A 144,179-nucleotide genomic window follows, 5' to 3' on the forward strand; every position below is an offset into this window, starting at 1 on the left:
CTTTATGACCGTAAGAAATATACCTTTTACTATAGAATAAAATATGTAACGCCTTGAAAAAGACACCAAAAAAGTGTCGAAACGTTGGGAATACACCAGATCTTCGTCTTGTAAATTTTCCTAGAAGACTACCGTTGCTTAAAATCACTATAATTACAATTTTTACACAATTTAATCATCTTCAAAGTAGTTTTGATGTGTCGACATCCGTTGGAATCAATAAAATTGAAACTCGTGCTCATCAGGTGCAATACTACTCAACCACCTGAACGATGAAACAGTTTTCGTACACATCATTTAAGCATAGTCCAAATACTACACGAGCGTGGGACTCGCGCGTATAACTGTTGCCTCTTGTGGCCATCATCACCTTTCCGATCCCGCCGTCGCCGCCGCCTCCGCACAGTGGGACGGCTTTAAAAATAGGCGGACATCAGCTTTTGCGGCGAAACTATTAAGTTTTCCGCATTAGTGTCTTCGCAAAAGTTTCTTGGTTTTTAATGTATTTTTTTTGTTAGATAAAAAAAATTACATTAAGGGAGTGGGTCAATATATAGAGAAATTAACTTTTTTATTTTAGGTCCAAAATAAACAGTCTCTAAGGAAAAGTGGTAGAGAACGTTTTTTAAAGAGTATTTGGTGAAAGAAGAAAGTTTCTGTCCCTTAAGGGAAAAAAGATATTGAGCTGCACAATAACAAACCCCCTTAATATCAGTTTCCCTAATTTTACTTGCTTATTTTCATTTTTACGTAGTTTTGATGTTCAGTAAAGTTTAAGATATAGTAAAAATACATCTTTTTGCTGAAGAGAGCGAAGCTCTAATCTTATGGGATTTTGAGCTGTTACAGTTTTCATATAATTTTATAGTCAATTTTAAGGTGATTTATTTCAAAAAGGCGCAAGTATGCGCAGCCAACCTCAACGACTTTAAGTGTTGTGATGTAGTGCCTTTCATTTCATGTATATGTCACGGTGGAACACGGTGGAACATTTGAGCAAACTGCGACTAAAATATCACGTTTTACGCCTGGAAAATTACATAAAATAACATAACAGACCAATACAAATGGTATAAACCCGTTTAAAATAAAAATAAATTTATTAATATATGATTTAAAAGTTCAATGATGCTATATTTCTAAATAACAGTTCATTTCTTCATCGTTAGCTTCGGAGAGTCTGGTTCACGCAATAACTTCAGTGCTGCTTCACTAAATGGCATTTTCTTCCGTTTTGTGTTCTTACCCACTGTTGAAATTATCGGATCAAATGACAGCATTGAGCGGTTAAATATATCTTGATTTGTAGATACTCTGTGAACATAAGCGAATGCAATTAGGAACAAAATTCAACATATATGATGACTAATATGCACCTTGAAAATTTTGAAACAGCAAACGGGAAGCGGTACTCTTGACTCTTCCGAAGCTAACGATGAAGAAATGAACAGTTATTTAGAAATATAGCATCATTGAACTTTTAAATCATATATTAATAAATTTATTTTTATTTTAAACGGATTTATACCATTTGTATTGGTCTGTTATGTTATTTTATGTAATTTTTCAGGCGTAAAACGTGATATTTTAGTCGCAGTTTGCTCAAATGTTCCACCGTGTTCCACCGTGACATATACATGAAATGAAAGGCACTACATTACAACACTTGAAGTCGCTAAGGTTGGCTGCGCATACTTGCGCCTTTTTGAAATAAATCACCTTAAAATTGACTATAAAATTATATGAAAACTGTAACAGCTCAAAATCCCATAAGGTTAGAGCTTCGCTCTCTTCAGCAAAAAGATGTATTTTTACTATATCTTAAACTTTACTGAACATCAAAACTACGTAAAAATGAAAATAAGCAAGTAAAATTAGGAAAACTGATATTAAGGGGGTTTGTTATTGTTCAGCTCAATATCTTTTTTCCCTTAAGGGATAGAAACTTTCTCTCTTCATCAAATACTCTTTGAAAAACGTCCTCTACCACTTTTCCTTAGAGACTGTTTATTTTGGACCTAAAATAAAAAAGTTAATTTCTGTATATATTGACCCACCCCCTTAACGTAATTTTTTTTATCTAACAAAAAAAAATACATTAAAAACCAAGAAACTTTTGCGAAGACACTAATGCGGAAAACTTAATAGTTTTGCCGCAAAAGCTGATGTCCGCCTATTTTTAAAGCCGTCCCACTGTGCTCCGCTGCGAAATCAGAGTTCATCTGGATCTGGCAACATGTTTCCTCAATTTAGATTCCACTTTTCCACCGCTTGTTTGTGTAGGTACTACGCGAAACTAGTTCGTAGAGACCATCGGGTTAAATATTTACACTCCACTAACAGCTCTTTCTCTACCAGACCAGCCAGCGAGTCCTTGCGTCCTACAACTTTCAGGTCATCATTATTTACCATGGTGTTGAGTTTTACCATTTGCCAATGTCGATGGTGGCGAATAATTAACGATGCCGCTCGCTTGTGCGGCGCCTGCCGAACGATGCGGAAAGCGATGAAAGTGCGGATCGATTCCGCGCGATAACGTCCGGTTGGTCGGTTTGAAGAGGCTTTGGTAATTCGACTTGCCAGTTGAATTAACCACCACCGGGCAGTACTAGTATTTGATGCAGAGCTTCGTAACCACTTGCAAGGGTGAGTTTATTTTCAACCTCTTTCGGTTGAAACATATAATTTATTAAACTAAAATGAATTTTCTTCCTCTTTTGAGTAAATTTTTATCGCCGTTTCTTTCGGGTTGATTTCAAATGGATGTCACGAGCACCTTACAAGATGTTTTCCTGTGCGCCACTGCACATAAGACTCAGGAGTAAACATTAGAAAGTAAAGCAACCAATACGGAGCAAGCCACCATCCACCGCACTCGACAAGCACGCTCAGTCAGCCAGTCCGACTAAACACACAAAGCGATGGCACTTCCTTCCGGATGTTCACGTACAAGAAGTCGTTGCCGTGCCGTCTTCGCTTCCGCCCACCGGAAGTTTGGCGCAAGTGTTTAATTACTTTCCGCAGTCTGAGGCGAAGATTTCGCCATCGAGCCCTTCTTCCGTTCCATCCAATCGCTTCGGCACCGGCACCGACAGCAATGACGATTGCAAAAAGTAATTTAAGCGTATGCAGCACTTTTAATTGCTTCTTTTGTGGGTGGCTCATTTGCACTATTAGCAAAGCGTAATGGCGTGTGGACAAATGGTTTTTGCAGTGGAAAGTTTCCACTCTCAACAAAAGCTCGTGAAGCAATGTTTTTTGCCGTCTGGAAGATCTGTAAGATTTCAGCCCTTACAGCATATTGATGCGCTATGTTTCTAGTCCTGTGGCTGCACGTGATCCTAGTATTTGCGGCTTGTTTCGTCGCTCCAACCCACGCGCCACACTTTCCTGTCGAAGATCTACCGAGCTCGTTTGTGGTTGAAAACTTTTAAGAATGCCTTCGCCCATTCCACCTTCCGGATTCCGTTTCTATACGAAACCATCAACATCGCTGGAGCAGCAGAAGCAGCAACAGCTACAACTACTGTTTTCTCTAATACTTAGATCGTGCACAACTAACAGCCGATATACGAAACGTGTGATGAAGTTGTTTCCTGCCGCAGCTTTGCTCGTCCTTCCCGGCGTCACCACCGCCGGTTGGGTTCCTCTAAAGTTTGAACTTTTTGTCCACAGTGGCAAACGCTCTGGAGAATGCCTCTGTAGTCACTACAAACCCGCTGCATACGAGTGAATATTGTTTACTGCAGTGGGACCAACCGCACGAATGAAAGTTTTCCCGGCTTTTCCGTGGGTCAGTAAACCAATCCAATCGCTTTCTGATACCACGAATGGAAACGAGAAAAAAAATCTCATTTTGTCAGCATCTGTTTCGATTCTCGGACATCACACACTCGGCAGCCCACTGTTTACCAGCAAGTGTCGAGTACACCGGAAGCACAAGTAAACACGACCAACTTTCTCCTAAACTTTGCAGATGTGGCCAGCAACGAAAGTGACACCCCCGCCATCCGGGCATTCGTTCCGCAGCTGGTCTGTATCTTGTATGTAGTGAACCTCGGCTCGGGTAGACACTAGCTAAATAAAATAAGGAAAACTTTCTCACCCGCACAAGGAACTTACTTCTCCGGGTCGGACAGTGCCGGTTAGTTCTACTGGTTGGCTTGGCTGCCGGTAGTGTAATTGGACGCTCGATTCCCCCTAACCGGTCGGTCTCGAATTCGAACAACCATGTTCATGTACGACTTCCCTCCAGTACTGCCGCGGTAGTTAGTGTGCAGTACTCCTTTTTCACCACTATAGTATTTATTCATTCATGTTGTACAAATGATTTAAGTGCAATTTAATTATTTATTTGTATTTTTCAGCCGGCGTTTGTTACCGTTATCTGTAGGGCACAGGACACCCGGGAAACCGGGACACGATCAACATTTGTGGGTGCGTGAGAAAATAGTTCATACAGAAAACGACAATCGTGGCAGCAACCAGCAGCACTGTTTATCATTTGGGATACGTCAGTTGAATAATGACCCGGCATACGACGGAGAAGGAGGCAGAAATTCTTTGTTCTCCCCCCGGAAGAAAACAAATTGAATTAAGTTTTCTTCCCGGGGTGCAGCAACAGCAGCAGCCTGCATGTCCTTTTGTGTGGTGAAAGTGGGAAATGGCTGAACGAGCAGCCGAGTCTGGTGTGTAGCCTGTCCAACCAACGGTCGGCAGGAGTGACTTACGGCGGTGCAGACAAGCATTATCTCAGCGTCGCTTCGTTTCGTTTTGTTCTAACTAATGTTTTCCGCCGCTCGCCCACCTGCTCGGCCATGCGAAAGTAACGCTCTCGGGTCTACCTGATGGTGGTGCTCCGAGCGCAATCCATCCGTGCGGTGGTGCACCTGTGGCGAAATTTATTTAACCCAGTTTGCAGCTCGAATCGGCTTAACGAAAAAATCCATTTTCCTGACCACTTTCAGGAGACATAATTGATGGCGCTTAATGGTTTCATCTATTTTTTACATGGTATGCATTTAATAAATCAGCGGTTGAAATATGTTATGTCATTGAAAATTAGCCTTTTGCGGTAGTTGCACGGTGCCGCCACGAAGGCGGTACGCGCCGGCCGCATGGCACAGGTTACGTAATAATCACAGAAATGTTTTCGCTTCAATTCATTCTCCATTATGAGGGTATTAATCAATCAGCTCTTTCCGCAATGGACATATATCAATTGGATGCTATCCATACATCATCGATAGTGGGAGGTTAGCTGTAATTAAAGGTTGAAAACGTCGCATTTTTTTCTATTTTCATATCGTTTGTTTGGTAATTGTTGACCGGATAAGGGTAAACAGACATTTTCTGTTTATTTTAGCTCATAATACTATTTTCAAAATAACACAGCGTGATACTTTATCCCCAGGTTTATCATTTCATTTCAAGCAGCAATGACCGTATCAAAATCTGAATTTCAGTCTAGATTTTAAAAAAAATGAAAAATTGCACTTTTACAGTGTGACACATATATATTCGCACAAAAATCATTTTTTGTTTACAGCGGCACATGCAATTAATACAATCAAACTAAGACCATGTGTGTGTGGCATCATGACTTAAGTCTTATTTGGCGTAGTTTCATTTTCGTATTGTGTCTTGTTCGGTGTGCACGTACCATAGTATGAGTTATACGGTCGTTGATAATAAATAAATTGTTGAACGGTGCTATATGTGACACTATTTTTCGTGCCCTCAAACATCACGACATAAAGATTTGTCGAGACGGGATCTGTTGTAAATCGTAAAAAAAGCAACGGAAGCAGCAAAACAAAAACGGCAGGAAAGATGCAAACTGCTCCTCCGTCGGCACGGTGTTTCAGAAGTGATCTATTCTAATGAGAAGTTGTTTGTTCTCCAAACACCGCATCATGCTCAAAATGATCGGTTGTGGTCGATTTCGATCATGGACGTTCCAAAGCACAAACGGAATGTACCACGATGCCAAAATTCATCAACGATCACGATATGGGGAGGTATTTCAAAGAAAGGGAAACTTCCTTTCTATTATTTATTGACAAGGGTGTGAAAGTTAATGCAAGATACTATCTGGAAATGGTCTTGGAACAACATTTTATACCTTACGTTCGGGGAATGAATGGTGAAGAAGATTACGGCTTTCTTGTGAAATCTTGTGAAGACGTGCTGCAAAGCCAACTGTAGGTTACATATAAATTTGCGAAGAGTTACATTTAAACTATAAATTCTGCATATAAAGTTTTAGAAATAGGTCATACACTCTTAGTAGTATTTGCATGAGTTTAATTTACGTTAAAGACGTAATAATTAATTATTAATGCTTGGAAAATTAACTGCTATGACATTATAGTAGATGCAATTGAGGGTAATACCCAGCCAGCACCAACTCGTGTATCAAAGTACAAAAGTTATAGTAAATATCTCTTAATAAACTCGAAATCCTAACTAAAGCTTAATAAAGTGCGCCCAAGTTGATTTTCTGTCGTATATAATGACAGTAACTGACACACATATGATATTCAGCACAGAATCGTATAGCAGCACGGAGCGAGTCGGGCTTAATCGGATAATCGGTATATAATTACTTAAAACGCGTAAAGCTAAAACGCGTATATTTATTCCTCATCACGTATATCGCCTCCAAAATAGTACGAATATGCCAGTTTTGCCGCATCAAATACGATTTATTAGCATGTATATATGCACGTAATGTTGATTTTTAACTTTTTCTATACATATACTGTTCAGTGGAGTTCACTGACTTTTTTATGTCGAGGGTATTTAGAATTTAGATAATTGTTGGGTTCACCAACTCCGATTGAGCAACACGTTTTTCTGTGTGTGAGCTTTTAGCTGCAACCAAACCTTTATTTTACAATAATGAATTATAATTTTTAGATCTACAACTTACAAATTTGCTATTCTGTCTCTAGAAGTGGAGTTGCTTGAATCGTAATATCCACTGCTATTATCCGTACTATATTTAACTTGAGTAACAATCATTAGCACTAAGCATTATTTAGGTTTTATCAATTTGTACTCACACTAGGTTTTAATTTAGATTTAGCATATGCACGGTATAACTAGGTTTAATGAGCAACATAATATAGGTTTAATGTAAATATCGAATGGAAAATCACTGTTAATCAGTATAAATTTTTAGAAGAGAATCTGTAGATTTCAACTCGTGGCTTTTCTGTGCATCTACGATTTATCTCTCGCATACTAACCGATCGTGGCGTTATCTTTCGGCCTCGTTATCACTTTTGACATCTGCACTGCCGTCTGTAACGTTACTACGATCAGGGATCCCGTCGTTACATACCCCCACCCGTAAACCTTAGTGAGTGTCCGAAACCTGTGAAGCACCGAATCCTGGTTTACCATTCGTCTCGACGTCCAGTACAGCCAATTTCACGGCTGGTCTATGCAGAATCCCCGATGAAGTCCACACTAACGCCTGCCGCACTCTGCCGTCTCATCCGGGTATTATACGTTCGATTCTTCCACGTAGCCACTGGTTCCTCGCCTTTCCGTCAACCACCAACACTAAGTCGTCAACCTCAAAGTCCTTTACGTCCTTGAACTACTTGCTTCTCCGTGTGATCACAGGAAGGTACTCTTTAAGCCACCTGCGCCAGAATTCATCAGTAATATACCTTGCCTATTTCCAACTACTACGGAGCGTTAAGTGAATGTTCATCTGTTCAGTGGATATAAATTTTTCTCCAGAAGAATTACCTAGCATGGGATGGGATGGGATGGGCGTTAACGCCTCTCGATCGGCAGACTTCGACGGAATAAATGTAAGAGGTCTGGAGTTGATCAAGACCTCGGCTTCCAAAAGAATGGTCTACAGGGTTTCGTCGTCAGGTTTGCGCGGACCATTTAGGGCTGCTCCAACCGCTACTTTCACCGATCGGACTAGTCGCTCCCACGCACCTCCCATGTGCGGGACTGATAGGGGGATGAATTTCCATGCCGTTTGCGAGGTCGTGAACTTACCGGACAGAGCTTTGTTTCTTGCCTCTCTTCGTGCCTTAAGCACATTGCTAGTACCTTGGAAACATGTGGCGTTGTCTGTCCAGAATTCTCTCGATAGACCTCTGCGTGCCACGAAACGTTGCACAGCCATAATGCTAGAATCCGTGCTTAATGAATGCACCACCTCTAGGTGCACTGCGCTAATCGTGAGGCAGGTGGACATATGCTGCCACGCGATGCATTTTAGTCCAGCGATTGAACCTTTAGAATACCATATTCGGCGCTAAATGTACTATAGAGTAATACAGAGCAGCGTGATGGCACGCCAGTAACCGCATTCAGTTAGGTCTCCTTTCTTAGGGACTATGACCAATATGCCCTGCATCCAGTCCACCGGAAAAGTTGCGGTTTCCCATATATTGCTGAAAACCTGATGCATCATCTGGGCTGACAAAGATGGGTCAGCTTTGAGCATTTCGGCTGAAATACAGTCTATCCCTGGCGCTCTATTGGACTTTATACTTTTGATGGCTGCTACAATTTCATCCAGCGATGGCGCCTCCGAGTTGACGCGTATAATTCGACAATCATTTATTAAATGATTCTAGATTTGGTAATCGACCCCTAACTCGAGGTTTAGAGTAAATTGAAAACAAAATTTGATATCTTGATGTAACGGATTTTGAATACTCAATGTGATTTCATTTTGGTCGACTTAGCGGTTAAAATATCATAATTGGATGCAAAAATTCTACGCCGTAAAATTAAATTGAATATTATTTTTGCTCTCAAAAATATCAAACGGAATACTAATCTTGCTGTTACACAATATTAATAGGAAAGCAGAATTAGTTGTCATTCTATTATCATATCATCATCATTTTGCTATCATCATATAACTTGAACCAACCATCTTACTGGAATTTTTTTTTGTGGAAATAGATTAATTTAAATATTGAAGGTTTATTTACATCATAAATAAAATCTGTCACCACATTTTTTTTCAATAAAAATGAAAACAAAATGATAGCTAAGTCTGATACATCATAAGTGTCATTTTGATTTGGTAACAAAACATGTTTTCTAGTTGATATCAACAGCAGAATATGTAATAATATTGATTTACTTTTGTTGTCAATCCTTGCTTGGGAAGGTCATTATAACACCGGAAATCTGTGTTTTTTTAGATGGATATTATCATAGAGCCTTCCCTTAGCCTTAGCCTCCCAGTTGGCTTAGAGGCATGACGCTGGCCTAATAAACCAGTCGTCGTATGTTCGAATCTCGACTGGAATAGGCTGTTAGAGTCAATTGTCCTGCACTCTAACAGCTTGCTGCGAAGTCTGTCGTACACCGACAACGGAATGTAGCACCTAGGATTATCATCATAGACCTTTTTTTCATCACTGCGACCAGTATCGTTGATCTATTGTGATATCGCACGAGTGTTCACTGTAAACACGCACTGCATTTATTTTTGCTATAATCGCTATTGACTGAGCGATATACTTATTAAATTTTATGTGTGCTTGTGTGTGGGTTTACCCTTCCTTCGAAGCTTGTTCTACTTTACCCACTTAATCACCAGCTGCCCCCGGCAAGGATTCATTGCGCTCCTCTGACCAGTACACTTGAGCTATAAGAGTGACTTTTGCACTGTCAAGAGATTTCATACAGAAACAGATAGGACAGAAACAGAATAACGATATAGGATGATGGACAAGCTGTGAATCCACCAACTTTTGACGAGGTTTAAAAAGTAGCGAGAGAGCTGAAAACGGCAAAGCAGCTGGAAAGGACGGCATCCCCGCCGAACTTTTGAAAGTCGGATGCGAACGGCTTTATTGATTGCACAATCAATCATCAGGTTATACTAAAAGTACGGACTGAGGAAGAATTACCTAGGGACTGGTTGGAAGGTCTCATATCCCCTATTTACACAAAGGGCCATCGACTCGAATACAGCAATTATCGAGGCATTACTCTCCTCAATTCTGCATACAAAATTCTCTCCCGCATCCTGTTTCTCAGACTAATGCCGTTGCAGGAAACCTTTGTTGGCGAATACCAGAACGGTTTTCGAGAGAAATGTTCACCTTGCGACTGATCCTCGATAAATTCCGGGAATTCAACTTGCAGACTCACCATTTGTTTATAGACTTCAAGGCGGCATACGATTCAATTAAACGAAATGAGCTGTGGCAGATTATGCTTGAACATGGTTTTCCAACAAAACTGATTAGGCTGATACGTGCTACCCTTGATGGTTCAAAATCAAGCGTCAGGATAGCGGGTAAAACATTGGACTCGTTTGTGACATTAGATGGTTTGAAGCAAGGTGACGGGCTATTGAATTTGCTGTTCAACATTGCATTGGAAGGTGCTATTCGAAGAGCAGGCGTGCAGAGAAGCGGTACCATCATCACGAAATCACATAGGCTCCTAGGGTTCGCGAACGATATCGATATCATCGGTGTTAACCGTAGAGCTGTGCAAGAAGCGTACACGCATCTTAAGGAGGAACCTGCGAGGATGGGGCTTATCATAAATTCTACCAAAAAAAGTACATGGTGGCTGGTAGAGAGCGTGGTAGCTCTTCGAGTGTTGGAACTGCGGTGGTGATAGATGGAGATATCTTAGAAGTGGTCGCTGAATTTGTTTATCTTGGTACGTTAGCGACATATGAAAACTATGTGAGCCGTGAAGTAAAAAGGCGGATAGCGGCTGCCAACAGGGCCTTCTACGGATTAAGTAGCCAGCTGAGGTCCCGTAGCCTACAACTCCGTACAAAACTCGCGCTCTATAAAACTCTAATTCTCCCGGTGGTACTCTACGGCCACAAAGCGTAAACGTTGAAACAGAGTGACCGACGAGCTCTACGTTTTCGAGCATAAGATCCTGCGATTAATTTTTGACGGCATATTAGACGAAGGAGTGTGACGCAGGCGCATGAATCATGAAATTCGAGGCAGACTCCGTAGCCGTTGGATAAGCACTGTTCACGAGGATGCTAGAACAGCGGGTGTTAAGGGCGACTGGAGAGCGTCAGCCCAAGACCGAATATTGTGGATACGTCTCCTGAATTCGGCATGGATTCGATAAACGGATTGTCGCCGAAAAAGTAAAATAAGTAAGTAAGATAGAACTCAATATGAAGAAAGGGTAATGAGGAGCCTGAAAATAAACCCATGCTAACATCACTTGACATCGAATGGCTTGATTATACTAACAAGGAAACATCACTATCGGACACAGGTTTAGAGCTTGACCATATACACCAGCGGGTTCCCAAATGAGGGTTCGCCAAAAATTTAGTTCACTGCCGAATAGTATAGGGAATTTCGCCAGGGCAGGGGGATCGTGAACCAAAAAAGGTTGGGAACCACTGAATTGCACCTGTCGTTCCAGAACTTCACTGCACTGCTCGTATAGGTTTAGCTTATGGAACTATTTTGAGAAAACTTAACTTGTAATTTGTATGTGAATGTGACTTAATGGAGGCGCATGGTACATTGTGAATGTCCTGCACACTTGAGTAACAGAATAAAAAGAAAATGATATTGTTTGAAAAAGTATGATTTTATCATGCATCAATTATGCATTAATGCATTGTATGCATTAATTGCGGTACAAGTTTCGTTTGCGACACAGGATGGAATTTTCTCTCTATTTAACTAAATACGATCTTACATCGTTTTATCTGTGGTACTGTACATTGGTTAAAAAGTTGTTATTTAAATGATCTAGCCAAACATCACCAAACTATGCATCCACATATGATGCAACGAAAGTATTACATTCGTTTTTGAAAAAACTTGCGCTTATTTTACTATTTGATTTATTTACTAAACTGTTTGCTTACCACATTTAAGTTTTGGACGAATATTAGATTAAAAATTTTCGATAAATGCTTATTCAATCTTCCCCGTTAGCTCCCTTCCATCAAATTGGTTATTCTATTGGCGCATTTAGCAACGGCAAGTGTAAGCATCAATAACGTGCTGAGCTAACTTCAAAAGTTTTCGTTCCTACACCGCTCTGAAATGTCTCTGCTGGATTTATTAGCTTACGAGAGATTTGGCTCCGCATGTCTGCAATCGATATCACATTATTTTCCCATTATACGATACAAAGCGGTAGAAAAGGTAAATTTTCCCCTGCATTTCATATCACGGTTGCAACTAATCAAACTTGTTCTAATTTTCCGTTTCCGTGTTTGTCGTACCCCTTATGCCTTCCCTCACGCACGAGAGCAGGGATTTGGATATAGGGGAAATGTGTATAACGTGCCCCCCCTGGCCAATGTGCCCCCCCTTCGTTTTTCGCTAAACAAGCGAAATCAAAATGCAAAACCACCCAGAAACCATAGTATTTGATGGAACTAGCCTACTATGCAAGTATGACAGTTGTCACATGCTGTAAAAACAAAACAAAAATAAATTTGTTTTTGAGCAGCTTCCGATGTAACTTTTGGCGTCATTTCCATAAGCTATTTTCTTGTCAAAATCTGTAAATAACCAGTTGTTGCGATTCGATTGCGTAAAGTGAACTTCAAAAAGACATCCCAGCCAAAAATAACGGTATGAAACGCTTGATTTGCTTTAGCATTTAATATTTTTTCAAATAAGTAAAAGCAGGCCAAAATGCCCCACTTGCGGTGGTGCAATTTGCCCCCCTTGCAAATGTGGCTATAAACATAGGTAAACAGATCTAAGTTGAAGCCAAGTGCCATTATTTAATTCAATTAGTATTGTAGAGCAACCGTGGTGGGAATAATTTGTTACCAACGTCCAAATTCTAGGTAATTCAACTACCCGGTACAAAACGCCACAGCTGCAGTATAATGTGCCCCATGCAGAAAAGAAAAAGTGCACCAGAAGGCCGAAACTAGGTTTATTTTACATAAAATAACGATATTTTGCAAAACAAAGGAAATAGTTTTACTTTCTACAAAATAGAGTTGGTCTGTCACTGGTAGAAATACTCAAATTACCGTATTGGGCATATTATACCGCAGGTGGGGCATTTTACCCCGCGCAGACGAGAAACACAACATCTAGGTGCTTTTATTAAATAATTCCTAGCATGTTTATTCCACAATACTAAATGAAATAAACAATTGCAATTGGTTGTCAGCTTAAACACCAACATATACACGTAGTTGTAACGTTAATTTGGGGAAGTATAACGGAGATATAACCATTTATTCTTAGGGGGGGCACATTATACACATTTCCCCTATCGCTGCAATATCCTATTTATATGCGTCCGAGCACAGTCTCGCAAACGGATCTACGAGCACGGCTCGTTTTGAAACTGCACAATCAGTCAGCATTGCAATTACACAGGTTTGCTCATTTCCGCCCAGATGATATAACAACCGCTGGGAAGAGTAAGGACAGCTTGATGGCTCAATATGTGACTGTTTGGCGAACGTTCAGTGTGAGTTGTCTACTTCGACGAAACTCAATTCAATAAATATTCACTTCATATTTCATATGAGTATCATGAATAATAATTATTTCGTCGCATCGATTGGTTCGTCTGGATTAGAGTGTTCCAACAATTTTAAACAAACTTCCGGAACCGCACGAAACGAAGAACGCCTGTATGCTGCGGCATAACGAGCAGCAATAGCCTGTCTATTCAGGCTCGTTCAGGCAATGCAATGGGTTGCCTCAGAGCTTGCACACCTCGCTTGAATACATCGGCGCCGAGGCGTAATACAAGCAACAGATCCGCGTTAAAAGTTGCATGCAAAGCTGTGAATGAGTTTTCAACACAACCATCGCACCGGTGCAGGAAAGATGAGCTAGAATTTTCTCAGATGCTGCCGCTGCTGCTGTTGCGCTTGCAGTAGAGTAGAAACAGCAATAGAGAAGGCAGCCATCCGTTTCATTAAATTATGCAAATGTGTCGCATTAATTTTGCCTCGTCTTCAAACTAATTTGTGGCAGGCAGAGAGTCTCCTGCTGCCGATCTGCGGCAGGATTACTGTTTGGATGCATTTTCAGCGCAGTGTACCCGCTGTGCGCAAATCTACAAGGCCATAAATATGAAATGCATGTTTTTCTAATGAACTGTTAATAATTGATCGAATGGTAGTGAGTTTGAGTGAGTGAGTGAGCGAACGAGGCAGTTAGTCAGTCGGCCTCCCAGTCGGGCGGTTTTTGCTGCGACTGAACTGAAGTCTTTGTTCGTGTTTTATTCATGTCAGTAGATTAATTAGCATCTGCTGCACGTGAACGGGTGGTACACCAACCAGCGGGATGGTCTTCAACAATGTGGGTCGGTGAACGCTGGCCAATTTTGGCGAAAGTGTGAAACGGCTAAATATAAATCAGTTGACTTTTAAGTAGCGCTGTGGTTAGCAAGGATTTAAAAACAGTTTAGCGAAGAATTTCCGTTTTCAAATTTTGGTAAAAAGAAATTATTATTAAGAATTATTTTATATTATTTCGTCTGATATTATTTTGAATGGTTAGACAACGCGTACCATCAGTGCCATGCATAGCTGTAGGAATAAAATAGACCCCGCAGTGGTCCTCAGCCTCTTAACCAGCAACTCCTACCTCCTCGCGGTACCAGCTGGAATACAAGTAATCTTAGCAGAGATCGAGTAACCAACCCCGGTGGAAACTGTGGTCGTATACCGACAGGAAAGGATAGATCAAGCTTACGCTGATACAAATGCAAAGCTCGGACGCGAAGAGCTCTTTCGCCCCGTTACTGATAGAGAAATCCTACCACAAACAACAATGACCTGAGGCTAATCAACTTCGCTGCAGCCACAGGATCGACTATCTGTAGTACCCATTTTGCACGATGGAACATTCGGAAGCACACCTGAAATCACCCCGATGGAGAGGCCGGCTGTAATATCGACTACGTTCTGGTTGTTGGCCGGCATTTTTCTGATATTGCAGACGTGCGGCTCTTTCGGGGACAAAACGTCGACTCGAACCACTATATCGCGCCCAACCACCCCACTGTCACAAATGTCATTCCCATACATTTTTCGTGTAGCCAACATCTCATCTAGCCCATAACAAACTTTGCCTCGAACCAAATGTATTTGTGAGTAGCCCGCTCTAACTTCAGCCTCGGATGAATGTGTATTGGTATGCGCTCGAACAAAGTTACTTTTTTACTTTTTACCTTTGTTATACTATAACAAAGGTTTAGGAATTGGTCGAAAAACACGAAATTGATCCGAGGCCCGGAGGGCCGAGCCACATATACCAATCGACAGGGTTCGACGAACTGAGCAATGTCTGTGTGTGTGTGTGTGTATGTGTGTATGTATGTGCGGAGCGCAACTTTTCTATCGCCTGTTTCTCGGAGATGGCTGAACCGATTTGTTCGCTATTACTTTTGTTTGAAAGGTATTATTGCCTAATATATCACTATTGAATTGTTTCGAGGTCCGACATTTCGTTTAAAAGTTATAAGTAAAAAAGTAAAAATTACGTGACACGATTTTCTCCGGACCCAAATGACCGATTTCAACGATCTTGGTATCGAATGAAAGCTCTTGTTAACACTAAATTTTTCGGATAAATTTTATTGAAAACAAACAATCAGTTTAAAAGTTATGCTTAAAAAACCTGTTTTGACAAGGTAATAATTATCGCCTGTTTCTTAGAAATGACTAAACCGATTTAGACGCTATTAGTCTCATTTGACAGCTAACATAACCTAATAGATCACTATTGATTTGTTTTTTGATTGGACGTTTAATTTGAAAGTTATGATCAATTGAATACAACACATTAAAATTTACAATAATTTATAATGATTTTATCTAAGATGATTTATCTAGTTTGAATTATATTGGCATCAAATTAGAGATTTTAATGCTACAAATATATCTGCAAAATTTCAGAAGAATCGGTTTTGCCGATCAAAAGATATTAACCCTCCAACACTCGCGCCGACTTTTGTAATACGGTTACTCGTGCGCACAATGGTCCAAAGCCAAAAAGACATGCGCATTAGAATTTTGACTGGGAAAACTTGGTTTTAGGTTTCTGGAACCTTCGGAAGAATTTCTTGAAATTGAAAGTTCTATCGTCTGGTGCAATTTAAATTTTGATTAATCCCCCTATAAGTGAAATAAAAAAATTATTTTTCTTCAGTTTCAATATAACACATTGATGTGTTCTGCAAAGTTTTAGAACATATTATTACAAGAAATTTTGTTGAATACAGTAACCTTCTATCTATTAAGCGAAGAGAGAAAAATCTTATTCATTGTATATGAATTTGTAAGATCAGTTTTTTCTATTTTAGCTCTTTTTGTAATTGTTGCATTCCTTTTTCATGTATTACAAAATTGTATAAATAGTAAAAATACACAACTTTGATGAATATGGTATACCTCTATGTTTGTTTGTTTAGGTACTGTAGAACTTTGATTAAAAAAAAGCCTTAATTTTGACCCCGAATGACTCGACTACCAACAGATACATTTTAAACATTTTATATTTGCTAATTATGTTGCTGCACACAGACACCATTTTTACATATGAAGAAACGAGAGAAACTTCCAGGGCCAATCGCGGTACAACTCACATGCTGATTGCTTCGTTTCTGTGATGTCAGTTTATGCTGATCTATTTGCCCAACAATTTAAAGTATTAATGCATTGAATAATTATGACATTTTGCTCATAACAAGGTAATTGAAGAACATACGTTAGTTAAGCAGAGATTTGTAACTTTATAACAATATGGCATTCAAAAACCTACACGTGTTGTACAAAATGCAACAGCGTGAGTAATCGAAGGTTAATAGAAATTCATGAAATTTATTCAAGAAAACTTTATTGATGTCAATCAAAAATAATGGCGTTACAGAAATTTATGCGTAGTTCAAAAACCTATGAACTAGACTTTTACTACGCAATGTATATGTTAAAGAATAATATTTCCTCTTATAACTTGCTTTTACTTGCACTTACTCAAATTAGAAACAACCAGCTTACCCTTACTCAGTAATTTCATGAAAAAAGGATCTATCAAAATTTATAGGTGCTGCTATTTTGTTCAAATTTTGTAAACTTATTAAATTTCCAAAAATTTAATGAAAACCAACGCACCACGCAACGTTAACCAATAGATGAATTATGTTTCGAAGACGTGTCGATTTCTATCTCAAATAGCAAGTAAGACCGTATAACAAAGGTTCCTTTCACCACTAGGTGGATTAAATCGGGTTTTTTCTTTTTGTGTCGGACGAGTAGGAAGCGTAAAAAGATGTTAGCCGCATCTTTACCCTTCAGTTTCATACGCCTGCGCCCAACGTACTCAAATCGAAATCAACGAGAAAGATACGACTGAACATTCGACGGTTATTATTGGAAGGAGTTGCTGCCGAGTACTCTTGGAAAGCGAATGAGCCGATCGGTGAAGTTGAGAGGAACGTGTACGAGTAAAGAATCTGACTAAAGAAAAGACACTGGAGCTCAGTCACTCGCGGCCTCCTGTCATCATTAAACCTGATTTGCTCAACGATGATTGTTGCGCGTGACTGTTCAAAGTTGCTAGGAAAAGTTCGAACAGCTCCAGTGTCATTTCTTTAGTCAGATTCTTTACAAATGGCCGTGTAGATCCTGGCATGGTTGTGGGATCAATTAATGCCGACAGAAGCACCATACTCTTTTGCATTCCACCCCTTCTTCTGATCGAATAAACGTATCATCTAGCCATGTAACCTCTGGAGATTTACAGTGGTCACTTTTCGGTATACTCCCTGTTATTTTATATGGCAACAATACCTCTGAAATAATTTACGCCTTTATTGACGAGGGGTCATCCTATACTCTCTTGGATGAATCTATTGCAAGACGGCTTGGTGCTAATGGGAAATCGGAACCGCTAACACTGAAGTGGACTGCAAATGTAACACGGGTCGAGCCAAAGTCACAACGTATGCAAATCGACATTTCTAGTAAAAGCAATAATTCACGATACACTCTTTTCAACGCTAGGACAGTTAGTCGTCTGGTTCTGTCGACTCAAAGCTTAAAGTATCACGATCTAGCGAATCGTTTTCCTCGTCTGCTCGGCCTCTCACTCGACGACTAAAAAGCCATGGGTTTATACCGTCTTTAGATATTACCCTTCTTTATCGACAGACTTCGCAGCCGGCTGTTAGAGTACAGGAAAATTACGGGGCCAGTGCAACGATCATATTGACTCTAGCTAGCAAGCACCGCCTAGCCGAAATTCGAACATACGACGACTAGCTTGTTAGACCAGCATCGTACCTTGAAGCTAACTGGGCTATGATACTATGATAACTATGATACGATTGAACCCAAATTACTTATCGGTCTGGACAACTTGAGATTGTGTGTTCCCCTAAAATTACGCGAAGGAGGACAAACACATCCGGTTGCTGCAAAATGTCGCCTGGGATGGAGCGTTTATGGATATGTTCCAAACAAATCATCCCAATCAGCGCTTCTTGGGTTTCACATGGGAACGGTTTCCGATTGGGATCACGAACTAAACGAGCAGCTTCGTGATTATTTCACCCTCGAAGATGCAGGAGTTACTGATTCGTGTCAGATCCTGGAGTCAACCGACGAGCAACGTGCCATACAACTGCTGCAAGACACAACTCGGCGCACGCCTACCGGACCGAACTACGAAACAGACCTGCTATGGAACACAGCTACCCAATGGCCGTCCAACGTTTGGAGGCATTGGAACGTCGACTTCAACGAGAGCCGGACCTTCTAGAACGTGTGCGTGAACTAATCGTGGACTACGAAAAGAAAGGATACGCCCACCAAGCGAGTTTGACCGAATTGACCTCTGTTGAACCCAGTCGCATGTGGTATCTTCCTCTAGGTGCTATAACAAATCCCAGGAAGCCTGACAAAGTTCGTCTGATCTGGGACGCAGCAGCAAAAATAGTCGAAGTTTCCTTCAACTCTCGGCTTTTAAAGGGGCCCGATCTATTGACCCCTCTTCCGATGGTATTATGCCAGTTTCGCCAGCACCCAATTGCGGTGACGGGTGACATCATGGAAATGTTCCATCAACTTAAAATACGCTTCCCGGATTGCCAGTCGCAGCGCTTCGTATTTCGACATCGCACTACAGATCTTCGTCAGATCTATTTAATGGACGTCGCCACTTTCGGGTCATCCTGTTCCCAAGCACCAGCGCAATATGTGAAAAACATTAACGCAGATGAGTTCGCCAGCGATTATTAACGAGCCGCAGCAGCGATAAAAAACAAACACTACGTGTTTGATTATTTGGACAGCTTTGAGACTGTCGAAGAGGCTATTGCAGTAATTAACGAGGTCAGGCTGGTGCACTCCAAAGGAGGCTTCACTCTCCGGCGCTTCATGTCTAACAAATCGGACGTTTTGCAAGGAATAGGCGAGGTGGCTCAGGAAAATGCAAAAAACTTGCACCTTGAGCGGGACGGCAAGCCCGAGTCAGTATTGGGGATGAGGTGGATTCCCAAAGAAGATGTATTCATCTATTCTCTTAGCACACGAGATGATCTTCAATATATTTTGGATCGCGACCATATTCCTACCAAACGCGAAGTACCCAGCTAGCATTTTCATATGTTTCATTCGTTGACTCAAGCGAAAGCGCATACGCTTGTGCGGTATACTTCCGTTTGGAATCCGAGTGTGGTGCAGAGGTGGCGCTTGTAGCAGCTAAAACCAAGGTAGCGCCGCTCGAGACACTATCAATACCTCGACTCGAGCTCAGAGCAGCGGTCCTGGGCGTCCGCCCAATTGAAACTATTCAGAAACATCACACCTTTACATTCAGTCAACGCTACTGCTGGAGCGACGCGAGTGCGGTACTCGCATGGATTCGCTCTACTGACCATCGGGGCTACCATAAGTACATCGCAGTTCGAGTTGGGGAGATCCTATCATCGACACACCAATCGGAGTGGCGGTGGGTACCAAGTAAGCAGAATGTTGCCGATCTAGCCACCAAGTGGAATAAATTACCACATGTGATAGCAGAAAATCCCTGGTTCCGAGGATCAGCATTCCTATACGAACCTGAAGAGCGGTGGCCTAAGCAGCGAATAGTTGTTCCGACTGAGGAAGAACTCCGTCCTACCCTATAAGGTAATATTTAACCGGATCCACGAGAAGATCGATGGTACTCTCCGGCGGCAGCAAGCTGGAGTCCGTATCACAACACTTCGCCTTATATTGGAGCAAATCAACGAACTCTAGGACTCTCTTCTGCTGGCGTTCGTTGACTTCGAAAAGGCGTTCGACCGACTCAACCACGAAAACATCTTAGGCGTAGAGGAGTTCCAGATAAGCTAGTCCATCTCATCGAGGCTCAGTACGAGGCGTTCTCGTGCAAGGTTTTGCACGACGGCGTCTTGTCCGACCCCATAAGGGTTACTGCTGGCGTGAGACAGAGCTGAATTTTATCACCAGTTCTGTTTCTCATCGTTATGGATTGAGTTATTAGTTGGAGTAATTGACAGTAGACCAAATCGAGGACTGCTTTGGAATCCTCTAACGATGGAGCAGCTAAATGACCTCGACCTAGCCGACGACATTGTCTTGCTCGCACAACGCCGAAACGACATGCAGAGCAAGTTAGATGACCTCTCCGAGAGCTCCCAAGCAGCAGGTCTCACAGTCAATGTAGCGAAAACTAAGTCTATGATAGTGAACACTGACAATTCCCCCAACTTCACAGTAGCGGGACAACAAGTTGAGCAGGTAGCCGCCTTTCAATATCTTGGTAGCCAAACAACGCCCGATAGTGGTACCAAGACTGATATAGCCATACGAACTAGGAAGGCCAGGGGTGCCTTTACAGGTCTGCGAAACATTTGGCGCTCAAACCAGCTCACTCTACGTACGAAAACCCGAATCTTTAATTCAAACGTTAAATCCGTACTGCTGTATGCCCGCGAAACGTGGTGCGTCTCAGCGGAGACAACTCAAAATCTGCATGTATTCATTAACCGGTACCTGCGATATATCATTCGTGCCTGGTGGCCTGATAATTGGATATCCAATGAGGAACTTCATTGTCGGTGTCATCAACGGCCGACCACAGAAATTCGTGAATGTAGGTGGAAGTGGATCGGACACATCTTGAGGAAAGGAGCAAGCGAGGTCTGCAGAGAAGCACTCGACTGGAATCCACAAGGATAGTGTAGAAGAGGCAGACCCAGAGGCTCATGGCGACGCAGCTTAACCAATGACATCCGGGCTGTAAACGAGAACTTGTCCTGGCGATAGGTAAAAGCCATGGAGGGTAACCGTCAGCAGTGGAGATCTCTGATTTCATCCCTTTGTTCTGGTGGACCGGCGGACATGGACACAAAAGTAAGTAAGTAAGATGTTTTTGGAGCCAGGATTTTTTTCTATGGTGAATTATGATCCCTCCTCCCTTTAAGAGGAGGTGCTCCGATACTAATGAAATACAACTTTTTTTATATCTCGAGAACTAATCAAGTGAAAGGAATCAAATTGCGCGAGTGTTACAGGCGACCCGCCGTCGGAAGGCCACCGCGAGAGGGGGGGGGGGGGGTCAGCCCCCCGTAGAAATCACTACTGTCTAAGTTTATTTGTTTCCCAAGGTCTACTAACCTCTATTACTTTCTATGAGTTGGGTCCGAACGAGCGATAGCGAGTAAGGAGAGGATCATGCCTGCGAAATGGTACATTCCAGAAAAAGGTTCTACGTGAAATGGTACATTCCTCGTAAGGTTTTTCGCGAAATACTATTCGGCGAAATGTTATACAATTACGGCGAATATTGCTATTCGCTTTATGTTATCTGGCTAAGCAATGATGGAGTTGTTTTCTACTTTACTGTGAGGCAAAATTGCAAATTTGCATATTAAACTACCCATTCTTTCATAGTTACGTAACTGCCAAAATTAATTATCAGAGGTTAAACTCGTCAGAAACTTGCAAAACTCGGGATTGTGACAAAGGTCATCCAAGATTCACAATTTATGTACAACACAGGTTAATTTGAGCCAATACGAAGTTTGTCCGGTCAGCTAGTAAAAAAGACCTCACTCCGTCCGTCTAGCCTCCCTACCGTCCCCTTGAAAAGTAAAAAATGAATGTCGACTCATTTCGCCTTAATTCGCCCTGTTCTGTCCGGGGTTCATTCATCCGTGTCCTGGCGGGTAAATTTGCGAGATCATGCTCGCAGGGGACGAGGGTCGCTTCACACATGATTCAAAAGATGCAGTTTTAGGGAGCACTCAGCATATTTCTAGAGTTTTTAAAAGTATTTAAAAGTTTTATGAAAGTTATGTTTTATGTATATTATGTTCAGTTTTTTTCATACAGCAAAATGAAACGGCTCTTCTTATACTTCATTTGATTCATAATCAACTGAAGTTTAAACTAAAACTCTAACATTAGCTTTCGTAAATGTATTATTAAACTTGTACAAAACCATCAGAGTGCAAAGTTTCAACTGTTCGGCATATTGCATTGGTATACCGGTTCCACCGACAGATAACGACAATGAACGTGTACCGGTGGGTAACGATTCGATCTACAGGCGCCCATATACTATCTCGAAATGAATCACTAGAATCTGCTGCAACAGATGGAACAGTACCGGCTGCCAGACGGCAAAGAAATCGACCCAAATTTGTCACCGGTCTGGGAAAGAACTCCCGTACGTACGTACGTCCATAACGCACAGTGAAGGTGGCCGTCTTTTGGAAGTCAAGTGGCACACCAGCTGTGAACCATCTCCCAGGCAACAAAGAAGATTTTTCATTCGTCCACCCGTCCACAAAATTCCTCCTCGAGCTCCGTACGGTGACATTATTCAGTTCATAACGGCTCGAGATGGTACCAAATTGTGTTTAGGTTAAATGTTAGCCCGGTTCAAGTTTTGGGGCTCAAGCTGCGAGTTCGGTTGATAGGTCTGGATTAAAAGAAGAATTGAAACTGAGCGTTAATTTACTTATCTAATCATTTGGCAATGGACGAAATTAGCACATCCTTACCGAGGGGGTGAACCAGCGTACAGCTTTTTCGTGATAATTTACGTAGAGACGGTTGGCACAATGTCGGTACGATTCATTAACAGATTCCGTGAAAAATGGCATCCCGTTAGTTTTGAAGCCGTGTCTCCCATCGATGTTTGATACGTAAGAAAACAGAAATTCTTGCTGATTTATTACAGAAGTATGAACATTGCCTGCCGCCGCAGTGTGGCACGCAAAATAACGATAATTTTCACATATTTATACTCGAATAATTTATATTCGTTCCAGTTAATGAAAAATGTAGCACACGTTCTCGTGAGTACATTATCCTACATCAACATCCACATAAGTATTATGTTCCACTTTTTTTCGCCCTATCTCTCCTTTGTTTACGTACCCGCATCGCAGCGGCACAGAATTATTCCAGTGCGTACTAATAAATTGATTATTTCAATATTTACCAACGTGATCTGCACGGATAATGTGAACAAAACGGTTCGGTCGGAAGCCGCGTCTCTCGGTTGTACCGTGTCGTCGTCTGCTGCTGGTACGCGCATTCCTGTAGGGATCAGTAACACCAGCCAGCCGGCTCGCAAACGCAAATAAAGTGAAAGGGAAAACAAGCAGCGGACGATAAAGTCTACTTCAGGATTTGCGTGTGGGAGGCAGTAAGGAGGGGTGCCATGTGGGACGGCCAGGTGCTAAAAAGAGGCATCAAATCTCCACCGAAGTGTGGAAAATTTGCTCGCGCGTAAAGCCGACGACGCACGGCTGAATGAATAATTCAGCCAGCAAAGCCGCCAGCCATAAGTATACAGCTCGACTCCGTGTGAATTTTCCGCAAGACGAGAACGTGCGACGGTAGTTTTTCCTCTTGATTTATGCAACGAGCTTGGTTTAATTTGCATCGTTAAAGTACCGCTGTATAACATTTACTGCGATAATAATCGATAATCTTAGCAGAAACATTGTTGAAAGCCTCGCGCAGTTCTTCGAATACTTGACATGGAAAGCAATTGAAGCATTTTCTGAGATTCTGCACAACGCATCCATACAATGTTTCAACTGAAGCGCTGGAGCAAATATGAAAGAAAAAATCCACTCACTAACTTAAGTGCGCCACGTCAAATAACTCGTCTTCATTAGAAAAGGTCGCGAACACGAACCCTCTTCTACATCAACGCATTAACACTGTCTCTACTGCCGTCTTCGCCGCCGGTCGTTGCGAACTGCACCAGCAGGAAGTTACAGTTTATCGCCAGAAGCTCATTATCGCAACACTTGTCAACAACGAAAGCAGACGAGCGTGCATAAAAGTTACAGCCAACCAAGTCCGGCTGAAGATGTTCCACCTCCTATACAAACCACCAGAAGGATTAATTTTCCGCAGCAGGTGTTATAGAAAGCCCGACCGACGCCGCGAAGCAGACACTCCCTGCTGAGCTGATTCTTTGCGGTGCGGTCTATAGACAAGATTTTTTCTTCCTTTTATCGAAACTCAGCCCCCATCTCCTGCTCGAGCTTGGGCTCAAGTGCCAAACGGATAACAACCGACAAAAGGTTACCTGTGTGTAATGTTTTCCACTCTAGCAACCTCCAAGAAAGCTCGCGCCCGAGCTCGAGAACGAAAGAACGAAACGCAGCAGCTGCGGCGAGATTGGAGATAATTGTTAGCAAAACAAGTGCAATTTATTATTTTTATGAACTGCTTTTTGCCACTTCTGGTCGCGAAGTTTCGTGGGTAGTGATTATAGGATATTGTGAGACCGTTTGAGCGTCTTATCTGTGTCGTTTCTTCCCGCGGCTGTCAAGCATGAGATGGAAACAAACCAATTTAAACTCAACACTTAAGCGCAAAAAAATAATTAATGATTTCCACAATAGCTGCCGGCTTATCGAAATAATCGGATTTTAAAAAGCACTGCTAACTTTTGCCACACTCTAATCCGACTTGTTTCTCGAACTCATTACTTAACTTCAGACATTCCACAACTCGGCCAAACTAAGCAGCACGAACTAATTTTAGGACTTTTTTTTCCTCTCCCTCAGATGCAAAGCCATTAAATGAGACTCTTTTTGGTCTATTCGGTTTTGCGGGATAACCACTTAAACTAGTTTTGTGAAATTTCCCACCAGGGCACGGCTAGCTACTGGCTCTCAATTCCGGTTTACGGCAGAAAGTTTGAAAACAACCGCCCATTCATTGTACGCCAGAGAATGTTGCTAGCCTGCGATTCACCAATCGGGCGTAATTTCTCGGACTACCGACGACCGAGAATAGATTACCGCACAGTCTCAATTTCGGCACATCTATTTGCGATGGATATTAACTTTAAATTGATTTATTATGCAAATTCATTTCCCAACCACGGCATCCGGTCCTTTTGGCGTCGGCGTCCGAAAAACCAACCGCCAGCGTCAACCGACCAGCTGCGTTCCGACCGACTCAATCCGAAGCCTCCTCGGTGCGGTCGGCCGGTCGGCGGTGGCGTGTGGATGGGAGGGTCACAGAATGGTGCTAAAGTTGGCACGCCCGCTCGTTAGAGCTCACGTTGGACACGCTCGGACACTGGTTCTAGAAGGGAAAAGTTTGTTTTTTATTATCTCCGACACGGGGGCCTCTCCGTAGAAGAAAAATTGAGTGACAGGATGGAATTAATTAATGTGGATTATGTAGTGTTTAAAGCGGCCACAAGCTAGATGATGCGGCGCGACGCAGCAGTAGCAGCAGCAGGCCAGGGAGGGACCAGGGCCGGGAAATTCCCGGCACGTCACAGAGCTGAAACTCTTAAGTGTAAGGGTGTAATTTGATGGTGTAATTATTCGTAGTGGCTAACCATAATTGCGTCCAGCAGTGATTTGATTCAATTTGGTATGGATGAGGCGAGCTGAATACGTTTTTACCGTTACGGATTTTCGATTATTTGCTGCTTGATGCTTTTTTTTTAGATTTTAGTGAAGAATATCATCAAAATATAAAAGTGCACTGTGACTAACTCCAACAATAAAAGATCAAAATAAGTTAGCTATATATGGAAAAAATTACTTGTAAAAACAGTAAAATTTATGATTGAAATCAATTTTTAAGGCCAATAGAGCAACATACGATATTTACACCTTCTATAAAGTTACGTATTTTGATAGTATCAAAAAGTTTGTAGAACATGTCAAAATTATTAGATGAGGTTTTGTGTACAAAAAGTTTAATAAACTGATTTTAGGGGGGTCACGACAGAAAGTCAATTATATCTTGCAAACCATATGAAGCAGATACTTAGTATCTCAGGCAAAGTTTAATGAAATTCAAAGTTCTACAACTTTCCCGAACACATGAACATGCTATTTAGTTCCTATAAAAAGTTAAAAAGATTGTTTCATTTAGTATGACAATCTACCTAAACCTTCCTAGTAGCCACATATTACGAACAATCAAGGAAATACGACTTGGAACATTCGGTATGGACAAAGATGATGAACTGAAATGAATGATTCGGTCATGTGTGTTTCGGCCATTTGTGATTTAGCCATCCGCTTTTTGGTCATCTATGATTCCATTAGATCTACTATGCCATTTGTTATTTCGCCCAATTGAATTTCGGTCATATGGAAGACGCAAACCCAACCGGTATTATGAGCTATCGTGGAACAAGAGTAGCCACTGGAACGATTCAGACGGTTTCCATGAATGACAATGTTTTTTGGATTTACCTCTCCGCTTTCCACCCAAGCACTTCGGAAGACGACGATAGAGCTCTCTCTGGTGCGTGAATGCTTAGAACTGAGCGCTGATGCGAATCCGAGGATTGTGAAGCTCGCTCTAAAGGGAAAAGATCCATCATCACTATGTTTCGTGTCGTTTAAAATTGGAGTTGCTTCGGAATTTAAAGATATTGCACTTTCAAGCGACACCTGGCCGAAAACGTATACTTTCGGGAATTCGAGGACTACCGTGCAAAAAACGTGGTGCATATTATCGGGATAAATGTGAGCGCAAACACAGCAAACCGGGCCACAACATAACCCCTCCAAGACGCACCTTCCTCGACCAGGACAGCACAGTTAATGCAACTACTACGTTATCCACCGTACTCCAGCCGAATCATCGCTTTTTGAATCTAGAAACCCTGAAACCCCCCATCACAGTCACGCAGGTGCAGCTAGCGATCACCAGTCGTCCCGGCCCTATGTGTGGGAGTAGTGAAAGGGTTCTCCAAGCCGCCTCGAATGGCAAGTAGGGTAAGGTGGTGCAGAATGCACCGCTTAAGCAAAACATCATTTTGCAGAACAACGGCGTGTTTGTTCCACGTTTTTCAACTTCTAGAAGACTTTGGGATCTTTTTTACACTTACTCCTGGTGAAATTTCCTTACAAAAACCAGTATTTTATGTTATTTTTGACGATTTTTGGCAAGAGTCAAAATCATTATGTGAGGCAGAACGCCAAAGCCCGTGGACAAAACGCACCCAGTTTGCCCAGCTAGGCGTTAAACGCAACCAAAAAATTTACCATTTAATCACGTGTAGTGATCGACATCGGACCGGGTAAAGTCCGGAAAGTCCGGTCCGATGTCTGGTCCGAAGTCCGATCGGAACGAAATTTTAGAGTCCGATTTTTTATCGGACCGGAACCGGAACGAATCGCTCCGGAACCGGACCGGACCGGGTATTCCGTTGAAAGTCCGGTGAACTTTTGACAGTAAAACCGACCGCAGTGGAAACTGTCGCACTGTCGAACCAGGGAAATGCGTGTTCATAAGAATCTCCAAGGTTTCCCTAGAAGTAACAGTGAGACTGCCATCTTTTTTTTTACAATTACCCTAGGCCATTATTATGGTCTTTGGCTAACGCTTTTTTGAGTCGCGCCGCCACAAGCAGAGTCTGGATGCTTTCGCAAAACTTGACTCTGGACTTTCTTTTGGCTTTGCGAAGCCCTGCGTTGTATTTGGTGAGAGATACCCTGTAAGCCTCCCAATTAGACGTGATCTTAGCCTTGTTGAATAAACGCCTAGCCTCCCCAAGAAGGTTGCTGAGCGATTCATTCCACCAGGGCACATCGCGGTATACTATTTGCGTGATTAACGGACAGTTGGCAGTATAAGCATCAATAATCCTACTTTGTAGGTCATTGGCTGCAGCGTCCAGCTCAGCTGGTGTGCGTATATTAATATGACAGGAATTCCGAGAGTTTCCCAGATGTTCTCTGAATGAACTCCAGTTGGTTTTCTTCGGATTTCCGTATTGTTCTCTCCTGACAGAGTTTGATATTGAATCAAAAACGATATGCCTAAGGTCTGATAAACTTGGTTCGTCAGAGACATGCCAGTTTTTGACCTTCTCAGCTATGGAAGTGCTGCACAGAATGAGGTCTAGGATCTCATCTCTGATAGCATAACCAAAAGTTTCGAAAATTTTACTTTGAAGAAAGTTTCAGCATGGCTTAAGTGTTCGAAGTTTGAATCAGAACGGTACCTAGTTAGCAGCTAGGTTTTACTTTGCTTTACTTTACTTCGGTGACAATCCGTTTATCGAATCCATGCCGAATTCAGGAGCCGTCTCCACATTTCTCGGTCTTGCTCTGCCTCTCTTCAGTCGCCCCTAACACCCGCTGCTCTAGCATCCTCGTCAACGGCGCTCATCCAACGGGTACGGGGTCTGCCTCGAAATCGTCGGCCTCTTTCGGGTTCTCTGCTAAATATTGTTTTCGCTGGTCTCTCATCCGGCATTCTTGCTACGAGGCCCACCCATTGTAGCCTGCAGTGTTTCAATCGCTTCACAATATCCGCATCTTTGTATACTTGGTATATTTCATGATTCATGCGTTTGTGCAACACTTCCTCGTCTAATATGCCACCAAGAATTGATCGCGGGATCTTACGCACAAAAACGCCAAGAGCTCGTCGATCGCTCTCTTTAAAGGTCCACGATTCGTGGCCGTACAGAGAATCTGGAGAATTTACGTCTTATAAAGCGCTAGTTTTGTACGGAGTTGTAGGCTACTGGACCTCAACTGGCTATGTAATCCGTAGAAGACCCTGTTGGTAGCCGCTATCCGCCTTTTTACTTCACGGCTCAATCGGCTCGTTGTCACATGTCACTAACGTACCAAAGTAAACAAATTCGTCGACCACTTCAAGAGTATCTCCAGCTATCACCACCGCAGTTCCTACACCCGAAGGACTACCACGTTCTCTACCAGCCACCATATGCTTTGTTTGGGTGGAATTTATGATAAACCCTATCCTCGCAACTTCTTCCTTAAGATGCGTGTACGTTACTTCCACAGCACTACGGTTAACACCGTCATACGTAAAGATGACTAAGACTTGCTTTATACGGTTAAAACTAATTTCTTTTAACTTCCGCAGTATTGAGGAATGGCAATAATTTCGCTAGCAATAATCCACTTTCTGCTTAAGGCTTCCAAACAAGTCCAGCCAATCGATTTATTTTTGAAAAATTAGCAAATATCTGTGAAAACTTGAAACCGAACGCTTCACAGCATCGGCTCGTACCTTTCAATGCCTCAAAATTTAATTTCAAAGAATTCATTTTAAAACTTATGTAATTATGGCACTTAATCTTCTCGGTAATGCCATAGGTAACCGATTTTCACGCTTATGGTCCAATTTGAAACATAACTACAATAGTTTCAACGGATTTTTCAAAATTATCGTGTAGGTTTGGGCGGAAGAGCATCAGATTTTCAAGAAATTTTGCTAACGAGCGTAGATAATGTACTTTTTAATAAAATCAATATATTTCCAGAGAAGTCCACTATAAATTTTCCGAGCGAATTTTTTCGAACATCGCTTAGGCCATTGCAAATTATTTTTAAAGTTTTTGTCCCCACGCCCTTCAAAATTGGCTTTAAATATTAGGTGGCAAAAAAAAATTGTTGAACTTGAGTAAATTTTTTTTGTATAAAATCTATTATTTGTGGGTTTTACAGCCTTAAGAAATCAAAAAAAGAGTTTACGGAGTGTTGACGCTTCTAGCACGACACAAAAGTGGAAGTACAAATAATGTAATTTCCGAAAATCGACAAAAAAAAATCTTTTGATTTTCAATCTATATTGGAAGGTCTTTGCATGGAAAATAATAACGTATTGGGGAGAGTAGTCAACAGTGAGACAACAGGAACAGTGAGTCAACGGGGATAGCTACGTTATAACATTCAAGATCCATGATATTTTCATGCATAGTCAAGTTTGAGAAAAATTTATTAATTTTTTAACATATTTTTCAACAAAAATTAGTTTCCCTATTATCTCAACGGCGTTGATCGGTTAGGGAAAATACAACGTAAATTCATTCGGTTCGCCCTCCATCCCAGCCCAGCCTGCCTTGGAACAAGGTCCGCTCCAGCTACCAAGATACGAAGCGCGCCTGATGCTAATTGGACTGGACACCCTAGCAACCAGGAGAAATCTGTGGCGAGCAATCCTTGTAACTGATCTCCTAATGGCCAGGGGCGATTGTCCATGGGTTCTAAACCATATCAGTCTACGGGCTCAACCACGACCTCTTCATAGCAGAATGTGCAGAATTATGCAGCAAACGGCTACAACGAGTTTTCAGCCAAGTGTCAGCTGGATTCGACTTTTACCTAAACCGTAGGGCTGTTCGTAGAAACTTTTTAAATATTTTACGTACTAGTTAGACCAAATTATCATTAGAACAACTATATGTCTGTTGGTATAAACAATAAATGTAAATGTCAGTCGTAATTCGGCCATTTATGTTTCAGTCGTTCGTTGGTATTCCGATTCACCCTAAATGCAATCCTTTTTCAAACTAAGTTGATTGGACTTTTTTGCAAACTAACGGCAGATTGTCTATTTTCCATTATGCCTATCATACATTATTGCTTCCGCGCATTATACATATCGTCCATTATACCTGTCATCTATTATGCCAATCGTCTACTATGTCTATCATCCATTATACCTGTCGTTCATTATGTCTAATGTATTTATGCCTACCGTGCACTATACCTAACGTCCGTATGCCTAATGGAGTACTCTCGGCAGCAAAGACCATCTCCTTGTCGAAGTCCCTTGCGAGATTCGAATGGGTTCGATAATCCAGCAGAGGATCCCGTTGGTCGTAGCCATGATAATTCTAGCAAGCTTACCCAGAAAGCCGTTTTTGTTTAGGAATTTCCATAGCTCTTGTCGGTTAACACTATCATATGCGGCTTTGTAATACCTCACGACAAAATCGTCCTCTTCGGTTAAATATTCGGCACCATCCGCAAGCTGTCGAGCACTACGTGCCCCCGTTGAATGAGGTTTTACTCGGAGGCTCCCCTCCGAGGTGCTTGGAGCTAAGAGCTTGGAAAAAATATCTATGGGTCATTCCACGTCAAGTGACCGAGAAAAAGTACAAACTTGTAATTGACCTCTTCGGATTTTTACCAAATTCGGCCAGATTGTTCATTTTGTGCCAAAAAACAAAAATTCCAAGTATGGTGCCGATTGGACATCCCCTCGATTTATGGGAGGCCCCACTTTTATAAGAAAAAGCCTCATTTTCGTCAAATCTGCTTATTTTCTTTGCCTTATATCTCCGAAAGCAATCGGTTTAGAAAGAAACTCTTTTCTACATTTTCAAAGAAAATTATCTGAGGAATCCGAAAAAGATATTAGTTTTTAACGGGAGTGTTGCCAAGTATTTTTATTTTCGATTTTAAAACTAAATTTGCATTTTTCTCCCAATGAGTACAATTTGATCTCAAAAATTCGAACACCACCGTATTCCTCAGAATTTTTTACATAAGAATCACTCATAACCACGAGGTGTTCTTTGCCGATCTCGAGATCTAGCGTTTTGAAATCAACAATTCCCAATTTCTCATGTAAAATCATAAACAAAATAAAATTTCCTAGCAATAAGCTCGGAGACTTGACGTAGAATGACTCCTATGCATTGCCACGAGAGAAAATTTAGCTAAGTTTTGACGGATACGAAATGAGTTCACTACGATGCTGAGGAGGAAAAAACGCTAGAAGGAGAACGAAATCGTGCAGATCTAGGACAATTATGTATAGGGACGAGAAGGGAAAGCTGATCTCAAACAAGCGAGAGGTGGTCAACAGCAGTTCTTCGATGAGCATCTCACCCAAGTAACAATCTAATAGCTAATTGGTCTTATTCATTTCTTATAGTAGTTTTATCAGAGCATTTCAAAGTCTGTTAGGTTTTATAATGTTTCTCCTCAAGTGAATTTTATCTTATTTGACTAACATTTCTGAAGTATGACTGAAGTAGACTTGAAGAATCACCCATAAAACTAAATTTTCAATGAGTGTAATTCACTTTATAAGGAGTTTTAAAGGATACTTCATTTTTGCTTAAAAACGACGCTCCTTAAAGCTTAACAATAGTTTTGACAAAAACTTATGACATTCTTCTGCAAGATTCGTTTATCTTAACAATACTGCCATAAAACTCTCTTAAAATCGTATATTCTTGAAAGAGAAATTATACTCTTGAATAAGAACATTCTAACGTAAACAACTAATCTGTCAAAATGGGCGTCTGAACATGGAGAAAATTGAAAAATACCGATCTTTTAAACGAAAATTAAGTGAAAATCTGTGTAATATTTTGAAAACTCTTTCATACGAACAATCAGCGAAGTCACAAAACAATAAAGATCTCAGGACTAACTGAACTGGGGAAGGACAGTGCCGGTAATGATGCATTTCCCAGAGGCGGTGCGGGTTTCCTCTAGAGCTTTTCGTATGTTTTAAACTAAATATAGAGTTCATAAGTCAGATGTCTTTGTATGGAAAAGGTTTGAAGGCACTGAAGCAGTTGAAGCATAATTTTTAAAAACAGTTGTACCAATACCAATTGTAAATTAAACGCTTGGAACTGTCGTGCAGTCCAAACAGCACAAACAACACGTTACGTCGATACTTCGTTGATGTTTTCTTTGTTTCTACTAGTATGGTTATCTTGCAAAAACTTGGTGCGCTCAAGTAATTCAAATAATTCTTATTCAAGCGCAACTTGTCTTCTTCAAGAATACAATAAGTATTGATGAACCTATCGCGCTCTTGGAAGAATTTTCTTTGTCTTGTGCGAGAAATGTTAGTCTAATAAGCGCTTTCGGGTTGATTTGGATAAAACCGTTGGAAAAATGGCGAACACGGCTATTTTGATTACTTTTGAAATTGTAGTCAATTACATATGGGCGCTTATAAATATGGTATTATGCAATACCATGAGTGATCTTATCTTTTTAAATAAATGTTTAGACATATAAAAGCCTTTTTGTCACAATTAGTTAAAAATTTGGTAGCTATGAACTTCTTCATGAAATCATTAATTTTTTTATTAATTTAATTTTTAATTAATCTAGCAAAAATAAATGGCGCGTTAAAATTTTCTAACTTTCATGTCACAAAACATCGACAAACCGAGCGTGGCATGTAAAATCTCATGTATGAGCAACAAAGCAGCTGCTTTTATCACCATTTTTTATCACCATTTTTATTTTCAACTTTCATTTATACCCATTTCGAAATAGCAATATCTGTGAATGCTTATAGCTTATAGCTCTTGGTCAATTTAAAACATTTTAGGCTGTGAAAAGTGTATGATGTCTTGCAAGTGTTCTTTGAAGAGACAACCATAAAATCATCAACACTCGTGGCGGTTTTCTTTTTGTTTCAAGCGACTCTTGGAAGTCATTATAAACAGATATCGATAAGAATTACAAGTTTTAAAAGGATCTTTGGAAATTTTCTTGAGAACCTTCTTTAGCGTGGGCCTCCCTCGCCTTATAAGGGTTTTATGGCTGTTTTATCGCAGTTTTTTAGAATTTGACAAGTTTTGAGATCGGTTTTAAGCAGCAAATGCTGGAAACCTCTTCAAGTGCACCTTAAAATTGAAATTGTTACTTGGGCAATGACTACATAATAGAAGATCTCGAAGAGATTCGATAAGATCTCGAACAGCTGAAGATTATTAGAGCTTGTCCATTGACTAAAAGGATGATCAGCCCCATTGCTTTAATTGCCGCGGCATTACGCTGATCAACGCCGCCTTCAATGTGCTCTACCAGATCGTGTTACGTTGCTTATTCTCATTAGTAAGAGATTTCGTGGGGCAGGTGGGCTCTATCAGGGCCGTGATACTAAGGATCGCACTCCGACAAATCCTCCAGAAACGTCGAGAGTACAACGTGCCCACGCTTCATATATTCGTGGATTTCAGAGCAGCGTATGATATAGTCGAACGCGAACAGCTATTGGAGTTAATATACGAGAACGGTTTTCCAGACACCCTACTTTACCTCTACAAGAGCTTCGATCAAGGAGCATACGCCGCCGCACAGAGCTGGTCCCAGTCCCAGTCCCAGTCCCAGTACTTTTCAATAGAAATATGAAAGTAGCTACTCAATGGTGTTTGTGTTCAATGGTCTTTGATTCCGTTTTATAAACCTTTTTCAAGAAAATTCTAATCAATATAGATTCTCTGCAAGCATAAAAGTATAATACGTTTTTTTAGTATAATTTGTTGTTCGAAAATCATGAGCATTCTAAGCAAAGTGCTTTGGCAACCAAACATCATGGGATTATTATGATTATCAGAAAAAAGAATAATTCAAAACAAAACAAGCACGGCCTTTGAAGTATGCATGAAATCTCTACGAGTCTTACTTTCAAATGTTTTTACCAGCAAAAACAAGATGTAGAGAACTGATGATTTTTGTTTCGTCAAGCTCATCCTGTTGCATAATTTTTTTTGCTGCTCTGATGCCATCCAACTGCTACTTGCATCCGCCCGTCTTTCAGGGCTTTCCTGCCTCCGCTTTTCCTTTATCTTTTCATAGAAGCTGCTCGCTTTGTCTTTCGACAGAGCGGTCCCGAGATCCCTTCGGCGTCGTCACCTTTGCTTTTACCAGCATTAGTTTCTCTCTTCCAGCGTTTTCGGCACTTTCGGAGCTTTTGTTCTCAGTCCTTCACTGCCAGTTTGCTGGCGCTGGTGTCGCCAGGTCCAATCCATTAAGTCATATCATTTTCATAATGTTGCATATGTCATTTGGAAACGGTATTTGAAGTATCTAGCTCCGGAGGGATTAGACATGCAAAATTTTGTTCTTGAAGCCCACTGCCAGTGCACTTATTCTGAAAACATGATTTTAACAGATTATCGCTGCTTTAAGCTGATATATAATTGAAGTGAATGAACTTCTTTCTCAATTGCCAATTTCACCTCTATGAAACAAATGGCGAATAGCGAAGTCTGAAGGAAAACAGTGGGGAGGTAAACATTCTTCAAGGAGCGAAATTTGTATGCAGCTCAGCAAGGCCAAACTTAATGTTACTGCTCATGCTGAAAATGGTTTTTGAATTTCGATTATCGTATTTGTATTGATTGCATTTCGTGGCAAGCTTATGGTGTGAATTATAATAATGGTTCTACTGGCTGGCAACGCCATGGATTGCGATTGGTGACACATCACGGCGCAAACTGTTTGTATGTTTGCGCTGTTTGTTTATGGTTGCGATTTTCACTGCTCGACTGCATCTGAGTGGGATGGGAAAACTAAAAACTACACGTCTTAGGACATGAACCATACATTGATTGAATGTCAATCGACAAGCTCCAGAATTGATTGCTTACGCTTCATTAACTTCTGTAACGAAAGGGACCTGAAATTTGAAGCTCTTTAATTGGAGAGCAATGTTCTTAAATTTTCAACATAGTGTACTCCATTAAACCACTCTTGTCAATTCGGTTCATGAAACTTCTACAGAGAACGAACTTAATCCATTCATTCGCAATCTACATTTCCATCAATTGCTCGAAAGAATCGTATCCATCTTTGGGAATTTTCGCACCGCAGAAGAACCCATCAGTGTTACAATACCAAAGTGGTAGACAACTGTCGACCGTTCGTTCATCTTTCGTTGCCACCTCCAGTGCTAGTCACATCCCGTAAAGTCGTTTGTCGTCAATCGTAGTTTAGGATGGGGAAGAAACTTGCAATGCACTTATCCCGAATTCAGCCACGGAACGAACGGATACGTGAGTTTAAAATACTCAAGCAGTAGAAAATCCCATCGCACCATTCGCTGGTGCTGGCGCTGTCGCTGGCTGCTGTCCTGAAAGTGAAGTTACAAATAAATGAGGACAAATAAAATTCTTTTATAAACTAGTCACATTCTTGTCCGTTTGCCTCGGTGCCACCACGCATCGCATCGTTTCGGCACCCGGGAAGATGAGATCAAGCTGCAAAACCGGCGAACAATCGGCCAAGATGGAACAAACTGTAGAAATCTGGACAAACCCATCAATTCTGGTTCCTCAAGCTCCTTTTTGCCAGCCGTTCGGTCTTCAACGGCAGGATGTCGGCTGATGCCGCAGCAGACATTCCGGTGAGAGCGAACGAGCATGTACGTGTATGGGATAGGAACCATATATAACAAAGTTTATTTCCACTTTACAGCACAAGCACTCACACTCGCACTTGCTGGTGTCCGCATCCGATCCGGGTTGCGATTCTCGGTACGGATGTGTCGATCTTTGCGGCGGGATTCGCTTTAAGTTTGCTGAATTAGTTTTCTCTACAGGTATGCTTCCACGACCTGACTTAGTCACGAGAAGAATGACTAAACAAACGGAGACAGCGCAAACGAGAATGCTTTCGCACCTTTCAGTTAATTTCGAAAACTATTGTAGATGTATAGAAAGCGTTCGTCCAGAAGAATCACATTTTACCGAAGCTTATCTAAAACAAGAAAACGGAAAATTACGGTCAGATGGATAGTTTTCCGCTCGAAACGTGCCGGAATTGCCTGGGATCCTAGCAGTCCATAGTATGGTGCACGCATTAGTCCGATGCGATAACCGTGAGAAATTGATACCTTCAATGTGGTGCCGAGATTTTCGACCCGGATCAAATAACGGCGTCGAGAGGGAGTCGGTCTTTGTTCGGTCCGTTACCGCTACACTGCGTGACATCGTTAGCCGAATGGAAAAGGGCAGAATTCTATTAGTTTCCGTGCTACACTGCTCACGCTGCGTATAATGGAGCTCGTGGTGGGTTACATTTTCCGAAGGGAATGGACAGAAACAAATGGCCCCCGCTTTTGGTTGGAAATGATGATGTTTGTTCTCGATACCTAATGATGGTTGCTTTCAGCAGAATCAATTTGGTTCGCAAAGTTTTCACATTAAAGCTTGAGACTTTTAAAGTAAGAAAGAATTTCAAACATTATTTAATGGATTTTATGCACTGCATTATACCTAATCCATGGCGCAGTTTAGTGCTAACGAGCGCATTTCTAGAAGGAGTTCTTTGACATTTCTTATAATATATTATTAACGCTTATAAATTAGCAGTTTTGGCCAGAACTGGCTTATATGAGAGATAAGAATGATGCTTGACATCTAAATTATTTACATAAAAACGAAAATATTCCATAAAAAAACCATAAAATATTCCATAAAAAACTGTTTATGCACAACATAGTTTAATAAAGCCACTATTGAATTGGAAAATAATATTACTAATAAAAGAATAAAAGGTAATAAAAGAAATTTTATGTAAACATTTAGTGGACGGTAACGCTCACAAAACGAGAAAATCACAATAAAGTGAGAGGATATTAGACTATTTAAAAACCTTCGTATAAGGAAAGGAAGATTCAGGAAGATAGTGCCTTGCATTACTTTACTTTAGTGGTGACGGTCCGTTATCGATCCTGAGGTCCTAGACTGCCGTTTTCAAATCCTCTCGTACACCAGCTGAACGCGCGTCGTCCTCGACAGCGCACATTCATTTGATCCGGGGACTGCCCCGATGTCTACGATCTCTTTCCGGTTCTCTGCTGAAAGTAGTTTTGACGACTCTTTCGTCGGACATTCTGGTCACGTGCCCAGCCCACTGCCCACCGTAGCCTGCCAAATTGTACTACCTTGACTACATCAGCATATTTATTTGCGCTTCACTCCATCTTCCATGTTGCCACCAAATATTGATTCGCTCAAAACCCCTAAGCACTCGTCGATCAGCTTCCTTTAGCGTCCATGATTCATGTCCATAAAGGGCCACTGGGAAGATTAGTGATCTGTAGAGCGCTTGTTTTGAGTGAATTTTCAAACTACGGGACTTTAGCTGGCTACATAGTCCGCAGAAACCCCGATTTGCTCGAGCGTACCGAGGTATATGAATTCCTCAATTATTGCATATTGTACCCCATCCAGCTAACACCATTTGGACTCCCACGTTCTCTGTCAGCAACCATGTACCTACCTCGTTTTGGCGGTGTTAATGGTAAATCTCAGTCTCGCTGCTTGTTCAAAAATCCTGAAGGCCTCTTCCACTGCTATATGGTTAATTCCGCTGATATCGACGGCATCTGCAAAATCAAGAAGCATATGAGATGAGATGAAACACGTGCCTTTCCACGTTTCCTCTTCGTATTTCACCTTACAAGGTAGTGTTGAATAGCTGGTTAGCGAGTGCATCCCTTTGCTGTCCATTTAATATAACGGAAGTGTCTGAGGCATTGTACGACTTAGCTTAACCAGTCTCGTTGGAAACCATATTCTAGCGTTACATGCTACAGTCCATTTTGTTTGACTGAATCGTACGCCGCCTTAAAATCCACAAAGAAATGAGAGAGCACCTTATAGGCACAATTGAGCAATGTAATGCCTCGATAGATTTTACTTTTTTAAAAAATAGGGCAAATGAGACCATCCGACCAGTCGTTATCCTTCCTCCGCATTTATTCTCAATCCCAGATCCTGACAATGAACCGGTGGATTGCTTCGTACAGCCACTCGTTTTCCGCATTTCTTTCAGAAGCTCTGCCGGGATAGCATTCTTTCCAGCAGCCTTACCATTTTTCAATTCACTGATTGCCGTCTTAACCTCCTTTTGTGTTGGTTGCTCCACAGCTTGACCATCGTCTCACAATTCTTATCCTGTTCCTGATGATCTTCGTGTTTACCTCTGCATACAACGACATTTGGAAGTACTTATTCTACTTGACTGCTACCGTCGTTCGCTCAGTAAACAGGTTGCACATCACAGGCATACCTTTATCTGGGGAACAGGTGCTAAAGTTCGCACCTCGTAGTTTCCCAAGTATCAATTTGGGTTTTATTACACACTTATGATGGCATTTAAGACTAAAATTGGTCTTCAAAACCATCATAAAAGTACAATAAAACCCACATTGTTGCTTGGGTTAGCTGCTCCAGTGTGTATACCTGTAACTTCCGGTTTCATATTTTATATAAAATTAGCTCTGCCAATTTAACATGCTTGTTTCAATCTGCTCATAATTCCCAATCCAAATTTTCTAATTCCATTTCTGAGCAAGCTGTCGACTCTTTGATTGAAAGCGCTCCAAACCTTCGGGTGGTGCGGTCACTCAAACGGAAAAACTTGTTCGGTCATATCTGAAACAACCTGAGTAAGCTGTCTACTGAGTGGGTGATATCCCTCCAAGTCTCTCGCTTTGCGAGGGGCGGACGGTAGAATTCTGAATTGAGAGATTGGCCATGTGAACTTGTCATCATTAAACCAGTGACACACGCTTCACGTAATTAGTGAGTGTCGTTGGATTAACGATGCAAGTTTTTGAGTGACATGGCCAGTCTCTCAATTCAGAACTCTAGCGGATGGGTCACTCACTCGGGAAAGCTAAACAGCTAGTTAAACAGCATAGCTAAACAGGTTTGAGCCAACTGTTAACGAGGTGACCGATTTCCCTCTAAGTCTGTCGCATAGCGACTGGGACGGACGGGTCGCTCACGGCGGAAAGCTTTCGCAATTATCTGTCAGAGAAACGGTGATGCGATCGACTGGGTGAGTTGTATCCCTCTACGTCTGGCGTCTCTCGTCTGGGACGGAAGGGTAACTCTCTCGGGAAGGCCTTTTCTAATACAACCAGAAGATTTCTCTGCAAGTGAGATAACCCTCCACTTCCCCTAGACGGAGGGGTCCCCCCTACAGGTTTGCTCACAGATACCATGAGAAATACAACCAAGGTATTCAAAGCCAGTATTATACCGTAAATAATGGTTGCCAGGACAAAAGATTGTTAACCTTCCGTTACTCGCGCTGTTGTATTTTGTATAACACTTGTAGATTTTTGGATGCCATTTTGTTTTAAAGTCACAGATCGATGTCAAACCAAAATGTATTCTTCAATGAACTTATTATGAACAAAATGACATAAATATTCAATACATTTATGCTTAAAACTGTTCAGCAAAATAAATGAGCATAAACCAAATCGCAGAAACGATGCAAGCGGCGTGTGAGGAGTACCACAAATTGGGTCTACTGGAATTTTCCCTTATTTCTTCATAAGGGAAAATGATTTCTGTATGCAGCAAAGTTATTCAACAGTTGATCATCCCGCAGGTGTGCAAAAGTTCACAATTTCATGACTTCACGGCGCTAGTGTATGGGCTAGTATTCTGAATGTGTTCTGTCTACGGTATCTGCTTATTTGCGAAAAGAATGTCAGAAAATGTTTTAGTGAACCAAAAATGCTAGGCCGGTGAACGGAAGTTTCAAATTTTCACACTATGTGTCATTACTGTGCAAAAAACTTTCTAAACATCCTGCCCAAATGAATCAAAACACCACATCAGCCCTACTTTCTAATCACATCTACCCTACTTTCTGCCAACAGCAGAAATGATATCATACTTTATGAGATGAAATGTTTTTTGTGAAAAACATTTAAGAAAACATGATAACTACTAGAAAAAAAATCAATAGAATGCTACATTATTTAGGAACGATAAAAGAATCTTTCCGAATGCAACAACTTATATATAGCCGCAACTGTAAGATGTATAATTTACAGCTTATTTAAGCGCCGCCTGGTGACAAACTTATAAAATTCTATCCCCCAAACGAAAGGTCTTGACCTACTGATTAACTTTGCTGAAGACAGTAACTTTCTATATAACCAGGATTCCTAGATATTTCGAGATAAAGAGTGTTGTACAAAATACAAGGCGCGAGCATCCGTGTTATAAAAGTTGACGCGAGTAACGGAAGGTTAAAAATTGAAAACCTTTAAAAGATTAAATTTTTAACTGACCGAAATTACAAAAGGGCTCAGGCTCGATAAGCATCAGATCATTAGATGTTTGAAAAACTAAACGAAAGCAGTGCGCGAGTATCGTTTTCTGTGTTACTAATTTAAAAAATATTTTTTATTGTCGGTGAGATAAAAGGAAGGTAATTAAAAGAACAAAACTAGTGCTAAGCTTTAAAATAACAGAAAGAGCCAAAAGCGAGCAATTTACATACACGTAACAAATAAACAGACGTGGATAAAAAGATTACAAAAATAATAGTGCTGTTATACAAAAAAGAAAAAGGTAAAAATAGTTATAAGCAAATATTAAAATGGGTGAAAGTAGACTAAGGCTGGTGTGTGAAAAAGGCTAATATCTCTCGAATAGGTCCTCGAGGGATCTTTTATTTTTGGACTATTCCACAGGCGCAGAAAATCAGCGCGAACTGCTGTACCCAGCTGGGCCCGACATCGTCGAAACAAATAAATGAAGCTGACTTGCTCTTCCCTTCGCTTCATACATGAACCGACTTGTTTCATTTGTTAAACAGATCGTTTCAAGCAAGCTTCAGTTGAAGTTAGTGGCTGTTTCAATTGACACCGACTAAAGGTCAGGCACGATTTGTCGATGTTGCCTAGGTTAATTATAATATGCGTTGCATTGTAGGAATTGCTACTCAAATTCAATTAATTTGCATTCAAAGTTGCTGACCTTCTGCTTTATATTTAATAGAAAAGTACAAATGAAAAGTTAAAACTGATAGTAATGATGAAGGGAAACCCGTTTCACTGACGCTGACTTAAGCCAGTGTGATAGCGAAGCAGTGCTGTTTCAGTTGAAACCGAAGCTACATTGCTTCATTATTGAGTGACAATATGCAATTGAAGGTGACGTTGCCGGGCCCTGGTACCCAGTTAGCCTGCGTGCCCGTCAACATTCGACGCAGTGCAAGAATCAGTATTCTTTGTTATCGGTTCGATTAGTAGGGACAGAGATCATTGCCATTCGGCTTCCGTGGCTGATCGTACCTGCCGCAAAAGCCCCGCTGCGGCTACGCCTTGCGGGAAGAGAAAAAAAACCCGTACCATGCAGCTATCGTATTGGTTGAAATGGTGGTCGTCATCGTCGAGACAAGATAAGTGTAAAACCAGCCTTAGATAAGTGATCTAGATTTAAGCTTTAATATTTTTGGGAGAGGGTTAATAAACCTGAAAGTTGTGTACACAATCTAGAGTTTTACCAACAGCGTCATAGTCCTAAAGTTCTATCTCCACCTTGCTTCTAAATTCCGTTGGCGAACTCGAAAGGAGTTTAAGTTCAGGTCGTTTATTTTTCCCCTGAGTGTGACCCGAATATAAACTCGAACATTTTGTTTTTGGCAGCATTATTGCTTGTTGATATTATCCTAATTAGTGGTTCGTTTCCAGCGGTTTCTGTTTGCGACGGAAACACTTATAGAATTGAGGAATAGCCGTTTTATCCGTTTTAGCACCATTACCCTTCCCTTCCCGCTGAGCAGTTTGGTGGGTTAAATACCCAAGTAATAATGTTAGTTTTATTTCATCCGTATCATAGTTCTCATGACCAATTTTGGTAATGAAAGCCATTATAAAAGTGTAATAAAATTCAAATTGTTGCTTGTGTATGAAGCATTTTCAGGTATAACCATCAATCGTCTTCGTTTGACCTAGATCTTCGAGGAGGCGCTAGGTTGGGGCTTGAGAGGATCAGAGCTATATTTGACGCTCCTTCCAGGTGATTCTCTCCACTTGATACCCAGTATCTTACTAAACCTAATATTTCTGGGGATATAAGAAAAGAAAATATGAGTGTTTAATAAAACCGGATTTTTTCTTTAAAAATAGAGGTGCTCCCACATCCAACCGGAACTGAATTCTGAATTTTAATTTTTTGACCAAACACGGAAAATCTGGCAAAATTCGGCTCAAATCCGCGAAGGATGATTACATTACACAGGTTTCGGACTTTCGGAATGTGGTCATTCCAGTACATCCTAGAAGCTGTTAGTTAAACGGAAAAGAAATCCTGGTCCTGACCAGTCCTGAGTTGTGGCTACAACAAAATAAATGGGGGCCTTGATCGTTAGTTTCAAGTCAAGCATGACTCTCAAGTCATTGACAGTTGTTTCGCGTTTTAGGTGCGTCTCACGAATGGTGTAATCATGCAAATACAGGGGAACTTCGATATAACGTACATTTTGATTTTCAAGTTGTACGTTATATCGAATTGTACGTTAAATCGAAGCATACAAAAAGAATTCAAAAATATAGCATTTATTACTTTATTTTGTTACTGTCTAACTACATTTAATAAATAATGATTATATAATCCAACTAGAAGGGTGTAGCTACCTCTTTCATGATTTTTCCTGTACACAGTCCTGTATACTAACTCTTTTCAAAGAAATCATTATATTTCGCAAACGGCAAGAGACAGATAGTTACTTTATTCAGAAAAGTTGTTAATTTTGGTGCGTTCTACAACTTCTCTGATGAAAAAAAGAATTTTTGACGCATTTGAAAAAACAAAAGTTTGTATCACCCTAATAGGTAGATTCACGGTCACACTAAGAGTGTAATACGATGCGCTATATTTTAATAATAAACTTCTCTAAACACATTATCCTTGAAAAATTACGCATTTCTTACGTAATAGCCAATGATCGCGTTTTTGCAACTCAGCACCACTGTGCTGTGAAATACCCTAATTGGAACTCAGGAACATTTACCGAGGCACTAGATGGCCATTATGAATCTGTGAGATTGACAGGGTATTTAAATTATTGCGAATGAAACTTTAAATACAGTTTCTGAAGAAATTTGCAACACTTAAAAAAATGTACGTTATATCGAGGTAAATTGTACGTTATATCGAGTGACGTTGTATCGAGGGTACGTAATGACGAGGGTACGTTATATCAAAGTTTGCCTGTACATGTTACGTTTTGCGACCCAAGGATATGACCGAGCACATTTAGCGAAAGCTTGTTAATTCGGTTCTAATCGCCAAAGAGTTTTTTAAATCCTGTTGTATAAGGTGGGCGTCATCGGGGATTTTTACTGTATACCTAGTACATTTTCAAGTTGATAGCATCTGATCGTCTCAAACGTTTGAAGATCATGTTAACGTAATTCATGTACAGCAGAAATAGTAACGGTCCCAAACGACTGCATTGGGGATCGCTGAGGGTAACTGCGAAGGGCGACGAAGTGTATTCACGGATTTTGACAGACACAGTTTTGCCAGTGAGGTAGGAGCAAAGCCAGGTTAGCAGATTGTCATGAATGTATGGTATTTAAAAATGGATATCTCGTATTTTATACAGTCGAAAGCTGCAGAAAGGTCGGTTGATATGGTGTCTATTTGATAACCTTCTAGGATCGCACGGAGAAGAACGACGTAAAAGTGGTTAAATTGGTTGTCGTCGAGTGCGAGATACAGTGTGAGCAATCTTGGATTAAAGATCAAAGATATAGTTACTGAAAATCTTAACTAAAGGCAATGCAAGAGTATTTAGACTACGTTTCAGGACTATGGAAAAAAGCCATCTAGGTCACATCTAGTTGAAAATTTCAAATATTTCCCAGTAGAAAGCAGCACTTCGCTAGTACCATTGAATAGGAAACTAGATTCAGCTATGTAAGGAACGTTCTGCTAAAAAACAGAAAGTTTGCTTGCGTTGGGAATTCTTATTATATGGTCAATACAATTCGTTTACGAGAAATTGTTTGCCAAAAAAGTCCAGAATACAAGTTATCTCTGTACACGGGACAGAACACCATACTAAATAATAAGTACCCGTTGTTGTTTAATTCCTGTAGTCTATTTTTACGTCCCACTTAATGATTCCTATCCAGCCGGTGAGACCACCGTCAACTGGTGGTTCAATTCAAAATGTAGCTATAATTAGAGTGTCGATATTCGTTCTAACACCGTTCCATTACCGATACGGGACGTCACACTCAACTCACACTCCCGAAGTGTCAAAAGGCAAAGAATGTACAGTTCCATCATCCTTTCGATATCCGCCTGGATTTCATTTCACGCCAGACCAGATGTGTCAGTCCTGTTTCCAGAGTCATTTGGATTTTCTGTTATGTGTGTGCATTTCTTTTTTTTTTTTGTTTGCTCTATCAAAACCGTTGACGTTGCTTTACAGAGGCTAATAGATGTTGTTGAAGTGCACACTGTGAACTATACAAATATACGTGTGCATTTATCCTGACAAACATGAAGACGCGTACGAATGGATGATGCGGATGTGCTGCGGTACCAGAATTCGCTTGATTTCACATACATAGCTTTTCATACCCGTCCCCGTCCCCCGTCATCCAGTGCAGTGGCTGGTTCTAAAGTAGAGGGGTAGTAGAGTGTATAGTGTCTGGCTCGCTGGCACGTTAAGTTGGCTGAGCTGGAAAATCTGGACGGAAAAGACTTTCGACGTTTGACATGAACGGTGATGATTTCTCTGGTTACGTATTTTCTGTACTTCCGAGGTTGATGCAGTGAAACCGGAAGTTAAATGGATGAAGCGATTTTTTTTGGCGAATGTGACGCTACGATGTACCTATACCAGTTTTGTTTTCCAAGTTATAGTTAATGGTGGTACCTGGTTGTCCAACAGTTGATTCCAATTTCGAATAACAAGTTGAATCAAATTAACTGCAGCTTGAGAACGTTTGAATTACAGCTTTGTTTCATCGAATGATCGAATGATTCTATCAATTCAGGCGGATAAGTTGCACTACATTGCATCTATAACAGTAGCACAATCTTTTACAATTGATTTCTGCAATTTGTTTGACTTTCTCGCGAGTTGAAAAGTGGTTCCCACTTGCTTTTTGGTAAATTGTGCGAATTTAATGGGATGTATCTATTGTCAACCTTGTTTACGATGTACTGCTTCACGTACAAATTTACTCAGCAACAATCCGCCCAGCAATCGCTTCCCACGTTGTTATGGGAAACCTTTTCCTTCCAGTCTATTGAATCTCATCCGCTTGAATTGTTAGAAAAAATATTGTTATATATAGGTACACACTTAATAATGCCCCCACTTTGCAGCCGCCAACCGCCGCCTGGTGGCTGTGGCAGCTTGCTCGCACAACAAGGCCTTTCTTCGCTATAAATCCTGCCAATCGCGCTAATGGCGTCGGCGATGCGGTGGCGTGAAGACGCACGATGGTATCGCAAATTTCCTCATTTACATCCGCCAACTCGGCAGCCGTCACATCACATCGCAAACACCGACTGACTGGCTGACTGACTGACACTGAGACGAAAAGTTTTCCGCAAAATGATGGAAATTGTCGCTGGCAGTGACGGTTGCCATAGGATTTAATTTTGCGTGACGAACCTGCCGTTCAACGTCATCTTCGCCGTCACTTGCAAGCTGGAAAAGTTTCCGGAAGCGGTTTTCTCGCTGATTTAAATTGAGACAAATGATATGAGAATACTTCACGGAAAGATGATGCGTGATGCGCAAGCTGGAATATAAACTGCAACAGTTTGGTGTATTTAATTATTGATTTTGTGCTTAAAATTTAGTTTTTATTCGTTTTTCGGAGTGTCTCAGAGCAAAGGCGGTAAATTATGCTGCAAGAGGAAAAAAAAACACGTGCCGAAGACTGTTTCCGCTTTCACATTCGGTTCATTCCTCAAGCCATCAATCATTCGATGTGGCTTGTGCCCATACGCATTTTCATAATCGAGTGCGGCAGTGAAAATTTGATTCCAGCCAAAATCGGAGCAGTAAAAAGCGGTCGGTTAAAGAAATATCGGTTCTCGCGAAGGGCTAGGCGGAAGAAGAATGAGAATTTCATAAACAAGCTGTAAATCCTGCCGCCATTTATGGCAACGACAAGGCTCATTCTTCGCTGAGCGATTGTTCGCCAAGCTGCGAAGCTGGAAGCTTTTCCCCACGTGGCGGCAGCTGTTGGCGATGCGGTGCGTGTGGTGTGTGGTCGGAAGCAGTACGGATTTGAACCTTCCAGCCCGAAAACGATACAGGCAAGAAAGAAAGGACGAAAATGTTGTTCATTAAAACTGATTGAGCTAACGAAGAGTACTTCGATAAATAGGGTTACTAAGCACCGGGTGCACTTGATGGCATCAAATCCATTATAATTCGAGAAGAGAAGCATTCTTTTTTCTTACAATTTTATATATACTCAAGGTAACGAGCCTTGATTCGCTTTACCTTTTATCCATAACTTACATTAAAGACTTTAGACATTTTACAGGTTTTGTATGCAGCCGACCAACTTTACTAAATGATGACCGTAAAAATTTTCCAGTTTGTTTCAAATAATTAGTAACATTTTGTTGAAACAAAATCATCTATGGAAAAAATTAAGTACAAACATTATCATCGAAAGAATCATCACTCCATTTTTTGTGCAATTACGCGAACGAAACAAAACTCAACCGCAGGAAAGTTAAAAAATTAGCCATCTTTACCTCGTACAACATCAAGCGCTGGCACCACCACACCAAAGGCCTTGCTTCTCGATCAGCAACTGCTCGTTCTGATGGAACAACGCTCTGTAATCGAGGTTAAACAAAGCAAAATCCTCCTTTCACCATCGACCACCGACCCGTGCGCCACCCATTAATGATGAGAAGGATTATGACGGGTTTTTTTTTACCAGCCAGCCTGTAAAGACAGAGCGCGGAAAAGATGGTTGAAATCGTTCAGCGGAAATGAGAAAAAAGAGGCTCCGACAAAATGAAATATTTTACGTTACTTTTTCCCGATTTTCATTATGCCCTGTGGATTTTCTCCAGCAAGCCACTAAACTGGAGGCGCTGTTATCAGTTTGGTGGGGTTGAGAGGTATTTTGTACACTTATTAAGGATAGCATCGTTGCACTACACTGCATTGTAACACTTTAACAGTTTTTTAATGATTTCCTTTGAAATATGAGAAAGCAGCTGCCGGCATGATGGTATTTTATTTTAAGTTTAAAAGATCTACTTTAAACGTAAATGTAAATGTAGAAAATGTAGTAAAAAGAATCGTCCTTTAATTTCGGATTTCTTAACACACACACAAAAAAAAACAAGTTTCCAGGGTGAGTTAAATCCCTCGAGGGGCAGACTGTGATGATAAATGTGTGCGGTCAAAACCCCACTTTGGTGGAGATTGATAAATGATTTACAGACCTGCACACATATTTTACTATACATTCACCAGATGACCTTTTTGAGTTCATTCTTTCCAAATGACGAATTGGGCGCGTCACCGTCGTTACTCGCACAAATGGTTGCGGTTTCACTGCTTAATTCGATTTTATTTCCGCTCCATATTTCCTTTTCAAAGGGAGTAATTTGGCTTGCTTTTATCGGTTTTGGATTTCGGGGTTGATATTTGTTCATATGTGCCTAACAGTCCATCATCGGTATGAGGCAGGTCAATTGCATTCATTTAAGTTTATTATTCGAATTGAAATTTATTTCCACGATAATTGATAAATTGGCAAATTAATCTCTCCGCAATTCTTTGTCCATTTTTTCCCCATCTCATTAAATTTACTTTGAAAAATAGATTTCAGTTTCGCCCAACAACTAAAAAAATGCAATCTTCTTGCTAGCTATCGATACTAATTAGCAACCTGCTAACCAGCATATATCCTTGTCAACAAAAAAGCGCAACCACAAAACCGCAAAACCGCAGAGTTCGTAGCCATGACGTCTTGTGGAAACAACAATAAAAAGTTACATATTTATTCTGGTACTTAGAAATACCACTCGTAGCCGTTAGTAACGTATCGTAAATTCGGGTGAAATTGATCACTGTTTCGAGTATGTTTTATATATCTTTGAATAGAAACCTGTATTAGATTATTTAATTTTAAAATAAGCACTGTTGTGCTGGTTACACGGCAGCGCCCTGTACATCTTATATAAATTATTTTATTTTTGATACAACTAAAATGTATCGCCGAAATGAAAATTTTTATTTTCGGATGAAATTGATCAAGACGATAGTGCTATTAAACCGTGTTCTTTGACAGGAATCAATAGCGTGCAGTATAAAATCTAGCGTAATCAAGATTTATCCTGCATCCTGCAACAATGTCAAGTAGTAAAAAAATGAGGCAGGCGGTCCTATATTAGCATGGTTTATGCGTCTGCTGAATAAATATGCGTTTTTTCGAAAAAACATAGCTGTATGTTTGTGTACATGTACGATTTACGTATATAAACCTCACTTATCTAGTAAAACTGATCATTTAATTTTTTCATATACGGGAGCTTCACTGTCTCTTTGAATGGGTTGTTGCATTTCGCAATGCAAGCACAAACCGACCTCTTGCGCTCTCATACAAATCCCATATGGAACATTTGTGGAAACTTGTACAAAGTATTGTTTGTCTTTTGCACTCTTTAGATATTTATTATCTCTATTCTGCATTACAAACAGAACAAACTTTCGTGGTGGAAGACCCATTTCACATACATAGGGATTTAGAAATCCGTGTTGTCTTAACCGTTGATATTTTCATTTGCTATATTTTTTAAATAGTTCAATTAAACAAATTCTATTGCCCTATTTTATTCACGCGAAATATCAAAGCACAGCCAGATAATTAGAGAATCAGTGTTGAAAAATTTCAAGCACCATGAAATTTCAACCTAGATCAGAAGCGCCGAACTTACATATGAATTTCTCTCGGTATTATACGCGATGTTTCTGTTGCTATGCGATGTGTACCGAATTCAGCTGTGAGCATTTTGCTTAATTCTTCCACAGCTGGCATTTCATACAACGAACCAGAGAGCGAAAGAGAATATTAACCGCCAGAGAAACCATCAGCAGCGAAAAAAACAACCACACATTCATAAATTAAGATGGCAAACATATTGGCGGAATTTACATTTTTCCTTCGCGGGAATCGACATTTTCTTAACTAGAAAGAAAGTAAAAAGCCTAATAAGAATTAGATAAACATGTAGTTTGAATGTGTGTTTTAGTTTAACTTTACGATTTATTTAGAGATTCATTCTCTTACGCTCACTCACAGTTACGTATCGCACGAGAGAATGCCTATGCTGTTCAACAAAGAATTTGTATGTATATGTGTATAGCTTCGGGTAACAGTTGAAGCAAAGCAGAATGTGATCAAGCGGGAAGAAATACGTGTGAGTTTTGTGCTTCTTGCTATGAATACAGAAAAACTCACCCGTGAGATTTTTCTGCATAGGATTCAGTTGACATGATTCACAGTTGATTTGGATTTTTGATGAGTTTTGAGATTTTGAGTTTTTAACATCACTGTAGAGAACCAAATTAGTTCTATTAAAACTTCTTTCAGTAATGAAATTTGTGTTAACGGAAAGGAGTTTTATTAGGCATGTTGGAAATCGCGATTCGATCAAAATAATAAATTTAAAAAAATTAAGCCATTCACAAGATCAATCCTGTTGAAATCCAAGTGACATTAACTTAATATTTATATGAATGGGTGCATATTCAGCTTTATGAACCAGTAAAAACGTAGAATAATGATTTTTTTTGTTCGCTCGCTCGATCCCCGGCGATCAATTTCACCCGACTGATGAATTTCGCCCGAATCGTCGGTACTAAAGCTTCTTTTAACACGGATAAACTCTGCTCCATTCCTCCAAAATGTGTGATCTCTCTTTGTCACATTTGTTTAATAGATATTGTTAATATTTGAACGAAATAAGTACTTTTTTGATTTTATGCAGGTTTGAAATTTGGCTGCAATTTATTGAGGACGCTTACTCTCGATTTTCGTTATTGCTCTTTCATCATTCGCATTTCGTTTTAACGTCTGCTTTTCTGTCATCTTAACATCGCCTTTTTGCTTCTTTCCAGCGATTTGTTGTTATTCTTTATTAGCTGATTGCCCGATCTAACTCGGGGCCCCTTTGTCTCTCAGTCACTTGTACATCTGTTATTATAACGAAAATTCTCATAATGCAAGAAACAAAACCCTTTTTCGTCATTTGAATGTGTCTACTCCGTTTGTCAGTTCCCCTCCTGTTCCCCCAGCCACTTCTAAATCTGCCTTCTTCTCGTTAATAACTATAAACCTACAAAAAACCATTTTGACATTTTTAAACCTCCCCCTTGTTAATGGCCATCCTATCGCCCTTTCAGAAATCCAGCCACTTGTACAACTGCTATTGTTCCAAATGAAAGAGAAACGTCCCCGTTTACCCATTTGAACCTTCCTCTACCCTTGAAGAGACCGTCTGTTCTGGAGGTAGAGCGGAACATACAAACATACTCACGCTCACGCTCACTATTATCCCTTTAAGCCCGAGCCCTCACAATTGTGTAGGTGAGACATGACTACTTTTAAAAAATTTTCCTTTCTTTTCTAAACGTCGTACTTTTACATATATGGCACCAATTTCTTGTGTAAACATCGTAACTCGTAAAAAATAGAAAATAGCCGAAAAAAAGTTTTCTTTTGTGTTTGGATTAATTATTGTCTAGTCTTCAAAATCTTGTGAAAACAACAAAAAGTTTTATCTGTCGTATTTTCTTATTAGACCCGTATTTCGAAATTGCTTAGATAAAAAATTATTGGTAATAAGTATTTCTAATTGATGTAATTAAAAATTTACGCGAAATAACTTTTACAACTTACTTATGCACATTGTTTTTCATACTTACACAATTGTGTAGGTTCGGCCTTATTGCATACCTACTTTAACCTTTACGTTCCCGCCGGGACTTCAAAAATTAGTGTACTTGCCGTTACACTTTTGGCTCTATCTTTACTATTTTTTGATCGATTTTTATACAAGTTGTCTTCAAAGAACCACCTTAGATTGACCTTCAATGAAAAAAAATATTAGCAAATTTTGGATCCATTTTCCCAGAGATATTCCAGATCGCAGTGGGATTATTTTTTCACGTCATAAGTAATAGATGAAATAAAACGAAATTTGCTGCTGCCATCTCATTTTGAGTCAGTAATAATGAATACATTATACTGTAGAGCATTCGTTCATGCTCCACACTACGGAACTACCGTTTAGAGTACTACCAGAACCTAAAACTGATCATTTATAAATTGCAAAATAATAAAGAAGTGTGGCAAATGATGTATTCAACTACGGTATTTTATAAGACAAATTCTTGGATCAACATTTGAATGTTTTAAGCCAATCTGGACATTCCGGTATATCTGTTGTATTAAGATTAGTAAAAAAACTTAACTTGCGCGCGTATTTCCATAGCTACGTAGCGACCGTTCCGCTGCTTCAGAAGCTGAAGTTTATGAGCCTCGAAGCGATGATTTCGCTCTAAACTAAACGGGGTCAACTCTATTCAATTCTGTGGACTTCTTTACACAAAATAATTAGGTTTTTCATGTTTTGTTTTATCAAAACGTGGCTTGGTATAGTCCAAAAGGGTAAAAAATGTTAAAAATAGGGGAAAATGAGGAAAATGGGGCACTTCCCGATGACAAACAGGAAAGCGGTGGGCACCATGCGATTCTCCGGAAAATTTTACATAAGATCACCTACATTTTATCAGTCTGCAGGCCATATCTTAATTGCATCCGTTTTTTCGGCACGTTTTTGGCCATAGTGCAATGGTATAAGATAAGGCCGAACCCACACAATTGTGTAGGTTGCTAAATTTAGCAAACATTTATTGCAATCTGTAGAATACACTGGTTTTGGTATCTCGAGCGATAAAAAAAATTTATATTGATCCAAAAACCAAAAATATCGTAACTAAAACCCTCCGTGCTTAAAGGGTTATATATACAGATTATCTTTTCTTGCGTTTTTACTGGCTTTAGTTGATGTCTTTTTGTCCTTATTAGTAGTCTGTTTTGGTATTTCTTATCGCTGTTTTGCTGTCCTTTATTACCCTCGCTCTCTTGACATGTTTTGTCATTTCTTTGGCGTTATTCGTCATATTTTCATCGTCTTTCATATTTTATTTTTATCGGACTTTCGCCTATACTCAGTCTTTTTTTTGCACGGTTTGTTTTTTTATTACTCAAGAACGGTCTCATTTAGGGACCATTTGCAAAACACGTGCCTAAATTTATTGAAAAATAAATTAAATGTTCCTAAGTTGCCCCGTTCTTAATATTCGAACAAACAAATAGTTTAAAAAAGTACTTGGGATGTACTTGTCACCCTTTTTCGTGATCTTTTCGTAGTATTTGTTGTGTTTTCGATACCGTCTTTTTGTAATCTCTCTGTCGTATTTTTGTAGTCTTTTTATACTGTTTGCCATCTTTACATCACATTTTCGTCGTCTGTCCGCCATTTGTTGACCTTCGTTTTTGCCAGAAATTAAAGAAAATTAGAAAGCTTTTTCCAAATCAAATTCGACTATTAATATGTATTAATAGATAATAGATATTAAAAGTAGCATTTGGAATTTTTTTTTCTTCTTTTCTTAAATTTCTGGTTTTGTATTTCGCTTTTGACCGGTTTTGACGTCTTCTTTTGTTGCCTTCATTTTGGCATCTCATGTTATCGATTTTTTTTTCGTTTTTATTATCTTTTCATCACCTTTTCTCGTCGGCCTGTTGTGAAGACAACCAAAAGTCGTTCTTTAGGACTGTCGCAGTGACATTTTAACCCAATGTTCTTCTGGAATATAAAAAAAACAGCCAAAATGTTGTTTTCTACCGTTGATTTGTTGTTCTTCCATCGCCTTCTTTTTGACGATTGATGATTTTTTATCGTGTTTGTTTTTGTCAATTTTTTACGGCTTTTTGTTGTTTTTTATCGCTGTTCTGTCATTTTTACCTTTGTTTCTTCATTCTATTGTTGTTTTCCGACGCCTTTTTGTAATCTTTTTGGTGTCTTTTCTTCGTATTCGATACCTGCTTGTTGTATTTGTCATTTTTTGTTCTTCCAGTTGTTGATTTGGCATCTTTTCATCATATTGTCGCCTTCTTCATATCGTATTTTTTTGTTAGCACCGTCATTTTTTCGCCCTTTTTTCCATCTTTCCGTTATTTCATTGTCTTTACGATGCCTTTTGCCGTCTTTTTGTTATCAGTACCTTGCAAGTCGTAAGGGCCTGCATAGTGTCGTCCTGCCAGTAAAAATAAGTTAGATTTCAAACTTCTCGGTCGGTGGTTATCTACAGTAGACGGAGGAGGCACAATTTGTGTCAAAAAATAACCCAACCACATACGTCGCTACTTTAACAAGGGGGTTGCGCAGTCTCCTTTTGTCCAGCGCCTCTATGGTTCAAAGGTACAAGCACCAGCGAACCACATGCCCTGGCGGGTGTTGTGGGTTTGAATCCGGTCATAATCTGAGATTATAGCTTGGTTCGATCCATCCAGTATTGGACAAAAGGAAAGAGTCACAACGACAACTTGTTAAGCGTAGCTACCAATAGCTCCTCCCCCACGCCTTCCAGCTCTTTCCCCTCTACTGCAAAAAAGATTTTTATTGCTTTCCCTTTCCCCCCCTTCGTCTCTCCATCAATTTTAGAACCACCATTTAAAAAAAATATTAATCTTTACGGTGTCAATTCTTCGTATTCGTCATCTGTTTGTCAGTTTTGCCGTATATGTCATTTTTTCAAGATTTTTTTGTTCTTTTAGTGGTTGTTCTGGCATCTTTTCGTTCTGTTTTCACTATATTTATGTCGTTCCATTGTCTTTTTTCAGCGATGTGTTGTCATATTTGATCGTCTCTTATGACTAGCGTTTTTCCGGCGGTTTTCATCGTATATTTTTCATCTTCCGTCCTATTAAAACGGACTTCCCGCCTATTTGTCATAACCTTTTCATCGTGTTTCCGTCGTATTTTTGCTGCCTCCATTCTGTTCTTTCGTCGGCTTTTTGTCATCTCTTTGTCGCATTTTTGTTGGGTCCTATTTTCGTCATATGTTGGTTTTTGACGTAGGACTACGTCTTACTTTAATAGGGTGGCACGTTGGAGAAGCAAAAATGACCGCGACACGACAAAGTGATAGATTTTGAACGCTTATAGCTCAGCCAATTCTGAATATATTTTTATGGTTTGCATACCATTCGAATCACAAAATATCAGCCTTTTGTATAGTTTTTATTAGAAGATTGTATTTTGTATGTAACTTCTGGAATTTTCACGTAAATTTAAACAATTTTTCCAAATTCCCTACAGTATTCGTTCAATCGTCGCCATAGTTACCATATGAATTTGTTATTAATAACATACAATCAATTTAAGTGAGAAGTGAGTGATTTTGTGCATCTGATTCTACAATGTCTCAATTGCTTCAAGTAAAATATATGCATAAATACCGCAAGCGAGTCCGTGAGCAGGCATTAAACTGGACCAGCAAGAGGCCAGCGTTGACGGTGGCAGAGCACTGTAAATTCTACCATTTGAGAAGAAAAGGAAATCGTAGTCATTTTTTTTAATAATTGTTACTCTGTAGTGTTAATTCACCACTGTCTTAACCAGAGACAATGTGATTTCTTCCCTTAAACCCTTTAAATAATCCAATTGAAATAATCGGACAAGCGACATCAAGTCGATAATGTTGACACTGGAAATCAGATGTAAGAAAAAGAATGTCATTTATGATTATACCATACATTACTTTAATTCACAGTGTCAAACAGAAAACCTAAATTATCAGCATTATTATGATGTCTGATTTCGACCCCACGCTGCTTTACATATCGGTTTAGCATGTGCCAGATTGCTTATAATTTACACGATAAGAAGTTCTGCAATATGTAATGTAATGTAATGCTTTTGTAATGCTAACACTACACTACACACTTGTGTTACAGCACAAAGTAGCCAATCCAATCGTTTCAGTCAAATTTAAACTTTCAAAATGGTTCTTTTCAGAACCATCATTACTGTCAATGAAGAGTATGTATTATGATTATGGTAAGTGTTTTAGTAAGGTGTGTCTAGATTGGCAACTAGTGGCATTCAATTGTTCCTAACAGTTGCTGATGTTTCCAAGTAACTATGGCGACGTACCACAAATATGCAGGTGGCGACAGAAGCAACATTGAGCAAAAACTAGCAACATATCGCATTCCCAACGTAACCAAAATTGCCCATTCTAAACGCACCTTTACATTAACTTTGCGTCGTCCTACGTTGAATATGCGGTCGTATCTTATACACAACCCCTCTGATATTTTTTGCGTCTGTTTTTGTTTTTTTGCTGTTTTTTAGCAACTTTTGCCGTTTTTATCATATTTTTGTTTTATCATATTGTTGCTGTTATGGCGTCTTTTCGTCATCATTTTGTCGTCTTTCCTTCAATATTTGTCATCTGTTCACTTTTTTTTTGTCGTCGATTTTACATTGTTTTTGTGGTCCTTTCGATACTTTTTGCCATTTTTTTGCATTGTCTTGTTTGTCAGTTGTCTGCCTCTGTGTTGTTTTTCTGTCGAAAATTCGACATCGTTTCGTTGTCTTGTATGTTTTGTCGCCTTTTTTACGCTTTTTAATCGACTTTTTGTCATATCATGTCATATTGTCATATTTATTCGTTAACTTTGCATCATATTTTCGCTATCTTTTCGTAACTTTTTTCTCATCATTTCATCGCATTTCCGTCGACGTCCGCCGTCTTTCATCGCCTCTTTGCTTTTGTTATTTTTTAGTGTTCTTTTCTTCGTATTCGTCGTCTCTTTGTCATTTTACCGTTCTATTTTTGTTGTCTTTTCAAGGTCTTTTTGCTATCTTTTCATCGTATTTTCTAAGACTGCTCGTTGTTTTTTGACTCCTGCTTTTGAAAATTTTCGACGCTGATTTCTGCTATTTTTTGTAGTCTGTTTCGTTACTGTTTTGGCGTTCCTTCGTCGTGATTTCGTCATTCTCTCCTGCACTTTTTTCCATTTTTTCATTGTTCCAGTTGCTGTCAGTACAAGAAAAGTGTTGTCTTTTTACTTCCTTTTCATTGTTTTCTCGTCGTCTTGTTGTAATGTATTTGACATCTTTTCGTCGCCTTTTAGCGTCAGCTTCTTAAACATATGTTTGTCGTTTTTGCCGTGTTCGTTTTGTTAATGTTTTAGCGTCTTCTTGTCGTTTTTTTTCACGCATTTTCATGTTAATTCCGAAGTATCATCATCGTCTTTTGCGGTATTTTCGTCAACTTTTCATCGTATTTTTACTAACCTTTCATTACTTTTTCGTTGTCTTTTTTTCGTATTTCAAGTATCCTCTTATCACTTTTTTTGTTGTTTTCTGAAGGCTTATATATTCAACTGTTTTTATTTTTTATTTTTCTAACGACGTATGTCGGCTTACTTTTCTGTTGGGGAAGAATAAACGCTTAATGCGAAAAATGTAGCTTCAGGAAAACTGAAAAATTCTTGATATTGGGCCAAAAATATAGACTTAGCGAAGGTGAGAGTCGAACTCACAGCTCTCAATCTCTAGTCGAGTGTGTTGTTTAACCAATTACACCACTAAGCTGTCTTAGTGGCGAAAAACGCAAAAAGAGACAAAAACTCAACTCGTACACTCATTTTTCGAATTTTTCAAGCTGTAGAGCCCACAGACAATTGATTTTATAGAAGAAAATTAACTCATATCTTACAAATTTTTTTTTGGCCCCCGATTTTTCAAACCTTTACAAAAAATTTAAATATAATCTACAGTGGCCTAACTAGAGAGTTTTAATTGGGCTTACACGTTATCTGTTGACTATAAATAATAAATTAATTAATAAATTAACGAGAACAAGTGATTATTGTTGCTATTTGAGTCTAAAACAGCTGTGGAAAATTTAGGCATGATTGATTATAACCCAACTTTCTAAATTGCGTTCAAAATTTGTATGGAAAAGCAAACTTTTTGACGTTGCTATTCCAAATTAACTACTTTACCGAACAAATTATGACTCTGGTCGATCTCTACAAAAAGTTATAAATGTTCAACTAACTTTTGGGGCATAAATTATATAGTTTAGTTCGAGCATACTAAACTATAAAAAGTCCATCCCAACCAAAAGAAGGTCATGACAAGGGTTAATTAGCATGAACCTCTAGTTCTTACTGCTCTCACTACCACCGCCCCGCCGCCTCTGAGCTCCGGCCAGAACAAATGGAACCGAAATTGGCGCTGCTGGCTGGATTGATGATTTATGGCGCGTCGGTAATTACAATTTATGGCGGTATGTTTTCTTTCGGATAACCTCTTGCTCGACCGGGATCGCGATTGCCGTGTAAGTCTGCTGAAACGCTGAAAGACCTATAAAATAATAGTTGCGTGGGGGCCGCGCCGCAGCGCCTGTTCACGCTTCGACCAGGCCAGAAGGGAAACAGGCTTCGGTTTCTTCCTTCGGAATGCGGTTTTCCACTTTTATTATGTAACATGTCAGTAATTTCTACACAGTTATTGTTTGATTAAATTTCACTTGATTTTTTTACACTGGTTTAGCCTAAAATTTTTCATTTAGAATTTATTTTCGTTCCACAATGTTTTTTTTTTGGTTTGATCTGCTGTTTTTTAGTTTTCTTTTATTTTCGCCTGAAACTGAAGAACAGGGTGAACAGGGTCAGCCTGGTGCTTGCTCTAGAGTGAATGTTTGAGTGTGTGTGTATTGAGATGGTGATAAATTTTCTATCTGTTAGAAAAATATACGAAAATTGTTTTTTGTGTTTCTTTGTTTTGGGAAATTTAAGTAAAGTTTTTGTTTTGTTTTAAATTTCCTTCTTCAATGTTTAAGATTCATCTGGTTGGGTCCGTGTCAAATTTTTGTTAGCTTATGATATGCGAACTCTTTTTGCCTATTACTTTCTTTTCGCTAGTAATAAAATCAACTTTTTCGATTGATTGTTGGCTTGTTTTTTTTGTTCTCTCCTACAATCGATTTCAGTCGATTGCGTCACGTGAGATATTTCGATTTGGTATATAGTTTTTTTTTATTTGGTGAACATTATCCTACTGTGGTAAATGTGTGTACAAATGTGCTAGTTGGTTTTTTGTTTTTTTTTTTGTTTGTGATTTATTTGTTGCATTTATCTTACACCGTTGGCATGACGGGCCTTTGATTGGTTTAATGAAAGTTGGTAACTTTCGGGAAGATTTCGTTTGCGTCACGTCCGTGGGCCCGAATAGCGGCAGTAGGATCTCCCGAGTATGTCCTCCGGTGGGATCGATTGATCGATTGGCAGCATGCCTTGTGCTTCCAGTTGGTCGCGAACCTGCACGGATGGAAGGAAGCATAAAATTTTCATTAGCTCAACGTTGTACAAATTTAAGTTAGAGAGCTGATTGTGTTACAACATTGTAACAACCACTGACCTGTTCGACTTGTTTGAAGACTCTAATTAAATTTTTCCCCGCCAGTTTGGCGATATCTTCCTCGGTCCACTTTTCCGAGATCAGCAGTTCGGCGAATAGATAGGGATACCGCGATACGTCCTCCAGTCCTTGTGGTACTCTGTTGGTAGAAGCGATGCGATTTTTTGTTGTTGTTTGCCACATGGAAGGAAAAGTAACGTGGAAATCGAAAACAGCAGAATTAAAAGTTTTGTAAAAAAGTTTCCACTTAAACTGCTGATAGTAAGTTGCTCTGCTAAGTACATACTAACTGGTTTTATCGTCCCACACAGCTTCAATGCTGTGTGAGCTGTTTGCAAGCGAAGTTTTTGGTGCATACGATTAAGCATACTTTGAGTTGGTTACAAAAATTGTATCTATTTAGCTTGTTTGCTTTTTACATTCCTTTCCATGTATATCCTACCGAATCCTCGCATTAATTAACACACTTTTATCTCACTGAGCACCAAAAAGATCTGCAGTTCAAAGTTTAAATTAGCACTTGGAGGAGTTCCCAAAATTTCCCGCCTTCCCTAGCAACCCCCTTTTAGGCCACGCCGTGGAAGGCTTTCAGGTATAAAACTACAACACCCACTAGTTAATTAACTTACAGATTGACGCCATCGTACCCGGCACCGATGCCGACGTGGTCCACTCCGGCAACATCCCGGATGTGATTAATGTGCGCTGAAGCCGGCCAGGTGATTCGGGAGTTTAATTTTTGCCATGCACCGGAAGTCCGCCTCGCCACGTCCGGCCGGTTCGACGATGATGAAAACGACGGTAACGATAACGACGCAAGGTGGCGGCCGCAGTTCGGTTCGTAACACAGTGCGAAATGGCCAGCCGGTCCAGATTAGGTCGGGCAAGATAGAAAGATAAAACAAGTAATTTAATTAAAAATGGATTCCCTAATTAAAACAATTTGTAATATCGTACACTAAATGGCGCGAAACGTCGAAAAGAGCGGATGGAAACGACCGGTAAAGGGGATTGGATGTTGTGTAAAACAAATAGGAAATTGTGAGAACATCAGAGATATGCGCTACTGATACTGTCCGCTTGAGATGTATCACTCGAACCATACCTTGGTTTCGGGCCACCACTAAGCTCGACAGTGAACCAAAAGTAAGTCATTCGCTTAGAGTAAACAAGAGAAGGAAGTGCTAATTAAAAGTTTAGTCATGATTCACCACACTGTAAGAACCAACAAGCTCATTTGCTTTCGCCAACGAACGTTGGTTGATTGTTGACTTGCTTCGTCATTAAATAAATTCATGACGGAAAAGTTTGCGATTATTTTTATGAACGACTCTACTGGAAAACTTCCCTTCCAACAACCGTCATCAGGCTTTTGTGGTTTTCAACGCAGATTCCCAAAGAAAAGTGTCAGCGCGATAGTCATTTTTTACGGCTCATTTCAATTGCTAAGCCTTCTAGTAGCGCAAACGCTAAGTATGGGTAATCCATCCAGCGCAACTTTGCCCCATTCAATGGAATTTCACCGGCTTCAAGCCGGTTTGGTCGTCGCGGAAAATAATGCTGAACCATTGGAAATAATTGCAACCTCACGATAGCAATCAATTTCGATGCCTTTCATCGCGTGCGTGGTTTTTCAGCGCAAGACTTCTCGATGGTTGCTGGCTCTACGCTGCTGATACTGGCTGTGTTATCCTTTCTCGACTTGCCTTGTCGACACGACAATGCAGCTAGCGAAACTACGGAAGCCGCAAAGCAGACGCGGCGGTGGTGAAGGCAGGGTTGAACTCGGTTGCGGTTTTAACCAGCTCGATGGAATGTTGTGCTTAAAATGCGGTAGTCATCGACTAACAGCGAGCGGTTTTTGTGAAAATGGATTTTATTCAATATTTACCTTCGCTGTTTTCATGGAACCCGATTTTGTGAACACATGCTTTACGTATATTGGGTTTCGGAAATGGTAACGGTTCCGTATTTTTTTAGTAATCTAAACTACAGTCAGTAGGAATCATGATAGTCAGCAGCAGTGATCACAACGGAACACTGGATTTAGTCACAAATATTTAGCACTATAACTTAGGACTTCATTTCACAGAATTAAGAGGTGCAAAAGTCAACTAACTTTCACAGAAAGAAAAACTTTTATTCACGGCGGATACGTATTTTACCTACGACTTGCAGTTCTCATCATTGTCTGTTTTAGAACTACAGAGAGTTTCTGTCTCTGCAGCGATCCGTACAGTTATTTTGGTCATCTGCCACTGGAAGCACTGGATGGGAATTTATTATCGCCTCGATTTTTGTCAGAATAGTGCACATATTCTCAAACGATAGGGGTGCCGCTCCTAGTAGCCAAGAGACATGATTTTTGACTACTTTAACGGCTGCTTCCCATAAGCCGCTAAAATGTAGTGCGAAGTAATCTTTTTAGAGCAAAACAAAGCTTTTTATTTCTGCTGTGCTTTGTATCATGGAAAATTTTACAGCTGCTAGATGGTATGTTTATTTCTTGATATATTTGAAATAAGAAGAATACTGCCTGCTGGGTTCTACGTCGGTAAACAAACGAGACAAGAGATACCACCGATCTAAGTATAGCGAGAGATTCTCGGGATTACGCCATAGCAGATATCGCAGAGCAAACTGGATAAATTTCGTTTTCACTCGTTTGATGCGTATGCTCCCAAGTAACAAATTGAATTTTAAGGTGCATTTGAAGAGGTTTCCAGCATTTTCTTCTTAAAACCGATCATAAAACTTATAATTCTACAATATTGCGATAAAACAGCCATAAAACCCTTATTAAACCAAGGAGGCCCACACTAAAGAAGGTTCTCAAGAATAATTCCAAAGGTCCTTTTAAAACTTGTAATTTTTATCGTTATCTATTTATAGTGACTTTCAAGAGTCGCTTGAAACTAATAGAAAACCACCACAAGTGTTGCTGATTTTATAATAGTCTTCTCAAAGAACGCTTGCAAGACAACATACACTTTTCGCAGCCTTAAAGTTTTTAATTGACTGAGAGCTATAAGAGAAAAAAGCATTCACAGATATTACTTTTCCAAAATGGATATAAATGAAAATTGAAAATAAAAGTGGTAACAAAAGCAGCTGCTTTGTTGCATATAGGTGACAAATTTTTCATACCACGCTCAGTTTGTCGATGTTTTCGGACATGAAAGTTAGAAAATTTTAACGCGCCGGTTATTTTTGCTAGATTATTGAAAAATTTAATTAACAAAAAAAATTCAATAGTTTCATTAGAAAGTTGATAGCTACCAAATTTTTAACATAAAACCCTTTTATGTGTTCAAACATTTATTTAAATAGATAAAATCACTTATGGTATTGTAAAACACCATGTTTATAAACGCCCAATTGGCTACAATTTCAAAAGTAGTCAAAACAGCCCTGTTCGCCATTTTTTCAATGGTTTTATCTAAATCAACCAGAAAGCGATTCCTAGACTAACATTTCTTGCACAAGGCAAACAAAATTTTTCCAAGAGGACAATAAGTTCATCTATACTTATTGCATTCTTGAAAAAGACAAGCTGCGCTTGAATAAGAATTGTTAGAATTACTTAAGGGCACCAAGCTTTTTCGCAACCATTCTAGTATAAACAAAGAAAACGTCGACGAAGTGTCGAAGTGTGCTGGAGATTCATATACTTCCCCTTAGCTCGATAATTTTAAAGTACAGCAGACATGTTGATTGTCAATATAAATTGATTTCCAAAATTAAAACAGGACTGCATGACAGTTCCATGCGGAAAATTTATTCGACGGAATTTTTTATACACTTTATCGTTACCATCACTTTTACAAAATACGCTTCAATTGCTTCAATCCCTTCAAACATTTTCCAAACAAAGACACCGTGACACCAAACAAAAACTAGTGATATAGAGGCCATTCAGTTTAAAAAATACAAAAAACTCTAGAGTAAACCCGCACCGTCGCCGGCAAAACACAATCGAACCAAATTTATCTAATTACATACAAATCTACCACTGATAAATCATCACCGGCACCGTCATTCCCCAGCTCTGTTGCTCTCGTCATTCATTTTGTGACTCCGCTGAATGTTTACATGAAAGAGTTTTCAAAATATTGGGCCGATGTTTTGGTTATTTTCCGTTTGAAAGATCCATATTTTTTTTAATTTTCTCCGGGTTCAGACATTCGTTTTGACAGATCAGTTGTTTACGCTAGAATATTCTTTCTTAAGAGTATGATTTCTCTTTCAAGAATACACGGTTTTAAGAGAGTTTTATGGCAGTATTGTTAAGATAAACCAATCTTGCAGAAGAATGTCATAAATTTTTGTCAAATTTATTGCTAAACTTTAAGAAGCGTCGTTTTTAAGCATAAAGCAAGTATCCCTTAAAACTGCTTATAAGGTGAATTACACTTATGGATAATACAGTTTTATGAGTGTTTCTTCAAGTCTCCTTCAGTCATACTTCAAAAATATTAATTAAATAAGATAAAATTCACTTGAGGAAAAACATTATAAAATCTGATACACTTAGCAACGCTCTGAAAAAAAACTACTATAAGAAATGAATAAGACCAATTTACTTTTGGATTGTTACTATTTCAAATAAAGATAACTCTCCGCTTTGATTCAAAATTTTGCGATTTTTGAGTGTCTTGTCGTCTCTGTAATCTACAGTCTCTGTTGGTTTTTGGGGATTACGCCATAGCAGATATCGCAGAGCAAGCCGATTGAGGACACCACACAATGCTGCAATTTCCTAGTAGCGGTCGAGCTAGAGTACAATGTAACGATTTAAGGCAGTTTCTAAATTTACACCATCAAATCAAATCAAATTTACAAATACATCGAGTAAGGCTTGTAATAACGCGGCGACAATCCTCATTTTCCCAATAGTTTTCAATTAGAACTGTTTTCCAGCTAAAAACAGCTTCAAATCATCAACGTATTCAAGTCGGCAACCGACATCCAATAGCAAAGTGATGTTGTTCAAAACAATGACAAAAAGCAATGGTCCCATATTACTACCTTGCGGATGAGTCTCACCTGGATTCGACGCTATTGGTTGGCAGATACTATGTTGAAATGGCGTTAGTGCTGTCTCCGTCTCAATCAAACCTGGTCTTCGTGATACGTTCAAAGCTCGACGACTTAAACGATGGGGTAGTAGGTTCCTGACTTGCGCCGATCTGCCCCCTTGGATCGGGCTCTCATGAAGGAGAAGAGTCAATCCTTGCACAACCTCACTGCTTACATAGATAACCATGGGATCACAACGAGGCGACCACAAGCAACGAGTAGCGGCACGTAGGTGAGACAGTAGTAGTTAGTGGCGAGTGTTAAATTTGCCATGACTGCAGTTGAATGTGAGCAGAAGATACTCGAGGCTAGTACTGCTTTGACTGCTGAAAACGCAGTTAGTGAAGCCACTAAGAAAATTGCTGAAGTATCAGAGACGCCGAAGGAACCAAACGCCATCTCGTACGGAGGAAAAGAATTGAGAGAAAGCTAGGAACTAATATGAAGAGAATCCGTACCAAGATGAATGCAGCGGATGGCGTATCGTCGTACGCCAGAAGGACGGGATGAAGCAGAAACAAAATGAAGAAGCCTAAGGGTGAAGCGCTAGCTATCGAAACGAACGGCAACGTTGGGTATGCAGCGATCTTTCGAAAAGTATGCAAGGCACCAGAACTGAAAAAGTTTGGCGAAAAAGTGGTAAGGATCAGGCGGATCCAAAAATAAGAGATACTCTATGAGCTGCAGAAAGATCTATCGGTCAGGAGTGCAGCCCTTAAGGAGCTCGTTGACAAGGTATTGGAACAAGACGCAGACTCTAAAGCGTTTTCCCAAGAAACTACCACAGAAATTACGACAGAGTGAGTTAGGCGACGCACCGTTGGTACGGTGGAACGCAGACGGCGGCGATTTGCCTTTCGACTGCAGCAGTGCTCAAGCTACTAAAACGTGCAAAATTGAAATTGGGTGGTCAGTAAAGCAAAGCAAAGCCTAGGTGCTACATTCCGTTATCGAAACTTGACCTTCTGTTTTTATACGACAGACTTCGCAGCCAGCTGTTAGAGTGCAGGACAATTGCAGGGCCAGTTGCTAGGATCCTATTGACTCGAACAGACTCTCCCAGCCGTGAATCGAACATACGACGACTGGCTTATTAGGTCAGCGTCATACCTCGAAGCCAACTGGGAGGTGCTGGGTGGTCAGTATGCGTGTTTAAAAACACCCGTTGCATGGCCAAGAAAATGGCGCATTATTACTAGTACTCGGACTTCGGACACCAAGCGCTAAACTGTTAAGGTCCGGAAAGGTCCAGATCATGTTGTAAATGCTGGATCTATGCTGCCAGGAACAAACGTCGTTAAAAATATAAGGAATAGTAATGGTCCTAGGTTACTTCCCTGTGAAACTCCTGATCGATTGCAAAAACTGTACGATTCAGTAGAGCCTAACTTCACTGAGAGTTTTCGATTTGTTAGATAACTCTTATTCAGTTTTCGAAGCAGGATTTGGTGGTCGATTCGATCAAAAGCAGCGTTAAGATCCGTGTTTGTTAGTGATATCAACTTGAGCTTCGCCTTCAATCTGACGAAGACAAAATGAGCAGAACTGCAGAAGGTATTGATCGATTTGATTGAGCGTTCGGGGGAAAGCCATGTTGTTCTATAGAGAGTAAGATTTCAATTTGTTAAACAGTAGATTTTGAATCATGTCAAAAGGTCGAATGTGTAAATGAGATTTTTTTTTTGTGTTAGCTAATAACACCAGTAACCGTTTCATGCAAAACAGATGCATTCAAGTGAATTTGCATCAGTGGGATAAGCGTAAGAGAGAAGACAAAGAATCTCTCATTTACACCCTCATTTACAAAATTTGCCCGAAACCCGCACCCGTATCCGTACCCGCCGGGTTCGGGTCGGGTTCGGGTATTGAAAAAAAATAATTTGCGGGTTCGGGTCGGGTACGGGTTCTTAATTTTTGTTTTTAAAACCGGGTACGTGTCGGGTCGGGTATCTCTATTGACCTTTTTAACACTAAAGATGGTCGGGTACCCGGGCCCGTCCCGTACCCGTCGGGTTGCGGTCGGGTTCGGGTATCAAAAATAATAAACTTGCGGGTTCGGGTCGGGTACGGGTTTTGAATTTTTTTCTTGATCGGGTACGGGTCGGGTTCGGATATTCAAATTTTCATACCCGACCATCTCTACTGCTTGACGAGGATGCGTTGGAGAGAGTATGTACCATACTGAGAAAACTGAAGCCGCAAAACGCTCGGCACCCAGATTACTGGTGGAATGAGATACTTTCCAGGTAACCAATAAGCATTACCAATGCTATTCCAATTGTAAGCCAATAAGCATTTAAGTCACCTTAAATGCTTCTTTAAAATTATTTTGGTAAAATATATGGCTACTTTACTACAACCCTTATACCCTTATAGTGCTGTGCTGGCCATGCTGGTTTGCAGCTGATTACAGACAAGAAGAATTTGAATAGAACTTTGGAATTTGGCCAATTAACAACAGCTATGTAGCTAAGCTAGTATACAGCAGAGTGCAGTAAAAACGGCTGAAATACCAATAAACGGTTGATTTACTGCTTATGATAATGCATATTAAATATCTGGGTTATCAACCTTTGCACAAGTTATCTCACAGCCAGAGGACTCATTTAGAGAGTCAGAAATGCTGCGGGCCGTGAAGAGTGTAGCGTGGTCTTCAAATTAGTTAGGGATACATAGAAAAAGTAGATAAAGCGATGCAAGCACAACTGCTACAAGAAGCCGATGTCAATTCTTGGTGTGACGCGTGTGGAATCGTGACGCACGGATGGGCGAAGAGGTCACGAGCCGTTCAAATGAACCGGTTCACAGGAAAGAGCGTTTCAAAGAAAAGCTCCTGAAAAAGAACCACCGTTCTCTAAATTTACCCGAATATGGCACCAAGCACGAAGTGGTTCGTGAATCGCAATTCACCGAACTGTCAACTTGGCGGACAAACGAATAGTAAACCATGAGCCGCTCATTTGGAACGGTTCGCGGTAGAAAATGAACGGTTCAGAGCTGCTCATATAAAAGATCCGTTTTCCCCTAGAGTTTTTTTGTCGGAAGATTTGACCACTGCTTCCCCTAGAGTTCTGAATTGAGAGACTGGCCATGTCACTCAAAAACTCGCATCATTAAACCAACGACACTCACTGATTACGTGAAACGTGTGTCGCTGGTTTAATGATGACAAGTTCTCGCGAGCTACTGAGTTGCCATGGCCAATCTCTCAATTTAGAACTCTACTCCACCCCACCTCTATCGTTTCGGAGAAAATAATACACTTTGTGATGTGTCCACCAACACCATTTTAGAAGAGAGGGATAGCGTTGATGGTCTGCAAGTCTCGAATGATGAAATGGACGGCAGGATGGTCCGTATGGAATCCCTAACGTTGTTCTGACGGCATCAAAGCAAGCGTTTCTGCAAATATTCAAGACAGTGCTGCTACAAGAAGCTTTCGAAAACGGAAGTCCACGGTAGATGCTTTTCGGACTGTGGTCGAGTGTGAAGAGGAGATCGTTTTTGTGCTGTTGTAACGATCGACGTACAAAACGTCTTTAACAGTGCTAGTTGGCAGGTCATCCTCGTCGATTCGCTGGATAGAATGCAGGTCCCGGGATATCTATGCAGAACTGTGAGGAGCGACTTTCGGAATCGGGTGGTTGTTTGCGAGACCACCAAGGGGTGTAAGACAATGAACATTATGTCGGGGTTTCCGCAAAGCTCCATCCTTGGCCCGACGTTTTGGAACGGGATGTACAACGGTGGCCGACTCTGAAGCTACCCAGAGGTACGGTGCTGGGTGCAGAGTTACCAGTGTGGATAAAATAGGGAGTGGGAGGCAGTATGAGTATATCGCTTGAATGATCTCCAGCGGCATCATACTTGTGGTAGACAATTACCCCTATTCTGCGAGTCACATGACTCAATACGACAATTGTCACTCGCCGTGACCCGCCACGGCGAGTCGAGTCACCTAAGTGACAATCGTGTCACCTAGGTAAGAAACCCTTGTCACCTAAGTGACCTAGGTGACAATTGTCACCTGATTCGCGGTGACTGCAACATAGTCACGTCACTCGCCTCGCAGAATAAGGGTAAATGAATGTTACGGGCGAAGAAATACCAGAGGAGATTGGAAGTTGGTGCGGGAGGACTCGTTGGTTACACGGTAGATGGGCGCACCGACTCCTGAACAAAAGACATGAATAAATCGAATTCTTCTTGACCCAGTTTCTATCGGATCAAGGCTGTTTCCGGCAATACCTGCATCGGTTCGGGCACTACGCAACGCCAGTCCGTCCGGAATGCAGAGGGACGGTAGAAATACCACGGCATACGGTCTTCGAATGTGCAGGATTTGCCGCGGAGAGATGACCAGCGTACTACCGATGCCGGTTCGCACGTCTCGATATCGAGGGTGGAGTGATGAGCTTGACTTAGCAGCACCGTTTATGAACAGAAATCCTGCGATGGAGGCCAGGAAATGATGGATATTATGTTAGCCACCATCTCTGAATCGATTCACGTCTCGCCAGGTAACGAAGCAGTGCAAAGGCATACCCTCCTGTCTCCCGAAGAAATACTTGTTGGTGGTCCCGAGAGGTCAGAAAATGGACGGAGAAAGTAAGGAGTTTTTCAATGGATAGGCACAAAGTACAAACAAATTGCGTATTTCTCATAATACCATCACACTACATGCAAACCTTTTGAAGGATTTTTTCTCCTTGTCACAAAACACACACACCTGAGCGTCGGATCAACTTCGTGTATTTCAATCAATTTCTAAACCTTTGTTACTTTGTTATAGTAAAACAAAAGTAAAATGTTAGCTAAGATATCAGGAGCATCTATACTGGAAGAACTTTTACAAGCCGAAAAACTTATTTTTCGATGGAGTGTTGTCGGTGCCAAAAATGAATAGGTGTAATCCCGAGTAAAAAATCAATTGTGCAAAAAATAATCGTGCTAAGAAACAGCAAAAGGTGTGGTTTGTCCCATCTAGAAAAAGGGCGATCGGCTAGCTTGCTGTAATTACCGCGGCATTACGCTGGTCAACGCCATCTACAACGTGCTCTCCCAGATTTTGTTACGTTACCCCCAATATCAAAAGAATTCGTAGGGCAGGCGGGTTATACGGGGGTCCGTGCTATTACGGATCAAACTTTCCGTCTCCGATGAATTCGCCTGTAATTTCGGGAGTACAATGTGCCCACGCATCATATTTTCGTGGATTTCAGGGCAGCATACGATACAGTCGGGCGCGTACAACTATGGTGGATAATGCACGAGAACGGTTTTCCGAACTGACACAGCTGATCAAATCTACCCTGGTGCGAGCGATTGTGCAATGAAATCCGTTAGCTTTAAAAATCCCACCGGCACCAGGAATAGAGGAGTTCAACGTACTAGATGGCTCGACCGATAAAGCCGACCTGCGTGTGTCGAGACGCTTAGCAAATTGGCGATGACTGGCCCAGGACCGAGTACAGTGAAGAGGAATTCTGGATATGTCACTATGCTGTTAGAAGAAGAACATCAGAAGAAGAAAAAGTTGACACTTTGTAAAATTTTATTACCTTTTTAGGAGCATCAGATCAAGCGGAATACTATAAGTTTAGTGAAAGAAACTGAACCGAAAACCACCACTGTTGTAAGAGAATCTTTCTAGTTTGTATGTCAGCGAATCGCTTGATTTTTCCATTTCCAAAATTCTGCTCCAGTAACAGAAATACATCTTATACTTTATTTTCCGACAGCAGTTTTGTTGACTTTGCGTTTTCGGAATTATGATTAATTCTCAGTCATCCACAACTAGCTCATTCATTTCATATATAAAAAAAACAGGAGAGATGAAAATTTACTTGCAACAAAATTCCAGGGAGATACAATTAAGCTTTCCCGGAAACTGTTTTGCACGACATCCGCCAAACATTCAAAGCTCTATAAAGTGAAAGTAATAAAACGACATATTTCCTGTTTAGAGATAGTAGTCCTGGTTTGCAGCATTTTAGGGACATGAATTAATAGTCGCTTCCGTTCCTGAGGGTTGAAGAATTCCGAAAATTTTGAGCAGTCAATTTGCGTCTTCTTTGGAAATCTGCTGCCCTGCTGTCTGATGGTGCATCAACGATTTGCTTGAAGTGAAGAGAAAAATTAAAGAACACAACCGAATCTGTGACTTATTGCTGTTCATCAAATTTTAGAGAAATTCATGTTTGATGTACTTGACTAAGCAAATAATCTTTGGGTATTTTTTGTGGTTATTTTAATAAAATACACAATGTAACATCAGAAAATTTTGAAGCGCGGTTTGAATGACAGAACGTTGTTTGACTAAAGTGAGTTTTTGAGTGTCTTAGAAGAATAGGAAAAATGAATGAAAGAAAAATCAAATTGTGGTAATAGTTTAGAATTTTCTTTCATTCAGGAACATTGTTTATTAAAAGTACCCAGTAAACAATTTGGTTTATATATTTCGGTTGTAAGTGAGAGATACAAAATCATATCCGCACGAACAAGTTATATTTCACACCACATAAGAACATGTAAGTACCAAAGTGGAAGCGATATACGTGCATAAATTTTGATAATTCTATCTTGCATTCTATACAAAAACTTTTGGAATACGCAACTTAACACTCCTTAATATACGATTAAGATATAACTAAATGTTATAATTATCTATACTGCTTTATAATTCACAGATATAAGTTATATAAGTAAGACGACACACACGACTGCAAAACAAATTATGGTACACTTCGCTTTGATATACTCTAATCATTATGCAATTCCAATGTAAATTTGGCATGCATACGACTTAATGTGAGCTTTCTATTACGATCTTGTGGTATCTGGGTATACATTATTGCAGTTTATACGATTTTGCTGTCAATAAGTTAATTTGTGGATGCAACGGTAATGAAAATCTTCCTCTTTTGTCGTTAACCATTACAGTCTTACATCAAAACGATTGGGTCCGTTGAAAAATGATGTTCAGCTAATTTATTAGTATCCATCGATACTTATCGTAAAAAGACAAGTATGGTAAGTTAATTACGTGATTTGTGATTCCAAAGAGTAAACGAATCAGTTATGGAGTGTGATGGAGTGTAGTCATGAAGAAGAATGATCTTGGATTACCTTGTTAAGCATTTTAAGCGTTCCTCAAGTTGAGTCAAGTTTGTCAAAGTAATTCGTTCTTGTGGTTCATTTATTGTGCTTGAGATTTTAAATAAATTCACTTTTAATTTTCTTTTACACGTGTTATTGTGCCTCTTTTTTTCCCTGCTAGTTTGATTATAATTATTAAGTGAGTTAGTCACAACCCACATATTTTTGAATTTAGGATTCATCCCTTTGAGTTGCATAATTGGCAAAAGATTCCATTTCAGTATTTAAATACCAGCCTATACTGGTCTAAAAATGTTGAACTGGCGAGCACATTAAGTTCCAAATCCGGAATGAATTTTAAATATCGATTAAATATCTCTCAAAATCCAACCCTGCGTTTGATTTAACAATGTAGGTAGGATCTGTAACCGATTGACTTGCCCGAAAGAGGACTGACTGTCTTGCATGGCCGAACGGTTGGGATTGCAATTAATCTTACGCTCGCGTTTTTGCTACTAATTTCCATGAGGTCTCTGAAGTTTCCATCGGTTTTCTTTTATTGGTAAAGCTCGAACCGTGGAAATGGAGAAGAAAAAAAAACGACGCAGAAATCGGTTTGTGCGGAAAAAAGTGACTTTTTCTTTCCATTCACTGCTTCCATGCGGCACATTTTCGTTCAATTGATCGACACAGAGACACGTGAAAGCTTTTTTTATTGCACAGATCAAACAGCTTTGAGATGGAACGTTTGGCGCTTCCATAGGTTTGATTTACATACCGACGAATACTCACCCACTCAAGATGAGAAGGGCAGAATCCTACGTGTACCAGCGTGCCGGTTGGTATACATACGACAGGGATCGAATTGTTGTGAAAGAAAAACGAAAAGAAAAAAACTTGGCGATGATGGTGACGTCTATGCCACGGTGAAGGATAGGGAAATGAGATTAGCCTGAATAAACCCTTGTCTGTCTGGAGTTTGGATGGGGAAGTGACGCCCCAAAAAGTGCCAATCATGATAATTTATGCTGTTCGTGTGGTGGATCTTGTCGGTGGAAATTCTCGACCTATGAAAAAGGGCCGACGACGCGTGCCGAAAGCTTGATCGAACTTTAAAGTTCAGTGTGGTGTGAAGTTGGGTTCGATTGGATTGGTTGGGTTGGTTGGACTCTGGAAAGGTCCCGCTTTAATTTGTTCGCTAACACGTGCCGTTCTGTTTTAAACGAAAAGCTTTACTACTTAGATTGGAATGGTAATTCCAGTAAAATTCCTCCGTAATATTTTAAAAGGGTAGCTTATGAAACGACAATTCTTGGGATTTTTTCCTATCGAAGACAATAGCAATGTCATTATCATCATCATCATCAGCATCACCATCAGCATCAGTATCAATAAAGTAGTTGGAAATTGCATTTCCGAGACTCCCTGGCAGTGTCTGTCAGGCAGAGCAAGCATTCCTGCTGCATTCCCTATCAGCAAAATTGCAACACAATATTAAATTCCTACCGACAGGAACTGCTTTAATAAAAATAAACAGCCAGCTGATGGCAGCATCCATGCCATGCCAGCGTAAGCCAATACTCGCGCACCAATCGACGGAAGCCATCGCCCGATCGGTTTACTTGCTAATGGCGATACTTCTTTGTTCGACTACTACCGTCGAAAGATTTACGTTTCAATGTCAAAACAGAAAATGACGAACAGGTTTTGGTTCTAAATTGTTATAAATTGCTGAACAATATCCTCTTAACCGAAGTGGTTGATAAACATCTCAAGCTGAAAATCTTACTTCGAAGCTACCGCAGCATTTGAAACCAAGTTACTTGCAACGTTGACGAAAGTCTGTGTGCCGGCCGGCCGGCCAGCAATCTATGCTACATAAGATAACATACTGAACGAGACATCAGCACCAGTCGTACTGCAAACCCATCAAGAAAAGGTGGCTTTCCACGTACAAATAGGAGGATCGATTCACCCACAGAAGGGGATGGCCGGTTCCAATCAAAAACCAACGTCTGCAGGCGGATCTTTGGAGTCGGAAGAATACGTTCGGAGCAAGTTGCTGCGTACACAGCCACCGGCCACCGGAACTGGGAAAGCAAGCAATGTGAAAGGGCGCACCGATGGAGAAAATTTAATATAAATTAAACTTACCGACAACATCCTTGAGGGTTGCCTTCTCGCCACAACTAACGAAATGTGGGTAGAAAGCAACCATGACCAGGCCACCATTGGCTGACTGCGTTGCGCCGGAACCGACGCAAGGGCATGGGGGTTTGAATGCAGATGTGGTTTTGGCCAGTCCCCCGGTTAGGTCCAGTTATCGAAGCAACGGACGAACGGGACCACACGTGCATACACACGCGTGATTACCATGCCGAAGAAGATGTTGCGTTGAGTCATGCCCAGCCGTCGGCCAGTCCAGCCCAGTTCGGTCCAGTCCAGTTAGTGTTGTGTGTACGATGATGTTGACCAACATGTTGACGGTGCATTGTGTTGTCAGCAAGGCGGAAAATGGGAAAAGAGAAAGTTTTGCATTAATTCTTACCGCATCGTACCATATTAGCCTATGTGTGTGGGTGTGTGTTTACTTATGTCTATACTCTTTTGTAGCTTGAGCCTGGACCTTCTTCTATCGCTATTAAAAACCACCGACCGATGCGGACATCGGAGGACTATATTAGTCGATGTACTGACAATGTGAGGAAACCGGCCGGCCGGCGGAAGGAAAGTCCTGCCATTATTAATTATTTTCTTGTTTTTCTTCCATCAACCTCTGCTCTCTTCTGGTTTTACTTTCGAAGGCAGATTGTGCAAGAAAATTTCCGGTACTCATGACGTACAAATGCTTTCATTCAATTGTGATAGGTCTCCTATTCTAGGAAAACTCCGTAAATTTTCTAATTAAAAGTTGTAAGTATTAAGGTTTACGTCACTGGTACACGTTACGCAATGTTAATTATTTAGAATTATTTTTAGAGCGATTTATTTTCTAGAAGTTTTCAGTGAAATAGATTTCTTGGAACATGAATTGAAATGTAAATAATAAATTAGGATGAAATTGAGGATGCTAGAGAAACTGACTGTTGAAGTAAGCCAAACTCGATGTGTATTCGCTTTGGTTGAGAATTTGCTTTGCAAGTGTATTCTATGTTTCATTGCCTGGCATTGAGGAGTTTTTTAAGCAAATTTATAATTTACTGTATTATAATAAATGCTCTGAAATTTGTTGGTTGAAGTCAAGTTTAAATTTTCTATATACCAGTGCTCTGTATATTATTTTTATCAGTTTCTTAGAATTGGTAGTTACACTGAGAGTCAAACCTGTAGTGGTTGGGTAACTATGAGGTCGTAATCGCAATAATTAGAAGCCGCAGGTTAATCTTACAAGATACCTATTCGTATGTAACAAAAGGTAAGGAATCGATTGGTAATAGTACCATCTTGCGCATACCTTGGGAAGATATCTATTTGGCCCTTTACTTATTCACCCGGGAGCCGGAGTGGCTCTTGCCATATCAAGAATTCCTCTCCATTGTACTCGCTCCTGGGCTACTCGTCGCCAATTCGTTGCGCGTCTCGTCACACGCAAGTCGGCTTCAACCTGGTCGAGCCATCTGGCACGTTGAGCCCCTCTATTCCTGGTGCCGGTGGGGTTCTTGAAGAGAACGGATTTCACTACACAGTCGTCCGGCATCCTTGCGATGTGGCCGGCCCACCGTAATCTCCAAACTTTCGCCAGGTATACGATGGGAATCTCTCCAAGCAGTGTCTGTAGCTCGTGATTCATACATCTCTGCCACTCTCCGCTTTCGGTTTGTACTCCGCCAAAAATAGTCCGCAACACCTTTCGTTCAAAAACGTATGCACGTATGTCTTCCGTAAACAATGTTACTGTCTCAAGTCCGTAGAGGACTACCGCCCAAGTAATAATCCAACAGCAAATTGGTCTTATTCATTCCCTATAGTAGTTTTATTGGAGCATTGCAAAGTCTATTAGGTTTTATGATGTTTCTTCTCAAGTGAATTTTACCTTATTTGACTAACATTTCTAAAGTATGACTAAAGGAAACTTGAAAAATCACCCATAAAACTAAATTATCAATAAGTGTAATTCACTTTATGAGCGGTTTTAAAGGATATTTCATTTTTGTTTAAAAACGACGCTCCCTAAAACTTAACAATAGTTTTGACAAAAACTTATGACATTCTTCTGAAAAATTCGTTTATCTTAATAATACTGCCATAAAACTTTGATTTTAATCATATATTCTTGAAAGAGAAATCATACTCTTGAATAATAACATTCTAGCGTAAACAACTAATCTGTCAAAATGGGTGTCTGAACCTGGAGAAAATTGAAGAATACAGATCTTTTAAACGAAAATTAAGCGAAAATCTATCTAATATTTTGAAAACTCTTTCATATGAACAATCAGCGAAGTCACAAAACAATAAAGATCTCAGGAGCTCAGGACTAACTGAGCTGGGGAAGGACAGTGCCGGTAATGATGTATTTGCCAGAGACGGTGCAGGTTTCCTCTAGAGAATTTTTTGTATTTTTTAAACTGAATATAGAGGTCATAAGTCAGATGTCTGCATGAAAAATGTTTGAAGGCATTGAAGCAGTTAAAGTATATTTGGTCGGCGTTAAGTCAGACCGAACCAAGTGACAAAACTTTGATTTCGAGAAAAACGCGTTCAAAATTTGCTGCTCTGAATGCTTTATAGCTATGAATCGTTCGAAATCTTCTCATAACTCTGGCTGTTTGCAACATTTATGTAGTCTGATTAGTGTAAAATGTAGCTTAGAAATTCCTTGATCGTTTGCTGTCATTAACTCATTTTTTTAAATTTTGCGACTTGGTCCAGTCTGATTTAACACCGACCATTTGTAAGAACGATTGTAAATTAAAAGCATGGATTTGTCGTGCAGTCCAAACAGTACAAACAACACTTTACGTCGATACTTCGGTGACGTTTTCTTTGTTTATAATAGAATGGTTATCTTGCAAAAAACTTGGTTCCCTCAAGTAGGGTATGTCGCTGCTTCGTCGTAATTGCCTATTCCCGTCCTATCCAACATAAATTATTAAAAATATCAGAGATTTTCATGACACACAATACAAAATTAGTTATTTCCGAATATTTTAGTTTATTGACGATCAATCAAAGTGAGCTGAGATCTATTTAAATGCTTTTTTTCATTAAAGAATTCCTAGCAGCCAAATTTCCTACGTTTTTCGTGCGACGAAGACTAATCGTTTCAATTTCCGTCATTCATAAAATGAAAACATCTTACGCAACGCATTGTTGTTATTCTCCAGCCGGGAAAACTTGCATGACCTGCTGAATAAAATCTTACAGAATAAATCTTGCAGAATAACATTTGTCATGCCGTCCTACACAAATACATGCGCGTTAGCTGCGTAAACATTATTGTGATTTTTAGTTCGGACGATGAAAATTTTTGATGGACGGATTTTAAAACGGTACGACGAATTTAAGTAATGAAGTCAGTTGCGTAATTTCAATCAAATGCTTTAATAATCGCTTTTTAGTGAATTCAAAGTGCACGGGTCGGAAGGTAACTGTGTTTGACTCAAATCAGCACAAGAATTTTTGTATTCATTAAATCTACCTAAGAAATGATGAAAATTAAAGTGGCTTTCCTTACTACGACGGGAATTAGAAATAAACCCTAATACAAACAACTCTTATTCAAGCGCAACTTGTCTTCTTCAAGAATACAATAAGTATTGATGAACTTATGGCGCACTTGGAAAATTTTTCATCGTCTTGTGCTAGAAATGTTAGTCTAATAAGCGCTTTCGGGTTGATTTAGGTAAAACCATTGAAAAAATGGCGAACAGGGCTATTTTGATTACTTTTGAAATTGTAGCCAATTGCATATGGGCGCTTATAAATATGGTATTATGCAATACCATTAGTGATCTTATCTTTTTAAATAAATGTTTAGACATATAAAAGGTTTTTTGCCACAATTAGTTAAAAATTTTGTAGCTATCAACTTCTTCATAAAATCATTGATTTTTTTTATTAATCAAATTTTTCAACAATCTGGCGCGTTAAAATTTTCTAACTTTCATGTCACAAAACATCGACAAACTGAGCGTGACATAAAAAATTTCTCATTTATGGTCAATAAACCGGCTGCTTTTATCACCATTTTTATTTTCAATTTTCATTTATACTTATTTCGAAATAGTACCCAGCTAGCACCAACTCGTATATCAATGTACGAAAACTATCGTAAATATCTCCTAACAAACTCGAAATTGTAACTAAAGCTGGATAAAGTGGGATCAAGTTGATTTTTTATCGTATATAATGATAATGACTGACATACATACGATTTTCAGCACAAAATCGTAGAGTAGTACGGAGCGACTCGCGCTTAATCGGATATTATCATATATAAATACTTATATAGTCGTAATGCTCAAAATTATTCGTAATCACGTATATCGCCTCCAAAATAGTACGGATATGCCAATTTTGCGCATGAAATACGATTTATTGAGCATGTATATCTGTACGTAATGCTGATTTTTACCTTTTTTATACATATGAAAATGCTAGCTGGGTACTATCTGTGAATGCTTATAGCTTATAGCTCTTGGTCAATTTAAAACATTTAAGGCTATGAAAAGTGTAAGATATGTTGCAAGTGTTCTTTGAAAAGACAACCATGAAATCATCAACACTTGTGGCGGTTTTCTTTTAGTTTCAAGCGACTCTTGGATATCACATCGATAAAAATTACAAGTTTTAAAAGAAGAAATTTTCTTGAGAACCTTCATTAGTGTGGGTCTCCCTCGCTTTATAAGGGTTTTATGGCTGTTTTATCACAGTTTTGTAGAATTACAAGTGCACAAGTGCTCTTCAAGTGCACCTTAAAATCGACATTGTTACTTGGGCGGTCTTATTAGCGTTTTGTACATCGTCAGCTTTGTGCGGCGGCGTATGCTCCTAGATCGAAACGTCTTGCGGAGGGAAAAATAGGCTCGAATTCCAGCTTGAATGCGTCGTTGGATCTCCTTACTCGTACTATTATCGGCGGTGACTAGAGATCCCAGATATACGAACTCATCAACCACTTCCAGTTCATCGCCGTCACTGTCCGTGGGAGGCAAACATTACTTTCTCGGGAGCCTTTTCCTACCATATATTTGGTTTTCGACGCATTATTTTGTAACCCTATCCTCCTAACCTCCGTTTTTAGTCTGGCGTAGATTGCCTCCGTCGTCCCACGGTTTCTAGTAATGATGTCGAGGTCGTCTGCAAAGGCTATGAGTTGGCTACTCTTGCTGAAGATCGTTCCTCTCGTTTCGCTGCCCGCTTGCCGGATCACACCTTCAATAGCGATATTGAATGACATACAGGACAGTCCATCCCCTTACCGTAACCCTCTGCGCGATTCGAAAGAACTTGAGAGTGTCCCCGGAACGCGCACGTAGCACATCACTCGTTCCAGAGTAGCATTGATCAGCCGCGTCAGTTTGTCCGGAAAACCGTACTAGTGCATTATCTGCCATAGCTGTTCGCATTCAACGGTATCGTATGCTGCTCTGAAATCCACGAAAATATGATGCATGGGCACGTTGTACTCTCGACATTTCTGGAGAATTTGTCGGAGAGAGAAAATTTGATCCGTAGTAGCACGGGCCCCCATAAAGCCCGCTTGATACTGCCCTTCGAATTCTCTTGCTATTGGGGATAGACGACGCAACTAAATCTGGGAGGGCACTTTGAAGGCGGCGTTGACCAGCGTAATGCCGCGGTAGTTACAGCAATTACAGCCGGTTGCCCTTTTTGTAGATGGGACAGACTACACCTTCCATCCACTCCTCCGGTAGTTTCTCTTCTTCCAAAATTTTTGAAATTAGCCAGCGAAGTGCCATGGCTAGCGATTCTTGGCCATTTTTGTAGAGTTCAGCCGGGAATCGGTCCTTTCCGGCGGCTCTATTATTCTTCAGCAGACCGATTTCTCGCCGGATCTCTTCGAGATCGGGAGTCGGTACGCTGTTGTCGTTTGTAGGTACTCCGAGGTTAACTTCCATTGCGTCTCCTGTTGCTATATCGCCGTTGAGGTGCTCTTCGAAGAACTGCTTCCACCTGTCGACGACCTCGCGCTCATTTGCGATTAGATCCCCTCCATCGTCCCTACACCTGTCAGGTTTTGGTGTGTGGGCCTTGCGTGTATGGTTCACCTTCTCGTAAAACTTCCGGGGATCATTAGCCCGGAATAGTTGTTCAAGCTCCTCACGATCTCTGTCCTCCTTCTGGCGCTTTTTCCTTCTCAGGATCGTGGTCGACTCATTCCTCGCTCGTCGATACTTGGCCAAATTCCCTTTCGTGGATATGCTCAGATAGTTTTCCCAAGCTCTTTTTTTCCTCTCTATCGCTTCTTGGCAATCCCCGTCAAACCAATCATTTCGTGCACTCGAGGTTTCCACACCTAGCACCACGGTTGCGGCCTCGTTGACGGCCGAGCGTATCGTACTCTATCTGTTTTCGAGAGTTGAGGCATCTAGATTCACAGAAGAAGGCAGGGCTTCATCCAGTACGTGCGTGTTGTTTTCGGCAATTGGCGAGTTGTTTAGCTGCCGAATGTTTAACCGAGGAGGACGGCTGTGACGCGAGATATAAACCATCGATAGTTTTGAGCGCATATGTACCGCTACTAGGTAATGGTCCGAGTCGACATCCGCACCCCGTAAAGTGCGTATTTGGGTGATGTTCGAGAAAAACCGGCCCTCGATAAGAATATGTTCGATATGGTTCGAGGTTCGTTGGTCAGGTGATTTTCAAGTGGCTTTGACGATATCTTTGCGGGGAAAGAAAGTGCTTCTGATCACCAACTCTCGGAAATTTACAAAGTGGATGCTTCGCTGGCCGTTATCGTTCGTGTAGGTGTGCAGGTTATGGGGCCCGATCACCGGTCTATACATTGCTTCCCGGCCGACCTGAGCGTTCAAAACCGCGTTGATGATCTTGATGTCCCGTGAGCAGCTGTCGTACATTGCCTCCAGTTGCACATAGAACGCAGTCACTGCTTTCAATAATAAATTGCGTCCCTGTTTCTCTGAGGTGGTACCCCCATTTAGACCTCCGAAAAATCCATCGTGGTCTAATGCGCGGTTAAGGTATCTGAAACGACAACGTTCTAAAATGCTAAAGAAATATTGTCTGCATAAAAACCAGTTCTCTAAACGCCAATTTGAGGAAGCGAGTCGAGTATACCGCTGCTACAATCGACTACTGTATAGACAACATCTCAATCTGACAGAAAGTAGCTTACGCAGGCACCCGAAACGGTTCTGGACGTTTGTAAACTCTAAGCGGAAGGATTATGGTCTACCTACGTGTATGAAGTTAGGTGATCTAACCGCCTCCACTGTCGATGGAAAGTGCGAACTTTTTGCTTCACATTTCGGGAATGTATTCAACTCTACCGCAGCCCTCCATGATCCAGATATAAGCAACGCTGTTCGCTATGCTCCCCCCGACGTTGTGGACGTGGATGTTTTCAGTATTCATTCCGAGATGGTAGTTGCGGCTCTCGCGAAGTTGAAGTCATCATATACTGCTGGGCCGGACGGCATCCCATCGTGTGTGCTGAAAAAGTATTCCGGTGCTCTAGTAGAACCTCTGCAAGCGATTTTCAATCTCTCACTGCAACGTCGAACATTTCCTACAATCTGGAAAAGCTCGTGTATGACGCCGGTATACAAAAAAGGAGACAAAACGGATATTGCCAACTATCGTGGGATAACTTCGCTGTCTGCCGGGTCGAAATGCTTAGAGACCATACTGAACAAAGTGATTTTTGAAGCATGCAAAAACTACATTACATCATCTCAGCACGGATTCTTTCGCAAGCGATCTGTGGAGTCGAACTTCTGTGAGTTTACTTCCTTCTGTATCAGCAAGATGGTTGCTGGTGTACAAATTGATGCAATATACACGGATATCAAGGCTGCTTTCGACACAGTGAACCACGAAATACTTTACGCCAAACTTCGACGTCTCGGCTTCTCAGATTGACTGTGTGATTGGCTGAAATCTTACTTAGCAAACCGACAGCTATATGTAAAGATAGGATCGGCTGAATCAACAATATTCAGTCCGCAGTGCGGGGTTCCTCAAGGAAGTAACTTAGGACCACTTCTATTCGCTCTTTTCTTTAATGATGTCTCTTCGATTATACCGAACAGTTGTGTGTTGATCTACGCGGATGATTTGAAAATTTATCTCGTCGTCCGCAAGCTAGATGATTGTTTCCGTCTACAGGATATGCTTGACAGCTTTACCAGGTGGTGCCGGCTCGTGATTAGTATAGCAAAATGCCGTGTGATTTCCTATCGACGTCTGAAGAATCCCATTCTGTTCAACTACTCCATCGACGGAGCTGTTTTGAATCGTGTCGATCAAATTAAGGATTTAGGCGTTCTGTTAGATTACCAACTGTCCTTCGAAGCGCACTACTCTGCTACTGTGGACAAGGCTAATTGCCAACTTGGTTTTATTTCGAAAGTTGCTGCTGATTTCACTGATCTACTGTGTCTACGCGCATTGTACTGTTCTTTAGTTCGATCTATACTCGAATTCGGGTCAATTGTATGGTCGCCATATGAAGAGATATGGATTTCCCGAATCGAATCTGTGCAGCGTAGGTTTGTTCGATACGCGCTACGTAACCTTCCATGGACGAATCCGCAAGACCTGCCTCCTTATAAAGACCGGTGTGCATTGATTGGCATCGAAACATTGGAAGATCGACGAAATGCCAACCAAGCTGTTTTTGGTGCAAAAATTTTACAAGGTGAAATTGATAGTCCCGCCCTGCTTAGTCAACTTCTTATCTACGCACCACAGCGCATTCTAAGGCCCAGACAGTGGCTACGACAACCTCCTAGAAATACTGTACCTATATGGCAATAATGACCCAATGTTGAGTGTGAGCGGATGATTCCAAGAGGCTTATCATTTATTTGATTTTAACGTGTCTACAAAGACCTTCCGTCAGCGAATTTACAGAAGCATGTGATATATTATGTTACTTTAGATCATTAAGTCCATATGCTGTCAGATGATTTTTTATAGAATAAACAAATAAACAAATAGAACGCTTCCATATCGTCGTTAGGTGCACCTTCGTGTAGACAAGTACGTTTATGATGACATAGTTGAAGAAACGGAATTTTATCCTCAACATGCACATCCTTTCGTTGATCGCTTTCCAGTCCATTACGCTATCCTGCATTTTTCCCATCACTGCGAAGCCTGTGCCCAGCTCGTTGGTCACTCCACACCACTCTGGTAAAATTGGTCTTTGCGACAGATCTCCTGCAGTACCACGATGCCAAACTTTCGGGGTTGTAACTGATCGAGCAGCACCCTGTTGCCACCAACGAAATTCAGCGATCTGCAGTTTCAGGTATCAAGTTTCCGTTCCAAATCCTTATTTCGTCACCTTTGTCCGTGCCGAATGTTCCGAGTAGAATTTCTTTGATTGTTTTTCTGCGTGTTGAATTTAGATAGGTGGACAAGGGCCACGCTATCAAGTCTCGTGATGGGGCTGCCATCGTATAGTGCCGAGACAACACTGTGCCTCCTTCCCTGTTGGTATATGACCTTAGTTTCCACCGGGGATGGATACCCGATCTCCGCTAAGGTTGCTCATATTCCGGTTGGCACTACGATGATGCAGGTATAGGAGGTGCCAAATAAGAGGCTATAGGGACCACTGTGGGTGTAAAAGGTATATGAAAAGCAAAAATCATGATTTTACTGGAACAACTTTTGTTTGCCTCGTGTTTAGTCCACTAACCGTTGAAATAAATATACAGTAGCATGTGCGGATCGCTGTAAAATTTATGGAAAAAGAAGGAAGCTTCAAAGAATCAGTGATGTATTAAATAGAAAATTCCATGTAATCCTATTAATTAACGTATATTGATTACTATTTGTGACACCATTCAGTGTGGTGAAACGATCGAAAATAATTTATAATTTCGAATTAATAAGAATCAAATTAAAAACAAAAACAAAAGTATTTTTTTTTTCACGGCTCTCTTTATGGGTTCAAAGAGCAGAGATCCGAAGAATGTATAGAAAATGCATTTAAAATTTGTTCAACTCTTTTGCTCGATAAATAAGAAGTGTTTTTCCAGATATTAGAGGCATAGGATGGTATTTTTGGCAAGCTTTCGATTATTCGGCACAATTTGCTTTTGTGCTTTCCACGAACCTGGAAAACAAATTTATCACCATGAAATGGGTGTGTAATTAAAGTAATTTTATTGGCGAAGAATAGGGCAATAGTTTTTTCTCCATAACAGTGGGTAGGTCCAAAATTGGTCCCACTTTATGATATTATTCAATAAAGATTTCAACTAGGTTAATTTCATAAAAAAAGAATAAATTAATCGTTGTTTCGAACTGTTTTATCTAAAATTATAATTTTTTTCTAAATATCTTCATGTGTTGTGCAGGTTTCTCTGTTGTATTATATAGATAATATATTATAGCAAAAGAAGAACACTCACCAGCCGCTTCAGCACGTGATCCGGCACGTTCCGCGAGCTGTTGCAGATGGCGTGGGCCGACGAATGCGAGAAGATGACGGGCGCCTTCGAGGTGGCCAACGCGTCCAGCATCGTTGGCACCGACACGTGGGACAGATCGACGATCATCCCGAGCCGGTTCATCTCGGTGACCACCAGCGTGCCGAAGTGCGACAGGCCCCCGATGTGGGGAACCCGGCCCGGTTCATCAACTTTGCAGCAGTCGGCCCACGGTGTGTTGCAGGTGTGCGTTAGCGTTAGATAGCGGGCTCCAAGCTGGTAGAACGTTCGCAGTACCCCCAGACTGGTACCGATCGAGTGGCCACCCTCGATACCGATCAGGCTGGCCAGCTTGCCGGAGCGATGGCTTTCCGCAATGCCTGTCAGATGGGGAAGAAAATTATTCACATTCCCGTTGAGAGTTTTTAAATAAACCAATGATTACTTACCGTCGGCTGTCGTCACCAGTGCCATATGCTGCGGGTACAGATTCACTAATCTGCGTATTAAGTCTATCTGTTCTAACGTTAATTGTACGGCATCTAGGTGCTGCGAGGAGCACGGTGCATATGCTGACCAGAACTGAAATGACAGAAGAAAAGCGCATCATCAGCCACTGTAACGTATACACTAGAGTACGATTTGAACAATCGGTTATACTAGAAATCACGGACGGGTCGTAAATTATGCGACAGCTCCAACCAGACCGGGTGCTGCTGCAGGCGCGTCTGCTACTCTGCCGCTGCGGTATAGAATAAAAGGGATGACGACGTGATTTACGCGCAAGACCCATTCCCGCAGGCCTAAACATTTATGGCTACTACAGAACAGCCAACTTACTGTGTTGCAATCCTTGGAGGCTAACCATGCAGAAGCCGGTACAGCGATAGTTGGCATCGCCACCTCCCAGCAGTGAATGTTGGTTAACGAAGATCATAAAACAAATAAAGTAGCAATAACAAAGTGGCTTTGCACTGCTGTCTGGTTTGCCGTCGTTCAGGATGGAAAAATTCTTTTCTCCTGAGTCCTGAGGCGGTTGATTGAATGAAAGATGAAAGTGTTGCATCACATAAGATATTTTCTAACGAAGCAAGTGGAAAAAACGAGAAACAAAATATTCAAAGCACATCATCTGACACAAATTAAAACATTCCCGGCGAAAATAATCTTTTTCATAATCCATTTCAGCGGGAAACTCCGCATTCCACAGAGTTTATCACAACAAAAGCTCTCTTACGGAGGGCTTAGACCGAAATGACAATGGCACGGAATTTAATAAAGGATGCTTCGTTGCGTTGCGGCGTGCGTCCAGCAGCGCAGTAGAACAAGGCATGTAGCTGCTTAACCGCCGCCGGGTAAGTAGATTGACATCGCCAGCATCTACCAGTACGAGCACAGTGCCACCGTCCGTCCGTCCGTCCGTCCGTGGCGATCCACTTCGCTAATGAAGATGAAACGCTACTCGGGAAATCCGCCGACTGAAGAAAAAGGCATTATACGTACTTACCAGCGAAGAGAGTCAGAGAGTGAAAGAGGGAGAAAAAATGAAAAACAATGGGCCCTCGAACATAAGGAAAGGTCTCGGACGGATCAGCACAATGGAAGCAACTGTTTGAAGCTCGAATACGAGTGAACGGAATTAGGCTTATTTTCTTCAAAGAACTGTAAGTTCGTTAGTGAAATGGTGTGCCGAAGTGCTTAATAGGCAATTTTTCGAGCGGACTGAGCTGTATTAGAGAAAACATTAATTATACCTTTTGATTGCATCAAGAACGCAGTTTGATTTGGGGTGGCAAGATTATAAGACTCATTAGTCTCATTAAGATTACTAATTCGCAATACTTGCTGTAAACGATTGAAGTATTTATAGTGTCATATATTTATAACGATACTAGAAAACAAAGATATTCCAACTTGATAAAAAAAATTTCTGGTTGTATTCAGTAATATAGTCCTCTATATAACCTCTTTACACTGAGGAAATTGGGGCAGAATATTTTTGGAAAGAGGGTAAATTTATGATGCGAAAATGCGATTAATTGGATGAACTGAAATTTTTTCGATTTATAAACCAAAAATATTGAATTAGGGCAGGTGCGACTTGAACCCACAATTCTCAACGTGACCGGAAGTCTAAGAGCGTAAATTGGTAAGCGGTGAGAGTGTGAGCGACGCCCTCCGCTCAGCCTGGCTCTGTTTACAGAAATTTACCCACTATGGAGATATCGAGTGAACACGCGAATTGAGACCTGTACTATACGGTATAGAATCTGCTTGTCGGTGGAATAGGACAAAACGATTCCCATAACGACGACTGCTAATCGCCGTAATAAACGCCCTAGAATTGCTTCACCAGGTGATACACCCAAACGACCAAGAATGCTTTCTAATTTGATTAGCGGAGCTAGAAACGTCGAAAATTTTCCTAAATTAGTGGATACAGTTCCCCAACCGGAGGAAAAATTTTGGCTGTATCTATCACGCATCGCTCCGCATGTGTCTGAGGATGAAATATCGGCTCTAGTTAAGGAATGCGTACCTGGTGCGCAACCAGATGTTCGAAAGCTGATTAAAAAAGATGCTGATATAAAAACGCTTGCTTTCGTGTCCTTTAAAGTTGGCTTTGATCTTGAGCTTAAAGAAGTTGCGCTTGATGCTAACATCTGGCCGAAGGGGATTTATTTTCGGCAATTTGAAGAGAGAAATAGCTCTAAGGATTTTTGGGGGCCGAAAGCATCAAAATTTCAACGTACGGTACAGTCGGTTCCCTCGCAGCCTTCAACGAATCCTCATCTGACACCTTTAAATTAGTTTCCACCATTGGATCTGGCCCGGGACGCACCGAAACAAGCATTTTGGAAGCCCCTAATCCACTCATCACAGTCGCGCCACTGCAGCCAGCGCTCATCAGTCGTCCCGGTCCTGTGTTTGAGAATGGAGAAGGGGTCTTCCAGCTTGCTAGTGTAGGCAAGTATTCTTCTATCAATATTAATTCGGCACCTGATATCCCCGTACCTTCTAGACATTTACTTGCTAATCACCATCAACTCGACAACGATGTTCCTGGACTGCGGTTTTTGTATCAAAATGTCCGTGGACTGCGGACAAAAATCGATGATTTCTTCTTGGCGGCTTCTGAATATGACTACGATGTCATTGTATTGACGGAAACGTGGTTGGATGCTCAGATTAATTCTGTGCAACTCTTTGGTAACTATTTTAATGTATACCGTTGTGATCGCAATAGCACTAACAGCGCTAAGGCACGTGGAGGAGGAGTTTTGATTGCTGTTTCAACGCGTTTGATTAGTTATGTTGACCCGACACCAGTTTGCGACAGAATCGAACAGCTGTGGGCGATGATCAAGACACCAATTCGCAAAATCAGTGTTGGCGTAATATATTTGCCACCTGATCGCCGAGCTGATGCCAACGCTGTAGATAGTCATATTAACTCCATCGGCTCTATTATGTCTCGTCTGCAGCCGAATGATCTCTCAATGCTGTTTGGAGACTACAATCAGTCTGGATTACGGTGGATTCGCTTAAACAACAATTCCCCTTCCATTGACTACCTCCATTCAAACATTTCTACTGCCAGTTTCGATTTGTTGGATGGGTTCAACTTACATAGTCTTTCTCAAATTAATTACGTGACTAATAGTAACGATCGTCTTCTTGACTTAATACTGACTAACAATGAAAGTATGTGCGAGTTGTTCGAAGCTGCTGAGCCACTAGTCCCGCTCGACCCTAACCATCCAGCGCTGGCCATAACGGTTCACCAAAGCTTACCCGTCCAGTTCGAAAATACTCCAGTGGAACCGAGTTTGGACTTTCGCAGAGCCGACTATGATGCTTTGAGTAATGCTATATCACAAATCGATTGGCGGTTTTTAGAACTTAACCCGCCACTTGATCATGCTATCGAATATTTCAATGATGCTGTTAACAATGTACTGGCTCATTATGTCCCTCCCTGCAGACCGTTGCGTAAACCACCGTGGTCAAACTCTCGCTTACTACAACTCAAGCGTCAGCGATCCCTGGCGCTACGTAAATACTGCAGACTGCGTGATGCTTTATTGAAGCAGAATTTTAATCGTATCAGCAATCAGTATCGCAAATATAAACGCTACTTGTACAAACGATATACGCATCGAATGCAGCGTAATATTAGATTGAATCCAAAGATCTTTTGGTCATTCGTTAACAGTAAGAGGAAGGAGGAAGGATTGCCTAAAGACATGTTCTTAGGTGATTGTCATGGTAGCACGATGTTGGAAAAATGTACATTGTTCGCTGAACACTTTCAGCATAATTTTCGTAGCTCAGTTGCTACAATTGCGCAAACCAATACGGCAATGAGTAGCACTCCTAGCGAAGTGTTGGATTTTAATCTACCTGCAATAACTGATCGTCACATCGAAGCTGCAATCAATAAAGTTAAATGTTCGTTTGCAGCTGGTCCTGATGGAATTCCTTCATGTGTTTTGAAAAGGTGCGCAGCTAGCTTTATACGTCCGTTGCGGCTGCTATGTAACTTGTCGCTTCAACAGTGCTTATTTCCTACGACATGGAAGATTTCTGTTATGTTTCCTGTATATAAAAAAGGTGACAGACGTAATGTAATTAACTACAGAGGTATAACATCCCTTTGCGCTTGCTCAAAGGTGTTCGAAATCATTATACACGACGTTCTTTTCGCAAGCTGTAAACAATACGTATCAACAGATCAACATGGATTTTTCACAAAACGCTCTACCGCAACGAACCTCGTGCAATTCACAGCAACTTGCTTACAAAACATGAGCATAGGTGCACAGATAGATGCTGTTTATACCGACTTGAAAGCTGCATTCGATCGGGTTGACCATAATATACTACTCGCCAAATTGGAAAAAATTGGAGTTAATTCTGCACTTGTACGATGGTTTCGATCCTATCTATTGAATCGAATGCTCTGCGTGAGGATAGGAAACCAACAGTCTTCGTATTTCACGAATCTCTCCGGCATACCACAAGGCAGTAACCTCGGGCCGTTGCTCTTTATGCTATTTATTAACGACTTAACAGCTTTACTTCCGGATGATTGCCGCATGTTGTTTGCAGATGATATCAAATTATACAAGGTTGTCAGAAATACTGCTGACTGTTTGGAACTCCAACGTTTGATTGACATTTTTCTGCAGTGGTGTTCCAGCAATCTTCTAACCGTCTGTATTGAGAAGTGTTGTGCAATTTCATTTCATCGTAAATCCAGCCCGATCACTTTTAACTATACAATGTGTGGTCAGAGCATAGCTAGAGTAAACCTGGTTCGTGACTTGGGTGTTACATTGGATACTCCGCTTACATTTGGCCCACACTACAACGAAATAATTGCCAAGGCTAATAGGCAGCTTGGATTCATGTTCAAGGTGGCAGATGAATTTCGCGATCCTATGTGCCTACGATCGCTTTACTGTTGCCTGGTGCGATCTCTTCTTGAGACCAACTCGGTTGTTTGGTGTCCATTCAACGCGAACTGGATAGCAAGAATAGAAGCCGTGCAGCGGAAGTTCGTGCGATATGCTCTACGTTTCCTGCCATGGCGTAACCGATTCCAGCTTCCTGCATACACCGAGCGCTGTCAGCTCCTCGGAATTCAGACTTTGGAGCGCAGACGGTTCGAAGCGCAAGCTGTGTTTGTGGCAAAAGTTTTGCGTGGTGAAATCGACGCTCCAAGTATTTTGCATCAACTGAATTTGTACGCTCCGGAAAGGCATTTGAGGCCCAGGAATCTTCTGTTTCTACCTCATCGAAGTGTTTCGTATGGGCAACATGATCCCATTCGATATATGTCGGCAAGCTTCAACGCGGTGGTAGATTTGTTCGACTTCAACATCACCACATCGTCATTTAAAGAACGGCTTCGTAGATGACTGTATTCTCGTGTGTTTTTATATTGCCTGTATTCATTGTACCGTTAGTTATGTTAATTTAGTTTTATCATTCAGACAAACACTATGTCAGATGATTTTTATACACCAAATAAACAAATAAACAAATAAGAAGAGATCGCTTAGGGACATGGAGTAGGTGGGGAATTTCGCCTTTCTTGTCGGGCTAGGTTGAGAATTGATCTTTCTAGATGAATAACCGGCATATTTTTATGACCGTCAACCCTTAAGGTTGACAGATAAGCTAATTGCCTTCTTTTTATCCTTCCGGTTCGGCATTTGTCACGGTAGCGGTGAGCGTCCCTACTTGCGAGTTTTAAGATATCTGGCGAAAAAGTGTACCTTTATAGCGTTTTATGCCGATAGAAGTGAGCAATTAATAGTAACAGCGTGTATGCGCAGTTTCATTGGAATTGAACGTGACATTTTACTTAAAATGGAATTTTAAATTAAATTTGAATTAAATTAGAGGTCCAATTAGCTTCGAGGTGCGATGTTGGTCAACCCAGTCGTTGTATGTTCGAATTTAGCCTGGCGGTGCCGCTGGAGTCTTGTAGGATCGTTGCACTAGTCCTGTGATTTTCCTATTCTAATTGTCCTACCCTCTCCGTGCTAAATTTTAACCCTCTCCGTCCCAAGATTGCGTGGTTAAATGTTTTTGGTCATCTGAAAGAGTTATTAGCAAGCAATTCGTAAAGTAAAACTATACAGCTTATATAATAACATTCATACTATGTTCTGAGATAGAAACATCCATATTTAAATGGCTTAAACATTTTATTATCTAAGATTTTAGTATCGAAAGTCATGGAGCACATGTGCTGCCATGTGACAGAGAGGGGACCGTTATACCCAAGACTTTTTTCAGAGCTGGATTTGGCCTTCATCTTAGACATGGAAGTAGATTTGAAATCGGACTTAAAATGGAACGTAAACTGAATTTGCAAATGAACCTGACTTCAAACCTATCTAGACTCACTTTACTTTAAATTGGATTAGAAATTTTACTTGAAATTGAACGTGAAATATGATCAAAAATTGAACTTGAAATTGAACTTAGCCGTCGTCGTCAGCAGCATATAGCCGGGGGTGCTCGTGCTGTTTCAAGTACTCGCCTCCATTCAACTCGTTCTTGTGCCAATCGTCGCCATTTTCCCTGTCGTCTTTGAAGTTGCAAATCGCATTCGACCTGGTCGAGTCGGCTTACACGTTGAGCCTCCCTGTTCTTGATGCCGTTGAGGTTGTTGAAGAGAGCTGTTTTCGTCGCCCTCTCGTCCGGAATCCTTACGACGTGCCCGGTCCACTGTAGCCTACCGACTTTCGCCAGGTGTACGATGGGAAACCCTCCAAGTAGTGCATGTAGCTCGTAATTTATACGCGTCCACCGAACTCCACTTTAAGTTTGTACTCTACCAAACATCTTCCGCAGTATCTTCCGCTCGGGCGCGTATATTCATGAGCGTTGTCAGTACATTGTCAGCTTCACACGGTGATCTATGCTTCTTAATTGTTTACGTAGGGTCAATTAGCCCTGATTTCCCACTTGAATGCACCGTTGGATCTACTTACTAGTGTCCGTGGTCACCAGCGATTTAAAATACACGAACCACTACCACTTCTAGACCGACTGTATCGTATGCTGCTTTGGAATCAATAAAGATATGATGCGTGGGCAAAGGATTACAGCTTTCCGGCTCAACTCCATCAATGGGTATGAGCAGTTCGTAAACGATCATCAAGACTCTTGCAGTGGCCTTTTAACCCAATGCCCTTCTGGCACAAAAAAAACACGTTGTTCTCCCGAATCTTCTGCAAGGTCTGTTGGATGGTAAAAATTTAGGCCGTAGTTGAGCGAGTCCCCATTAAATCAGTTTCTTAACTCCTTTGTTAGCTTTTGCTCCTCCCAAATCTCCCAATAAAAATTAGCATTGAGCGAGAAATTAATCTTGGGATTGAAGTAAAGTTTCTACCGCTCCGACCGAGTAGATAATTGTTAATCTTCTCTACGGCAGAAACAAGAGCAGTCACACAAACACAAACAATAGTGTCGTTGAGTAAGTGTGTGGAACGGTAAAAATGGAAAAGCGCAACAAAAACTAAATATTACACTACCTAATAGAAGGGTAATACAAGGGACAGTCAGTCCACAATCATTGGTCGCACACAATTGTGGGTCATTTTAGCCTTAACTGCCAATTCCCGTTTGAATATCAATTAATGATTGTTCAAATTGTTAATGTTAATGCTTTTTTCGGATGCTGGAATGCCCTTCCCTTGAGGTGATCCCAGAATTTTTGCCGTAACTTTTCAACGAGATCAGATATCAAAAAATCCTTTTGGCGTGACATTTCTGGAGATATAAGCCTCTCGAAAATGCAAAAAAAAAAAATTAAATTCGATTTTTTTAGATTAGGGCCCCCCCTTAAGCGATAATCTGTACAATATTTATGAATTACGTTGAACCTATCTTGACACCGAACCCTATCTATTTGAAGAAACCTGAAAAATTGCGATGAGCAAACAGCACCACCGAAGAAACTATTCGGTAGATTGCTATAGGGTAAGACTGTCCAGAACGCATCGGGAGGGTAGAATGGCCTTGCTATTAATTGTTTAAAAATGCGGAAACTATTTGGTAAAATTATGAATGCGCATTTTATTTTGGTGTAAAACAAGCTAATTCATAATTGTGTAGAATGTAAAAGCATCAAACATAGCCACATCCAATAAAATCAAGCGATTATCCGTGATCTCATTCCACATGTAAGAAATCACAGTTTTCTCTTAAGCTTTTACCACTAGTCGGTATGCAAATTTCATAATAAATACAGTCTATCTAATTGATATACTGTCATACTCGATGATTCATCACAAGCACGGCATTAACTAGGCATGTTTTAACATATATTGCAAAAAACTTCAAAATACAAAACAGGGGTAGAATGCATCACAGCGGGATCGAACAGTTATAAAATATTCTTAATTTGCTGTACGTCAAACGGGGTAACTTGCAACAGCGGGGTAACATGCAACAACGCTATATCGATCCAATTTATTGTACTTTTTGATCTGTTACTTCCATTTTTAATCTATATCAGTCACTGATTCTTGTTGTTAACAGATTTAAGAAGCCTTGGATACTGTTAAGTTGATTTTTTGCTGTTTGGGTGATTTGTAAAAAATCGCACAAGATGATGTCAAATTCATCGTCAATTTTTCGTCTGTAAAACGTTTGTGTCGCCCACAAGCACTTCAAATAAAAGAAGCTTAACGTACATTTTTTATAGTAAAATGAATAATAAGGAAACGAAATAATTGATTTATTGATATATATATATATATATATATATATATACATATATTGAAATAATTGTTTATCCTGCTTGTTACCACATTATTCGTAAAACAATGGGTAACTTGCAACAGCTGGCAGATATAAAAAGCTGTGTTCCGTTAACTTCACGAGGCAAGTTATCATTTAATTTTGCATCAAGCAATACTAAAGCACAACTGAAGAATGTAAGATACTTTCGGTAAGTCGGAAATATGCCAGTTTTTCTCTGGATATACCGAAAATGGCCATAGAAGAGGCTAAAAAGAAAATATCCTCACTGAGAGAAATGGACCAGCAATATGACAGTGTCTAATTACGGTAACTCGTAACGTAATGAACATTCATACATTACGTAACCAAGATATCGATAATTTAATCCCCCCACTCCACTTCATGACGCGATTTTGCATAATGGATATACGACGTGTAATGAGTTATTACACAACTCCCGCTCCCCTAAATGCATTACGTAATATGTGAATGATCCTTAAACAAGGCAGTTCTATCGGATCCAGACAAGGAATATCAACTGCATGAATAATATAAAAAGTTTAATTCGTGATTTTCCGTTACGGGGCTCATAAATTTTTTTCACAACGTGACATAGGACGTTTATGCGTATATTCATAGCGAAAGCATTAAAAATCGCATGTCGGATTATCATTTGCATATTCAAGTCACAAGAAACTCATACAGATCCTTAAATTCGTTCAATTTCCAAAAAATATTGCTTGTTGCAAGTTACCCCGTTTAAGGGGTTACTAGTAATAAATTAGTTAAAAAATTCTACAACAGCCAATATTGATCGCATATTTTTTCTCAATATGTGAAATTGTTCTATGCTAGACCTAATAACTTTGTATTAATTAAATATCCTCAAATGTATTACAGACAAGTTTTTACTTGCACTAATAGTTGAGAACTGTTGCAAGTTACCCCGTTTGACGATACATCTTTTGTTTCGGATTATTTATTAAAAATGTAGCAATATTATGTATTGTACAGGACTTAGAATTTGCCTAAAACCTAATTGTACATTGTTTAACTTACAATATTTCATCACACATCAGTTGGAGAAAAGTAGATGATTAAATTTTATTGCCAATTATGTTGAGATATGAACCCATTGTATCCCAGCAAACAAGCGTATGTAACAAACGCTATAACGAACGCTTCCACCATTTCGGCAGCCTAGTTTTACGAGTTTATACAACACGTGATTGAATGTAAATTTTTTGGTTGCGTTTAACGCCTAACTGGGCAAACTTGGTGCGTTTTGTCCACGGACTTTGGCGTTCTGCCTCACATAATGATTTTGACTCTTGCCAAAAATCGTCAAAAATAACAAAAAATACTGGTTTTTGTTAAGAAATTACCAGGAGTAAGTGTAAAAAAGATGCCAAAGTCTTCTAGAAGTTGAAAAACGTGGAACAAACACGCCGTTGCTCTGCAAAATGATGTTTTGCTTAAGCGGTGCATTCTGCACTATATATATCTTGATTCTCCTGTATGCACGATAAACAGCTACGATAACTTGTCTATGTCCTAACTTCCATGCAACAGTGACAAACTTACATCAAACATTGTCGCTACATTTTGAAGTAGGGACAACATCTTTGTCTCTTGTGCGTTCGTGATTTTTTATTCCCTGTCATAACACATTAAAGTCTATGATTGTTACATTTGTTTCAGTATTGTTATATAGCGACCAAGTTTTTATTTGGAAGAGCGCTGCAAAAGAATAGGAATGTAGGCTGAATTTAGCATGCTAATGCTGAAAATACCATCCGGTAAGCGCGTAATAAAATTATAAATGAAGTCACATAGAGTACCATACCATCGATGTGTGCTATGTATTGTATATATATGTAACTAGCTGACCCGACAAACTTCGTATTGCCACAAATTAAACTGTGTTGAACATAAATCGCGAATCTCGGATGACCTTTGTCACAATCTTGAGTTTTGCAAGTTTCTGGGGAGTTCATGGGTTAAAACATATACAAATTTTCCTCACAGTAAAGTAGAAAACAACTTCCCCCATTGCTTAGCCTGATAAAATAAAGCGGATAGCATTTAAATATTCGCCATCATTACAAACCATTTCGCCGAATACCATTTTGCAGAACACCAATTCTCGGTTGATCATAACGCGGAATATAAAGTTTCGCAGAATACCATTTCGCGAAAAATCTTACGCAGGATGTAGCATTTCACGGAAAATCTTTTCGTAGAAAGTACCATTTCGCAGGGGTGACCCAACTGAAGGAAAGTAATAGCGGTCAGAAGATCTAGGAAAATAAATAAACATAGATAGTGGTGATCTCTACGGGGGGCTGCCCCCCGCAGTGGCCGGCGCTTCCGACGGCAGGTCGCCGGCAACACTCGCGGCCTGTGGCCGTCTCGCGCTGAATTATCTAATGTTACTATTGATAGTTTTTGGAGGTCTTGTTATTGATTAATGTTTTATAAAAGAGTCTAAAATTTCTCGAGTTCGATTGGGTACGCAAAAATATCTATTTTATTTGTATGAGGGTCCTTATCTCCCTACCACAGGGGTGAGGGGTCTCAAACCATCATTAAAAAAAATTCCTGCCTCCAAAACCCCCCACATGCCAAATTTTGTTCCATTTGCTTGATTAGTTCTCGAGTTATGAGGAAATTTGTATTTCATTTGTATAGGAGCCCCCCCTCCTAAAGTGGGGAAGGCTTTCTAATCATCATAAGAACCTTCCATATGCAAATTTTCACGCCGATCGGTTCAGTAGTTTTCGATTCTATAAGGACATTCGGGCAGACAGACAGAAATCCATTTTTATAGGTATAGATAATCTATTTTTACCGAATAGACAGGGATGGTTCAATACTTTGGCTCAATTTTGATTCATTTGACAGTACCGTCACTCCTGAATAAAATTAGACAAACATATATATGGGACATTTGTAAAACGAGTTATTATCTACAATTTTGCTGAATTAAGTTTTGCTATATGTTTTGTAGTTACGGAGCTACAATGATAGTACCTCACTAGTAACTAAGTAAACGTTCATATAATATTAATATCTTCAGATATTATTCAAACACCGAGAAGTGAGCAACAATTGGCAAACTACTTATAGTTATATATTAGTTTGCCCTTCGCCGTTGCTCGGGTATTAACTTGTTTTTATTTTATGGCGAGAAGCATAAAATATGTCATGTGACGAGGGTTCATTTGGGTTAAAAACGATGTAAATGTAAAATTAATAAAGAATATGCTGTTGTTACTGTTGAGGATAATGACCACACGTACGTGTATTAGTTACAAATATTTACATAAGAAGGGTCTTCGCATGACCAAAAAATGAATTATCGTATAGTGGTATTCCCATACAGACCGAAACAGTGCGAAGCGTACAATAAGTCGCCATAAATTGGAATTTGGAATAATATTTTCAATAAGAGCAAAAATCGCCCGAAATAAAATAACCAAACACAATTCTCTTTCCAACTTTGGAGCGTGTCCTTGACTCTGAATTATGTCGCAATTATGCAAGAGGTGAATATGCGACCGCACAGGGGAAAAACCCGCTATTCGTACGGGAAACGGGACACAAAACCCCGGCGGAATGTGATCGTCCCCATTGATTGCGCTCGTTAAATCCCTAATCATCCAGACGTTCCAGTATGGCTATGAACATTCCTGGGAAGACATTTTTCAGAAAAGAAAAAAAAAATGAAAGAAATTTTAGCTGCAACCAACACGGCTATGTAGTGGGAAAAATCTTCTGCTCGTTTTATGCGATGCAGCGCACGTGTATGACCATCCGGTTTTTTGCGGGAATGATTTCATTTTTCACATCCTCCTCTCTTTTTACGGCGAGTCAAAAATATGCGAAACACTTCTATCCTTGCCATAGTTAGGTTGTTACGATGGAATTAAATCAACCTACATTATTGTTATAACTCAAAAGTCGTAATATAATGCTTCGCGTGGGTCGTCAATCTGGCGCATCAAATTTTCGCAAGTTTTCCTTAAGTGACTCTGAGGAAGAAAACTCAAGTCCGCCTGCACAAAGAAGTCCACAAAATGTTCTGCTTGTTTCATTGAAGTCGACTTCCGGGAAGCTACTCGTGCGGTACCATTTCTTGCTTCTTTTTTTTTTTTTTTTGATTTTCACAAAGTACAAATATGAAAGCGTTCCCGCCCACGCCACGCCATCGTCAGTCCGCGCATCCGGCATTTCCGGCACCATCAGCAGCTGTAAAATGCCGACCAGATGGGAATCCACTAAAAGTGGAAAAAAAGTGAAAATGAATGTCTAGCTTACGAGCTCACAAAATCACGTCGAGTTTTCACACTGCAAAAAGCAATGCTGGTGACTGACGGTGCTGCGATGCCGGGCGGTGGACAGAGGGGGTCCCTCAGCAGCTTCGTTACCATCAGTCGGTGCTAAATCACATCTCTTTATTTGTCTTCGCGACATTCGAAGGCGAACCACCCCTCCGGGGCTACACGGCAACGGCAGCTGGCGGAGATGATGAAGTTACAGATGGTGAGAAGTAGCACCGAAATGGTAGGTAGCAGTGCCAGCGACGACAGCAGGAAGGGTGAGTTTTTCATTATGATTTCGGCTCTGTCGCAGGGGTAGTACGCACGACCCGCACCCACTCCTCCGAGTTCGAGTTCGAGTGCCAGTTACGAACGTTACAAACGACGGTAGGGCGATGAATCGTTCGAGCAAGTCGTTTTGATTTTTACTGAACCACTGCACTGCCGGCACCGGATAGGCCGAAAATGAAGTGAAATAAAATGCCGGCCTCGGAAATGGAAAGGTCCCAGATGACGAATGTGAAAGTGTTATCAGTGGGACGGTGCTTCTTGTATCTATTCTGTCGGAATGAATCAATGGAAAGCCTGTTATTTTGCTGACTTAAGTGACTAAATTTGACGAAAAGCGTGAATTTTTGTGATAAATTCATTTTAACAAGACAGTAAAAAAATTTATCTGTAAGAAGGCAATAGTAACTGTTCAATGATTTCGGTAAACTATCAAAGTGCAAAACTTGGTGAAAGTTAGAATCAAATTGGTCACATTAAATCTGAAAACAGCGTTAAAAATAGGCTTTTAACACCCTAGGAAATAAAATGTGAAGCAAATCAACACATCGTCTCTGGCATATGCTAAAGTCAAACATTTTGTCACTTACTTCACCAGCATCTCAGCTGGTCATCAAAAAGGTATTAGCGGTTGCCGCCTGAGCTGATTCTAAATTCAACAAGAGCAAATCTAATATTTACCTGTGCCGAAACCATGCCCTCCTTCAACCGTCGCAGGTCGGTGTGGCTCCAGGCGCTGGTCGACCACGGTGTAATGTCGCGAAGGTCCTCGCCGAAGCGAAACTCCCGCAGTTGGTTTTTCAGAAATTTGCGAATGTTCCACGGCAGATCGTTGTGACTGTTTTGAGGCAGAGGGTGGGGGAAACAAAATGAGAAAAAAATTATTCGTTAATTCGAAGGCAACCAGGCGTCAGGATTGGCGTTGGTTGGGCTTACCCATCGATCAAAGGCACTTCCTTCAGCACTTTCCGCACGATTTCCATCCGTTCTTCCAGCTGGATTGCTAAACATGTCGAGATTTGATGCACCAGTAGCGTCCAAAAGAAAAGACCACACAGAAGGAAGCCTTCGATGGGCTTCCGACGACGCATGACCCCCACCCAGCAGCGCCCACCCCGTCGTCCGGTGGTGGTCGTTGGCTGCGCTGGAGGTGGCGGTGGCGACGACGGCGACGGTGGTAGCGGCGGATGCTGTGGGACTAGTCGTCGTGATCTCCGCCAGCAATGCCTCACTGCAGTAGAACCCAGGCGGTGGGTCGGTATTGCAGCTTCTGCCGTTGATGGTTTTACCTTGATGACACTCGGAATGGTTCCGGTTGAATCGAGAGCTGGTTTAATTGGATCTGAAAAGGTAGAGGAGAGAAACAGGACAATTAGAATCGTCCGAGAAATTGTTTAGCATTTTGTCATAAAGACGAAACAATCCTGTTAAGCTTTATAAGATGCGATTCAAAAGTTATTTTATTTCAAAGTCAAAACCTGACTGCCACTAAGGAATCAGATCAGAGGAAATATAATCAACTTTATGTACATACAATTAGTTCAAGTTGGTCTTCAGTAATGATCCCTGAAACATAATAGTTATGTATTCCAAGTTGGTGTTAATCCAGTAACTAGAGACCATTATATGTACCAAGAGAATTAACGAAAGCCGACAGAATTATATGCAAAGTTGTTTGCTAAAATTTGTGATATTGCTGTCCTATTCCAGCACTTAGTCTAACAATGATGAATGATGCACCAGCACTAGTAATATGTAACCAGCTTACTGTGATTACCTTTTGATGCTCGGCGGTAAACATTAATCCGTACGGCTTTGTTCAATCAGCAAACTAATTATTGATGCTATTTTGGTAGGTTGGGTTTACTGCTAATGGATTTAGGTGTCCCTATAACGTTTCATTTGAGTAAATTTCAAATAGAACAACATTCGCTTCAATTAAACTGAAAAGATTCAATCGAAGCATAAGATTTAAATTCAACATTTAAATAAAGACCATCAACACCATATAGTAAACATTAATTTGAAATTGAGAACCAGATGAGAGAAGTAATCGCTTCCAGTCACTGCACATGGCATATTCACTTCTTTAGATATTAAAACGAACCATAAAAACACTGTTCGTATCATCTTACTACCTTCCATGTAGACGCCCAGTCATGTTATGTCTAGTTCAATCCAAAAGTAGATTTGTTCCGCAGGCGCTTCTGCCTAAGTGAAGAAATCGAAGTCATTCCATACTCCGCATCAGGCATAGCCGAAACCACATCCCCACATGCTTGGGAGGAGCAAAAAAATGGCTCCAATGATACATACATACTTTCCGGCCATCCGGTCAGTAGAAAGTCCGGGGAAGTTACCGCACGTATTACAAAACCACCAGTTCTTTTTGATCTTTCTTTTTCCGTTTCATTCCAACACCAACCACCGCCTATATTCTTTCATCTGCAATCTTTCGCTTACTCCCGGTCTCACACGGAAGCAAAAAAGACATTCCTGATCATCGTGCAACACCGATTTCATTTCCACTTCTAAGTAGAATCAGAACTTTAAGGCAGCTTCCGTAGGATGACTGTTGGGAAGGCTCCATCCAAGGGATTCAAAAATCACAAAGAATATAACATCACAAATATTTTTGTTGGATAGTAGCTTATCCAACTGCTATACGGCAATAAAAGTGGAAAAATGTTCATTGGGAAAAAATTTTCATTAAATGTATGCAAATATAACTATTATTGAAGCTCAAATATCACCGACAGAATTTGCTTTACCGTCACCGTAAAGGAATTTACGCACACCTTGCATTCACTTGATGTAGCTAATCAGCTGAGCCGGATTTTGTAGATCTTCTTTTACTGGTAAAGGTAACACTAATTCACTGTCTAAGACTTAACGACGATAAGATGGTTCCATGAATACTTGACCGGAAGAAAGCAACGTGTTATTAAAAATGGTGTCCCCTCAGAGCTTTAAGCTGCGACGTTAGGAGTACCGCAAGGCAATACTTTGGAACCACTTCTTGTCCATTCGCAATTGGCAATGCCCTCTTGTCAGTTAATGCCAATGGAGATGTGAAGCTGTTTTATCCAGTGAGGAAGGAGCATTACTGTATGCATATGCTGTTAAAATCTGTCTATTTTACACAACAAATTCAACAGAAAGAGCATCAAAATAATGAGTAGCATTAAGACTGAAGAGTTTATCTAGATGTAGGATCTGCTTTCAATGACTACTAACACATGACTAACTATCACATATGCGCTAATGGAACGTCAAATGTTTGCACAGGTTATTAGTTGCACGGAAAGCACAAAAGTCGGAAACGTAAACAAACCGAATAAGGGTCGGTTTTCCAATGCTAGTACAGCGAAGAAACCCCTTCACTCGGCTTGTTTAGCAGAATGTCGTCGTGGTCGGGCTACCTTTTGGCATTCGTCCATAACTTCCGGTTTTCGGAAATCAAGATACATCGTTGCAAAAGTCTATGAATAAGGTATAGTTCTGGCAAATTGCTTAAAAAATAGTACAGTTATAGGCATTTACGTGAAGACTAAAATGTTGTCAAAGGTGGGACATGTTGAACAAATAGGGCTACCTCTGAAAATCCAAGAAATACGCATTGAAATGCTGTACTTAGACATGAAAAAATGAAGTCTGTGAAAAACAGCCATAGCTAGCTATGCGTATTTTGCATGATTTATTCGTCCAAACTCCAATAATACCAACAAGCTTTAGAATCACTATTTGGAACTGGTACAACCTAGGAGCAGGCGTGCGGCGCAATATTATTTATATTTATATATATCATTGTATTTGTATTTGTATTTGTATTTGTATTTGTATTTGTATTTGTATTTGTATTTGTATTTGTATTTGTATTTGTATTTGTATTTGTATTTGTATTTGTATTTGTATTTGTATTTGTATTTGTATTTGTATTTGTATTTGTATTTGTTATTAATGTATTCTTGGTTTATTTTTGTTTGATTCATCTTTGACATTATCTACATGAATATGAAACTTAAATCTAGAATAAAACTATTGCAGCACCCTGGACCTTAATAGGCTTCTACTAAAGATGCGTAAAGAAACGCATCCAAAGTCAAAAAATTATTCGACCAGCGTAAAGATACATTAATTCATTAAAACCGTACATATTCCATTGGAATCTGGTTGTCAGTAAATTCGCTGAGCGAAGTTGTCTACGTGAAGCTTGTATTAAGGATAGCAAAGCCAGGGCATCAATTTCATTGCTGAGGAATTGCTTGTTGAATCTTTCGACGACTTTCTAATGCCTCCAAATCCAAAAGCTGGCATCGGTCTACGTAGCTGGATAGGTTTTTAGGTAAATGCCCGGGTATATGTCTCAGGACGATACGAACAAATCTTCGTTGACCACGTTGTATTCCCTAGCTTTTCCACAGAGGTTATGAGGATTCCAGATGATACAGGCAAAAAAGACTTTATAAACGGCTTTAAGACTTGACGACCCTTCTTTATCAACAGATTTTGCAGTCGGTTATTAAAAAGTACAGACTCTAGCAGCACCGTCTAGCTAAGATTCGAACATAGGGATGACAGGCATTTTCAAATATTTGTCGAAAAAATATGCAGTACAATACCCTCAAGCAACGGGGATCTGTGAAATCTCGAAGAATTTTGGGATGAACCCAAGGTATTTCGAAGCTCTAGCGATGACAGCAGTGTAATGTTGATTGAACGTGAGCTTGTTATCCAATAGTACTCTAAGATTGCAGATCTGATCGGCGCGTTCGAGCCGGAGTGGCTCGTGCTGGTTCAAGCAGTCGTCTCCATTCAATTCGATTGGGCCACTCGTCGTCAATTTCCCAGTCATCTCAGAAGTCGCAAATCGCTTTCGATCTAGTCGAGCCATCCTGCACGTGGAACCCCTCTGTTCCTGATGCCGGTGGGGTTGTTGATGAGAGCTATTTTCGTCGCATTGTCGTCCGGCATCCTTACGACGTGTCTGAACCACCGTAGCCTACCGACTTTTCCCAGATGTACGATGGGAATCTCTCCAAGCAGTGCCTCTAGCTCGTGAATAATACACCTTCACCACTCTGCGATCTTAGTTTGTACTCCGTCAAATATTGTCTGCAGCACTTTTCGCTCGAACACGGCAAGGGCGCGTAGGTCCTCCGTCGGTTTCAACTCCGGCAAGAACCACCGATCAAATAATGTTTTTATATATAGTCAGCTTCGTACGGCGGCGGTCATAACTTCTTAATCGTAGCGTTCTGCGTCGCAATGTTTCTTGCTAGGTGTTGACTACCTTTGGTAAAAATTGTGCCTCTCGTTTCGGTCGATACCCGCTCAAGAGTGATGTTGAACAACATGCAGGATAAGCCGTCACTTTGGTTCAACCCTCGCTATGATTCGACGGGACTCGAGAGTGTCTCCGAGATGCGCACGATACACATACTTGATCCATTGTAACTCTGATCAGTTCCCTCAGTTTACGCGGTAAACTGTATTCTGGCATGATTTATTACATGAGTGGTCTCGATCGACTGCCGTTTTAACGGGAAACTAGCAGTCATTAACTTTTCGTCGGAAAGCCCAATTTCGGAAGCAGTTTTTGGGCCCAAAAGCGGGATTCTGTTTATAAAAATGTAAATACTGCTTTCTTCTTGCGAATATGAACACAGCGAATATATTTTCATGAACAGAATTTTGGTTTCAAACAAAAAAACTGCTTTTGAAATTGGCAGAATCGATGACGACTAATTTCACCTTAAAAGCAATAAAGGTGTGATTCGTGCACACGTTGTACAACACGGTGTTCATCGAAGAACTGCTTCCACCTGAAGACCATCTCGCAGGGGCTCCGTAGCCGTAAGGTTACCGCGTCTGCTTTGACAAGCGAGTGGTCATGGGTTCGAATCTTAGTAGAATCAAGCCATTCGATGTTAAGTGACTTTAGCACGGGTTTAATCTCAGGTCCCTCATTTACCCTTCCTTCATGCTGAATTCTACATTTACCCACTGAAGCCTCTTGACAGTGCAAAAGTCCCTCCTATAGTTAAGTGTACTGGCCAGAGGAACGAATGAGTCCTCACCAGAGACGGCTATAATATGGGATAGTACTGGCATCGAGGAATAAGTGAGTAAAGTAGACCAAGCTTCGAAGGAAGGGTAAACCCCAATACACACAAGCACGCATAAAATTTAATAAGCATATCGCTCACTCAATAGCGATTATTGCAAAATTATATCAAAAAGAAATGCAGTGCAGGTCATACAGCAAAGACTCGGGCGATATCACAATAGTTCAACTATACTGGTCGCAGTGATGAGTCCACAGATGAAAAAAAGACCCTTTCGCACCCGTTTGTGATTAGATTCCCTCTCTTATCCCTATCACGTATCACATGTCAGGTTTCAGTGTGTAATATCTTAACTGCAGCTGTAAAAGCTGTTCGTTTGGTTTTGCGCGAGAAACAGAAGGAGGGAATTATTTTTGGGAAGTTATAAATACTGAAATTTTTCCGGTTTTTAAATTCAAATGGGGCTGGAGGGGCCTGCAGAATTCTCTAGCTACGCCAATGAATACAAGACGATTAGCAAAGGTCTCAGGTTACTGCCTTGTGGAACACCAGAAGTATTATTGAATGCACGTGAAGCTGTGTAATTCAGCTTGACTCGTAAAGTACGGCCTGTAAGATATGAGCTCAACCATGAAAACAGTCTATCAGATACACCCAGTCTAGAGAGCTTGTGGAAGAATATTCAATTATCTACTGCATTGAAAGCGGCCTTAATATTTACCCAGTGTGAATTTGATTTCCAGCTTCCATCTGTGAGATGCAGATACTAATGAAATCCATCAAGTTAGTCGCCACAGAATGACCCGGCATAAAATTATGCTGGCCTACTGATATTTAGTTTTCGAGGCTGTTCATAATTTTGCCACTAACGATGATTTCAAAGAGCTTTAACCCAGCGAAAAGACTGGTGATGCCTCCGTAGTTTCTCACAAAGTTCCTTTAAATACAGGAAATATACTGGATTGTTTCCATAACGTTTGAAACTTCCGTTGCTCAAACGATTTGGCAAAAATCCGACTGAAAGGCACGGCAAGAGCAGTAGCGCAGCATCAGAAAATACCATCGGGACCAGATGAGCACGAGTTCTTCAATTTCTTTGCACCAGAAGTAACCACATCGGGAATGATGTTGAAAATGTCCAGAACAACATGGTATATTCACTGATGTGCACAGGAGAAAAATGATCAGCAAACAATTCACAAGATTCGGTAATTACATGATTACAGAATAGCAGAGGATATACTCGTCAATGCTCGTGCTCGTAATTATTTATCATTACAAAGTCTCACAGTTCTTCATATTTTAATTTATGTTTGGATAAATCAATTTAAATTTAGTAAGTTCGTAATAAGCAAGTAATTTTTATATGATTTCATTGTCAAATTTTACTCGGGAAGGCACGTAGAGAGAAGAATGTTTTTTTTTCTGTGTTTAGGAGGTTGAGAAATCTAGGAAAAATGTATGGAAAATTTATATCTACTCACTTATCACTAATTTTTACTAATTACTTTTTATTGTTTTTGTAACGAAAATTCTCATTATGCAAGAAACAAAACTCTTTTTTTCGTTTGAATATGTCTTCTCTCTTTGTCAGTTCCTCTCACGTTGTCCCCCAACTACTGGTAAATATGTCTTCTTCTCGATAATCCCTATAAATCGACACAAAGCCTTTTTTACGTTTTTGAACCTCCCTCTTTTTAAAAGCCACCGTATTCTTCCTTTCAGAAATAAAACAACTTGTGCAACTTTCATATATATAGAAGAAGATGTTTTGGAGATAAACGATGCTGTCGATGATCCTAGACTATTTGTCAAAAACCTGCTAAACTTTGAGATTGGTCGTTTCAAGCTATCCAGTGTTCAGTCGGTGCAGATAATGCACTGCAGGCAATTGCATAAAATATCGGTTGACAAAGGGAACAGTGTATAATCACCAACCGATTGGTTTCGGGTGACTTTCAACAGATTTTCTTTACCTAGCTTATCTTTAGCTTTTGCCTAGAATCATACCATTTGTGTCACTGGTTGTAAATTGGATTGATATGGACATCCTGGTTTAAGGAAACCCGCGTGTTGCCGAGAGCTACGCGCGCGAATTTGATGAACCTTCCGTCCTTCCTACCTTCCTCTGTGAAGCTAAGTGCTTCATCCCTCAAAAATGGATGGAGCATTATACGCTCGGCCGTTAATAAGTGTATATCAAAGTATTGCCACGATGAAGAATTTGGCCAAGTGTCGAAGAGCGCGAAATAAGTTGACCACCAAAAGCGCCAGAAGGAGGACAGAGATCGTGAAGAGGTAGAACAATTATTCCTGAAAGGATACACACCGAAATATGATATATATTCAGACGAGGTGGAAAACCTGGTCACAAATGAAGCGGTATAACAGAAGGAGATGGAACCGAAGTTAACCTAGGAATGCCTGCAAATAATAATAGCGAGCTCTCGATCCCGAAGCGATTCGCCGAGATATCGCTCAGCTGAAGAATAATGGAGAGCCGCCATTGGCGTAGCTAGGAAATTTCCCTGGAGGAGGCCTAGGGGGTGTCTTCCAAACAATTTTTGATTATGATCTTGTTTCTCTGGCTGTCATCGATAGCACAAGGTTTTGTAGGGAAATACCAGGCGGGCTTGATGAGGGTCCGCGCAATTACCAGAAACTTTGGGAGTACAACCTGTCCGCGCGTCACATCTGTATTGATTTCAAAGCAACATACGATACAGTCGATCGAGACCGGCTATGGCAGATAATGCACGAACACGGTTTTCCGAGCAGAGCTACATTGGAGAGAGTGTTGTGTTTCGTGTGCATCTCGGAGATACTTTCGAGTTACTTTGAGACGCGGCGAAAGTGGGAAAAGGTTACGGCTTGTTTTGCATGCTATTCAACATCGCACTTGAAGGGGTGATCCGACGAAATCGGAATCTAGGACGAGTGTTCTAAACATAAATGCGGCCAAGACCAAACACTCAAAGGAACCAAACGCGTGCGTCTCGCGGACGGAAACTGTTGATGACGACGAACTATAAGTGACAGATGGGTTCGTGTATTTGGGATTGCTGGTGCACACGGACAACAACACCAGTAAGGGGATCTAGTTACGCATTTAAGCGGGAAATTAGGCTTCCTTAGCCCTTCGCAAAACGCTACGCATACGCAATGTTCGAGCGGAAGGTACTGCGAACGATATTTGGCGGAGTACAAACTGAAAGCGGAGAGCAACGGAGACGTGTGACAGTCAGTAGGCTACAGTGCGACGAAAATAGTTCTCTTTAACAACTGCACCAGCATCAGGGACAGGGAGGCTCAACGTGCAAGATGGCTCGACCACGTTGAAAGTGATTTGCGACTTCTGTGACTGGGAAATTTGCGACGAGTGGCCCAAGATGTAGTTAAATGGAGACGAACACTTGAAACAGCATGAGCCGGAGTGGCTACTAAGCCACTGACGACGACGACAACCACGCTTTTATGATGCCTAGTGAAAAATAAAATATCTGCACAGCGGGAACATATACACTGAGTTTTTTTCCGGTTTCCAATGCCAATAAGGAAAATTTCTGGAAGGGGCCTGCAGAATTCTGGAGGGGGCGTGGTACCCCAGGCACCCCCTCTAGCTACGCCAATGAGAGCCGCCGGAAAAGACTGACGCCCGGCAGAACTCTACAAAAATGCCAAAAAAAACACTAGAAACAGCACTTCGCTTGATAATTTCAAGGATTTAGGAGGTGGAGAAACTATCGGAGATGTGAATTGAAGGTGTGGTTTGTCCCAGGTACAAGGTGCTCTCCCAAATTTTGTTACGTCATCTACCTCCAACAGCAAAAGAATTCGTAGAGCAGTACTACGCGGGCTTTGTGGAACCCGTGTTACTGCATATCAAATTTTCTCTCTTCGACAAATGTCGGGGGTACATCGTGCCCACGCATCGTATTTTCGTGAATTTTAAAGCAGCATACGATACAGTCAAACGCGAACAGCTATGGCATGATGCATAGGATAATGCATAGGAACGCTTTGCTGAACAAACTGACGCAATTGATTGCATCCTTTTCCTTGTCTGGATATTTCTGTGGGTTCCAGTTTGATTCTATCATGGATGTTCTCCCAAGTTTATTCTCCGAGACTCCTTACGATGGTTTCGGACGAATAAAGTTTGATGCAGAACCTGTTCTTGCTAAACTGTTCAATTCCTTCAATGCCACAATGAAAAGGCTAGTATAGAGTTATTTCGTTCCTACTGGCCATTTGTCTAAGAGAAAGAATTACCTCAATAGAGCTAAATGCGCAGTGCTCTCGTCTCTTATAATCAAAAAAGAGAAAGAATTCATTCTCATACAGGCTTAGATTTACATGTAAAAGCTTTAAGCGCATTGAGAATTGCTTGGCTGGCTAATGCAAACAATTAAGAGTCCCCTCAAATTAAACGTTTTATGTTCAGAAAGATAGTCTATAGGAGAAAAATAAACATCAAAATGATTTAAAGCAAAATAAAATACAATTGAATTAATTAACCGAGCTTCAAAAGTCACTCCAAATATGGAACCTACTACAAGGCTCAAAAATTTTCTTACAAAAATCAAAGATTTTCAGTCCTATTAAATCTTTTCACTCTAGCCTGCAGAGCATGAGTTCAATAGATAAGACTTTTTAATTTTAATTGAAAGCATATCCCGTTTCAATATGATTATGTTTTGCACCGGATAAAACGAAGCCCCGAGCTTTGTCCTTTATTCCGTGCCGAAGGTTGCCAGCCAGCTGAACTTTTCTCGGTCATCCTATTTCCATCCGATTGTGCTTAAGTTTATGTTCACACACACACACACTCACATGCATAAATGCAGATCAAATGGAAACTGGTGGGCGTATTGATGCTCGACCGATAGGGATCGTTTTCTGCACAGTTGGGTGCATTTTCTTCACGTGAAACCGACCCCTTTGATTCCGGTGCACCCAGCACCGGTCAAAGTTCATTGTATCGTGTGAAGAATTGCAGTGCAGGCTTAAAGAAACAGAAGAAAAATTAGACCCTAGTGCTGCTGCAGTTCAGAGCAGGGGAGCAAACCTTACAGACAGGGCAGGGCAGGGCAGAGAGTCTGTTTGTCAGATGCTTGCTGCAGCACTAGGATCAACAAAACACTGATTGCGTTTGCCTTCTGCAGGTCTCGAACGAATATTCCATTCCACAGTATGGAGATTAGAAAACGATATCTGCCGCTAAGCTATGCTGTGATTGTCTTTTGCTATTTTAATGATAAGAATCAAACAGGGTAGCAGCATTCAACCGCAAAGAGATACGAAATAAATAAATGACTGTTTCAGGTATCTGATGTCAGCATTTTGCTGGAAATGTTCGGAGCGAGGAAAATCAACTTTTTTTTGTTGTTGTTTCATACATTCTAGGAAGTGGGGAACGAGGAAAGACATTTATGACAAAATATATCCGATAGGAAACACACTCACTAGCTTGCTATCAATAAATGTGAACTATAAATGGGAAAAGCTGCTTTTTTCAAATCGGATCATACACTTGAGGTAGAACCGGGTGAGTTTGGATTACCGGATGAAGCACGCTGGGATATTGATATCAAGGATAGGTATGTAAGCCCGCATAACGATGAAGATGATGTCGAATGAATTTATTTTGCGGAACGTAAACAATTTGCATTTGCGATCATCGAACAATATCCGGTTGGCATCCTGGTTTGACAACCAATCAATTATTTGTTTGTTCAATGCATTTTAAATTTGTTATTGTTTAGTTTGGAAATTATTAGAACTTTCTTCGTTAGCAAAGATTCCTTCTTTATGAATTCTAAACAGGTTTTTGCTACTGATTATAAAAACGCACTTAGCCTTACCATCTCAAGTGATGTTCAATGCCGTGCGGATGAAAAAAAATCATTCAATGTATGAAATGAAAGCAACCCAATCGCTACTGTGTGAGTCTTGCTACCATTGCGCAACCACCAATTTTTGCACGTTTCCTTAGGCGGTGAAAGCAAATATTCTTCGCTCTTGCACCGTTGCTTTTGCTAGATGGCACGAATCAAATTGCCCTGCAATGAATGGCGGGCATGCAGGCAAGTGGGGCACCCGGCTAGGAGGACACATTTTCTCCGAATGTGCATCGTCGAATGTGCGCGCCTCGAATCGAGTCCAGGCGGTCGTGTGCACTACGTGGCACTGCACTGCCGCACTACCGACCGGAGTATGGCAGAGGCAGCTCGTACCTACTATGGCAGTCGGGCAGGATCAGGAAATGGAATCACTTCAACAAATGGAGTTTTGATAGAGATGGGTGATAAAAATATCAATTTTGGGCGCCATGAATATGCAATCTGCTGCCACTGGCAGAGGAAAAACAGCTTTTTTTGTGTGGCAAAATCATGCAGTGTCGGAATGGACAAAAATGTCGCTCGGTTTTCTCAATTGGGAGTTTATGGTACCTGATTGTATGTTCAAAGTAACAAAAATGGATATCGGTAGTTTAGTGGAACGTCCCAGAGAAAATTGGTTTTGCATGGTTTGATGTCGAAACGATAAAAAGTTAGTAATAACTTAATAACTTTGTTTGTCGGAAGTTTTGAGATAGGCATTACAAAGAGAAGTTTTAACGAACTTTTCCTTGCAGTGACAGCTCCTAGACCGTTACCGTAATTGGTTGTTTGAATCTTTCGAAAATTCAACGCTGTCGCTAGCATATATGAATATCAATTTTCTAAACTCTAACGCAGGATGTTCGAACCAACCCAATTAGCAGTAAATTAATTTTCCCGCTGCTTTCAAAAACAGCAAACAGCAACTTGCTCAATATATTAGCCAAATAAAACCGTTCTGTTTAGGAAAGCCCACATTCTGTATGTAAATTTTTAAGTCTCATAATCTCGGACCCTTCTCAGTTGGTCGGAATTGCAGAACACAAGAAAAAACGAACTTTATGCTGCGTTGGCGGGTCCATAGGAACCCAGCGGAAGGCGGAAGCCACTTTCTGTGCGTATAAGTATATGTATGCATGGGAACTATCTTCATCCCGCGGCAGAGTAAAGTTGGCGGCAGCTGGAAAGCTTTCATTTTCAATTTCATAAACAATTTACTGCTTTGAAAGGGAGAATCTTCGCCGCCTTTTTGTGTGCAACGCCTCGCCGCCCGAATGCCACCGCGCCCCGCTCTGATTGCAAAAGCCCTTTCAACCCCGTGGATGTGGTTAGGCAGCGAGTCAACCAACCAACCAACCAACGAGCCCGAACGTATAGTAGGTAGTAGTCAAAGTGTAATAAAACCGAATGAAACGGCTCTCGAACGGAGGATATAGCTCGAGGCTGGGCTCAGTCCAACAACCAGAAGTGGGAACATATTTTCCCAATAAAAAACTGCGCACTGCACGGATTGTTGTCTGAGTAAAGCCTGCTTCCTTCTCCTTGGTGGAAGGCATTTTATGTGCAATACAGAGCAGCAAAAAAAGAAAGAGATCTCCTATAAAAATTGTTTGGCTTCAGGTCATTTCCCTTCCACGATGGACCTCTTCAGTTGGCCTGGATGAACAAAAAAAAAACGAGAGAGTGAAAGATGTGTTGCAGCACTTTAACAGTAGGGATCAAAACGGCTGTGTGCGAGGCTAGGGATGCGAAAAAATCGTGTTCAACTTCGGGGAAGTTTTGCAACTTTCAATTCGCTCGAAGGCAATGCAAGAGTGCAAGCGCAGGGTTCCGAACTGGCAGTTTTTTTGCCGGTATGGAAGGTTAACTGAATTAAAATTACTCGTTTATTTGTTTTGTGCTTGCAGTACTTTTCCGTAACAACTTTTTTACTTCGTCGTAGTAAGATTAAAATAGCGACGAGACACGCCTGAGATGAACCAGAAACAAGGTAAGGATAATATAATTTGACCGTGGAAATTACGTTTTAAGTTTTTGTCAGCCCTCCGTCCATTTTTTAATGTGTAAAAACAAAACACCTTGCGTCTCCTTTCCATGAATTTCTGGATAATTCCAAGGATTCGGGAGGAGTAGAACTCTGGTCAATGCCCGTTCTAGGTTCTAGGCGTGTTTTATTATGTCGTCTATCCCTAATAGTAGGACAATACCAGGCCGGGTTTATGGAGGCCCCTGCTACTATCGATTGAATTTTCATTCCCTGTCTCCAAAAATGTCACGAGTACAACGTGCCCAAGCATCACATTTCGGTGGATTTCAGGGCAGCATACGATACAGTCGAGCGCGAATAGCTATGGCAAGATAATGCATGAGTGCGTGTTTTGGGGGCACTCTCGAGTCCTTTCGAATCGCGTGTAGGATGGATGTTATTCAACATTGTGATTGAAGGTGCGGTTCAACCAGCGGACATCGAAACGAGAGGAACGCTCGTCGGTAAAAGTAGCCAACTCTTAGCCTTCGCAAACGACCTTGACATCATCATTAGAAATATTGCGACGGCTAAGGCAACCTACGGCTGACTAAAACGGAGGATAAGAGGATAATGCGTCAAAAACCAAATATGTGGCATGAAAAGACGTTTGACGACTTTACAGTGAAATCTGCTCTTTTCAAGAATCTCATTGGCTCTAAGAATAGAGTGATTCAACGTGCTTCGACCAGGTTGAAGCCGACTAGCGTTTGTCGAGATGCTAAACGAGTTTGCGACGAGTAGCCCAGAACCGAGCACAGTGGAGAGATATTCTTGATACAGCACAAGCAACCTTGGTTCTATGTTGCTAGAACGAACGAAAGTGTAAAATGTACCTAACAAGGAAAACTAATATTCAAAATTAACCAAGGTTCGATTGAGGAACCTAAACCGTGAATCAGTTGAGAAAATTAATACGAAATAGCCAATGAATATACGCAAAATGAGGATAAGATGACAAGGAAAAATACGGAACATCAATACAAATTTGGCTATGAAAACTAGCGTTGCATTCAACGCTACAGCTATATTGAAAAAATGCCGAATCATTTCGAAGTCATTTCATTGGATGTAGCCTATGGATTGTCTAAAGTACTAATTGAGGTCTTGAACAAGTGGCACAGTTTCTTATTTACCAGAGAGTAATCTCGCTGAAATGAGGCCACTGCTGACACAAGGTGCTAAAATATTGGAACTTTTGCACTTTATTCGTCGAAAATGGTTAAAAAATAAAAATTTCACTTTTAATACCTCGAAACAGTATACCTCGTTCGCTAAGGGGCCCGAAAGTTTAAAAAAAAGTTAGATTTTAAGCAAACCTTGATATCTACATGATGTGATATTCCCCAAATTTGCAATGAAACAACTAACAAATGGCATGGCTCTGTAAAATAGAAGAACAGAACATCCAAGTGGAGTAAGAAGTTTTTTGGCGGCCATCTTGGATTTGGTCGCCATATTTGATTTTACAAAAAAATCGCCGTTTTCACCATGAGTCCCTCAACCGATTTTCATTTTAAGACCACCATTGGATAGCTGTGAGAAAATACTATAAGAAATATTTATAAAATTAAACAAAACAACCACGTATCTGTAGCAAGGTTCACAATTTTCATATAGCTATTGTGACATTTTCAAAATTTGCTATGAAATAAACAACAAACGACACAGTATTGTAAACAGGAAGAGTAGGACTTTCAAAAGAAGTGAAAACAAAATTGAAGGGCATCTTGGATTTGGCAGCCATGTTGGATTTTATCAATAATTCGCCGTTTTCGGATAAACTTCAGTTTTCAGAATTAAATAAAATGCGTTATATAGTTTTGGCCTGTGGATGTTTGACTTTCAGGATGTTTCAGGTTTAAAGAAGAGCTGAAGTACCTCAAATCAGTACAAAAATGTCTCCACTCTATCAGAACGTTAGAGGACTACATCAAAATTTAACAATATAATGAGATAGTAAAACGGAAAAACACCGAGATGAAACGAGTCATAAAGCTCGCGAACATCACTAATTTCGTTAACGTTAACATGGTCAAACAAGAAAGTAGGGCACGGGAGGGTATTTTCGGTCCATTAAGCGATTGAATCTATTTTTTCGGCCTACAGGCTAGTTCTAGTGGAATAACAGGTGGTTTTGATGTTCTTTGGATGAAAAATCGTAGATTGCTTACAGTCTTGAGAAAATAGTTATAACATATTAAAATTGTATGTCGGCAAAGTATTTCTGTTGGTGAAAGAAGAGGCAAACAGGCTGAATTTAGAAACCTGCTGAAAATACCCTCCGATACCCTACCTGATACCTGTATAAAATTATCGCGGAGTTGATAATTTAATCGGTTATTCTGAAGTTTTGCGAGTCACTAATTTATAGCCATTTTTACAACAATATCGTTGTCCGCAGGGATGGTTCAATCACTTCAATCAATTTTGATTCATTTGACACTACCGTCTCAGCCGAGCAAAATTTGACAAAGTTATGTATGAGACATTTGTAGAACTCGTTATTATTTACAATTTTGCAGAATAAAGTGTTGCTAAAATTTTTGTAGTTACGGCGCTACAATGCTAGTACCTCTTTAGTAACTAAATGAACGTTCATTTAGTTACTAGTGAGATACTAGCATTGTAGCACCGTAACTACAAAAGATAGTGCAACACTTTATTCAGCAAAATTGTAGATCTAGTTATTATCTACAAATGTCCCATACATCAATTTGTCAAATTTTGCTCGGTGAGGACGCTACTGTCAAATGAATATAAATTGAGTCAAAGTGATCGAACCAACCCTGGTTGTCCGTTGTATTATCATTGTATTTCTTGGATACAGCACGGATATTTGAAGCAGACATCAGTAGTTACAAACTTCATTGCAAGAACTAGGGTGCCAATGAAATGGGATTTTAACGGGACAACCTGCAAATTGCCAGCAAAAAACCCTTTGCAAAATTTTAGCTAAATCTGATAGAATTATTTTATAACCCAATCAGCGTTGCCAACCTTCCAGATTTGTCTGGATTTTCCAGACTTTTTGATGCCTAATCAGACAAAAAAAGACGTTTTCCAAACATTGTCTTCCATTGGAGCAAATGGCAGCCAGACTTTTCCAGACACTTTTATTCTCGTTTTCCAGATTTTCATAAAAACCGGTTGGTAACGCTGAACCCAATACTGCAGCTGTAGCGCGCTTTTCCAACACAGATATCCAATTCGCCAAGGCTCAATCGTCTCGTCGTAAAGAATTTGCGATCTTTTGGGACAAGGTACATTTGTCAGTTTTTCTGGCCCACTTCCCTAACACAGAGATCCAAAGGGTCTAGGTTTAATCGCGGTGTTCAGAAATGTTTTTGAGACGAAGAGACGTTGTCATTTGTTCTGCTCTACTTCCCAAGCACAGATATTAAATTGGTCTGGGTTCAATCGTCGCACAGAATCTTCGACCCGTTGGGACGGGGAGATTTTGTCACTTTTCTTTCTAAATCACGTTAAAACCATGATGACCAGATTTTCCGATCGATTAGCGCAAAAATATTGAAAATCAATCGGAAAATCGGCAAGCTATAAGCGCTCAAAATCTTTCATTTTTTTCGTGACGCTCAAATTTTTCGATTATTTGGAATAACACCCTCTTGTCCATCTAGAAATCCTAGTTTCGTGATTGGTTGTTGTAAATGACGTCATCAGAGTAGCAATGCGTTTTCACGCTTCTGCTTATAACTCAGTCAATTCCTAATAGATTTCTAAGCTATTTACACCAGTAGATCGGAAAATCGAATTGGAAAATATATAAAACTATTGATTTTCAATGCGCGCCATTAAAAAATTGAAAATAACTGTAACTCGGTGGCTGGAATAATTTACAAATATTTTCAAATAAGTTTTGATACAATTCAGAAACCAACGACAAAGTTGATGGAAAATTCCATTTAATTCTACTATAACAAAGTTACAAGAGAATTAAATGTAAACCTACCCTTTCTCGTTGATTGCCTATTGGTATGATAATTCCTTATTGTGATGTACCACCAACGGCAACACGAGCGGTGCCGTAGCAATTTTAATTTCAATAATCGTCACATTGAAAACTTGTCTGCCGTCAACAAGTGATAGCAATTCAAACCTAGTTAACACCAAATTAAATACTATTGACCGCAACAAATGTGATCAGCGGAGAACAACAATCTTTTATATCTTCATATAAGTAGTATTAGTATTAGCAGTTTTAGTGACATCTTTTGCCTCTTCATATAAGAATTTGTGCATTCTTCAAAGAACGGTTTTCGGTAATTGATGAAACTTTGGAAACTTGGAACTTAGGGCTTTTCACTAGGTTTTCTTTAGCAACACAAATCTATCCACCACCAATGCTACAGTAATACGTAGCGTAATTTTTCTTTGGCAGCAAAAGGTGAACGGCTCATTGGTAACTTTGCTCCATTTTCTTCAACGTAGATGATGGAATGACGGACCACGAAAAATAGGCGGAACCGATTCTTGTCGCTTGCTCTGGTACATAACACGAGGTAAGCCGGCAATCAGCATTATTCAATAGCTAGCTGAACTACTGCCAACAACTTACTGACATGTCTGGACGCGACAAAGGAGAAAGCATCAAGGGCAAGCGAAATTCACGCTTGACTCGTGCACGTCTGCAGTTCCCGGTCCTATTCATCGTCTGCTGAGAAAAGGAATCTGCTGAAGCTAGAGCTAGCTGCCGTGATGGAATAATTAACTGTGGAAGTGCAGCTCGCGACAACAAAAAGACCAGAATTTTCCCACGTCGCTTGCAGCTGGTTACCTGGGCTGGTATTTCATCGTGACTCATGACTATACACGAACAGCTTCATCGATCGCATAGCTGCTATGGCTCTCCGGTTTGTTGCAACAAGCCGTGCCTAGTTTGCGGTTATCGTTACTCCAATTTAGCGAAAAGTAAATTACGTTTAGTGCGTTAGTACAAGTTTATTGCAAGCTGGAGTTATGATAGCAATCGGTTCTTTTAAGGGCCACGCAACAATTGAAGAGTTTATTATATTTTCTTGTCCAGTTAATACGATAATAACATAGGCAACGAGGGAAAAATTGAATTTTTCGCCGTTGCGGACGACCAACAAATGGCGGGAATAAGTTTTCTGGTCACGGACGACATTTTCTACCACTTCCAAAACGCCTGCAGCTTGTAAATCAGTGTTCTTCGATTGTACGCCGCAGAAAAGTTTTGCGTAAAATTTCGCGCTGCAGTCAGTCAGTCAGTCAGTCAGTCAGTGTTCGGGGTTATCACTCACTCACTAGCAGTTGGTTTTTGGGAATAGTCTAACCCGGAAGAGGACACCCTTAATGAAAAATAAATAAAAAGTGGGGCGATATATTTTCTAAATGGTCTTAACACTAGTTTTGAGCTAAATTTCGCTCTCTCTTTATTTTATCATCCCTACTTCTCTTGTCTTTCTGAATAAGTTATCAGCAAGCAATGGGAGCTATTCGTGTTGATATAAAATGGCAAGAGTCTGGCAAGCTTTAACCGCATGGCCGTTTGCAGCAGAAAGGGAACACCTTATGGTTGCGAATGTTTCAGCTTGAAAGGGGCGTGAAGAAGTCTTCAAATTTTTCAAACGATTATTTTTACATTTCGAATCATCTTTATTAGATCGCAAATAAATATTGATAAACTTTTCCTCGATAATTTTGTTTTCTGTAAGAATGAACTCTTATTTTAAAATTCAGAAAATAATGTGGTTATACCAACCAACATCAATTCGCTCATCTCCCAGTAGATAACTCTACTGGTAGACAGCCAGGTTAGGTGTCATGTAACATGTTAAGCTGCGAAGCGGAACACGTCAGTGACTGAGTGCAAGCACATACTGCAGCAATTTAGAGGCGATGAATAGTGCTTTTAGCTTACAGTTTACACCTCAATTGCTCTCGGTGTAATCCCTAGTTGGAGACGATGCTCCCGAGTCGGCAGCAATTTGACCTTTTTCGATCCCACTTCCACTTATGAAAGCCGGAGGTGAAGCCGGCATGAAACACGGCCCTACTATGTTGGTAGGTACTACGTATATTGCGAACTGGAGCATTTTATGTATGCTGTTCGCCCTCGCTTCGGTATCCTTTTGAAAAACAAAGCGAATTCCAGTGTATGGATGGGAAATATTGACTACGTTTAGGTTTCGTTGGGTTCTGACCCGTATTCTAGAAAAATCAGCGCTGCTCGAAGCTGATCGGAAGCAGTCCGTAGGGACTGGATCAGATCCAATCAGATGATAATGACAAATTCAGTTTGCAGTACTAGTCATTTTACTTAACACTCAGAGCACCAATCCTCCAAAAAAAAGTAATAGACTTTTTAAACTTTGCACTTCTTCTTGGTTAGAAAATGGTTACAATTCTTTATGGTTACTACTTTAATGACAAGCAAGCAATGCTGTAAAAACCTGTTTGTCAAAAACACAGATTTATTTACTGGTTTATTATGATTCCATAAACAGGTTAAACACTTTCAGCGCCATTTCATAATCTGTTTATTTTCGCTACTATAAAGCCAGGTGAAAATCAACAAAAGGCAGGCAAAATTCGGCAACCGAAATTAAGCTAAACATCACGTTCGACCGACAGGTACTCGACAGATTCGATTTTATCGCGCTCACGTCCCGATATCGGTAAGCCCTGCCCTGATGACGCACTTGCAGGAAGGTAGGTTGGTAGATACCCACTTCTATCTATTAGCTAAAGCACCGCACCCGTGTTCAACGGGCCGGGCGGGCAGATGGATTTTGCATTGACGCAGAGGACAGGACATCAGTAGAGTGCGGTCATTTTTATCCGCCGATGCCTGCACACAACAAAGAAACGATGCCATCAGGATGAGCAATTGCTGCGGCCGTTAAAGGTTAGCTTCGGGAGATGGCGGTAATATTTCAGAACTTCCTGCAATCGGAAATAAAACCCCGAAAAATTGGTTGGCGGTTAACCTTGCGATTCGAGCGGCTGAATCGGCATTTTTCTTGACTTTTTTTGCTTTAAAGGGCAATTTGTCTCCGAAACGATGCAATCAACCGCAAACTCATATTGATTTGTTTTGTTCAGAATTTGTTTTTTCGAATTCAGATGTGAGCGATGTTTGGTTCCAGATCGCTTAGGAAGAAAAAATGAGACCAATTTTGACAGGTGTAGAAGTTTTGTCCTTCCATAGCACCTTTCTTTTGGGTTTGAACAATCGCGCTAAATCGGTTCCGGAACATTTTTTTTTCGACGAATTGAAAGTTTCGATAAAATTTCTGCTCCTCACCTTCGAAAGGTAGCGCGCTTAGCTGCGACAAGCTCGTCACTACTGCGATGAGCTCACCTCGACCGCACAAATTGATTTATGCAAAACAGCTTTTTCCTCTGGGTCGTTAAGCATAGTTTTCACACAGCACCATTGATTGATGGGATTGCCTTGCTGCTGGCTGGCTGGCTGGCTGCCGTGCCGTCGCGTCGTTCGTTGTTGCACAGCACACCTTGCAGGAGCACACGGGTGATGATGATAAGCACGGAGGATGAAAGCTTTTTGCTGTTCTTGCCCGGTTCCACTTTTGATAAAATTGATCAATTTGGAAAATTGTCTTGCGCTGATAGTGTAGCGTCATCTCCGCCCTCCGGAGGATAATTCATCGCGGGAAAGTGCACAGAGAAACAATGCAGTTGATAGAAATATTAACTTTGCGAGGATGTGAGTATGACAGAGCATTTTTGGGAAACATTAGCGACAGTTCTTTTAATCTTGTTTGTAGATAAAACGTGAATAAATGGAATAATAATAGTTTTGGGGTACGTAAAGGATTAAGAATATATACATAATGAAAATCTACGTAGAGGAAATCTTGTGTAATTCAACAGCATAATCTGTATGCAAATGATAATAATTTCATTTCATATTGAATTAATATGAAGATACTTGGTATGGTTAACTGTGGATATGATTATTTTTACGAACTAAAACAGTATATTTAAATTTCTTGAAATCAACGCCATTTTTTGGAAGCACTTTTGGAGTAATTTGGTTATTGCAATTTGATAAAATCAACATTGTAAAAGGTAAATGAAAAATTACTCTCGCATCAAGAAAACAAACTCAGGCGCTTGAAGAGCTTGCTACATAAGTCTGTGAAGCTCCGGTCTATCAATATTAGAGCTGAAATAGATATACTTCTACTTGCAATTTCTAATTTACCTTTGGCGAAAATATCCTTTTCCATGGCATATAGAAACAAACACCATGCGTCTCCATTGCTCCATTTTTCCAGAACAAAATAATACCATCGCTAAATTTTGGATATATCAAACAAAAACTTTCAGTTTTCTAAAAGAGGTTTGTATAATGAGTGTCTCTCTGGCCGTCAAACCATGAAAACACGAAAAACAAATGATATTATGAAAACAAATTAAATTGTGGAATTCTGAAATTATGAAAAAAATTCTCTTCAAATCTCAGTGGTACAAACTTAATGAATTTTTAAATGCAAAAATAAGCTAAAATGATCTGGGGGGCTCCGTAGCCGCAAGGTTACCGAGTCTGCTTTGACAAGCGAGTGGTCGTGGGTTCGAATCTTAGTAGAATCAAGCCATTCGATGTCAAGTGACTTTAGCATGGGTTTATTCTCAGGCCCCTCCATTTACCCTTCCTTCGTGCTGAATTCTATATTTACCCTCTGAAGCCTCTTGACAGTGCAAATGTCCCTCCTATAGTTAAGTGTACTGGTCAGAGGTACGAATAAGTCCTCGCCAGGGACGGCTATAATATGGGATAGTGCTGGCAGCGAGGAATAAGTGGGTAAAGTAGATTAAGCTTTGAAGGAAGGGTAAATCCCAATACACGCAAGCACGCATAAAATTTAATAAGCATATCGCTCACTCAATAGCGATTATAGCAAAAAGAAATGCAGTGCAGGTCATACAGCAAACACCCGGGCGATATTACAATAGATCAACTATACTGGTCGCAGTAATGAGTCCACACATGGAAAAAAAAGCTAAAATGATGATTTTTGGGCCTTCGTAACTCCAAAGCGGTACTTTAAGCGTGAAATAAAAAATGCGGGCCGACAAGTAACAAGTAGGGTATGTTGCTGCTTCGTCATAATTGCCTTTTCCCGTCCTAACCAACACAAATTGTTAAAAATATTAGCGTTTTTATGACACACAACGCAAAACTAGTTATTCCCTAATATTTTAGTTATCATACTACTATCATACGCGATCAATCAAAGTGAGCTGAGATGTATTTAAATGCCTTTTATCATCAAAGAAATCCTAGCAGTCAAATTTCCTACGTTTTTTCGTGCGACGAAGAAGAAAATAAAGACTAATCGTTCAAATTTCTTCAAATGCCGTCATGCCGGTCGTACAATCTATGGCGTCATCCGGAGTTGAGCTCGGTAAACTAAAAGTCTTTTTCATTTACTTGTATTTGACTATACGCGGTCATGGTGTAAACTATTTTGGAAAGAGAGGAAAAGTGTCTGATGCGAAGAATGATTAATTGGATGAACTTGAAAATTTCAAAACAGACCAAAAATATATAAGTGCAATGAGTGGCGGGGTTCTCAGCCACGCTCTCTCAGTTAGTACCCGAGTGTTATACTTACTAAACTACCGCCACCCGCTATATTAGGTAGTCTAAAACCTAATTTTTTTTATTCTCCAAATTCTATCACTCCCTATCAGGGATGGTTCGATCACTTTAACTGAATTTTGATTCATTAGAGAGTACCGCCTCAGCCGAGCCAAATTTGACAAAGTGATGTATAAGACATTTGTAAAACTGGTTATTATCTATAATTTTGCTGAATAAAGGTTTGCTGCATCTTTTGTAGTTACAGCGCTACAATGCTAGTAACTCTTTAGTGACTAACCCAAGCAACAACGAGCGTTTTATTGTACTCTTATGGCGGTCTTCATGACCAATTTGGGTCTTTAATTCCATCATAAGAGTGTAATAAAACCCAAATTGTTACTTGGGAAATGAACGTTCATTTAGTTACTAAAGAGGTACTAGCATTGTAGAACCGTAAATACAAAAGATACAGCAAAACTTTGTTCAGCAAAATTGTAGATAATAACTAGTTCTACAAATGTCCAATACTTCATTTCAACAAATTTTGCTCGGCTGAGACGGTACTTTGAAATGAATCAAAATTGAGTCAAAGTGTTCGAACCATCCTTGCTCCCTATACACATCACACTTTTTCCTACTAGTTGTTATCTACACGGTCAATGTGATAGAATCAAAGCAATGCGTTGCCGACGTTCGCCACGGCAAGTGGCAAGAGACTTGCCGAAGCGAACGTCGGCATGAACGTTTTCACACTAGAAGTCTAACTAAGTAGTGATGTACAATAACTGTTGAAAGGTACAGTGTTCAATCTGCGAAATTGCCGCGAGACTCTGAAAAAGTGGCTTGCAAAGTTACACGTCGACTGCATGTCTTTCAAACTCGTGCTTCCATTAAAACCCTTGGGCTAATTTGGGAGCCCAAAATAGATGTATTTCGTGTCAAAGCTCCACTTCATCGGTAATCAGCAAATGAACGGTCATTTTCGACCTAGAAAAAATATTCAATCCTATCGAACAGCTGAATCGAGACAGCTGATTCAATCCAGAATCGAACAACTGAAAATCTGTACATACATGCCCAGCCTCCAAGCAGAACTACTAAAACGTTGAATCTGTTACGAAATAGTAAAATAATAATCCACTTTTGCCCTTCCCATGGGCTAAATCTTCTAGCAAAACAACACAAATACAAACCATTTTCCATTTTCTTGTAAATCACCCTGAAAATTATATTTCACCTCAACAACACCGAAGTTTTAATTTGGCAGTAGATCGCCAATGTTCTATTTAATGATTTGCGATTCAGCGCGACTGACTCGCACTCCCGTTTGCGCGGGAAGCTATCTGCCACACACCTGCCTTTACGATTACGTCAAATCTGCTAATAGCTAAGTCATAAATTGCTATACCTATTAGCAGACCCTGAAAAACAGCTGTAAATTTTTTACCGATTGGAAGTGGTTTCCGACGTTTTATTAGCTCTTATTTAAGATGAAATGGCTGTATGTATTTCAGTGTCTGTTCAAGAGCGCTTCCACACCGATTCTATGATCATAGGATACTGGTTATCATCACATCTATTCCGTTGTCAACTATTCGTGGACTTTTGAATTGCAACATTTAATCAAATCTAATCTTATCTCACACTTACGCAACCAGTTCTTGAAAGCATTCTGGAAAATGTAAATGCTGGTCTTAGAGTCAGTAGAACTGTTGCACTAGCCCCGTAACTCTTCTGTACTATAATAGCCGGCTGTGATGTCTGTCGATAAAGAAGGGTCAAGTCTTAGAAAGGACGTTTAAGCCCAAGACTTTGCTCGATACTTCGGCTCTTCGAGGATGAACTATTGGCATTGAGACCAGAACACACTGGGCATTTGGCTGCACTTGGCCAAGGATATACCAAAAATACTAATTTAAGTAATATTTAACACTTGAAAAATGAAATATATAACACTTGAAAAATAAAGTCGTGTGATACAACGGTGGCCCAAAATTACAGTTGTAAGATTAGGAACTGAAAACCACACGACCCCTTCCTCATAGCATAGGTACCTGTGAACTTTTGAAATGCAGCATCTGTCTAAAATCGGAGACATAATTCCGGTAGCCAGTCCCGTCGCCAATCCCGCGGATGCCTATCACGCGGTGTTCTGCCCGCTGATCTAGTATAGAACTCAACCGAAAGGTCCGAACTAGAACTGTCCTGCCCTTGTTCTCTGATTTGACTTCCAATATTACTTCTCGCGCTTGCGGCCAGTAATTTTCCCCTGCTTTAGTTACTCGGGACCAGGGCTGTCCAGCTCTTTGTAACAGTAACAGTAAGAGTTACTTATTTGGCCGTACCACCTCAATTAAGTTAATTTTGCAAATGTTATGTATGGGGCACTTATTGAACTTACTAGTTGAGGCCGAATCTTGCGATCCGGAAAATATAAATGTCTGTTCAGAATTCCGAAAACTGCGGATACATTCCATTCACCAGTGTTTGTGAAGATGTTTAATCTTTGTATTAGTTCTTTGAGTTCTTATGTCACATAATATAGCTCTAAGATGTTGTACATAAAAGAGTCAGAGCCGGAAACTAAAACAAATAGTTTTTTTTATTTAAATAGGATTTTATTTAACTGAATAAAAACTTCTGGCTGTTTGCAACATTTATGTAGTCTGATTAGAGTAAAGAGTAAAATTCTTGATCGTTTGCTATCATTAACTCATTTGTTAAAATTTTGCGACTTGGTCCGGTCTGATTGAACACCGACCATATGATATCGCGACAAGCAATCGCGTTGAGCAGGCGAGTCGAGTAGTCGAATCAAGCCATCGAGTCAAGCAGTTGGATAGAGTATTCCAGTCGAACAGTCAAGTCGAGCAGTCAAATCGAGCAGTCTAGTCGAGCAGTTGAATCAAGCTGTTCAATCAAGCAGTCCGGTCGAGCAGTTGAGTAGAGTAGTCGAGTTGAGCAGTTGAGTCGAGCAGTCGAATCGAATGGATTAGTCAAGCAGTCGGGTCAAGCGGTTAAGTCGAACAGTTGCGTTGAGCAGTTCATTCGAGCAATCGAGCCGAGCAGTTCATTCGAGCAGTTAAGTCGAGTAGTCCAGTCTAACGGTTTATTCGAGCAGTTGAGTCGAGTAGTCCAGTTGAGCAGTTGAGTCGAGTAGTCCAGTAAAGCAGTTGAATCGAGCAGTTGAGTCGAGCTGTCGAATCAAACAGAAGTGAAGCAGTTGAGTCGAGCAGTTGAATCGAGCAGTCTAGTCGAGTTGTTGAATCAAGCTGGCAGTTGAGTCTAGCAATCAAATCGAGTAGTCTTGTCGAGCAGTTGAATCGAGTAATCGGATTGAGCAGTTGAGTCGAGCAGCCGATTCGAATAGTTAAATCGAGTAGTTGAGTCAAGCAGTTCATTCGAGCAGTCGAGTCGAGCTGCTCAGTCGAGTAGTCCAGTCGAGCAGTGGAATCAAGCAGATGAATCGAGCAGTTAAGTCGAACGTCAAATCGAACAGTTGAGTCGAGCAGTCTAGTCAAGCAGATAAATCACGCTGTCCAGTCAAGCAGTCCAGTCGAGCAGTTCAATCGTGCAGTCGAGCAGTCGGGTCGAGTAGTAAGTCCAGCAAATGTGTCAAACAGTCGAATCGAGTAGTTAAGTCGAGCTATTCAGTCAAGCAGTCAAGTCTATCTGTCCAATCAAGCAGTTGAGTCGAGCAGTCGAATCGAACAGTTCAGTCGAGCAGTTCAATTAAGCAGTCCAGTCGAACAATCAAATCGAGCAGTCTAATCGACCAGTCCAGTCGAGCAGTCTAGTCAACCAGTTGAGCAATCGAGCAGTCCAGCAGTCGACCAGTGAGGTAACTGAGAATACAACCCATTGCTACGAAAGCATGACGTCCTGTCCGGGACCTGTTTTTAGTTACCGATAAGCCTCTTATGACGTCCTGTCAGAGACCTAGTTTTCGGTACACACATAAGCCTCTTATATAAATAGATCTTATATAAATACATTATTATTATTATCTTCAAAATTGTTGAATCAAATATTGCTGAATCTTTTGAATTTACGGCGCACTCCCTATTTACGCTGAGTGCTACACAAAGAGCGCTCTTTATGAACCGAAAGTGTTTTCGGTTCTATAAATTCTATAAATTCTATAAACGTCTCATTCAAAATTTCAAATTTTGCTTACTCGCAGGTGGTACAGTGCAGATAAGTACAAATTGGTGAGGACAAAAAGCAGGACAGCCCTGGTCCCAACTGACTAAAGCAGGGGAAAAATTGCTGGCCGCAAGCTCAAGGAGTAATATTAGAAGAGCTGTATCGATCCTACCTCGAAGATGTGCCAGCTGTAGCTACCATCATCCCATCAAATGAGGTTTTTGATATTAGAATTACACTACATCGTTTTAAAGGATAGTAGCAATATACGGCGGAGTTTCTATCAGAATGCTTTGTATGCGCGCGGATCGATTTATAAGTAGTCGGGTCCGGTGACTTTCGCTTAAAAAGAAAATGCTCTTTTGCATCTGCTGACATTACACAACAAAAATTATAGTTATTTCTTGCGAAAAATAAAGAAGTTAAACCATCACCTCGTATCAGTACTCTACATTCAAGGTTGGCTAACTGTGAGTTGGTGGCTGGTGAGAGACCGTTGCGTTGGACAGGAATCAACAATTCATGCTTGGCCTTCCAACGGAAAGAGTCACTCATGCGCTACCATTTCTTCGTAGCGGTGTCAACTGGTGCGGTTCCTTTCTGAGCGCTAATTATTCCAATCAAAAGACAACCCCCCATCAAGCGTTAAACCGCTTTTTTGGTCTGCTCGATGACATAAGTAGTGCATATAGAAATATCACAACTTAAGGCCATTTTTTTGCCGCTCAAAAAAGGTTTGATTCTAAGACGAGGAAAATTTGCCAACAACCTTGTTGGAGTAACACCACAGCTGGATGAGCCGGCTGGAGCAGCAGACAATAGAACAAAATTCAAATTCATACCTGCCTAATCCCCCAATTTCGGAGGTTGGTGGGAGCCGGCGGTCGAAACAATGAAGCAGCATTTGAAAAAGATGATTGTTTTACAAACGGCTAGACACGACGAACTCAAAACGGTTCTGAATCGAAGCGTACCCGAACTCCCGTTTGCATACGTAAATCAGGAACGACCTTAGTGGTTTTGCCGGGCTGAAGCCGGATCTCTTTCTTTCAACCACCACTAACGCCAGTGCCAGAACGGTGGTTGCAGCGTAGCATATAGCTGAGGAGCGACTCACCAGAATCTGATTATCTGAATTAGTTCCCAAAGTTTTTCAACCAAATTATGTGTCAGTTGTGTTATCTTCGTGGAGCTACAAAAACGTTATCTTTTTGAATAAATAGTTGCTAATCTATTTTCTATCCAGTCATTCAGATTTTATATTTCTAAAGTGACAACATGATTGCACAATGCACACTGCCTTCGCTGCAAGCTTCTACGGTACGGTTGCCTTCCACATTAATTCAGAAATACATCCAACTATAATAAGAAATGACTAAAAGAGCTTCGAAATGGAATGCATAGATAAAAATCTTGCATTTACGTACGTTCGCCTCGTATACGTATCAGCCTCAAGACTATTACAGTTCGTTTTTTTTGCTGTACGAACGCAAGCGAGCTAGCAATTTCCTTTGTTTAAAAGCTCCAACTGCACTAGCAGGAGACGCTTCGGTACCTTCCTGTCAGCCAGGTAACAGGCATACGGAACAAACAGCAACCTGACAGGATACATTAGCAACGTTTCATTTCCCTTTTCATGTCGACTTCACGTTTAATTTTTCCTTTTAGCAAACCAGTTGCATTTATCTGCACGCGTACAGGCGCCCAAAGCGATGCACGCTTGGACAGTTGCAACAATTTTCTTATCAGGAAACACGCTTTCATCACGGTCACAAGTGCCCTCCGAATCGGTCTCCAGTCTATCAAAGCGTCATTTATATTAATCGCTAATCCTCGACACAATGCCCAAAAGCCCGCAGCCGTGCGGTTCAACATCAATGCCGACAATCATCGTCCTGTCAGCTGCCAATCGACGCGTCTCTGGAGGCAAACGCCGCTTCTTATCGATTTCTATTAAATCCGGCCACTATCCGTGACACTGCAAGGCCAGAGCGGCCTCACATGGGTCATCATCAATTGGATGCAGACGAACACGGATATGTCAACTAAACACGCACCGTACAACAGTCAGAGCCGTAGCCGGTCGAACAAATTGGCGCTTCGTTCAACGTGGCTCGTTCTGACGTTGCGTTCCTTTGTCTCCATCGAATCGTAACGAAGCGTGAGCCCCCTTCCGGTCTGAACATGCCGTTCGAACGAACGAACGAACCCTTGGACTTTATTGACAGTAATTAGTTATTCCAAGCAATCCATACTACGTGTGCCTATGGTATGCACACACCCCTTCCGGTGGATCGTCCTCGTTGTCCTTGCAGTCGGAGATGATGCTGATCAACCACTTAGAAGCAGACTGGTACATAGTGACTAACTATATGCTCGGTATCTTCCGTCGTGTGGCCTTGTACCATCATGTTGTACTTGTCCATGATAGCCAGGATTGAAACGGAATCTTTAGCAAGCAATATCATCGCTCCGTATGTAGACTGGCTGATAAGCCATTTAGCTCACATCACCGCACCGCTTCGAAACGGCGAAGGATCGTGGGCGTCGTTGTGCTGAACTGCGTGGGTGTGTGGGACGTATCGGAAAAAGAAAATCGTTGACCTACTGAGCTACTGCTGTTGCTACTGGCGCTGCTGCTGCCAGTTCTGTAAAAGGGTGAGAAATCTAAATTGCTTTCCGATTCTCTCTTTGCCGAATGTCGTGTCCTATCATCACAGAAGACTATCAAGCCCAGAATGGTTGTCTATTCTTACATTTCTGGCGCCGCAATGGCACCATGCTCTTCAGTTGAAGTAGCGGCAATGCTTATTAAGAGCTGCCTGCTAACAAATGGAACCAGTCAGACCATATTTTACGACTGGGGGAAGTTTTCGTAATGAACAGTTCGAAAACCTTATTTTATGTTCATGAAGAACATGTTATAATTGCCAGTGGGAAAAATAAACTTTAATGCGCTATAAATTTAATTATACTGCATTAAATTGCTTTTATCAATTTTAAATTACCTTTACAATGAAATGATAAACCCGATATAGTAAATGACAAATAATTGCAGGTGACACCATAAAAGATTGGATGTACGTGTTTCTGTTCAATTCCGAAAAACTTCTGGAAATAATTAGCCAAATAATGCTAATTACACAAATGGTAGCAGCCCAATTTGATCGAAGTACTTAATAAGGCCACTTAAACAGTTCAACCCAGAAAGAACCACCCAACCGAACCGTGCCGTTGGGCTCTCTGTCTCTTTCTTTCTGGGCACCCCATTAGGAAAAGTGATTGCAAATTTGCACACAGTTTTGTGACAAAAGCTGCAACTTTTAATCAGTTTCGAACATCTGCCCATCCATCGCCATCGCCGTGCGCGCCGGGAGCGACTCGAACTCGCAGATAACGGAATTTGCAATGTGAACAACGGATTCCGATTGGTTCACTTTCCCGAAGACGAGCAAGAGACGAGTGCAATCCTACTGCACCTGATTCGATTAAGATGGTGCACCGTTTCGTCGTCGAAAATATGGATGCAGTCTGCAGTCCGTTGGGTGAAGGCGCTCCATATTTTTCGGAAGCGGCGGCGGCGTTGGCATCGGCGTCAGCGTCGGAGACACTGCTACCCACCCATGTTCGATTGATTGAAAAACTATGACACAGTTTCTGTTGCATACACCTGATCGTCGCGATGCTGCTCCTTCGTCGAACGAAACGTGAAACTTTTCCATGAATTCCGTTGGTCGGACGATGAAAAATCAGCAGCTCCTTCGAGGAACAGGGGGAGAGTTTTCAACTTTTCCGGCAAGTATTCTCCGGTAATTGCATCTCGCGAACGCGCTTTCGGTAACTAAATCAATAAAAGACTATTTCTGCGCCGGCTTGTCTTCGGAGCAGGGTTCCGTTTGGGTTCGGGGTACTCCGAAACGAAACGAACGCGAAATAGGAAACTTTCTCCGCTTCATCGGCTATATTGCATCGTACACGGTTGGATGAGCACCGACAAAAGGCACCGGAAGTGTGTCTCTGCTGTTCCCCGGTCAGGCATGGTTGGTGCTAGGTGGTGCTGTGAAGGCAACGACGAGCTGCACCCGCCAGCGCTGCCGCACAGAAACCAAACTCGCCATCGAACCGAGAAGGCTGGGACTTGTTGGACTTCCCCGTTTGGTCGCGTTACTCGAGCAGCGTGGTTAGATAAGAAATCGGAAACTTGTTTGAGTGGTGATCGACCGAATGGAACAAGCAATTGGTCTCATTGTTCGTTTTTATTTTTATTTTTTTGCAGCCCACTCTGAGACACGAACTCGTTAAACTTTGTGTCAGCTGGAAAACAATCAGTTGCTGTAGCAGTTGTTTAATTGTAAAATGATCTCAGAATTGCGTTAAGGTGCAAAAAACGTTAGGAATAATAAAATAATATCTACATGGAGTAAAATAATATCGGCATTAATTTAAAATTTTTCGAACCGACCTACACAGCTACAAATACAAATTAATTGAGGTGTGCCACAAGGCTCGATGTTCGAACCTACACTTTTTGCGTGATATGATCTACCATCACGTTGATGATGATGATGATGATGATGATGATGATGATGATGATGATGATGATGATGATGATGATGATGATGATGATGATGATGATGATGATGATGATGATGATGATGATGATGATGATGATGATGATGATGATGATGATGATGATGATGATGATGATGATGATGATGATGATGATGATGATGATGATGATGATGATGATGATGATGATGATGATGATGATGATGATGATGATGATGATGATGATGATGATGATGATGATGATGATGATGATGATGATGATGATGATGATGATGATGATGATGATGATGATGATGATGATGATGATGATGATGATGATGATGATGATGATGATGATGATGATGATGATGATGATGATGATGATGATGATGATGATGATGATGATGATGATGATGATGATGATGATGATGATGATGATGATGATGATGATGATGATGATGATGATGATGATGATGATGATGTTCAGCTCCGTGACACGAGCGTTGGTACACTGGAGCACGTGTCATAATTTTGCCTTAAAATTGAATACAAAACAAAATAATTTCCACAAAAAAAACCCGTAAAACAAGAGGACGTTAAATCAAAATTCGGAGGTTAAAAAGTGGACGTATGAAGAAATCACGTAAAATGAATGGACGTGAAATGAGATTCTTTTTTTTTGTTCGATTATAGTCACCTGAACCAGCTTGGGTCATTCGTGACTTCTGCGGGGTTGGGATTTGAACCCGGGTCCTCGGCGTGAACGCTATCCACTACGCCGGGACTGACCCCTGAATGTGATTCTAGTATACATTTCCAAATACAATTTCAAGCGCAATTTGAATTCAATTCACATCTAATTTTAGGTCCGATTTTAATTCCTATTTATTTTATTTTATTTTAAGTTCAATTTCAAGTCTAATTTAATGTTCATTGCCCAATCTTATTTGAACCTAGATTTTAAGCCCAACTTGAAGTTCAAATCCGATTTAAACCCAGTTTCACATCCAATTTAAAACCATACCTTATAATTTTTAATTCAAGTGTTCAAAAATCAATCATGCTATAGCAATTTCCAAATTGGAAAGACTCGGTATCAGCGGAAGTGTGCTGCGTTGGTTTAATTCCTATCTCGTAGGTCGTAAACTGATTGTGACGGTTGAAGGTTTTCAATCTAATGCGTTTTCGTGAATCTTCCTGCTATACTTAAATGATGTCAACCACGTTCTTGAAGGCTCTCGTTTATCCTACGGCGATGATCTGAAGATTTACTTGAGGATTCGCTCCAAAGTCGATGCAATCCGTCTTCAACGAGAGCTTGACACCTTTATGGATTGGTGTAACTTGAACTGCATGCTCCAAAAAACTGCTCCAATATTTCTTTCGCTCGAATCCGTCAACCAGTGATTTCAACTACAAGCTCGTTGGTACTGAAATCCAGCGTGTCGACCAATTGGAGGATCTCGGCATTATCTTGGACAGTCAGTTATCGTTTAGACGACACATTTCCTACATTGTAGACAAAGCATCCAGAACTCTAGGATTCGTTTTCCGCATCGCTAAAGACTTCACCAACGTGTATTGTCTTAAGGAATTATACTGCTCACTCATCCGTTCGACTGTCGAATACGGTTCCATCGTCTGGCATCCGTATTACCAAAACTGAATTGCCGCTTCTTACGTTTTGCGCTCCGTCATCTACCTTGGCGAGATCCGTTCCGATTGCCGAGTTACGAGAGACAATGCTGGTTGAACCATTTGGAGACACTTCAGGAGCGAAGGAATGTCGCAAGAGCTTTGTTTGCTGCTGATATGTTGCAGGGAAGAATCGATTGTTCTACCATTTTGGGAACGATTAATCAGAATGTACGTTCCAGGGCACTGCGGAATGACACAATGCTGCGACTACCATTTCAACGCATCAACTATGGACAAAACAGTGCTATGACCGGAGTACCGCGAGTCTTCAATAGAGTTGCCGCTGTCTTTGATTTTAATATGTCACGTGAAACTATCCGTCGAAACTTTTCTGTGTTTTTCTCTATCAATGACGTTTAAGAAAATCTGTGTATATTTATAATTTTTTGACTGTGTGATTAGTAATAGTATAAGAAACCATTATTAGGACAATTGTCGAAAACTCGCAAAATAAGTAGGAAATTGATGTTCTTTTAAAAAGGAAGAAAGTATCTGATGCGAAGAATGATTAATTCAATGAACAGAAAAATTTCGAAATAGTCTAAACATATATTGGGTTGTGCAATATCAGGTAGGGCTCGCACTAACGCTGTTTCGGGTGGTACCCGAGTGTTTTACTTAGTTTAGTACTACTGCCGCCCATTATACTAGATAGTCGAGGAACTAGTTTTGTTTTATTTTCGAATACTATTATTCTACATTCGCACCATACACTTCTTTTGCGATGGTGTTACTTTTGGATAACTACCATTAGTTTCTACCGCCGAGAAAACAAACAGTTATCTGCTCGATTAGTGCGATAGAAATAAACAGTGCGTTGCCAAGAGTTGCTTTGGTAAGTCTTCCTGTGATTGACCACCAAGGGATGTTTCTTTACTTACTTTTATGTGGCTCTGTATGCGGCAATATTCGGGTAAAACACGGGTACCTACCAAAAAGCGTGGTTGTGAGCCACAGCCGCCATTGTGTAACCCAATGTATTTTTGATCTATATCGAAATTTTCTAATTCATGCAATTAACCATTCTTCGCATCGGACACTTTCTCCTTTTCCAAAAAAATAGTTTACGTCCTGACCGCGTATAGAGTCATATACAGGTAAATAAAACGAATTTATGTTCTGTCACATGAACATTTTTGAAAGTATATTTTCATTATTGTTTAATTTCTTATCTTTTAATGAAATTTTCTTGACAACATTTTTTGTTATTTCTGAGGTCGAAAAACTCGGTTTCCCTGAATATTCACGTAATTTAAAAATTAATGCCTTTTGAGCCGTACGAGTAAACAGTTTCTGATAAGGCCATTGCAAATTATTTTTAAAGTTTTTATAACCCCCCCGCCCTCCGCCTTAGAATTTACCATAAAAATCGGGAGCCAAAAAAATAATTTGTCGAATATATGTAAAAATATTTTTACAAAATCAGTTGTCTGTGGACTCTACAGCCTAAAAATCTCGAAAAATGAGTATTAACGATTCTTCGAACACGGAACAGAGATGGAAATTTCGAACAACAGAATTTCCGATTATCGGCAAAAGAATTTCATTCGATTTTGTTTTTCTTTTCGTATTTTTTGCATGGAAAATAATAACGGATATATAAAAAGCAAGAATTGGTTTAGTTTTCACGTTTAAACTTTAAGTAAAAATGCAGTTTTTTTTGCTCGGTTAAAAAAATCTCCTTGTTTTTTTCGGCGCACCTCCCCCCTTCAGTCGACCAACACCGGAAGGCCAAACCTTTATTAAATATTTGTAATGGCCTAAAGATGCGGGTAAACTTTCTTAGCATATTTACTGATGGATTTCCGATGTCCGTCTCTTACTTTTTCTTGAGAAAATACAGAAAAAAACACAGGACAAAACGCGACAAAAACTGGACAAACGGGATAAAAAAGAAAGAAAAGGCGAGAGAGAAAAAGAAGAAAAAGTGTCATAGACAAAAGAAGGGCAAAATCGTGACACAATTGGAGGGACGTAAAAAGGCAAAAAAGGTAAAAGAATAAAATGGAAGAAAAAAGTTAATACAAGGCAAAAGAGAGGAGACTGCACAGAAAATGAGGAAAAATGAAAGAGCTAAGAAGAAAATAACAGAAAACACAATAAACCGATACAGTAAACCAGAAGAAAAATGAGGACAAACTTAACAAAATGAAAAAAAAAAAAGAAAAAAGAGAAACAAAAAATAAAAAAAATGGGGCACAGCAAACAAAATAACAGCATTTAACGAGGAAACAAAAAAAAACGAGCCTAAAATGGAAAAAATGGAACAGAAAAGAAAAAAAAACAAGATGAATATCAGAACTGGATAGACAAAGTAGAGAATGAGAAAGCAGCGGGAATAAATGAGAGAAAAGGAGGGAAAACGAGATAATTAGGGAGAAGACGGTATAGAAAAAGAAAAAAGACCTGACAGAGAAAAAAACTAGTGTGAATACGGGAAGGAAAGAGAAAGAGCACGAGTCAAGAAAAGGAAAACAGAACTGAGAACATGAGATACCAAAAGAAAAAAATAATAGAGATAGAGAAAAAACTGGTAGAAAAGACAAGTAAAATGGCAAAAAGAGGTCAAATAGGATATAGAAAAGAAAGATAAAAGGAAACAAAATGGGAATGGAAAACAAGAATAGGATATTAAAGAGGGACTGAAAAAGAAAAAACGATGAACCAGTAAAACGAACCAAAAAAACGGGAGAGAAAACCCGAGAGAAAAGGGAAAAAAGAAGAAGCGAAAAGCAGAACGCGTTAAACAGAAACAGTGTTTTTATTATCACAGAAAATTAAAAAATGAGTGAAAACAGGACTGAACATAAGGATAAGAAAGAATGGAACAGGAAACGTAGAAAAACGGAACAATGAAATAGAAAACACCGGACAAAAAAGAAGAAAAACGAGAGAAAAAGAGAAAATACGGAAGGAAACCAAAGCAAAGCGGGAGCAAAAACTAAAAAAACAGAAGGTGCAGAAAGCTGGAAAACCGGAACAAAAAGTCGAAAAACAGGACTAGAAAAGAGACAGAAAGGAACAGTTAAGGAGAAGACCTGGGCCCATCCTACCTGGGCAGTCAATTATTTTTCCCAGCTTGCATATCATTTTTCCCAGTTCGTCCAAAGTTCGTTCTTCACAAAAACACATTTACTCCCTAGTAAGAAGTACAAATTAACTTGACCAGTATAAGTCACTATCAAGCATGATAAAAAGTTGTTAAAGGGGAGACTCTGCAGAAAAAGAGGGAGAACGGTAGAGAAATGAAGAGAAATGAGAGAAAAGAAAGAAAAACGATAAACAAAATGAATGATTACTGCACAAAAAGGAGAAAAAAAGAATTTAAAAGAAAAGAAATCGGATAGAAAAGGAGGAAATCCTGGAGCAGGAACAAAAAGTAAACAATAGGAAAATGGAGAGTGAAAGATGCAGAACAAGACAGAACAGAAGACAAACGGGACAAAACAAAAAACAGAACGTGGTAGGAAAGTAGTAAAGGCAGCACATAATAAGAGGAAGAACGGAATAGACGATTAACTAATTAAATAAAAACGGAGTTAAAGGGACAAAAAACCAAAACCGAAGAACCGAGAAAAAACGAAGAATAAAGATGAAAAATAGAACAGACAAGTACAAACAGAAAGAAAAATTAGGACTGAAAAAGGCAAAAAACTAGACAGAAAAAGAAGAGAAGTAGGAGAAGACTGGTAGATAAGAAGGAAAATGAGAAAGGAAAGGAAAGAGGAAATATAAATTAAATAAGTGGATGGTGACACTGAAAAAGAAAGAAATTCGATGGAAAAAGTAAGAGAACACGATACAGAAAAGGGAAACGAAACAGAAAATAAGAGAAATCAAATGGGAGCAAAGAATAACGAGAGAGAGAAACGAAAACTGATGGAAGAAACCAAGAAAAAAAACGGGATCAAACGGGATATAAAAGGAGAAAGATAAGAGATGATTGAATGGAAATGGGATGTCAAAAAGGGGCAGAAGAGACGAGAAGGAAAACAGGAAAAATGGACCAAAAACAGGAGATAAGGAAACAAAACCGGACAGCAAGGAGAAAAAGGGAAGACAAAAGTCTAATAAACGTCAAAAAAAAAAGGAAAAGCGAAACAGACGAAGACAAAAATTAAAAAAGAGAAAGAGTTAGAAAAAGACGAAAACAGGAAACGAAAAATAATAAATACGGGAAAACGGTAAAGGAAATTAAGGAAAACGACTGATAAACAAGATGAAAAACAGGACCAAAAACAAGAAAGAATGGAATAGAAAGTAGAGAAAAACGAAACAATGAAACAGAAAATACGGAACAGTAAAAAAGAAAAACGAGAGAAAAAGAGAAAATACCGAAGGAAAAAGAAGAAAAGTGAGAGAAAATAGGAAGAAAACAGTATAGAAAACTTAGCTTAGCTTAGCTTAGACAAAAATGGGAAGAAAACAGTATAGAAAAGAAGAAAAAGTAAAAATGAGATAAAAAGAAACAGAAAAGAGGTTTAAAGTGTGAGAGACCACAAGAAGTTAATTGAGCGAATCCAAAAAAAAATATTAGATGGGCCCTGCGGAATTAAAGATGGACCGGAAAGATACCTAACTACAAATCGTTATGTTTATTGATGGGAACGAAAAGCTTGGTGAACAGAAGCAACAGGTACAACAGATACAACAGTTGCTCTGTTCTTGAAGGACGTACTCGGCAGGTATAATTCGCCATATTTATTAAGTCAAGTGACCGTGAATAATGGACGTTCGTCGTTACCCGACTAGCACAGTTGTTATAAACTAGTTGTGGTAACCGATTAATGACTCGTTTCAGTCATAAATAGATTGCGGCAACCAGAAATGACAAAAGTGTGCTGCTTAGGTAAGAAGTGTTAGATCTTTTCGTTTGATAAATAGAGTTCAAAATTAAAGCGACAAGCCCAAATGATTCCAAATTCAAGTCGAAACTAATGCTCTGTGTCACGTCCAATTTCAACTTTGATTTTAAAACTATTTGCCCCTGAAATTCCAGAGTTTTCAGCATAATCGGCCATTATTTTTATGATAAGTATGATCTTGAATCTATTGCCATAAATATGGATTTGGTGCCTAATAGTTGTGTATTTGTTAAGTGCAATATTTGAAGACTTGAACTTGGATTAAAAACAAACAGATACAAAAAATATTCGGTTTCTGAAATTTATTCATTCATGAAAAGCGTTTATTCATCCATCCATCCATCCGGTGCATTCCTCCGCGTGGGACCATTTACTGAACGTTTCTTTTTCACAAAAAAATTAAGCCCCAAATAGTAAAGGCAAACTGAACTGAAATGAACTAATCAGTAGTTGCTCTGAAGACGAACTTCGTGCAAATACTGTTACCGCGTTAAGAAGCTCCCACGTACAGCAGTGTAGACTGACTGCGTCAGTTTTGTAATTACTCACTGAAGAACGGAGGCAGCGGCGTCAGCATAACAAACCACCTCAAAGCATCATACACTTTCGTTTCCTTCAGGCTTCGGTTACGAAGACACTTTTGCGTGTACAATATAGCAGAGCAATACACTGTATATCTATGTAGGTATATTTGCTTGCGAAAACGTAGGCCGAAAACTTTTTCTTATCTCTTCGTTAGGAAGTTTTGTGCAGTTTCTTCTAAAAACTGCTAATCTGAGAGTTGACTTAAACTAGTAAAAATAAAACAAACAGTTTTTTCCGTGATTTGTAGGAAATCTTCTTAAAACTGTTGTAACTGGTTATTTTTAGATTGCAATATATCAAATAATAGAACAAAATTAAACCGCGAACATAATTCCAAAAGCTTTTAACTGGATAGAAGTTTGTTCTGACGCGTAATTCATCCAGATTAAAATCGTGATACGTATAACAACCAACTCTGCCGCTGCTGCCGTGCGCCAAATTTATAATGGTTTGTCTCGCTTTATTTTGCAGATGGGTGACACTCAAAATGTGTCATAAACTTATCGTAGCACATGAGTATAAAATTAAATGACGCTTGTGACTGATGATAAGAAAGCCTCACGTCTCGTGGCGTAGCGTCGCGACGCGTCGCTGCACAAAAGTTGCTCCAAGAAAGGAACGTTCTTTAATATTTAACCCATAAACATGTACATGTAGGTATGCTTCTGACGACATGCATGTCTGGCGGTTTTAATGTTTTACTTGGAATTCAGCTCACGCGAAACTGTAATTTGATCCTAACATTCAGTGTTCTTTACACTATAATCTGTGCTGAATTAGTTGATATGGTTTATGTATTAAACATTTATTTTTAAGAAAAGCGAAACGGAAAGTGGTAAACTATATTGTTCTATTTTGCAAATAATTATTCGTTCATCAAATCATCACCACATTATCTGCTGGAAGCTGGAAGATTTTCCACCAAGCTCAATAGGCGGATCATTACCACGTTTGCTTATGCCATTAGAATCACAGCGGAAAAATCCAACCATGAAAGAGCACAAGCATGGGTTGCGTTTTCCGACCCTAGCGACCGACAGAACCATAGTACTCTCAACAGAAAGCTGGCGTTCTTTGTTTCCATTCAGCTGGCAGAAAGGCCTCCTCTTTTCCGCTTTGATAAACTTTTCGCTGCCGCCACGCCGTTGTTGTGTCAGTTTTGCAATAAGACGAACTTTCCGTAAGATTAAGGCGAACATGTTTGTCAGTGGTGCTGCTACTGCTTCTTGCTCCATATGCGAAATCTAATCATACGTGTACCAACAACGGAAGAAGAAACTTTGTCTTTGAAGCTACTGACGATCCGATGATGATTCATAATCTTGGGCGGCACAGCAGAAAAGAGAGTTCGCTTGATTCGTAAACAACAATGGCGCTTCTTTGACGAAATTTCATTAATCATAGGAACAAAATGCGAAACCATTTGTGCAAGTGTAAGACGATACGCATAGACAGTGATAGTGATGCGACAACAACAACAGCATATGAGCAGTGTCGTGACATTGCGGAATGGGTTTCTGGGCTGAAAAGACCCACGCGCTTCCGCCGGAGGAGCCGCCGTATGGTTCACGGATAATTGGTTTTGTTTGTCGATTTTTTCTCTGCTGCCATCTTGAACCATGCGGTGCGCGATGCGTTAGCACTTATGGTCGACGTTGTCTGTGCGGTGTTGTAGACCGTAATAATACCAGAAAAGTTTTAATTAATTTGCCATCAATCCGGAACACGTAAGCTGTCACAGCCTGTTGGAGCTTGTGTGAAGTTGGGACAAAAGTGTGCACGCCTGTGCTGTGGCTTTAGACGTTGATCACAATTACATACGTTGATGATTATCGTATGACTTGCTTATCGTTTTGTCACTCATATTGGCCTCGAAATGTTTACTAACGATAAACAATTTTCTAGCAATATATCAAATATATTTGATGCGACCAACAAATGACGAAAGTCATGTCAGGCTAATTTTCGCCCTAAATCATTCAGTGTAAGTGAATTAATTATTGTACTTTAAGCAATTTTGGTCAGTAGTCTGCAACTGTCCAAACTGAAGAAAATTAAAAGTAGTAATCCCAAGCAGCAATTTAAGATTTATTTTGTTTCTTTAGTGGTTTTCATGACCAGTTTAATGAAACCGCCAATAAAACTATGAGCTTCACTAGAACCTTCTAATGGCCGCAATAAAACTTCCTTCCAACCAAGAGGCCCATGTAGTTGAAGTAAAGACTTAGGAAAGGTTTTTCTAACCTCTTGAAGAGTCAGACCATAAGCTCAAGCTGGTTTATTAAGCTCTGCTGAAAGCAGCAACAAAAACCGACTTTTCGCTGCTAGACAGCAACTGCCATAATCGCATGCCATAAAGCATAGAGCATACTGCGTAAAAACTAAATCACTAAGTCACTAAGTCGCCAAGTCACTAACTTGGCCAAGTTTATTAACTCGAAAATATATATCCGTGAGCAGAAAAGGTAAATTTTATTGTCAGATCATCTTGATCAATTTGATATGAAGTATCTAAAATAATATATAATAAATTTTCAGCAGTTTCCATAGTTGTGCAGCTTGTCCGCATTAAATTTTATTAGAGCAAGGAGGGGTCAAAGTGCGATGGAGGTAAAAGTACGATTCAATGATTTATCAGTGCAGATGCCGAGTAAATTGACTATATATGGGCTGGAAGGGTGACTACTTTGACAGCTTGAATCTATCGTAAACATTTGTTGTTTACGAAGCATAGCTGCTGAGTTATGATTAATGCTATTTTAGAGCGGTTTTGATGTAATTTGTGATGTGTTTTATATCACTCACATATCTGTTTTGAAACTACGGTGAAAAGAATTTACAAAATATATTTCGCTTTTCCATAATATAATCAAACTCCGTCAAGAGCCTAGCGGGGCAAAAGTGCGATTCATGGACGAGGCAAAAATGTATAGCTAATTATATACAGCTTTAGGCTCTATATTATAGATACTAGAAATGGAAGATCTGCAGAAAACTGTATGTTTTACAGTTGTTGGCCGAAGGAAAACAATGTTTTTCCGCAGATGAAAAAAAACAAACGTTTGGAAAAGTTTCGATCTGACGGAGGCTGCAATGCACCAGCGCAAAATAGGAAAGGTACAAATTGAAAATATTCCTTACCGAAAAATACCGCAGATTGAAGATAATATGGTTTTGTTAGCTACTGCTGTGCTAATTTCATGGATTCGAGCTTCGCACTTTTGCTCCGCTAATGGGGTCACACCATATTGACATATGTGTGGCGTAGAATAGCGTTAAGTAAATAATAGTGCTAAATAATTGTATCGTATTTTTGGTATGTATTTTGTGTAATTTGTGATGCCAAAAACAAATATTGATTCGCTAATTGGACCGACTGACAGTTGTTTGAAATTTTTAAACTCAAAAGCTTAATAGAATTTTGACATTCAAGTTGGAGCATGGCCCAACCCAATTAACGAACCGTATCTTCCTCACGCACTCAGCTATTAACAAAATTCTCTCGTTAATATCAAACACTATTTACATACATATGTATTTTGATGATATCAAAAAATTGTTATGTTAAAATGGCTTGACTGTTCTACAAGTTCAGAAATCCAAATTTTTCCTAATCGTTAATTTTTCAGATCGTTTTATTCATTCATTTTAATGATTGAAGGCTACTAAGTAAGTTAAAGTTGTTTGCAAAATGCTTTATACCTTACTGCCTTATACTGAGTTGACGGTCAAATAAACATTAGCACCACTACGGATCCCTTCTGCCTTTTTTTTTCTGCAACTAACTGACGCAAAGCAGCAATTGAAACATTCAAAACTGTTCTCGGATAAAAGAGTCGCTGATTTTCCTCACTTTGAGAATTGCTGCGTTGCTTCACACGCACAACATTTGTTTTTAATATTTAATATCCGCTCAGCCGTGTTTCCTTGTAAGACAACAGTTCCGAAAAAAATGCTGCTTACTCTTCTGTGACGTTTCACCTTCAGGACATTAATTTGAACTAGATTCAATGTTTAAAAATAAACTAGATTGGAAGGAAGGGAGGTTTGTCGCAGTCCTAAGAAATCTTGTTCGGACGAGAGGAATTTATTACTCTTTGTGGCATGCTTCCCAAGCACAGATATCAAATTAGTATAAGTCTGAATGTCGTAAAGAATCTACGACCTATTGGGACGAGGTGGTTTTGTTGCTTTTTTTTAACATAAAGTAATCGAAATCCCAGTAAACAGCTGGTGTATTTAACTATCGTCCTTGCCTGTGGAGCACGTTGATTATAAAGAAAATGTATGGGATAATTTGACCTTGAAAGTATTCGATAATTTTTACTAATTGGTGATTGAAAAAGAATGTTGCAATAGAAATCACATAATTGTTACATCTTTTATGAGTCGATCGGTATCTAAACCATGAAAATCCATTCATAGTTGGCAGAGCTATTAAGCCGTATGAATAAAAATGAGCATTTTCTCAGATTTGCTAAATTCGAGCAGTCGAGTAGTCGCCAAAAGTATTTGCTCAAATTGATATGATAAAAGACTTTGCTCTGACAGCTATTTTCTCTGTGATAGAGTTTGCTTTTCGAACATCGGATTCCGAATGAATAAAACAAGTTATTCGGAGTAAATTCTCAGAAAATCCTGAGTAAAGCTCATGAAATCTAAAGCATGCTCGGTAGCAGGCTCAATCTAGTGAAGTTTTCTAGAATTGTTAAATTTTGCAGGTAAATAACGAAATTGTAATTTTTTAGTATTTCTTGTGCAAAAGAAAAGGAAAAGTGATCTGCTTTAGCTTTTCGATTAGAACTGTCGTCTGAATGAAACTATGTGCACATTCGGCAATTCGAACACCTTTCTGTATCTTAAGCGGAACTTCTGCAGGCGTGCCATCTGACCGGGCATTTCATCTCTAGCCAACAATATTGCAGATTACAAGAAAAATCCTCACATAGCGGCTATCTTGATTGTTGAACCAAACCATCATAAGATCGCCGCAGAACTGATTTCGGTAATTAAATACATGCAAATTTACTAAATCAATTATTTTTCATCAAAACCATACTACTAAACCGTTATTTTGTAGAACTGCAAACTATAAAACCTAAATTTTATATTTTAAATTTTAATTTTTGCCAGGAAGAAAGAGGAGGATCGAGCTCCACCAAAATTAGTCAGGAACAAGAGGACCAAAGGCGATGCCGTTATCCTCAAAACTGAGGGGCCGAAATATTCGGAAGTTTTGAAGGCCATGAGAGGGGATGATTAGTTAAAGGGTCTTGGCGCGGATTTGCGGAGTATCCACCGCTCTCGCACGGGCAACATGATCCTTGAGCACAAAAAGAATGCCGCTGAAAAGGGTTCTGCCTTCAAAGTTTAAAACATATCAATCAAATGTTGATTGTATTCAATGTATGTATGTATGTATGTATGTATGTATGTATGTATGTATGTATGTATGTATGTATGTATGTATGTATGTATGTATGTATGTATGTATGTATGTATGTATGTATGTATGTATGTATGTATGTATGTATGTATGTATGTATGTATGTATGTATGTATGTATGTATGTATGTATGTATGTATGTATGTATGTATGTATGTATGTATGTATGTATGTATGTATGTATGTATGTATGTATGTATGTATGTATGTATGTATGTATGTATGTATGTATGTATGTATGTATGTATGTATGTATGTATGTATGTATGTATGTATGTATGTATGTATGTATGTATGTATGTATGTATGTATGTATGTATGTATGTATGTATGTATGTATGTATGTACGTGTGTATGTGATGACAATTTGCAATTTTCTAATTTGCATTGAAATTCAAGAAAAGTGAGAAACATTTCAATTGTCTGAAGTTTTTGAAGCCTCTTAGTGGAATACGAACTCTGAAGTTAAAGAAAAGAAAAAACTTTTACCGACTAAATTCCACTATTTAATATTCATTCGCGACAGATACGTATACGCTTTGAAATAAGACACTGATGAAACCTGCACGTCGTAGGCGAACTACGTATCTGTTGCAAATAAATATTAAATAGTGGGATTCAATCGAAAAGTTTTTTCTTTCTTTGATTTCAGATTTCGATTGTCATTTTCTTCACTTGCTGTTACTCACAATTGTACAAGAAAAGCAAAAAGCAAAAAAAGCAGTCAATTTAAGCATGTAGGTAACGTGGTGTACAGGATTAAAAATACTAGTGAGTTGATTTTTCCAAATAAATTTATACAAATTTCAAACATATTTTGCGCATCAATAGATGCTCTTTTCAATCATTAGATATTAGAGTTTAGAAATGTTATTTGAAAAATAGGAAGTAAACGGTGCACGGTAGTAATTTTGTAAGATTTGTTTTCGTTAGTGACAGTTTAAAGGACAGATGTCTTATGTCATGTATCATGTTTTAATAAATAAATCCAAAATGACAAGCGCTGGAAATCATGTCGATCATATTTTTCATTCTCAAGCATGTTTATGGCGCAGCTTTTGCACTATTTTTCGACTTCTTCTTGTTTTCCTAACCCTCTAACATTGTAAAAACGATGCGATCAGGCTAATGACTATCTTTTCATGAAAGTACATTCAAAAGAGGCTCAAGTTTTGATTTTTATGCAAAAATAATTATCTGAAGGAGCACCAGCTAAGAAATTTCTCTTTTTCATATCTAATGCTCTAATCAGTTATTTTTTCTAATTCAGATATGTTGCAAAATTGAAGCCAAACAAACTAATAGTAAAATTTTCAGATTAATCATTTTGTTGTACATATCCTATTTCTTCA

General features: G+C 40.2%; 1 protein-coding gene across 1 annotated transcript; it reads right to left on the reverse strand.

Moving 5' to 3' along the window:
- Positions 1 to 59,110: 59,110 nt before the first annotated feature.
- LOC128742832 (dipeptidase 1) lies at positions 59,111 to 99,056 on the reverse strand. Its single transcript, XM_053839310.1, has 8 exons — positions 98,902 to 99,056; positions 98,647 to 98,803; positions 84,538 to 84,670; positions 84,071 to 84,468; positions 73,650 to 73,734; positions 59,948 to 60,023; positions 59,319 to 59,457; positions 59,111 to 59,218 (listed from the first exon to the last, which is right to left on the reverse strand). The coding sequence occupies exons 1-8, from the start codon at positions 99,054 to 99,056 to the stop codon at positions 59,111 to 59,113; spliced, it is 1,251 nt and encodes a 416-aa protein (XP_053695285.1).
- Between the last annotated feature and the right edge of the window lie 45,123 nt (positions 99,057 to 144,179).

Source organism: Sabethes cyaneus, chromosome 3 (assembly GCF_943734655.1).
Source record: "Sabethes cyaneus chromosome 3, idSabCyanKW18_F2, whole genome shotgun sequence".
NCBI lineage: Eukaryota > Metazoa > Arthropoda > Insecta > Diptera > Culicidae > Sabethes > Sabethes cyaneus.

What these genes read in the sequence shown, in the direction of transcription:
- LOC128742832 (XM_053839310.1), bottom strand. Translation starts at nt 99,056, where the DNA reads ATGCGTCGTCGGAAGCCCATCGAAGGCTTCCTTCTGTGTGGTCTTTTC. An exon ending in AACCCTCAAGGATGTTGTCG is followed by an intron (nt 60,024 to 73,649) that starts GTAAGTTTAATT and finishes GGCCGGCTTCAG; the next exon opens with CGCACATTAATCACATCCGG. An exon ending in GGGTACGATGGCGTCAATCT is followed by an intron (nt 59,458 to 59,947) that starts GTAAGTTAATTA and finishes TTCTACCAACAG; the next exon opens with AGTACCACAAGGACTGGAGG.